The following is a 134,381-nucleotide window of genomic DNA, read 5'->3' on the forward strand; positions in this document are numbered from 1 at the left end:
AGGACTTTTAGTTTGAAAACCCCATCCATCTCCTGCCAACCCATGGCTTTTCATCCTGAAGACCCTTGTAGGGCCTCTTATTCTGAACTCACTTCCCTCCCTGATCACAGTACTCCAACGACCCCCTCATTATCTTAACAAGGGGCCACGACACTGTCATCCCCGCTTGCTGGACCCTTACCGTCCATGCCTGTTCCCTAGGGGAACCTTCGTATGACCCACTTGCATACCCGTGGTCACAGAACAGGCATTACCCATCCCTATGCAAATTACCTGCATTTTGACCCCTTAACATGTTGTTATATCCACCACAAGGGGCAGCAATTCAAAATCTTAGTTCTTGGGGCACCCCTGTCTTACATGCTTCACTGCTCTTACATACCCAATTCAAATGAAGGGTGATTATCAAGCTTCTGCAGAGCTAGATAACTACCGATTCATTCAAATCAGGTGTGTAGGAGGAGGGGAAACATGTAAATCATACAGAACAGGTGGTTTCTAAGGACCAGGGTAGATATTGGTCACTATTTCTCAAGGCCCCATTGTCCTAGATTTTTCCAACATACCTGATATAAATGAATTGGTTGTTATCTAGCTCCGCAGAAGCTAGTAAGGGCTGTTAATTAAAATCAGGTGTAGGTGGAGGGGAAACATTCAGAACAATCTAATGCCTAAGGTTGAAAATCACAGGTTTAGGTCATTGGAGCTCAACCCTGGTCCTCAGGATCCAGGATTAGGTTGTTTGGGGTGCCATAACTCAACATAAGTCATGGAAGAGAATTTCAAATCATGCCTAGCATCAGTGGCCGTGTGTCCTAGCTTAGGTCACTGAAATAATTTGCGCAACAGGCAAGGGGTCCACCTCAATAATCAATATACTTCATTAGAGCTACCTCAGTTGTGAATCTAACACTACCATGTGTAGCTAGCTACTGTGGTGAACCTGGCTTGTGTTGCAGTGGTTTACACAGTCTCGCTAAACAGATGTGTTGTGATGGGCTCAAATAAACACGCATTGCTATGTTTTACAACCGGAGGATTTATCGGGAGACTAGAAACCGTTTGGTCAGAATAAAAAATTAAAAACTATGCCTCTGACTGGTATTAAACCTTGATTACCAGCACAACATGCACAACATCTCAGCCAATTGAGCCATTCCCAGGCATGGAATACACAAAGTTCAATAACTGGATAATTAAAAAAAGCTGTTTCTCCAATGGCGAGCATTGTCAGATTTGGTCCAAGTTCAAACAGCTGTAATTCAGTCATATTTTGACATATCAAGGTGAAACTTTGCATGGTACTTCAGAGGCATGTCACCTTAAAGCTTATTAGGTTTGAACCATCCTTCAAAAATACATTTGATTTAGTGACACAAACATATTGAGGCAATGTGGACATTTACATAAATACACCCATTTCGGCCATTTTGTACTTGATTCAATTGCCTTAAGTAAAGTTTTTAAATACATCAATGATGCATATCTGTACCAAATTTCAAGTCAATTTCACCTTTGGTTCAAGAGAAGAGGAATTTTGAAGGTTTTCCCAAATTATCACAGTTAAGGAAAATCCATCATGGCGGACCTTATGGGTCCTTGAGGCTTTTTTGTTCCTCATGAAAGATGAGGCATGCACACCAAGTTTCAGAAGAATTGGAGCAATGGGGTGGAAATGCCATCACTTTGAAAATAGGACTTTTGGGCGTGGCCTGTGGCGCCCCCTATGGTCCGATATGGCCCATATTTGGTGTGGGGGTACCCACTTGGATGTAGTATCAATGTGCCAAATTAGAAAATGTATGACCAGGGACTTTTTGAGATATTGGGGCGCAAGGAGAAGAAAAATAATAAGAATAAGAATACCAACAATAACAATAGGTTCCCTCCTACCGGAGGAACCTAAATATAGCTGCAAGCAGCGATGCGGGTTCCTCCGCAAAATGGCAAAATATTATAAACATGTACACTGTATAAGATCGGGAGTTGGACAACAAGGGAGCAAAACTACTTCATGTTTGGCCAACAACAGGCTGAATGGGGATTTGAACTCATGAGCATAAGGTCACAAGTCAGTCTCTCTATCCTCTCTGCTACACACCAACTGTTGAGATTGTATGAAGTAAAAGGGCAGAGTATTACCTTTGGTCAGCTTTGGGACAAAGGTTAAGAAACGGTTGACATTTCAAGGTGAAATTGCATGAAATTGTGCATGGTATTTCAGAGTGATGTCATCCTGTTTAACTAAACAGATAATCAAAATTATGACAGGCCAAAAGATAATGGCTGGAATCCAACCAACTACCTTATATTTTATAGGTCACCATGCCAGCCCATTGAGCTATTCTCAGTGTTGAATATTGTCATATTCAGTTACTGTATAAAAAAGTAAGCTGTTTCTCCTGTGGTAAGCGTTGTTAGATTCAGCCTAAGTTGAAACTGCTTGTACATTTCCTATAAAAACGGACAACGGGATGACTGGTTGCTGCTGTAAAGAATAACTTTCTCATCGTTTTTTTAAACGGGTTGTTTGGAGTGCCATAACTTGTCATGGAAGGGAATTTTAAATCATGCCTAGCATTAGTGGGAATGTGTCCTGGCTTAGGTTACTGAAATGAATTTGTGCAACAGGCAAGGGATCCACCTGAACAATCAATTTACTTCATTAGAGTTATCTCTACCATGCGTAGACTACAAGTAGTTAGATACTGTGGTGAACCTGGCTTGTTTTGCAGTGGTTTACACAGTCTCGCTAAACAGATGATCAGAGTGTTGTGATGGGCTCAAATAAACACGCATTGCTATGTTTTTACAACCGGAGGATTGATCGGAAGACTAGAAACCGTTTTGTCAGAATAAAAAATTAAAAACTATGCCTCTGACTGGTTTTGAACCTACAACCCTTTGCTTAAAACACACTGCTTTTGCACTGCACCACAACATGGTATCTTGTACATTTGTATTTTTTGTAATATTTGTATTTTTGTATTTTTATATTGTAATTTACGGCAACTTATATTTATCCCACTTAGTACTGCTAGTTTATGTACCCTTAGTATAGTTAGTCCACATATTTAAATTTTAGGTATATGTTTATTGTATGCACCTTCCTGCCAAAGCAAATTCCTTGTCTGTGCAAACTTTCATGGCGAATAAATCCCTTTCTGATTCTGATTCTGATTTCTGATTCTTACCAGCACAACATCTCAGCCAATTGAGACATTCCCAGACAGGGATTACACAAAACTGGATAATAAAAAAAGCTGTTTCTCCAATGGCGAGCATTGTCAGATTTGGTCCAAGTTCAAACAGCTGTAATTCAGTCATATTTCAACATATCAAGGTGAAACTTTGCATGGGACTTCAGGGGCATGTCACCTTAAAGCCTATTAGGTTTGAACCATCCTTCAAAAATACATTTGATTTTGTGACACAAACATATTGAGGCAATGTGGACATTTACATAAATACACCCATTTCAGCCATTTTGTACTTTCAAATTCAATTGCCTTAAGTAACGTTTTTAAATACGTCAATGATAAATATCTGTACCACATTTCAAGTCAATTTCACCTTTGGTTCAAGAGAAGAGGAATTTTGAAGGTTTTCCCAAATTATCACAGTACAGGAAAATCCATCATGGCGGACCTTATGGGTCCTTGAGGCTTTTTTGTTCCTCATGAAAAATGAGGCATGCACACCAAGTTTCAGAAGAATTGGAGCAATGGGGTGGAAATGCCATCACTTTGAAAATCGTACTTTTGGGCGTGGCCTGTGGCGCCCCCTATGGTCCAATGTGGCCCATATTTGGTGTGGGGGTACCCACTTGGATGTAGTATCAATGTGCCAAATTAGAAAATTTATGACCAGGGACTTTTTGAGATATTGGGGCGCAAGGAGAAGAAAAATAATAATAATAAGAAGAAGAAGAATACCAACAATAGGTTCCCTCCTACCGGAGGAACCTAATAATAATAAGAATACCAACAATAACAATAGGTTCCCTCCTACCGGAGGAACCTAATAAGAATACCAACAATAACAATAGGTTCCCTCCTACTGGAGGAACCTAATTACCAGGCAGTATTGACCCTTCAGTTTTCTTATTGTTGAGCAAACACATGTAACAGCATCTAATAAGACAATACATCATCATTTGATATTCAACTCCTATTAGTCATGCCTAGAAATGACAATCTGTTTCTTTGTTCCCTTCTTTAGAAAATCAACTGTTAGTCTAATTTCTTTCACTTCAAAAAACCTTTTCTGTCTTTTAAAACAGTTAAGTTTAAGACCCATATTGTTTTAGATTCTCTATTTTACCAAATCACACCTCTTTTTATCAAAGATATGATAAAAGCAATTTTCATTATGCCAAACCAGAATCCGTATGCTTCTTAAATGAAATATAAACCAAATAATGTTCTTAATGTAGCTATTAACCAAACATTTTTCCCAACTATATTTTCTATAAAGGTCAGATAGGTAGAACTTTATACTCGTTTTGCTGCAGTTCAAAACGAGCCAATTAGCTCAAACCATAACCACAATTTATCAGACTTGATGAGTCTTCCCAAATTATTTCAGAACTGAATGTTATAATAACCCTCTTCATAATACAACATTATCACAGCCTAACTGTTTATCCCAAACAGTATGCCAGGCTCTGATAAAACTCTGAAATAAAACTTAAAACCAAATTATAATTAAACTCCAAATAAAAGTACATTTAGTTATTTTCTCTTTCTCATTTTTAACCAAATTACATCTAATACCTTTATCAAAACTCTTAAAAACCCTAGATTTTACTATTTTGACTTAAAATGTTATCCCATATACCTTCAAAGTATATTCATAGTTTCCTCTTCAAAACATCAGTGTTTAAACCAATCATCTCTTCACATCCACAAAACGTTCTTGTTTTATTTCATAACCTTCCATGATCCTCTCTAAACCAATCCTTTATGTAACTTTCCAATTGCTTCCTCATAATTTTTCACATACATTTCCTCAAACCATTCTTTGACCAACACAGCTGTTTAGCGTTTACCGTCTATTCACTTAATTTTGCTCTAGTATAACTCTTCCAATTGTATTCGAACCAATTTATAAACCAGGGGTATACCCTCTGGGATCACCTTTGTAAGATCTCAACGTAACTGGACTCTTTTAGCCCCCACCTTTCTCCAACTCTCCTCGGGATTTCTGTAACTTCTTGGTCAAAGAAAAAAGCACGAGATTGATAAAAGTGAGTGATCTCACAATTTGACAACTTGTTAGACTTTGCACTGAAGGCAATTATGGTCCTTGGAGGACACCTAGTGGATTTATTTATAAGGAACTGTTTAAAATACCATTCAACTCAACCCGATTCCACACAAATATTACTTTTTCAGGGACTGTGACCCTTTTGTACCGGAGAGGACAAAGGAAAGAAAAAATAAACACACACACAACAAATTCAGGGACTCTAACCCTTGGAGTGCTCCTTTTTTAAACACAAAACAAGTTCAGGGACTCTAACCCTTGGAGTGTATTTTAACCTCTCCTTTTTTAAACATAAAACACGTAGGCCTACAGGGACTCTCACCCTTTTTGAAGAGGACTCTAACCTCTCCTTGACAAGACAAAACACATATAGGGACTCTCACCCTTTTGAAGAGGACTCTAACCTCTCCTTGACAAGACAAAACACATATAGGGACTCTCACCCTTTTGAAGAGGACTCTAACCTCTCCTTGACAAGACAAAACACGTGTAGGGACTTCCACCCTTTTGGAGAGGACTCTAACCTCCCCTTGACAAAGACAAACGTGTAGGGACTTCCACCCTTTTGAAGAGGACTCTAACCTCCCCTTGACGAAGACAAAACACGTATAGGGAGTCACCCATTTGAAGAGGACTCTAACCTCTCCTTGACAAGACAAAACACGTGTAGGGACTTCCACCCTTTTGGAGAGGACTCTAACCTCCCCTTGACGAAGACAAAACTTAAAAACGGTTGATTTCCCACCACTGTTGGTTTGACTAGGTACGATGAAACATAGTAATCGTCTAAATTTGGTTCTCAGTTCCGAATAGCAGTACTTTGAATTAACAGGTGTCTGCTTACCTTTTTTTTAAATGTTGAGGCGCCTCTGACGATTACGTCTGCCTCCTCGTACCGGTGTATGGGTCTTTCTCCCGATCTGTCGGTCGGGCCGGAACCCTCTGGACTCCCTCTTTTCAGCGTCGGGGTCACCATTTGAAGGATTCATATATCTATGTGTCTATTCCAATATGTAATGATGGTATTCAATGACACAAATCTGTGTTCTAGAAAGAGTGGTCTGGAGTCGCAGAGGTCCGATAATATCAGCTTTAATGCAGCAGTTGGAAATCAACAAGTACAGAGCTCTGGAGTTGTCTAAGTTTCCCTACCCGCAACAGAGTTTGGGCTGGTTCACGAAGTCCAACTGGCTATCTGTCCCTCCCCAGCATATATTTATACAGTGCAATTGAAACACAAGTATCAAAAAAGGGTTGAGCTTGTTCTCTCGTGCATCAGGGAGTTGTTCTTGCCTACGCGTCCCACCTGCTCGGGTGCCGTCTCCACCCGGTTTCAAGGTTGTTTCGGAAAATGAAGAGATAGAGACACAAAGAACAGCCTGCTTCCCACACTCAGTGTGAGACCCAATGATTAAGCCTGGCCACACTTCTAAGTTAATAACTTTAATAAGCACAATGCATAACTTTAATAAGCACAATATATTCTTTAATAGCCGGATGTAAACTAAGTCTCTACAGACTGTAGCTTGATTTTCTACAGTAGCATGCTAGCTAACAAGCATTCACGATAGGTGAGACATTTTATTTTTAAGATGTTAAATACCCATGCCATTTGTCTCTAAGTGTTTCACATGATAATTGGTTTGTATAGTATACACAAGACCAACCAATCAGACCACATCTTGAATGGGGTGTGAGGGCCATCAAGTTGAGACCGTCCCGAAACTCCAGACTTTAGCATATGAGAGGTGGGGGCAGGTTTCCACCCAGCCTTACAATCCTCCCTCTTGGACACAAAAGCGCAGGCAAAAGCTGCAGTGTTCATCGTGTGATAACACTGCACCCATAGGAAAAGGGAACTTGATTGCAGACAGGTCAGCATTGAGATTCTAATGGTCATGGCTGTTTGCTCAGAGGATCACTTTTGGATCATGGCTATTGCTCAGAGGACCACTTTTGGATCATGGCTATTGCTCAGAGGATCACTTGGAAGAACCTTTGTATTGGCATGCAGACGTGCTCTTGCATATTCCTGCTACTTAAGTTCTTGTCCTGTTACAGCAGAACACAATTGTAGCACAGCACTTGGTTAACAATGAAAATTGTAAAGTTTGGAGTGGTCTGGAGTCTGAGAGTCGGAATGGATACAAATGGAAATTAGTGAGACAGTGTCCTAAAACTCAAATGGAAAAAATAGGTGAACAGTCCTCCCTTTTGATAGATGAGAGGTACACAAACATATCATCTAGCATAAATGAAAATGGAAATTAAAGCAAAACTGTGTTCTTGGGTCCAAAATAAACAAAACATAAATTACACAGCAATAATAAAATTAAATACAAGTTATACCAATCTACATTTACAGGTCAGGAACCATTGTGAGTTTAGCTAAACTCATTACATTTACAATACATTTACCACCAACTCTATAAAACACACAAAGGTACATACTGATCCACAATACCCAATACTCATCCACACAAACCAACATAGGAACTCATGGATGGACAAACCATATGCAGCTAAAGGAACTGGAGCAGCAACAAATGAACTGTCCCCAACGAATCTTTGAACTACAACAAAGACTAAACACAGGGGTAATACAGTAGGAATGAAGCAATATCACAATTTGGACCTGAATTAAGTAAATGTAAAAGATAGTTGGAATTGCATGTAATCACGTTAAAAAGTTTAAGGTTTGTTTGTCTTGATAAAGGCTCAGCTTATGCTGCATGAAAAATGGGGGAGGCCTACCCTTTCCCAGATCCCAACATTTGGACTCAGTGTGACCACTTCTTAGACAAGCACGACAAAATCTAACTTTGTTGTTAGCATAAAACAAGCGTGTGGGTGGAATAGGCATATTTCTACCAAAATCCCAACATCGCATTTCGGTGTGTCCTTGTCTTTTACAGAAGTTACACTGTATATGACCTTTTCATACTCCTGTTAAATTTGCCTGAAAACGCCTAAACAGCCTACCCAAAGTAAATTGAAAGCTGTTCTTGAACCATTTGGAGTACATGCATGTAAATTATCTCTTTTGAAAGCTGACACTGAAGTTATTTCCCCTGTCAGTCCTACTGGTGTTGAGTAATAGAAGCTTGAACACAAGGAAAGTGAAAGTTTCTATTTCTGCCTAGATTTTGTTTTGAAAACAGAGGCCTGAAGAGGCCTAGAGGTGGTAGGTATTAGCTGGAAGACTAAATTGGACCACAGGTTGAAGCCTTATCCAATTAAAATCAAGTCAAACATAATACCACAATATATTGATATTTGACACATGTTTTTATAAGAGTACATCCAGGCGTTTTCTAAAAGGGCCTTTTGGAGACTCCAAAATGACCCTTTGTAACCAAGGTCAAATACTTAGGATAAAAAGGTATTATTTTTCATAATTGTTATCTCTAATGAAAGGTGGTAATTAGAACTATCATGTATAATAGCTAAATCTCTAATTAGTATTACTGAAACACAAAAACTGAAGCATGAACACATTGGAGTGCTTTATCTGATTCCCAGGATTGGCGCACAAAGAACACTGATTCTGTCAACCATATTGCGCAATCGACTTTTATTTTGAAGGCTCCACAGACAGATACAAATGAGGTATTAGCATTTTCAGCTAGCTGTCAGCTACAAGCCTAACGAGCTAATTTCAGAGCCCGTAGAAGCCAGTTCGAGAAATTAGTTTAGAACGAGTGTGTGTGTGTGTGGGGGGGGGGGGGCTAGTTGGCTTTAGAGGGCTGTCAACGGGGCATGGAAGCTCCTATTGGGTTACACAAGGTGTCAATCAAAAGGGGAGGGTTCAACGGACATTTTGATGCCTTCATATCGTAAATACTCCGTTGCTAACCGGAGAAAAGAATACTTTAATGTGAACAAGTTGTTTCTTCTGTCGGCTAACTTGCATAATGAAACAAAGGATAATGGCTATTCATGAACGTAAAACATTGTATTCGGACGAATTACTTTACATGGTTAGATACTTTGAACCCTTGGGAATGTACGCAGATCAAGTTTTGATGTGTTCTTTGCATACCTGGACGACACGGAACCTTTGAGGGTAAGTAGAGACGTTTGGCTTTGTAAACAACACCAAAGTGGTGACTGGACAAAGACGTTGACTAAACTTGTTGTTGTGACTCGATTTTGAAATGGTTTACATATCTACAAGCACAAGAATCGTAGCTTTCCAATGATGTATAACATGTGTAGTATTCTAAAAAATATAATTATTAACATTTAGTGCGTAGTAACTGGGGGGGGGGGGGGAGGGGGCAGTGTTTCGGGCCCTCGGGCGGGCCTGGTCTAAAAATAGTATGATGAGTCAGTGAGTTCCATGGCCAAGTCACGTCCTTAACGTTTTGTAGAATAAGTTGCCATTCAAACAGTGCCGATGCTACAACATCCAAAGTTGCTGTGCAAAGCTTATTTATACCAATGGTTAGTTTGATTAACAAATCTTGCCCCTTTGTTGCTTTTAAAAACTCTAATGATGTGTTATATGGACGTGACGTTACGGACGCTACACAATGTTATTTTTCACAATACACTGTTCACAACACAATGTAAATGTTCTCAAATGAAAAGCTGACAATCGTGTTTTTCGGCATGTTATAACCCCTTTCGCCGACGTGTTTCAGTAAAACGGACATTCCAGTGATGATTATAGTCGCAATCATGGGTAAACCAAACATTATATAAACATATCATCAACGATCGACTTCTCGAGTGATACTGACATTTTGAGTAGCCTAATTATCTTGCCGTAACTGTCTTTGCTATAACCTCGATCCCCGCTCTATGTTTATAATATTTACTTCCTACTACAGAGGGGTAACTCGAAAGTGCGTGCGGGACTCGATTGGTTTAGGCATTTAAGGCGGAGCTCTCTAATTTGCTCGCGCTACCTGTCGATCAAGCTGAGGTAGAGTTGACAGCTTTGTCGAAGTTGTCTTAAAGCTGAACGCCAACTACGAAGACCAATGGTTAAAACGGTAAGATATTATTAAAAACAGCACACAATCTGAAAACCATTTGTTAAGTGGAATTGAATACTGTTATATTAATATGTAATATCAAGGACCCTGGTCGGACAGTAACAGCTAGCCTGAAATTAGCATCTGTGACAATTCTATTCCTTTCTCAGATAACCCATGGGTCAAGGCAATTTTATATTAGGCCCTACATGACATTATGAATTAAAGGCCTACTTTTAGAACTTCTAATTACCCTATGAATTATGGCTATTTAATAGGATTTTCCCTATGAATTATGGCTATTCAATAGGATTCATTTTAATATATTGTTGGAAAGCTAAGGTTCTATTGATGTAAATGATTTAAGTCTATTAGATTTCTCAAATGTTTTTGTTTTAAGTTACATTTTCATAATTTTAGATGCCGCTATCAAGTAAACAAAAATCAGCACGACACAGGGAGCGCATAAAAAATTATCCGACCGCAAGAGAAGCCTATCTTGCAAAAAGAAGAGAGGTATTGCACATTGATAAACTAAAATGCAAGTGTATAGGCTTATTTTTCAGTTGTTACTTTTATACAGTAGTCAGACCTTTCAGATTTTTTATGGGAACATGCCAACTTTTTTGTTCTTATGTTGTATAGTTATCAGAGTAAGAAGAGAGAGGGGAAAATTGTGAAACTCCCCATCAGCCAGCTGTCCAGAACAGAACAGGAAAAAGTGAGGCAACAGTGGAAGCAAGACCAGAGAAAGCACAGGGAAAGTAAAAGGGCTACGGAGGAAATCTTAAATTTCACACCTGAGTCAATGGTGACAACTCCCATAGAACATGAGGCAGAGCTTCAACCTCCCAACATATACAATATTGTCAGTGTAGATGTACAGCAACCCAGAGCAGCCTCAACACCAAAGAGAGTAGCAAGCAGTAACATGAAATGGCAAAGAGAGAAAGCAAAGTTACGTAGTAAAATGTACAAAATGAAAAGAGAAATGGAAGCTGGCAAATGGGAATCAGAAAAACTGCGAAAGCGCAAAGATGATTGAGGGAAAAAAAGTTGGAGAAGCATAAGGCAAAGTCTACCACTGAATGGAACAGATCTGCAAAGAAATTGGCCATCCAGAGAAAAGAGAGAGTTGTTGACTTCCTCTGTCGAGATGAGAACAGTCGCTTACTGCCAGGGAGAAAGGATACAGCCACAAAAAACAAAAACAAACAACAGAGGCGTGTCTTACTTAAACCCTTGACTGAACTCCATCTTCAGTATAATTCTGAAATGCAAAAGCCCCACAGGCTGTCTTACCGACAATATGTCCGATATTGTCCTTTCTTTGTAACACAGCCAAAAGTGTCAGACAGGAACACTTGTGCCTGCTTGCACCATGAGAATGTCAAACTCTTGAGTGAAAAACTGCAACAGAAAGGTCTTCTCAGTTGTTGTCCTCAATTGTGTGTAGTCCAGACAACAAGTCATGCATGTATCGAGGATGTGCAAAATGTTGCTACAATGAGGTTGAGGTTGAAGTTGCAACATCCCAAGGGAAGGAGACTGTGACATGGCATCAATGGATGAGAAAGCCTGTGACAGAGGGGCATAAGACCTACGTAAAGTTTGTAAAAGAAGCACAAAATGGAACATGTGCTGAACTGTTGAACCTTTTTAATCAGAAGCTCGACAGCCTTGCCAAACACCACTACAATTGGTTGCACCAAGCCAAAGAGTGCAGGACTTTGAAAGAAAGCCTGAGAGAAGATGAAATTGTCCTCCATGTGGATTTTTCAGAGAACTTCTCCTGCAAACGTCATAAGAGGTGCAATCTTTATTTTGGAGGGAGTCGGAAGCAGGCCACAGTCCACACGTGTGGCTTATACAGCAGCTGGCTCACGGTCCTATGCCACCATCTCTGCATCCCTTCGGCACGATGAGAGAGCTGTGTGGAACCAGTGCTAAGGGATTTGATGGAGTATTGCAATCTGTCTCCCACAACTTTACATGTGATGAGTGACGGTCCAGTCACTCAGTACCGTAATAAATATAATTTCTATTTGCTCAGCACCATCCCCTTCCTCTCAGGCTTTCAGCAAGTCACCTGGAACTTCTCTGAGAAGTCCCACGGAAAAGGCGCCCCCGATGGAGTTGGTGGGGCAGTTAAGCGCACTGCTGACTCTGCTGTCCAAAGGGGTGCAGATGTACAGACCCCAGAAGAATTGTACAGCATCCTAACAGAGAAAAAATCTGATGTCAAGTTCTTCTGGGTGAGTAAGGAGGACGTCGGAAGATTTGATGAAGCAGTTCCTGAGGTTGTGCCTCCTGTAAAGGGAATTTTGGCGATGCACCAGGTCATCTCCACTGAACCTGGGAAAATCATGCACAGGGAGATCTCATGCTTCTGCAGCAGGCCGCATATCTGCCATTGCCACAATACCACTATGGTCAACTTGCCAGTACCCAGGCCAGTGCCCAAGATGATGATCTGAATGGGAAGTTCATCCTTGTGAAGTATGAAGGTCAGCCGTTCGTGGGACAGGTTCTTCAGGTCATTGGTGATGAAATTGAGGTTAGCTGCATGCAGCAGTTGGGAGGAAAAAATAAGTTCACTTGGCTCCATCCGGTTGACATACTTTTTTACTACACAGCTGATGTGCTCAAAGTAATCTCTGAGCCAGAGCCTCTTAGTTCACGGCACACCCAGCTAACTCATGCAGACTGGGACTGCTTTTGTAAGCACACATAAAATGGGATATTAGCTCTCTACCAGTGTTTAACAAACAGTAAAAAAAATGTTTAGAAATGAGTAGTCAAACATGACTACATTGTTGTTAAATCACAATTGCAAAAAATAGTATGTAGTTATTACATAGTATTGCATTCCATTTGCCATGAATTTAATATTTAAAAAATCTAGGAATACTTTTTATGATGCTTATTTCAAATGAATGTTATGATTAAACTGAAGCTGATGTTTATTTTCCAGTGAATCAAACTAAAACATGAATTTGTTGTTCAATCCATCACAATGTATCAATTTAATCTATTGCATCTATTGCATAGTGATGTATCCTGTATTTGATCAATTTACTACTTTTACTTTAATAGAAACTGTTGACTTAAACACTTATTGTGTATTTGAAATAAAAATATATATTATTCAGCATATTTTCTGTCATTACTAATGTTGTCAGGTGGCACAACTGATGATACTCAGGTGGTGCGACCATGTAAAATATTAAATTCAACCAATTAATAATAGGTCAAAGTGAACAAATGGTTGATATATATGATGTGAATAGCTATTATACTGAATGCATTCATTTGTAGATTTGTAGAATAATTCTTTTGTCTTTAAATGTGAAAATCGGATGCTAAAGATACTAAATACAGGGCCACTAGAATGCAATAATCTTAAATTGTTATGAATACAAAACACCAACTCAAAATTATAATGTGTTAGGGACTATAGACATTCTAATGGATACTTGTGAAAATAATTCACTTAAAATAAATAGTTGGAAAATAAATATATATCAACAAATATTTGGTTGCGCCACCTGACATATTTTGGGTAGTGAAGTTAAAAATACAGGAAAAAAAGGAATTTAACCACTTTGAAATGTTATTTAAATAACAAAAGTTGCTTAAACACACTGCTCCAGATGTAAAAATATGCATGAAATCCATTTTGAAAACACTTTATAAAAATGCTTTTTTAGAAACCTTATTTGTCATTGACCCAGCCCCAACATTGCGAGCAGCCAAAACATGAAGCATACATTGTGAAAAACCAAATAAGTGCCAAAGCGAAGAACCATAAGAGCATGCAGTTAACCCTTGTGTTATCTTCGGGTCATTCTGACCCATCAGTCATTGTGACCCACCGTCGTATTGCGACAAATTTACCTCATACAAAAACAAAGTGAAGCATTTGGGCTGTCGGGCTGTCTCAGACCCCCCACATTGGAATGGTTAAAAGAAAATTATTTTATTTGTTTTTGTATTGGGTAAAATTGGGTAAACACAACGATGGTTCGTTATGAACCTTTGGGTCATGTGACCCGAAGGCAGCACGAGGGTTAAACAAGTCACAATTAAACAACATGAAACTCAAAAACTGCAAGAGTGTACTTGTAGAAAACAATCAACAGTAAAATATTTCACAGCGAGTACAATAATTTAAATCTGTTACAACTAACCAACAAGAGCAAAAAGTCTCTCAATGAGTCATTGTGATCCTGGAGGAAACTAACATCAGGTCCAGCCAAGCATTCCTAAGTGCCGTTGTACTCCCGGAACAAGTGCGTCTTGAGCCTTTTCTTAAAGGTGGGCAGACAGTCAGTGTCCCTGATGGAGGTGGGGATTTGATTCCGCCATTGGGGGGCCAGACAGGAGAAGAGCTTGTGTTGGGGCCGGGCGCTCTTGAGCGGTGGGACCACCAGACGGTTGTCAGATGAAGACCGTAGGTGGCGGGTGGGGGTGTAAGGCTGGAGGAGAGACTTGATGTAGTCAGGTGCAGATGAGAGAGAATGAGGTCAGAGATCTCTGCCTCGGACAGGGGAGAGAAAGAGTTTAGACATTTAGTAGGGTCAGTCATAGAGGGTGAGGGGATTCAAAGAAGGAGGAGAAGTCGTCTGCTGTCAGGGTGGAGGGGGTGGGTGGGGGAGGTGGGTTAAGAAGGATGGAGAAGGTAGAGAAAAGTTTGTGAGGGTTTGAGGCAGAGTTAATTTTGTTCAGGAAGTAGTGGGTTTTAGCATCAGTTATGCGGGCAGAAAAGGATTTAAGGAGGGAGTGATACTTACCAAGGTCCAGACCGTTTTTGGACTTGCGCCATCTCCTCAGCTGCCCGAAGGATGGACCGTTCTTCATGAACAACATCCGTGAGCCACGGGCAGGAGGGAGAAGATTGTGCAGGCCTGGTTGACAGGGGACAGAGTGTCCAGTAATGCAGTTAAAGTGGATAACAGGGTGTTGGTGTCAGTGGGGTGGGACATGAACTCGTTAATGGGAGGGAGGATGTTACAATGGAGGAGAAATGGGAGGGGGATAGGGAGCGGATGTTGCAGCGGAAAGTTACGAGGGGAGGGGAGGTAGGAGGAGTTGGAGGGAGAGAGACAGAGAATTGGATAAAGGAGTGTTCAGAGATGTGTAGTGGGGTTACAGAGGTTAAGTCAGATATACAGTTACGTGTCAGGATGAGGTCGAGGTGTTTTCCTGCCTGGTGGGTCGCCGGTGTGTTCAGCAGCGTCAGGTCGAAGGAAGTCAGAAGAGACTTGAAGTCGACGGCCTGCGTTCCTTCGAGGTGGATGTTGAAGTCCCAAAGGACTATCAGCGGTGTTCCATCATCCGGGAGGACGCTGAGGAGCATGTCCAGCTCCTCCACAAAGTCGACTAGCGGCCCTGGTGGGCGATAGAGGACAACTAAAAATGCTTTGATAGGATCAGTTAGCATCACATAATGGTGTTCAAATGATTTGGCAGTAACAGAGAGTGGGGTGGATGTGTATTTAATATGAGGGGAACGAAGCAAACCTATCCCACCACCTCGCCCGGTTGAGCGGGGTGAGTGAGAGAACGAGTGGTTGACGGAGAGAGCAGTTGGAGTTGCAGTGTTCTCTGGGCGGATCCATGTCTCTGTCAGCGCAAGGGCGTGCAGAGAAGCATTGGATGCAAACACCGGGATGAAGTCTGCCTTGTTCACGTTGAAAGAGAGAGGGCAGTTGGAGAAGATCTGGATAGGTGGCTAAGATTAGAAGTGGAACGTATATACTTTGTGACATATCTACGTCTACATCTGCGAGTGTTGTAATGAACGGGAATGCTGAAGAAACACATGCTAGCTATGAATATGTTCTAGGTAGAATAGAATACAAATAGGGTGATACTTATCAGAAGAGGTGATCCGCCTCTTCGGCCATCCTCAGTGGACTCCCGCAGGTAGACTTCTTAAGGACATAAGGAATAATAAGCATAAATAAAGCATTCCAGAAAGCTGCCGTGTCCAGGGGCCTGTACTACGAATCAAGATCAACACGCTCTGGATCACTTTCAGTTACCCGGCTACGCGAAGCGTAACAATCGCAATCACGATAAGTGGTATCACGACGGTGGTTATCAACTCTAACTCAACCCAGATCTTTCCAATCTAGAGACGTGCGCGTTCACATAAAGGGGCGGTGTTTGCACCGTATGTCCAATTGCAAACATGGACAAAACAAGAGCCGCACATTTCACGCAGGAGGAGCCGACAATAATCTTACAAACTTTGTCTACTCCTCCTGCGTGAAATATTGTAATACAAACATATCAGGAATACAGACATATAATACAGACAAAAATCAACAAAGTCGCTGCTGCCAAGCTGGCAGAAAATAGCAGATGCTGTAAATGCGTAAGCTACATGACTTATTGATATCTTGTGCCCCAGGCACAAGATGTGACCATAATTACACGTGTGCATTCCATAACGTTAAACGTTTGTTGCTGTATTATTTTAGTTGCAACCCTGGCAGTGGCAAACGATCGTGGGAGCAAATGAAAAATAAATATAAAACCATAATTCAAAACAGTAAGTAGCAGTAGGCAATACTTGCACATATTTTAAGGCCAACAAGTACAAAGCTGAATTGCCTGAGTCAGTCCCTTTTGTAGGATATTGGTATAACTACAAAGGGCCTATAGAACAATGAAATTGCTTGCAGCCAAATAAGGCAAAGAAAACTGGGGGGGCCCTCCTCCACAGGACTTCACTCCTGCTGAGGAGCTGGCCCTCTCCAGCTATCAGGGTCGCCCCATGATGGAAGGAGTGGAAGGGGGCATTTCTTCAGACCCTGGTGGCAGCAGCTCGGAAACCCAAGCATATGTATGTTTCAAGTAATCTATGTGACCATGTTCATTCAACAATTATTTATAAATATATGTAGGAGTGAAATGTATTACTGTTCTCTGCAGTGACAGGAAATACAGTGGTGTTGCTGCCACCACCCACTGTTCTCTCAAGTGGAGGTCCTAGATGATCAGGAAACAGTTTCTGCCTGCTCAGAGAGCATTTTGGGGGTACACTTTTGAGTTTTATTTACCACTTGCAACACAGATGGTGAGAGTGTGTGAACATGTGGCTGTGATTGAAGTGTCTGTAATGACTTGCTAGTGGTGGTGGTCTGAACATGAGACACGAGTCCTTACAGTGCTCATTTCAAATATGACTCAATTGATGAAATTGCTATGGCGTTAAACTCAGCAGGAAGAGGAACGTCTTCCTCCCCCTGAGCCTAGGGCCTCCACTTTAAGGCCAAGACAAAGACACAAATTATAAGCAATGAACCTTGAAACACAGTAGTCAAATGGACACCTTCAACTTTCTCCAAGTGTGCCTTGCAAAGGACAATGTTCTTTGTTTCAGGTTGGAGCAGACAATGTGAGGGCCCTGCATAAAAGAACCCTGGCAGGGGCGGATCTACCGGGGTGGCATGGGGTGGCAAATGCCACCCTAAAAATAGGCTTGCCACCCCAGTTGGCAGCTTTGAAAACAAAGAAAAGTTGTGGCTCATCGGACATTTGCGAGAGCGAATTTCTAATATCCAAATGCAATTAAATGCAGCACGAAAACGACTCCATCCACCCTCCCCACACCGCCACCGAAGTTGCTTTCATTTGAACACAAGGAAGGCGCAGACTGACCATAGAAGGCTTCAACTCAAGGAAGAAATCGTCGGCACGGACAGCAGACCACACCGGAGGAATGAGGTGTTAAGCAATTATCTATTAATGACTAAGAATAATTACAAAAGTGCAGGGCTATACGGAGTTGCAATGTTACTTTTCCTGTTGAATTGAGGTTAATAACATTAACTCGTGAATTCTTTGGGCAACAAAGCAACAACAAAGATGACTGTGGTAAAGTTAGTTTGAAGTTCGATATTCAACAGATATTCGGACGCCCAGTATTGTGTTATTTTAACCGGTGTTTAGCACTGCTACGACCGGCCGCTTAGCCAATGCTTTTGGCTGCCTAAACAACACGTACGTTTAGGGACCGTCAACAAATTACACATTTCAAAAGTCAATAGCTTTTCAACAACATGAACTAGGAGCGTCAAAATAATGTTAAACTGTTGAAGATGTATGCATTCATGCTGCAAAGCCTTTATTTTGTACATTTGTATCTCAGGTTGTTAAAAAATATTTTATTCAAAATAAATCTTCAAACTTCAATAGCTTTTTGGTCATGTGACCTATAATCCTCAAATTAATTTCAGTGTTCACTGACTATGCATACATATTGCACAGCCTTTAGTTTTTTCATTTTGATCTCACACACATTTGCCACGGGATGCCACCCCTCAATCTCCTGCCACTGTCTTGCCACCCCATGAATATTTTTCTAGATCCGCCCCTGAACCCTGGAGCTCGATATAGAGTATAAGAGGCTCGATATAGAGTAGAAGAGGCTCGATATAGAGTAGAAGAGGCTCGATATAGAGTATAAGAGGCTCGATATAGAGTATAAGAGGCTTGATATAGAGTATAAGAGGCTTTTAATAAAAAAAAAACAAGGCTGGCTTTTCTGTGTTCCTAGGGAAGGGAGAACACATAAGGATGTATTTGTTAAACTTTGTTCTACGTTTTGGTCTTTTTATACCTTTTAGTGGCTTTTTTTATTGTGCATTTTGAATCTTTTGTGGGGGGTTTCACAATTTCTTTCAATGTCCTATTTATTCTTTTTGAAAAATGCTATAAAAGTGAATGAAACATCCAAATTCAATGAAAGTAGTGAAATGATCATTTATTTAACTTGTGAATAGCATTGAATGGTACCATACACATTGTTCTTTTTGGTTTGAAATGTTGTGATGAAGAAACACACATTTCTGATATGGAAATGATTAGAAAAAGGCTCAAAGCAACCCAAGGACAACAGAATGGGTTAAGGGGAGACACCCCAGGGATAACATATGAACATGAAACCTCCCCAGTTGATAACTAATATTAGGTCAAATATTGTTTTCATTACTAGCTTCCTGTAAAATGTATGTTTAAATGAGCAAATGAGGTATTAAGTTGTAAAATATGATATAATTTGCATACATTTCCAGAACGGAAATCAGAACATTGCATGAAGACAGAATGAAAATCCTTGTTTCATTTTGTCAAGATATTAGAGTCCAAAGTTTTTACAAAGGGCACTTTGGATATCTCTTTTTCATCACTCCATTAATCAGAATATGGTGGCAACAGCCATTGAAGAAAATCCTTTGCAAATTGCGCGGCCTACCGGGTTCTTGCTCAGGTTCTCCGCATCACCCACACTATAAAAGTAAGTAGGGAAATAACGAAACGCTATATATAGCGGGACTGTGAGCGCACGGCTTCGATGTGTCGCATTGGCAACATACGGCTCAAGAGGCTGGCAAAGATACGTAATTCCCTCTGCTGAGAATCAATATCTTTCATAAAGATACTCATGAGGGAATGCGAAAGGGTTTTGTTGGTCTCTAAATGTTCTGGCTCTTCTGAGCGCACCTCTCACTATCCGCGCACCAAGCTCCACAGGATCTTCTATGAACGGTGACGGCATTATCCTCAATTATACCATGGTCTGGGTGAATACTCGATTCACATTGGCTGCAGGGGTGTCCATTATCGGGTGATAACGGAAACCTACTGCGTCATTGCAGCAAAACCGTCTTTTCACCGTTCTAAATTATTCCGCTGTCTACATAGTATATGAGCCTGTACAAAGTGTCTGAAATAAGTAACCATAACAACGGGGACGGAGTCAAAGCCTCCATTTACAATTTTGAAAGACTTTAACAAGCTAACTTGTATTTACAACAATGAGTGACTTGAATATTTATTTTAACCTATTTGAAAAATGTTACTTTTCTGAATGTAGTGTGTCAGTGTCACGTAACCACTCATCTCACATCCCATTCGCTATTCACCTCGCTAGTCAATCTAGTTATTGCAGACAGGCTGTCAGCCTACACATGGCCGATTATTTTCTTCTTAAAAATCTTGATTTTATTTGGGGACAATGACATGGCTCGATAGCTGGCTAGTCTTGTTGTTAAACATACTGTAAAATTATAATTACTGTTTGGAGAATATGTCTTTGATGCAGTCATCTCACATCCATTTTCGATTCAACTCGCTGCACAGGCTGCGGCCGTACTGTAGCCTAGTACTAGTATATGGCCGATACCTTGTTCGTGAAAATCTTGATATGGATTTTGGGACAGTGACATGGCTGGTTAGATAGCAAATCTTCTTGTCAAACATACTGTACAATTATATTTACTGTTTGTCAACCGTACACAATGTTATTGCCTTTTAATCTTGCTAGCAATAACGTTAGCTTTCGGGCTAATAGCTCATCCAAAGGAAAGCCGGTGTTGGTTCTATGAGTTGAGCGGACTAGAAATATCAGAGTTGGCTAACGTTAAAAAACGTTAGATTTTCTTTTGCAAAATGCATGAAAACATTAATTTGTTTGAAAACATTAATTTATGTTTGAAAACAAAATCGTTGGCAAGTGACCATGGTATAACCGCCTCCGGAAGCAGTGTCCGGAGGACGGTTCATGCCTCCGCATCGTACATTATCAGGTGATATTGGACACCTCGTCGGGCATTATCCCTTAATTATAATACGGGTGGATGAAATCAAGCATTCTGATTGGTTGAGAGGGAGTTCTGGGGTGTGCATTATTGAGCGATAAAGTACTGGGCGCCTTTTTACATTTACCTTAAAAGGTAAGCGTTCCATATTAGTGCGCACTCAAAAAGTAACTGAACACCTGTTTACAATTAAGCTGAGGAGCGTTCCATATTGGTGCGTTATCAAAATAACGTGACCGTTATTAGTTGTAATTTCAAGCTTGACAGTAATCACATCAACAACATGTTTCATGTTAACTTCGATCTTTTGGGGGGGATGACTTTTGATCAATGGTTAACCGAAGAGGATGATTCAAGTGGGCGTCTATGGAGGACCAAACCTGCCAAAATTAAAAATAAATGAATAAATAAATGTATCAATAAATGTACTTATACCTTAAAAATTGCCATTTATTTATTTATTTATTTACATGGCCATTTATTTCTGTATTTATTTATTTTTGCATTCATTTATTTATTTCCTCATTTATTTATTTATGTGCTCATTTATTTCTGTATTTCCTTGTCCTTAAGCTAATGAGGTAACCTGTCAATCAATGTATGTCACGGTGTCACCTTAACCCCATTGGTTGATCGGTATCAGAGTGCGAATATGGACTTTGCTATGGATTGCAACAGATAGCCAGAGATTTGAGAGTTTTGGCTAGCTAACCTTCCTGAAAAAGTGCTAGTCAATATGTTTAACTTTTAGCGTTGAGGCTCTGGATACCAATTTGTATCATTTAGCTGCATCCAGAGTCATAAAGAGAAAGAGTTGCGTCAATTGATTGCCTTCTATTATCACCGTTTTTTTTACGTTCATTTACATTTAGTCATTTAGCAGACGCTCTTATCCAGAGCGACTTACAGTAAGTACAGGGACATTCCCCCGAGGCAAGTAGGGTGAAGTGCCTTGCCCAAGGACACAACGTCAGTTGGCATGACCGGGAATCGAACTGGCAACCTTCGGATTACTAGCCCGATTCCTTCACCGCTCAGCCACCTGACTCCCGCCATCTAGTACATTTAACATTTTAGTATCTTAGTGCCGAGATTTTTGGATGCTAGCTAGAAATGTAGAAGCCAGAACGTAGCAAAAACAATGTGCTACGAAGTGAGTGATGACCTGTTTATGTAATGTTAAGTGTAGCTAGCTAATTTAGTGCACTATTTATATTTATTGAGAAACTAATGGTTACAAACATGTTTGTGTAAGAGGAAAGCTGTATTTAATTATTAGTCCATAACTGGTCGCTTTGCACCAATAATATGGGAGTTGGTACAGTAAGAAATTGGATGAGATTATACACAGTATCAAGGAACCATCAAAGAACAGAGTACAACATGGTTAATCTATTCATAAAGTGAATGTTTACTAAGCAAACTATGAGTTAGAGTCCATTGTAACATTCAGTCCATCATGTGATGATCATTACAGCTTACTGTCTGTTTATGTGGTGTGTGTGTGCGTATGTGTGTCTATGGCCCTTGCAGTCTGTCATTGCTACTGAGGTGGATGTGAGCTGAACAGAGGCCCAGTGACTTGGAGGTGGATGTCAGACCACTGGATGAAGGAGCGCTGGATGGGACAACACTGGATGAAGAATTCGTAGTACAGGCCCCAGATCACACCTTTGGTAGGTGTGAAGGAAGGAGGGGGGAGTTGAGAACCCAGCTTCCCCCAATCCACATCTGACCCCAGACGGGTCCTCTCTCGAACTGTATAAAGCCCTAAGATGACCATCAATCTTTGACTCCAGCGAAACCGACCATGGCATGAACGCCATCAGGATTGGCGTTCCAAAGGACGTCGCCAAGCTTCTCCTGAGATTCAACTTCATAGTGAACGCGTCACTATCTGGACGTTTCAACAGAAGAACCAAAACAATTTTCCAAACGTTATTTCACGTGGAAGACACCCGGGGCCTGTAGTACGAATCAAGATTTGCCGTTAGCGAGGTAACTTCAGGTTCAACCCAGGGTTTTCTGTACTACAACGGTGGATCACTTGTAGGTTGCCATGGTAACACATGCTGAACGGCTAACCTGGTCGGGAGCAGGTTAAGTTGGAGATCAGAGATCAACCGGTATAAAAGCCCCGCCCACTAACTCATTCTTGAGGATAATGCCGTCACCGTTCATAGAAGATCCTGTGGAGCTTGGTGCGCGGATAGTGAGAGGTGCGCTCAGAAGAGCCAGAACATTTAGAGACCGACAAAACCCTTTCGCATTCCCTCATGAATATCTTTATGAAAGATATAGATTCTCAGCAGAGAGAATTACGTATCTTTGCCAGTTTCTTGAGCCGTATGTTGCCAATGCGACACATTGAAGCCATGCGCTCACAGTCCCACAGACTATATATACCGTTTCGTTATTTCGCTACCTACTTTTATTGTGTGGGTGATGCGGAGAACCTGAGCAAGAACACGGTCTGCCGTGCAATTTGCAAATGATTTTCTTCAAAACTTTGGACTCTAATATGTTGACAAAATGAAACAAGGATTTTCATTCTGTCTTCATGCAATGTTCTGATTTCCGTTCTGGAAATGTATGCACATTATATCATATTTTACAACTTAATGCATCATTTGCTCATTTAAACATACATTTACAGGAAACTAGTAATGAAAACAATATTTGACCTAATATTAGTTATCAACTGGGGAGGTTTCATGTTCATATGTTATCCCTGTAAGAGCCAAATATTTGTATTGTAATGGTTATGGCTGTACACTGGGTGGCACTGTTTGGCTCAGCTATATGAGCCAGGGGGAGACAGGTAGAGCCAGGTGTTGACCCCGGAAGGGCAAATGGTTTTGACCGTTTCGGCGGAGTATTGTCTCGTGTATATGTCTTGTTTGCACCAGCCATCCTGCAATAAAAGGTATTATCTCCTTAGCCGGCCTTTGGACTTATTAAAGACGAGCACCAGGTAAACCAATAGCCGCCTAGCGCGTCGTACCAGAGCCTGGGGCAACACTACAACAGCGCAGCATTGGGCTGGCTGTCATACTGTCAAAACCTAGCCGATTGGACTATGCAGATGGCCTTGGAAGATGTGAAAATGTGTGACCTGTGAGTGAGCTGCTGTATGGAGCTGTGAAAGGGTTTGGAGCCAGGACGTGGGGCTATGCTAAGGATAGCCTACTGGAGCCTGAGCAACGCAGATCATCGCCTGGACAACGGAGAATCACTACAAAGGTGCCCAACTATCAAAGTACGTGTAGCGCTACACAAGGCCAGTTTGTGTGCACATATTAAATCCAATGCATTGGTAAATCAACGCGAGCCCTGGAATACATTGGAATTCTGCGCGTTCGCTTGTTGTGGCGTATCACGTGACTTTTTCACCTGGCAATGTCCTGCATTGAACGCTTATCTCGTTTGCACTGTTTCCAACCCTATTGTTTGTGCTTTCTTGGATTAACTTTATTGCGTTTAGACTAACTGAACCCTTGCTATGGATGTGCAGGTTTTGGAAATGGACAACAATATTGATATTGAACAGGGTGCTATTGGGGGGGAAATAAAAAAACGCACTGTTAAATTAACTGAAAAGGGTTTGGCTGAAAAGCTTGACCGTTTACAAAATACCAGAAAATCTAAATTAAACAAAGCTGGTAAAATTAGAGATGACATACAAGATTTGATATTTAATGGTGATAAAACAAAGATGTTAAATGCTCTGGATGAATTAAAAACTGTTTGTGATGATGCTAAATGTTTACATCAAACGTTGTTGGGTTTATTGCCAATTGAAGAGGGTGACAAACATGAAATATGGTTTAGGGCTAAAATGCTCTCAAATAATGAGTGTTTGTCTAATGTCAACAAGTGGCTCTCTCAAACTGAAACTGAACATGAAAATGAGGAGGTTAATCCATCAGACAGACAGTGTGTCAAATACAGGAAGCAATTACAGTCAAAGAAGCAGCAGGTCCAGTGTATCAGCGGCTAAGCTAAAGGTTGCAGCAGAAAAGGCTGCAGTTCTTGCTCGTGTCAAAATATTAAAGGAGAGACATGCAATTGAGGAAGAGGAAGCCAGGCTACGAAGAAGAAGAGAAATGTTGGACTTGGAGGCTGAACTGGCGGCATCTGAAGCAAAAATGGAAATCTATGATGCCAATGAAGAGTGACAGTCACAAGCACATTCAAATGCTAAGGAAACAGACATTAAAGGTGCAATTAATGGGATTAACATCTTAAAATCTGGTGCCCAAGAATTCATCCCTCATGACAAACAAACAAATCAAAGGGAAACTATCCAACGTACTGCAATAAATGGTAAATCGATGGACGTGAGACCAAAGGTACAAAGCATATCAATTCAAAAGCACCGCCAAGTGGAACTCAATCAAAACAGAGTGGAAATGAAAGTGCATTCTAAACAAAATGATAATCAAGCTCGGTCACTGAGCAGTTTACAGTGGCCTGGAGAACTTCTCAACGTCATGAGCAAGCAAACTGAAATCACAGCAGCTTTAATGAATCAGCAGCGATCAATGACACTCCCACCAAGAGACATTCCGATATTTGATGGTGATCCTCTGAACTACAGAACCTTTATGAAAGCATTTGAACAAGGTGTGGAACACAAAGCACCTGTAGACGACAGTTTGTACTATCTGGAGCAATTCTCTCAAGGACAACCCCGTGAACTGGAGCAGCTGCCAACTCATGCCCCCAGACGGTGGATATGTTGTGGCCAAGGCTCTATTGCAGGATCACTTTGGGAATCCATATAAAACTGCCACTGCATATATTAACAAAGCACTGTCATGGCAAACAATACGAACAGATGACACAAAGGCACTCCAGAGCTATGCCCTCTTTCTGCGCGGCTGTTGTAACATCATGGAGGAGCTGGTGTACGTGCAGGAGCTGGACATGCCGGTAAACATGAGGGCTATACTGGCCAAGTTACCGTACAAGTTGAGAGAGTGTTGGCGCAGCAGGGCGTATGACATTATGGAATCTACTGGATACAGAGCTGGATTCAATGACATGGTGGAGTTCATTGAGCGCCATGTAAAAATCCTCTCTGAACTCTCTTTTTTGGTGGTTTATATGAACATAGCACCAATACAACAAGCCAAGCTCCTAAGCCACAGCCTGGGAGCAGAATGAGGGGAAATGTGGTGGCAAGTACAGTGACCACCATGGATGCACAGGGCGAAGACAGAGAGCAGTTACGCTCAGACACAAAGCAGAACGAGAAAGAACACTGTGTTTGCTGCCCCATGGAACATTCACTGGAACATTGTAAGCAATTTAAAATGATAAGGTACTTCTGTTAAAAAAAGGGGAGTGTGTTTTGGTTGCCTGCAACAAGGCCACATCAGCCGTGACTGCGAAGCAAGGCTTACATGTGAAATCTGTAACCAAAATCATCCAACAGTGTTGCACATAAAGCGACAAACAAGTGCTATAGAACGTAAAATAGAAACTCCTGCACCAGTGCCAGTCTCTCACACCACATGTGGCCATACAGGGGCCGGCAAGGACCGAACAATGCTATCAGTTCTTCCTGTGCAAGTTAAGGCTGCTAAGGGCAACTGCGTAATCCAAACTTATGCATTCCTGGATCCAGAGAGTACAGGAACATTTTGCTCTGAACAGCTGATGCATCGCCTAAACCTCACTGGAAAACGTACACAAATCTTGCTGCGAACGATGGGTCAAAGAAAGAAGTTCTCTGCCTTTTCTCTATATGATCTAGAGGTTGCTGGTCTAGGGAGTTCACAGTTTTATCCACTCCCAGAAGTAATCACACAACAACAAATGCCCGTCACTACTGAGGACATGGCAAAGGCTGAAGATCTTATTAAGTGGCCATACGTCAAAGGTTCACATGCCATCCATATGTGCTGAGGTCGACTTGTTGATCGGTACCAATGCACCCAAGCTACTGGAACCATGGGAGGTCATCAACAGTCAAGGAAGTGGGCCATATGCGGTCAGAACTGTGCTCGGCTGGGTGGTAAATGGCCCACTGGATGGAAATGCAGGTCCAGAAGCTGTAAGTGTAACAGTGAACATAATTTCTGTCAACAAACTGGAAGAACTGCTCATGAACCAGTACAATCATGATTTCAGGGATAAACAAGCAGACAAGCAAGAAATGTCAAGAGAAGATCTAAAGTTCCTGAGCATTATGGACACGTCCACAAAGCTACAGGGTGGAAAGTATTGTTTGAACTTGCCTTTCAAAAATAAGAACATCTCCTTACCAAACAATCTTGCTGTGGCCAAACAGAGAATCCAAAGCTTGAAGAAAAGATTCATGCACAACCAACAGTTCCACCAAGAGTATGTAAAGTACATGAAAAACATTGTTTCTTGTAATTATGCAGAACGCGTGCCTGAAGATCAAGTGAACAAAATCAATGGAAGAGTGTGGTATATTCCCCATCATGGGGTGCATCATCCTAGGAAAGGGGCACTGCGCGTTGTCTTCGACTGCGGCGCCATGTTCAAAGGTGTGTCCCTGAACAATGAACTGTTACAGGGGCCAAATCTCACAAGTACGCTGCTGGGTGTCCTCATTAGGTTTCGACAACAGCCAATAGGCTTTATGGGTGACATCCAAGCTATGTTTCATCAAGTGCGCGTGCCAGAAGAGGATCGAGACGTCCTTCGCTTTCTCTGGTGGCCAGATGGCGACACAGCACAAGAGCCAGTGCCCTACAGAATGACAGTGCACTTAATCGGAGCAATCTCATCACCAAGTTGTGCTGCATATGCCTTGAAAAGAACAGCACAAGAAAATTAGTCGAAGTTCCCAGCCGTGGTCAGTGAAACTGTAAAGCAGAATTTTTATGTTGACGATTGTCTGAAGAGTTCAGCTTCTGAAACGGAAGCTATTCAGCTGATAAATGATCTCATCGGTCTGTGTGGAAAGGGAGGTTTTGTGTTGGAAAAATGGACAAGCAACAGTCGTGTTGTTCTGCAAGCCATCGCAAAGGAGCAGAGAGCCAAAGAGCTGAAGATTTTGGATTTGGATATTGACAAGCTTCCAGTGGAAAGGGCTCTTGGTCTCCAGTGGTGTGTGGAAACGGATGCTTTTAAGTTTAAAATGGAAGTAAAGCATCAGGCTGTGACCAGGCGTGGCATGCTGTCTGTGAACAGTTCTGTGTATGACCCGTTGGGATTCTTGGCGCCAGTGACATTACAGGCAAAAATGATGCAGCAAGAACTGTGTAAGCGAGGCTGTGGATGGGATGATGCCTTGCCACAGGACATCTGGCAGAGGTGGAAGAAGTGGTTGGAGGAGTTGGGGCTGCTGGCGGCATTTAGTGTGGATCGGTGTATCAAACCTGCTGACTTCGGAACAGTAAAACAAGCACAGTTACACCACTTTTCCGATGCTAGCAAAGAAGGCTATGGGACTGTTACATACATCCGCATGGTGAATCAAGAAGACCATATCCATGTAGCCTTTCTCCTTGGCAAGGCTAGAGTAACGCCTCTAAAGTCGGTGACCATTCCTCGACTCGAGCTATCTGCAGCCGTCCTTGCTGCCAAAATGGATGCTATGATTAAGGTAGAGATGTGTGTGCCTCTTCAGGAAACGGTGTTTTGGACTGACAGCACGTCCGTGTTGAAGTACGTGAACAATGAAGACCGACGATTTCACACATTCAAAAATCCAGCTTGTCGCGTATTATTCAGACTGGAGAAGGCTCAAGAGAGCAGTGGCTTGGTATCTGCAATTTAAGTTCTGGATGAAAGAGAAATATCAAAGAAAAAAGCTGTTGAACCCTTCGCTGAATAAACACCCTGTGGCATACAACACCAGAGGCCGTCAGAGTACCCCTGCTGACTCCAGAAAGGGTGGTTTGACATAGGACGACTTACGAAACGCAGAACTCTCCATCATTCAATATTGTCAGCAGCAGAGGTTTGCGGAGGAGGTTGAAGCCCTGATGGGAAACAACAGAATTTGCTGCCGGAGACCCATCCATGTGTTGGATCCTGTTCTGCAAGATGGACTACTGAGAGTGGGAGGCAGGCTGAATAAAGGTGCCATGCCAGAGGACGCTAAGCATCCCTTGATTCTCACAAAAGATCAGCACATATCCAGTCTGATTTTGAAGGACGCCCACGAAAGTCTTGGACATGCAGGCAGGACTCACACTCTGTCCTCTGTGAGAAGAAGAGTTTGGATTGTCAAGGGCAACTCTGCTGTAAGAAAGATCATTGGAGAATGCAGCATCTGCAGGCGCTACAATGCAAGACCTTTGGAGTAGAAAATGGCCGACTTACCCGCAGCTAGAGTTTTACCTGACAGTCCTCCATTTACCAACACTGGCATTGACTACTTTGGTCCAATTGAAGTCAAGCGAGGAAGATCCTGCTGTAAACGCTATGGAGTGATCTTCACCTGCATGGCAAGTCGAGCCATTCATCTGGAAGTAGCGCCTACTCTGGATACAGATGCTTGCATAAATGCATTGAGGCGGTTCATGAGCCGGAGAGGACAAGTTAAACATCTGTGGTCCGACAATGGAACAAACTTTGTTGGAGCGGAAAGGGAATTGGAAGAAGCCCTTGCTACGCTGGACCAGGAGGCAATAAAGGGACATTTGGTGCAGGCAGGAGTCGAGTGGACATTTAACCCACCTGCAGGCTCCCATTTTGGTGGTTTTTGGGAGAGGATGATCCGCCTGGTGCAAAGGATTCTCAATTCAGTGCTCCACCAACAAACTCTGGATGATGATGGGCTGACCACAGTGTTGAAGTGAAGCAGAAGCAATTTTAAATGATAGGCCTATTACTAAACTGTCAGAAGATCCACAAAATTTGGAACCCCTTACTCCCAACCACCTGCTGCTGCTGAGAGGCCATCATTTCCACCTGGAGTTTTCGATCCAGAGGATCAGTATGGGAGGAGGAGATGGAAGCAGGTGCAGTACCTTGCTGATCTCTTTTGGAAGAGATGGGTGCGAGAATATTTACTATTGCTTCAAGAAAGACAGAAATGGAACGACAAGAAGAAGAACCTGGCTGTGGAGATGTTGTGGCCATTATGGATCCATCTGCTCCACGGGGATCCTGGTCTCTTGGAAGAGTTTTGGAGGTGTTCCCAGGCAGTCATGGCCTGGTGAGATCAGTAAAACTAAAAACTAAATCCAACGTAATAGAGAGGCCAATTTCCAAGCTTTGTTTGCTACATGGGGTCTAACAGTACTGTGCTAAAGGTTTATTGTGTCTGCATATTTTGTCTCTTTTTTGTTGTTGTTTTGTAAACTGAGAATTGTCATTTACCATGCCAATTAGGGGCCGGTGTGTAAGAGCCAAATATTTTTATTGTAATGGTTATGGCTGTACACTGGGTGGCGCTGTTTGGCTCGGCTGTATGAGCCAGGGGGAGACAGGTAGAGCCAGGTGTTGACCCCGGAAGGGCAAATGGTTTTGACCGTTTCGGCGGAGTATTGTCTCGTGTATATGTCTTGTTTGCACCAGCCATCCTGGAATAAAAGGTATTATCTCCTTAGCCGGCCTTTGGACTTATTAAAGACGAGCACCAGGTAAACCAATAGCCGCCTAGCGCGTTGTACCAGAGCCTGGGGCAACACTACAACAGCGCAGCATTGGGCTGGCTGTCATAATCCCTATACACTGGGGTGTCTCCCCTTAACCCATTCTGTTGTCTTTGGGTTGCTTTGTGCCTTTTTCTAATCATTTCCATATCAGAAATGTGTGGTTCTTTCAACCAAAACATTTCAAACCAAAAAGAACAATGTGTATGGTACCATACAATGCTCTTCACAAGTTAAATAAATGATCATTTCACTACTTTCATTGAATTTGGATGTTTCATTCACTTTTATAGCATTTTTCAAAAAGAATAAATAGGACATTGAAAGAAATAAATGGTGAAAACCCCCACAAAAGAATCAAAATCCACAACAAAAAAGCCACAAAAAGGTATAAAAAGACCAAAACGTAGAACAAAGTTTAACAAATACATCCTTATGTGTTCTCCCTTCCCTAGGAACACAGAAAAGCCAGGCTTGTTTTTTTTAATTAAAAGCCTCTTATACTCTATATCGAGCTCCAGGGTTCTTTTATACAGGGCCCTCACATTGTCTGCTCCAACCTGAAACAAATAAAGAACGTTGTCCCTTTGCAAGGCACACTTGGAGAAAGTTGAAGGTGTCCATTTGACTACTGTGTTTCAAGGTTCATTGCTTATAATTTGTGTCTTTGTCTTGGACTTGAAGTAGAGGCCCTAGGCTCAGGGGGAGGAAGACGTTCCTCTTCCTGCTGAGTTTAACACCATAGCAATTTAATCAATTGAGTCATATTTGAAATGAGCACTGTAAGGACTTGTGTCTCATGTTCAGACCACCACCATTAGCAAGTCATTACAGACACTTCAATCACAGCCACACGTTCACACACTCTCGCCATCTGTGTTGCAAGTGGTAAATAAAACTCAAAAGTGTACCCCCAAAATGCTCTCTGAGCAGGCAGACACAGTTTCCTGATTATCTAGGACCTCCACTTGAGAAAGTACATGGCATATTTGATCAATATTCAGCAACCACATATGGCATACATACTGGTGTATGACTATTAGTTTCACTGTTACCTCTGTATGGCACAGTGGGACAACAATGGGTGGTGGCAGCAACACCACTGTATTTCCTGTCACTGCAGAGAACAGTAATACATTTCACTCCTACAATATTCATAAATAATTGTTGAATGAACATGGTCACATAGACCACATAGATAGTCACATACTTGAAACATACATATGCTTGGGTTTCCGAGCTGCTGCCACCAGGGTCTGAAGAAATGCCCCCTTCCACTCCTTCCATCATGGGGTGACCCTGATAGCTGGAGAGGGCCAGCTCCTCAGCAGGAGTGAAGTCCTGTGGAGGAGGGCCCCCCCAGTTTTCATGCCTGATTTTTCTTCCTGTTGGCTGCAAGCAATTTCATTGTTCTATAGGCCCTTTGTAGCTATACCAATATCCTACAAAAGGGACTGACTCAGGCAATTCAGCCTTGTACTTGTTAGCCTTAAAATATGTGCAAGTAGGTATTGCCTACTGCTACTTACCGTTTTGAATTATGGTGTTATATTTATTTTTTATTTGCTCCCACTATCGTTTGCCACTTCCAGGGTTGCAACTAAAATAATACAGCAAAAAAAGTTTATCGTTATGGAATGCACACGTGTAATTATGGTCACATCTTGTGCCTGGGGCACAAGATATCAATAAGTCATGTAGCTTACGCATTTACAGCGTCTGCTATTTTCTGCCAGCTTGGCAGCAGCGACTTTGTTGATTTTTGTCTGTATTATATGTCTGTATTCCTGATATGTTTGTATTACAATATTTCACGCAGGAGGAGTAGACAAAGTTTGGAAGATTATTGTCGGCTCCTCCTGCGTGAAATGTGCGGCTCTTGTTTTGTCCATGTTTGCGATTGGACATACGGTGCAAACACCGCCCCTTTATGTGAACGCGCACGTCTCTAGATTGGAAAGATCTGGGCCCCGTTCGTCGTAAGGGTTGAAGCTAAGTTAATCAGTTGTCCCTTTAGCCCGTTAACATTAGCGAGATGAGTGAGAACAGCAAATATCGGTTCGTCAACGGCTGATCCGCATCCAAATCATGTGGTTAATTTCAATCAGGCTAAACTTATCAGGGAAATTGCACGTGCACGTCCTACTTCAAAAGGCAGGAAAGGTCGATCACCAAAACCGTGATTTTCTAACGGTATGATGGCGGATAAGACGAAAGAGAGAGCGGTGATAGGCTATTCTCGCCATCCGAGCAAACTATTATAATGAGTCTCTATGAAGACAATAAGCATATTATCATGGCTAAGTCAAACACCGCCACCGCTGCCAAAGCAAGACAAGCAGCTTGGCCAAAAAATTGCAGATAAGCTAAATGCGAAAGTTTTGGGGAAATGTATAGGCTCATCTTAACCCTTGTGTTATCTTCGGGTCATTCTGACCCATCAGTCATTGTGACCCACCTTCGTATTGCGACAACTTTACCTCATACAAAAACAAAGTGAAGCATTTTCTTTTAACTGTCGGGCTGTCTCAGACCCCCCACATTGGAATGGTTAAAAGAAAATTATTTTTATTTGTTTTTGTATTGGGTAAAATTGGGTAAACACAACGATGGTTCGTTATGAACCTTTGGGTCATGTGACCCGAAGGCAGCACGAGGGTTAAGTGCCTCATTACCCCAATCAATCAGATCACATTTCTTTAAATGTGCCTGCTGGCAGTAGGCTTATTGGAAATTAATAATCGAATGAGATCTTGCTAGCGAAAATAATGATCTCAACTCTTTCAGAATAAGTAGGCTAGATAAAAACAAGGCCAAGAGTATCTAATTGATAAGAATTCATAGACACTTATGAGGATATATGTAGGCTACTGCGCTTATATCATGTACTATATATGTGTATGTAGGCCCATGTGTAAATCCCTCTTTGATTTCATTGACTGGGACATGGCCAGGGAATATGATGAATTGATTCATCAGCTGGTTAAGCGCCAAGTACACTTTTCTTACAGCAATGCATCTGTGGCTTTGCCAATGTTTTCTGCATTGCCTATACTGTATAAAAATGTAGCCTATACCTGACGCAAAAAACCTCAAGGCTATGCAGTCTGAAGAACAGTTAAAGTTTCAAGTAGGCGAGCTTTATTGTCAATTTCTTCACATGTCAAGACATAAAAAGGAATCTATATGACGTTTCCCACTCTCCCACAGTGAAACATAAAAAGCACAGGCACAACAGCTAAGACAAGACATTTCCTAAAACATAACGTTACATATTCACATACAGCAGCATAAGCTCATAATAACGCATAAAGCTTGCTGCGGCGTGTGATATTTGCAATGTACGGCCCGAGAAGGTCTTGCAAATAAATGAGTCCTTGTCGGCTGAATCGATATCGCTCAAACAAGAACTCAATCGTGTGAAATAAAGGGTCTGGGCACTCGCGAAGAACTCTATTGGTATGGAAAGCTAATCGAACTAAAATATGGCTCCTTGGTCAACTGGATCTCTCAAAAAGGGAGCTGCCATGTTATTTTCTGGGGGTGTGGCAAGCTTAGCCAGCTACACTTACATTAGCCTGCTCTGGAGCAGGTTAGTGCTAATTGATATGTTACTATGGTGATTTATCGAAAGTTGCTTCCACGAACCAAAAAGAGGGGCGTTTTTTATCTTAGCCTGAAAATTAACTCGCTAAACCGCTTAGCGAGCTACGACGAATACCCCCCTGGGTTGAGTTAGAGAGTTGATAACCGCCGTTGTGATACCACTTATCGTGATTGCGATTGTTACGCTTCGCGTAGCCGGGTAACTGAAAGTGATCCAGAGCATGTTGATCTTGATTCGTAGTACAGGCCCCAGGAATGCTGTTGTGCGGAGCAAAAACAACACGGCCAACATATCATTTGAAATGATTACGTTAGTTGTTTCCACTTCTGTTGTCGAAGCAAACAGGATCGACTTAGGTGGGTAACGTTAGCACTATAGCAAACAAACTATTGTTATTCAACTCAGCTTCAGTTAGCTCTAGCTATCTTGCAGAAAAATTTATCTGGACAAACATGCATCTTGAATTGTAGATTTACATGACAACACAGGTTATTTATTTGAATGAAACACAGTCAGGAACATGAAATAACGTTAGCCCCATTACCAGTAAACTAAATCATCACACATTCTACCAAAGCTAGATACAGGCAGGATACGTTAGCATTGCTAATAACTGTTAGCGACAACATCATACTACAGCAGTTGTGATGAACATAAGGTCGGACAGCACCTCTTTTCAGCAACAGCTTCATAGCAAATCATGCTATACATTGTCCCAGGTTTTCAAAACTGTCCTCGGTGAAATGTAGGTAAATGTATGTAGTTAGAGCAAATGTGTAATTGAGGGTCGAACTGCACAGGGATTTTGTCATAGACAAACATCACAGCCCGTCGAGTGTTTGGTTCTAAGACTCTGAAAAGTGTCAGCCTTCCCTGTACCGCCTGCAACACTGCATTTACCACTGTAGTCCATTTTCAACATGCTAGAAAAACCTTCTTCTTTGTAATTCTGTGGAAGTACACAGAACAGCGCGCAGCAAATTTTGGGGCGTGACAAAGGTACAGACCAGAGCCAAAATATTTTTAGCCTTTTCAAAACCTACCGTTTTTCAGCTATTTTTTTTAATTGTGAGATTTGCATATGAAAGAGGTGTCAATGGACTTTTGGGTTCACTGTATGTCCATTTTACCCACTGAACTGTCGTTATTCAAGTGTGACAAGGTAAATTTGGTTCTGCAATCAATGACCCCTTTAACAGTTTATGTTAGCTTTTGTATATGGAAGTATGTTGCCAGTGTGGTGATGCTATTTATGTTTTATTTTTTGTCAGGTATTGACTACCTGAGTAAAAGTTGTTAAAATCAAATAGCTTTTTTCTTTAATTTGCGGTCAAATTTACTGATTTGTAAAATCTGTAAATCAACTCTTGAAATGCACCTGCTAGTCAACAGAAAGTTTGTTGAATGCATGGTACTTGTCTGTTGACACTGTGTTGAACGTCAACTGATACATTGTTGACATGATACTGAGTAGCTGCTTATAGTGTGCCAACAGATGCACTATCAAAATGCAACACACAATCTACAGACAGTTAGTTGAATATTGGTTTATGACCTGTTGAAAACAAGCTTTAAAAAGCCAGCAGACACATTCAGTCAAATCTGTAGATCAACACTTGAAATGCACCTGAAAGTCTACTGACAGTTAGTTGAATGCACAACTACATATCTGTTGAAACAGTTTTGTTGAATGTCAACAGATACATTGTTGACATGCTACTGAGTAGTTGCTGATAATCTACAGTGTGTCAACAGACGGACCATCAAAATAAACTGTTACCTATTTTTTTGTTTTGGAAACTCTTCAACTTTACACTGAGTTTATTGTCTCAAACAGTTCTAAAATCATGATTTGACCCGATGGTATTGGTAAACGAAGACTATCACTCCCGTATTCGATACTGAGCCATCTGCTTTGCAGGACGGCAATAATTACGCTCATCCACAAGGACCCCTATTGAAACCCCATTGTTTGCTATGGTACGTCAGTACAGCTCTGTTAAATACCATTTACGCGCTTTTTGTCAAGGCGTTTTTGAGGCAGACGCTTTTCAAAATTATTGTTAGGCTATGGGTTTTGATTTTGGTGTGACACTCCAAGATTTTCCCTTGTAAGCATCTGGCCACTATGACAAATGTCTGGGGGCGCGACTGATCCCTAGTAATACCTACTTTCACTTTTACTTCGACGTTTGGTTGACCAACTTTCGTTTCTGACACCCCTGCTGTGAATTGGCTGTATTCTAGGCAAACAAAATATAATTAATTCTTTGGTAAATTGCTACAGCATCTTCACTTCAGAACGGTAGGACAACTCACCTTGTCTTCAATAGTTCATGTGAACGATATAGGTACTGTATTGTGTTGTGACCTAAATTTATCAAATCAAAATATGCCGAAATAGTTAGGTAGAATTACGTCACTATATAGTCTACGCTCTTTATAATAATGTATTTGAATCATAGCAGACGGTTTTATTTAAAGCGAGGCCTATAGAACATTTGAAGCTGCAACCTTTGTCAAGTTTTCAAACTATTGAGCTATCCGATTCGTAGGCCTACATTCCGTACATTCATTTTCCTATTATGCAACGGCCATTTAAAACAAAGTATTGCCAGAGCCAGTCTACGGAGAGCCTGTCCACTCCCTATTAAAGTGGTTATTTTTTGGGGGTATTTCACAGTGTTCCTTAAGGCAGGGCTCCAGACTAACGTTTTTACTAGGAGCACAGTAGCCCCTGACTGAAAATTTTAGGAGCGCAAGCAGAACATTTAGGGGCACATCTTAAATCGACCTGCAATGCAATTATTAATGTAAAGAGAGGGTACAAATTTGGGTTAAATTGTGGGGTGTACTTACGGTGGTTGCAGATGGGTCCGTTTTTTTACCAGACATCCCAAGTATCCGGGAAGTTCCAGGAGTCTCCTGCATTTCAATAGCGGCTCCCTGACGCCCGCAAATGCAATACAACCTCCCGGAAATCGGGGATTTTGTATTTAGAGCGAGCGAGGGACTGTCCGGATCGGTAAATAAATAAATAAATATGGCTATGAAATAAACCCTGAAATAAAAAAAATTGGCAATAAAGATATAAATATAGCATCATATAATTATATAGCTGAATCAATTTACCTACAACAATAAATAATTACATTTATTTATTTCAAAATGACGTTTTTGAAAAAACAAAATGCATTTATTTCATGGGACTTTTATTTCGTAATGCCACATTTATTTATTTTTTGAGACTTTTACTTCCTAACGCCGCCACATATTAGAGGGGCGTGGTTATCTTCAGACCAACGCAGCTGCACAAGATTGAAGACAGATAGGGACACCTAGATTTGGTAGATCAGTGGTTCCCAAACTTTGTACTGTCCCCTTCAGACATTCAATTTCCATCTACGTACCCCCCCAGTTTTGTTTCTCATGTTTGTAACCCCCGCCCCCCCTCCCCCCACGCATATATACAGCCTATAAGACTTGAAACTGTGAAACTGTCAGGGATTTCAGGACTCGGATGGAAGTTTGGATCAAACAGAGTTTTATTAGCAATACAACAAGGAGGTTGAACTAACTCACTCAGTTAGTTAACATTGTTTAACACCTCACCAGGGAGGCGTCCAGGAGGCATCCTTATCAGATGCCCGAGCCACCTCAACTGGCCCCTCTCGACACGGAGGAGCGGTTCTACTCTGAGCCCCTCCCGGATGACCGAGCTTCTCACCCTGTCTCTAAGGGAGAGCCCGGACACCCTGCGGAGAAAACTCATTTCGGCCGCTTGTATTCGCGATCTCGTTCTTTCGGTCACTACCCACAGTTTGTGACCATAGGTGAGGGTAGGAACGTAGATCGACTGCTAAATAGAGAGCTTCGCCTTTCGACTCAGCTCCTTCTTCACCACGACGGACCGATGCAGAGCCCGCATCACTGCGGACGCTGCACCGATCCGCCTGTCGATCTCACGCTCCATTCTTCCCTCACTCGTGAACAAGACCCCGAGATACTTGAACTCCTCCACTTGGGTCAAGATCTCCTCCCCGACCCGGAGATTGCACTCCACCCTTTTCCGGTCGATAACCATGGACTCAGATTTGGAGGTGCTGATTCCCATCCCAGCCGCTTCGCATTCAGTTGCGAACCTCTCCAGTGAGAGCTGAAGGTCACGGCCCGATGAAGCCATCAGGACCACATCCGCAAAAAGCAGCGACCCGATCCTGAGGTCACCAAACCGGACCCCCTCAACGCCCTGGCTGCGCCTAGAAATTCTGTCCATATAAGTTATGAACAGAATCGGTGACAAAGGGCAGCCCTGGCTGAGTCCAACCCTCACCGGGTATAGGTTCGACTTACTGCCGGCAATGCGGACCAAACTCTGGCACCGGTCGTACAGGGACCGGACAGCCCCGATCAGGGAATCCGGTACCCCGTACTCCCGGAGCACCCCCCACATGAGCCCCCAAGGGACACAGTCAAACGCCTTTTCCAAATCCACAAAACATGTGTAGACTGGTTGGGCGAACTCCCATGCACCCTCCAGGACTCTGCCGAGGATGTAGAGCTGGTACACAGTTCCTCGGCCAGGACGAAAACCACATTGCTCCTCCTGAATCCGAGGTTCGACAATCCGACGGACCCTCCTCTCCAGAACCCCTGAATAGACTTTCCCAGGGAGGCTGAGGAGTGTGATCCCCCTAAAGTTGGAGCACACCCTCCGGTCCCCCTTTTTAAAGAGGCCAGAGGCACTGTCCCCGATGTCCACGCGATGTTGCAGAGTCGTGTCAACCAAGACAGCCCTACAACATCCAGAGCCTTAAGGAACTCCGGGCGGACCTCATCCACCCCAGGGGCCCTGCCACCGCGGAGCTTTTCAACCACCTCGGCGACCTCAGCCCCAGAGATAGAAGGGCCCCTCCCAATGTCCCCATACTCTGCCTCCACGTCGGAAAGCGTGTTGGTGGGATTAAGGAGGTCTTCAAAGTATTCCTTCCACCGGTCCAAGACGTCCCCCATCGAGGTCAGCAGCGCACCATCCCCACCATATACAGCGTTCACAGTGCACTGCTTCCCCCTCCTGAGTCGCCGGATGGTGGTCCAGAACCTTTTCAAAGCCGTTCGGAAGTCATTCTCCATGGCCTCGCCGAACTCCTCCCACGCCCGGGTTTTTGCCTCCGCGACCACCAAAGCCACATTTCGCTTGGCCTGCCGGTACACATCAGCTGCCTCTGGAGTCCTACCAGCCAATAAAGTCCGATAGGCCTTCTTCTTCAGCTTGACGGCTTCCCTCACCTCCGGCGTCCACCACCGGGTCCAAGGGTTACCGCCGCGACATGCACCGACCACTTTGCGTCCGCAGCTCCGGTCAGCCGCATCAACAATGGAGGCCCGGAACATGGCCCATTTGGACTCAATGTCCCCGGCCCCGCCCCCCCCCCCCCCCCCCCCCCCCCCCCCAAGACATGATCAAAGCTCTCCCGGAGGTGGGAGTTGAAGCTCCTTCTGACAGGGGATTCTGACAGCCGTTCCCAGCAGACCCTCAAATTACGTTTGGGCCTGCCAGGCCTGATCGGCGTCTTCTCCCACCATTCCCACCCCAGCTCGACGCCTCTCACCGAGGGCAACTCCAGAGTGGAAGAAAGTCCAGCCCCTCTCAAGGAGACTGGTTCCGGAGCCGATGCTGTGCGTTGAGGCGAGGCCGACTATATCTAGCCGGAACTTCTCTACCTCGCGCACCAGCTCTGGCTTCTTTCCCGCCAGCGAGGTGACGTTCCACGTCCCTAGAGCTAGCTTCTGCAGCCGAGGATCGGACCGCCAAGGCCCCCGCCTTCGGCCGCCGCCCGTCTCACACTGCACCTGACCCCCATGACCCCTCCTGCGGATGGTGAGCCCACTGGAAGGGGGTCCCACGTTGTCTCTTCGGGCTGTGCCCGGCCCGGCATGGGAAAAGGCCCGGCCACCAGGCGCTCGCCATCGAGCCCTGGCTCCGGGGGGGCCCCGGTGACCCGCTTCCGGGCAGGGGCAACTGAGAACCATTGTTTGTTTTCTTCATGGTAGGTTTTTGAAAGGTGAAAATTGTGGTCCATAAATACAATTTTAAGCTCATCTTTCAATTCAAAGAAACATATCAATACTTTGCCCCTTGACAACCAGCGCACGTCCATGTGCAGTAAGAGCGTTGTATGGTCGCTGCCCATTTCACTGCATAATGCAGTAAATATGCGAGAGTTCAGGGGCCTGGCTTTAACAAAGTTCACAATTTTTACTGTAGTGTCCAAAACGTCCTTTAAGCTGACAGGCATTCCCTTGGCAGCAAGAGCCTCTCGGTGGATGCTGCAGTGTACCCAAGTGGCGTCGGGGGCAACTGCTTGCAGGCGCGTTTCCACTCAACTATGTCTCCCCGTCATGGCCTTTGCGCCATCTGTACAGATGCCAACACATTTTGACCAAATAAGTCCATTTGATCTTACATTTATGCATTTAGCAGACGCTTTTATCCAAAGCGACTTCCAAGAGAGAGCTTTACAAAAGAGCATAGGTCACTGATCATATCAACGAGATGGCCCCAAACATTGCGAGCAGCCAAAACATGAAGCATACATTGTGGAAAACCAAATAAGTGCCAAAGGGAAGAACCATAAGAGCATGCAGTTAAACAAGTTACAATTAAACAACATGAAACTCCCCACAAGAGTGCAAGAGTGTACCTGTAGAAAAAACAATCAACAGTAAAATATTTCACAGCGAGTACAAGAATTTGAAACCATTACAACTAACCAACAAGAGCAACAAGTCTCTCAATACGAGTCATTGTGATCTTGGAGGAAACTAACATCAGGTCCAGCCAAGCATTCCTAAGTGCCGTTGTACTCCCGGAACAAGTGCGTCTTGAGCCTTTTCTTAAAGGTGGGCAGACAGTCAGTGTCCCTGATGGAGGTGGGGATTTGATTCCACCATTGGGGGGCCAGACAGGAGAAGAGCTTGTGTTGGGGCCTACACCGGTCATTAGCAAGTGAAATTCTGACGAGGGAGCTAACCGTCACTAACGTACCTGTAGCTATTTTTCGCAGTGTAATTATTTTGCTGAATATGGGTATACATGAGTATTTTTGGCAATGCGACTTGGCTATTCAGACTCTTTAAAATGTAATGTCTATTTATAGCTCAGTGAGATTTTTTTTTTTACTTTGAAAGCGCAAATCAAATGTTCTCCCCGCGTACCCCCTGAACCACTCCGCGTACCCCTACGCGTACCCCAGTTTGGGAACCGATGTGGTAGATGATGGAAGACATGTTAGAGATCGCATGCTGGCCTAATAGATCAAATTGATCAGCATGGCTTGTCAGGATATATTATTTTGGCACACATTAAAGATTTTGTAGAGGTACTTGGGCTGATAAGTGCTCTACAGAACATAGATATTGAAGTCTTAAATAGTTTGAGACTTATCGAGCACTGTTCGTTGTAGCAGAGCCAATAGACAAACCACGTACCATCACACCTTTCCCCTACCCCCGACAAGGAGAAAGGGGATTTTCCCCCTTGTCCTTATCTCCAGAGCAGGAGCTTCAAAGCTTCTGGCCCAGCATGGCTTCAGAAGGTAGACCAAAATGGCCTTACAGTATGGAGACAAAGGATTTTAAGGAAGAACTAACTTTTCTGGATTTACAAACATATTCTCAAGGACTACATGGCTCATGGACACTATTACAATGACAGTAGTTGATGTGTTATAATGTATGCTTTCCCTTTAATGCTGTGTTGATATAATTTGATGTTTTAATATAACTTCCTTTCCTGTTATGATAAATCATAAATCTTGATATCAAAATGATTTTTATCTACAAACTCAACCATTTATTAATGTTGTATTGTTATATTTTGAAGTATAAGCAATACATGGACATTTGAAATAGCTGAACTCTGAAAAGTTATCAACCACTTCACACCAGTACGTCAATCTCAGGATGGACGCCCGGTGGGAGTAACTGACCAATCAAAGAGTTCACCTCCAAAAGGATACCCCCCTTTCGCAAGGATTATAAAACCTCGACGCACAAGCAAACCTTGCTTTTTCGCAAGGATTCACCGGAAGTGTTAGCGACACATCTGACCTATCCTTCTCAATCAGCAACTCACTGGACCACTAGGAACTTGAATGAAACAAGTTCAAGGAAGTTCAACTCAACTCTCTCAACTAACCTATAACTTCTCTGGTATTTGTTCATTATAACTAGAGAGGATACAATTTCTGGGGAAATTGTAGGGTGTGCTTGCTTGCGTCGGTTGCACAGGGGTCTGTATATTTTATATAAAAATGCATCGGGCCTACTTATTATTTATAAAGATTACATAGATTTAAAAGCATCTTTTTTTTGCTGCTCATTTACAACTCAAAATACGAGTGAAGTGTAGAATGAAATATGTCTTCTCATTTCCCCTGCAAGAGGCAGCTGACAGGCTGAATCAAAACGAATACATTTGGCAGACCGGTGTACAAATGGACCTAATCTCTATGACTTAAACGTCCTTTTAAGTTGTCCCTTCTCGTGATATTTTCAGGCATTTAGCCTACTCATATTGCATTCATTCATTAATAAAGAACCCCCTTTGAAGATTATTCTACGACTTTACCGGCAGAAGATAGAATCGCGATTCAAACAGTACCATCTGCTAACTGAAAATATGCCCCCAAAAACGTAAATAAGCTTGACATTTATTTAGTGGAAAATCGCTCATTCATAAAAAGCTCACTGGTAGCGATCATTGTCAGTAACAACGCAAAATGCGATATAGCCCTGTGTGGAGAAGCTGCCCCGGTAAATTATACTACTACAGTACAGTACTAGACTACTGCTGTGTTCGTCTTGGTAGCGATTGCGTTGGTTGAATTCGATGTAACGTTCCGTTGTACGGTTTAGGCTGAAATTAATAATTTTCATCAACAGATTGACAAAGTTTAGGCTGTGGCAATGAAGTTCAGGTTAGTAGTCAGATTGTTTCAACTATTGAAAGACTTTTGAGTAACGGGAGTGCTGAACATGTTCTGTCGCCGTTTGACTTAAACAGCTGAGGAGTTTTTGTTAGCTACTCACACTAGTGTCTCGGGTAGGCTACAGCGTTGCAGTGAGCTACACTGGTTTGAAACCACAGGTAATGGTAATTTCACCAACAAATCGTTTACTAATGTCAGAATAAATCCTACAACGAAAATGTATATGTGAGGAATGTTTATTTTAACGATTGAAAACAGATACATCATAGACCACTGTAGTATGTGTTGCCCGGGCAACACAGGCTAATGTCATGATGCTAATATTTCAGTGAAATAGTAGACTACTGTTTCCGAAAGTAGATGTACTTCCTTAATAATATCAGCTTATATTGTACATTACACATCACAATTGTGTGTCATATCACAAAGTAAAATGAGTAAATAGTTATCACCCTGGCCTCTTTGCTTGTGGCGTTTCTGCAGCTGCCTTGCAGTAAAGCTATAGTTAGCCTAGCTATCCCCCAAGTTAACAGATGCGAAACGAATGTTCTGCCAAAGGTAGTCACGCGTGTTTTCGTGACGTTAGTGACGTTAGTGACGTTAGTGACGTTAGTAACGTCAGTGACTGTGGCTAGCAAATTAGCCACCGTTAGCTTCACTTTTCGCCACAAAAACTTAACTTAAGCCCAAACCATGCAACGGAACGTAAATTCCAATAGAAGCAACTCAATCGCTACCAAGACGAAACTTTTGACACCTGTCTATGTAGGCCAAATATTGACTGAGTTTTAGGGGGGCAAAAAGAATAAAAATAATAATAATAATATATGTGAGAGAACAAAGGTTGTGCCCTTGCCGAAGGCAAAGCACACCCAATTACATTTCCTTAAATAAATCATTGTTTATAATACTCGCGTTATCCCTCACGTTATCTGATCTGCTCTACTTTCATAGAATTCACTACTTAAGATTAGACTGATTATTACGAAGTCTATTAATCAATAAGGTTTCCTCTGTCCCTTTAACAAATAAGAGGTGGTGCCCCTAAGAACTACATACTTATTATAAATTAAGTATTGCTAATCTTAAACGAGCAAACCCCGCTACATCGTGTGCAAGGTGTACAGGTAGTGGGGGGTGATTAGTGCCAGGTAATGTTAGCTAACACAGCTAGCAACTGTACACAATACTCAAACCGAGATATTATAATTTATGTAATTCTTCAATATTAAATCAAACCACTACCACTAGACTCGTTTTAATGACCAGTCAGTGACAAAACAGGTTTGGCTGTTCAGGTCTGTGCCAATACAGCACAACACTAGCTAGCTGAAATGGCCACACTGATGTTGTCCTTTTATTATTTTTCTAGCCGGCTAGCCAGCCACTTAGCCTACAGTTGTCGACTTGAGACCGGTGATAGCCAACATACCACCTAGGAAGACGTAGTGGTGGCAATGATTGTTAGCTTTGCAGACGAGTTACACGTCACATGAGCTAAAGCAATAGGCGCGTTCGACATGGACTGCGGCTGCATGAAACGACCTGCAAGAGTAGCCACTTGCAGTCGGGGAGGAGTTCTTTATTTATAATTAAACTTAGTCTTTCCGTTAGTGAAGAGGCCGACTAAAACCCTTTCTTCAACACATTTAAAATTCAATTAAACTGTTTGGTCCGGATTTGAGCATTGGCGAAACTGAAGGTGTCAGAATAATTACAAAACACGCATCAAAGTTGTCGTGTGTGAGTCTGGCCAATCATGAAATAACTGTGTCGTCATTAAAACCTGTGCAGTTGCTCTTGAGAAAATGCGCTCGGCTATACAGCCGGCATTTCTTGAATCGATCTCACGGTACTTTGATGGCTACGTCACAGTGACCTAGCCTCGGTGCTGTCTCAAGTCGGACAAAAAGTCGAACCAGAATTCTGAAGTCAGCCGCCTGCAGCCGGCTGCGACGCTGCATGAAGTCAGTCCATGTTGAACGCACCTATAGTTTACAAAGGTAACTTCAGCGCTACGTCGCAGCTATCAAAGACCAAGTCCACACCCGTAAGCTACTAGGTCACCGCCATCACTCCCATTGGGAACCAGTGATAAAAAGGCAGAGACGACACAGACATTGTGGGCAAAGCTTGTCTGCATTGTAGCCTATGCTTTTCGGCAGTGCGATGGCACTTGTCACCCCCCATACAGGTAGCTCTACAGCTACCCCCTTAGCACAGGTGCTGGACAACCCAGTGTTATCGCCCTGGTTTCCAGACTACCTAGTTTCCGTAAGCATGCGAGCTGTGCGTTCACCTAACAGCAGCAGCTGCCGTTGGCCTCTATCACCAGATTAGTCACAAATTCACACAACATATTGGCGAATTTCAAGTCGCATCTCATATTTGCTGTAGGCTAAGAAAATAACAGTTGCAAGTTGGCATGACGTGGGATTTGATCGCACTAGAGCAAAAATACATGATTGTTGGTCCGTTGCTATACAATGCGAGCTATGGATGAAAGAAGCTTTTAGTCACGAATTTATTGGCATTTAGGCAACATTTTGTATGGCCTGGGTTCATCGAAAACAACTGGTTATCGTTAGCCTGGGTGCCAGCCGAACTTATTACTTAGACTTACTTAGACTTGTTGGGTCTGGGGTCGCTCGGTTGTGGAAAAACTAGGCACGATACCACAGCCCCTTATGAAACTACATATTACAAATTACTTAAATCGTCACTGTGAACCCAGACAATAGGTTCCGATCAAAATACGCTAAACCCTAAAGGAAGATTCTTGTTGTGGCTTTCTACCCTTGCCGTCTTGCACACAAACATGGTGCTCGATAAGTCTCAAACCATTTAAGACTTTGTGGTCTATGTTCTGTAAAGCACGTATCCGCCCAACCTCTACAAAATCTAATCTCTCCAAAATAATATATCCTAACAAGCCATGCTGATCAATTTGATCTATAAGGGCCAGCATGCGATCACTGACACAACTAATGTCTTCCATCATCTATTGAATCTAGGTGTCCCTATCTGCCTTCGATCTTGTGCAGCTGCATTGGTCTGAAGATAACCACGCCCCTCTCGTTTGCATGTGAGGCTGGAAATAAATATGGCACAGAAATAAATGTGGTGCTCGGAAATATGTGGCGTTAGGAAATAAAAGTCCCATGAAATAAATAAATGTTGTTTTTTCAAAAACGTCCTTTTGAAATATTTTTATTTATTTATTTATTGATGTAGGTAAATGGATTCAGCTATACTCACTATGATGATATATTTATTGCCATATTTTTTATTTCAGGGTTTATTTCATAGCCATATTTATTTATGTATGTATCTATTTATTTACCGATGTATTTATTTATTTAACTCGGCGTTCCATAGCTAACAACACTAGTGCTAAATAAGTATTTAGCTGCTCAGCTCCATGACGCCGGGTAAGAAGAGCATGTGAGACTCACTCAAAAGAACGCAGGGAACCCACTTGTCTAGCAGATTAAGACATGTTCGTAGGAACCTAGCGAAAAATTGCCTAAACTTTCCAAGACTTTAAGCTAGGTTTATGGGTACCTAGCGAAACGTAGCCTCAACTTTCCTAAACTTTTAGCTACGGTACTAATGCTGAGGGCTCGCTGATATCGCTGTCTTACTAGAATGTTGTATCTATGCGTTGTTGCTAACGTGTGCTGACGTTGTGCACACACAAAAAAATCAAAATGTGTAGGTCACACACGCGCAAGTACTTAATACTTACTAATGCTCGCACTGTCTCAAAAACTGGTCGCAAAATGCGACCATTTGGTCGCAGTCTGTAGCCCTGCCTTAAGGTCTCTGAATAGGATATGTAACATTGGTTGGGCTGAAAATGGCCCGGGTGCTGTTCTATGCGCCCATATGCACCCTATCAAATAGCCCTGTGAAAAAACAAGGTTTTCTCCTTTTATGGTAAGCTCATGAATATAGGCCTATAGATGAGCTGCGCGCTGACGCAACACGGCCAACAGCACTCACTGACACATCGAAGGTGGAGACTTGAAATAAAAACTTACAAATAAATCTATTGTGTCTACACAACACTGTTTTCAACAGGTTGACTAGATATCATTTTAAATGATAATGTTAGTTGTTTCCACTTCTGTTGTTGAAGCAAACGGGATCGACTTAGGTGGGTAACGTTACAGCAGCAACCAAACTATCGTGATTCCACTCAGCTTCAGTTAGCTATCTTGCTAGCTCTAACTCAGGGATTCCCAAAGTGTGGTGCTGCCTGTAGGATGTGCGCGAGAGGAAAAATGTAATGGTTGTCTAATAGTGTAATAATACTAATTAATTAATATAATATTAATATATAATTAATATGGCAACGACAGTACGAGCATTCTGATTGGCTAATGGGTAGTCATGCCTATTATTGACTTCCTCACCGGTCTGATACAGATTTGTATTGCCCTCTGAAGTGACATATTCAAAATGAGCGATATCGAGGAGTCAGCTGAGTTTTACTATCCAGATGATAATGAAGACATCAACAGCGACAAAGAAATTGTTAACTTTCTAAAAGAGCAGAAAAGTGTGAACACGAGAGAAACGACGAGCGCTAGGCAGATTGCTTGGTTTGGTTGCTCAGATTTCAGATTGGTTGCTAGGCAACACCTGAAACACACTGTGAGAAGACTTGAGAGCTGAACAAAACAACATGTTTTCTATTAACAATTACCATTTATTTTCATTTACAAAATGAAAGGAGCGAAAAATGCTATATAATAAACAACTTACTAACCTCGACCGTTCGGCCATGACGGAAAATATTGTAACGATCACGACTATGGTCGTATGAACAAATCAAGGTGACTTGGATGTCCACAGTTACACTTGTTTATTTACCCAACTGGGCTGTTGTTCTGGCCACAGCCCACGCTGCTAAATCATCATGCTAGCAACGCTAGTATGTTACCTCCCTCACCCTTTCCAACACCAGGCAGGGTCCCACCCAGGCACTGTCCAGCTTCAGGCATCGCCCCTTCTTGTGCATGGGATTGTGAAACCACACGCACTCACCCGCCCCAAAGTGCCTTCCCTTAGCGTGTGAGTCATAGTGGTACTTTTGACGCACCCCTGCACTCTCTAGTTGCTCTCTAGCAAAGTTGTGCGCCACTTCCAACCTGTTCTGCAAGCGACGAGCGTAATTCGGGCCAGACACAATCACGTCCTCGTTATCCGGGGGATGGCCAAACGTCAGTTCGGCTGGAATGCGCAACTCCCGACCTAACATTAGTAGCGCTGGGGAGCAAGAGGTCTGGTCTTGAACTGCCGACCTACACACCACGAGAATGAACGGCAAGTGATTGTCCCAGTCTCTCTGGTGTTTTGAGGTCACAATAGCCAGCTGCTGCCCTAGTGTCTTGTTAAACCTCTCAACCAATCCGTCACTTTGAGGCCGCAGCGGGGTAGTCCGCGTTTTTTCTACACCTAATCGTTTACACAGCTCCGCGAACGTCCGGGACTCGAAGTTCCTACCCTGGTCGCTGTGAATCGACTGTGGTGCCCCAAATCGACTGATTATCCCCCACACCAATGCATCCTGTCTCTGCCTTCTGATCAGGAAGGGCATAAGCCTCCGGCCATTTGGTGAAGTAGTCCATAGCAGTTAGAATCCATCTGTTACCACTGTCTTTGACTGGAAACGGCCCCACTGTGTCTACCCCCAGTCTGTCCATGGGCTCCCCTACTGGGAACTGTTGTAGGAGAGCGTGTGACTGGCCCGGCGGTCCTTTCTTAGCTGCACACTGATCGCACTGCCTCCAAAAGTCCTCCAGGTCTCTCCTGTGCCTGGCCCAGTAAAAGCCCTGACACACACGTTTTAACGTCTTGGAAACCCCAAAATGTCCCGCGCCTACTCCCCCATGTAGCTGCTGCAACACCCTTCTCCTGCAGTTGTTTAGGCACCACTACCTGCCATGTGATTTGCCCCGAAGCTGCCCCTCTGGAGAACTCCCTCTGCAACTCTAAGAACTGCAAATTTAGCCCACAGCCCTTTTGTGATAGGGGATAGAGGAGTTACTTCCCCCCATGGGGGTCGCCTCTTCTCCTCCACCCACTGCAGAACGGGACGCAGCTCTGTGTCCTCCTCCTGGCTACGTCTCCACTCCCCGGTGCCCACAGTCACTAGTGCCCTGTACTCTGTCAACCCCAGCTGACTCACCGTGGCAGTAACCCCCTCCTCCCTGCACAGCTCCCTTTCCCGCTCCACCCGTTTGTCACAGTAACCACAGCCGTCCTCTGCACAAGGCCGTCGGGACAGAGCATCTGCATTGCTGTGGCGGAGACCTGCTCTGTGCTCCACCTTGAAGACGTACGGCTGCAGCTCCTCCAGCCAGCGGGCGATCTAACCCTCTGGCTCCTTGAAGGAGAGAAGCCACTGCAGGGCATGTAGTGGAGCCTACATGGAGAACATTGACCATGTTGAGCCAGCACAGGACCCAAGCCCTCATTGCTTGCATCAGTGTCCAGAATGAATGGGCGTTTCGGGTCCGGGGCGGCCAGGACAGGGGCCTCCGCCAGGGCGTGTTTGAGAGCTTCAAATGTACGCTGGTGTCCCTCAGTCCACTGGAAAGGCGTGTCCCTTTTGAGGAGGTGATTTAAAGGAGCTGCTATCCCAGCAAACCCCTTCACAAACCTACGATAGTAGGATGCCAGCCCCAGGAAGCTCTTAACTTCTTTTTTCTCTTTTGGGACTAGCCACCCCCTCACAGCCTCCACTTTGTCTGGCACCGTGCCGATGCCCTCACCCCCCAACAGATAACCCAGGAAGACCACCTCCCTCTGCATGAAATGGCATTTTTCAGGGTGTAACCTTAGCCCCGCCCCCGCAATCCTCTCTAACACCCGCCTAAGTGCCACCAGGGCCCCCTCGAACGATGTTCCGTGCACCAAGATGTTGTCGAGGTACACGACACACTCGTGTCCAGGGACATCGGCCAACACTCTGTCCATCAGCCTCTCAAAGGTGGCAGGACCATTACAAAGGCTGAAGCAAAGCACCTTGAACTGCCAATGCCCTTTGTCTGTGGAGAAGGCTGTCTTTTCCCGTGCCCCTGGTGAGAGGGGTACCTGCCAGTAGCCACTGCGCAGGTTGAGGGAGGAAAACCCTCAATCCTTGGTAGGGGGTAAGAGTCTTTTGTGGTAACAGCATTTAGGCCCCTCTAGTCAACACAGAACCTGAGTTTACCCCCTTTCTTAGGCACCATTACAACTGGTGCAGACCAAGGGCTATCTGATGGTTCAATGACATCAGCCCGCAACATGTCCACAATAGCCATATCCGCTGCTTCTCTCCAGGCCAGGGGAATACGACGGGGCCAAATTTTAATAGGGCGGGCGTCCCCAGTGTCTATCTCGTGCTGAGCTAGGTGTGTCTGACCTACCTCATCTTCCACCCAAGCAAAGCTGTGTCTAAATTCCAACAGCAGCTCCTTTAACTGTGTTGTCCCTCATCCAGGCCCTGGCGGGGTTTTTTGCCACACAGCCTCGACGGCATCGATTGTCTCCTCCCCTCCTTCGCTGGGCAGAGGGGGTGGGAGGACCAGGGTGTTTACAGCCACTGGGCTAGCCGTGCCTCTGCTATCATGGGGAGTGAATGGTGTTGCTGCTGGAGACAGCTGCTGGGATGGCACAATGACCAAGGGGGCGGCTGGGACGACTGTTCTAGTTTCCCCTACCTTGGCTGAAGATGGAGGGGCAGTCCTGCCCCCCGCAAGGCCCCCCAAAGGTGCCATCCCCACTGTGTGGCCCCCCGACAGCTTCAAGGTGCCTAAGCTAAATCCAACTGGGCCCCACATTTTTTCTAAAAGTTCATTCCCAGTATACACGGGTCCTGCACCGCTGCCACCCACACTGGACACCCCACAGTTTTTCCTCCCACAGTCACAGACAGCTGACACTTTCCCAACATGGGGGCTAACTCACCCGTGACAGTTCGCAGCTGGATGGGAGTTTGCTCCACACGTACCCAAGCTGGAAGTATGTCTGGTCTCACTAGGGTCACTTTAGAGCAGTGGTTCCCAACCTTGGGACCCCTAGGACCCCAACCATGCCTAGGGGTCGCATGGAATTGAAATGAGGTTGCCAATTATTTTGTTGTTGAATTGTATCAATAACAATTATAATATTAATTATTATTAAAACACCACACGCACGCTTTAAACAAACGAAACGCATCTAACATCTTCCACTTTCCCTCATAAAAATTGAGGACTTGACTAAACTCAGCATACGTTGATTAACGTGATCACATGTGACGAGGCTAACATATTTCGAGCGCAAAGTTTGAATGGAAATCAGAACGGCGTAAAACAAAAAAGAAAATGGAAATATTTCTTCACCGACCTGTGTTTTCAACGGCCCCTTCAACTACAAATAAGAAACAGACATGTAAAAGACAAAGAAAATATGATGACACCTTCCTTCAGTATGGATTTACTAGCATAACAGAAAACAACGAGGAGAAGCCTAAATGTCTGTTGTGTGGTAACGTCTTGTCGACAGAGAGCATGAAACCCAACAAGCTCAAAAGACATTTTGAGACAACACATAAAGAATATGTGGGAAAACCTATATCTTTCTTTGAAAAGAAACATGCTGAACTGAATAAGCAGCAAGTCTATTTCAAAAAGGCAATGACTGTCAATGAGCGAGCCTTAAAAGCATCTTTTGAGGTGAGCTATCTTGTTGCAAAGGCTATGAAGCCGCATACCATTGTAGAAACTTTAGTTTTGCCAGCAGCTATGGAAATGGTAAAAACGATGTGTGGGGAGGGAGAAGCACAAAAACTGAAGGCAATACCAATGTCTGATAATACAATAAAAAGGAGAATCGATGCGATCGCTAACGATCAAGAGAGCACGGCACGCTAACGGAACGGTTGCGAAATTCCCCCGCCTATGCTCTACAAGGGGTTCCCCCGCCTATGCAAAGGGAGTTGAGCTGACATTTTGTTGTTGCCTGGGGCCCTGCTCAATGACGAGTGAAGCAGCCAAACTGCCCAACTCGTCCATCCACTCTGGCTTGGCCATCCCCGGTGCCCAGACTGCTGCAGCATTCACCTCTGGTTGGCCGGCCACACCCTCTCTCCCTCACCCCAGATCAGCTCCCTCTTCCTGGCTATCTCCACTGCAGCCTGCAGAGTCTGTGGTTCCGCCATCTGAACGTGCTTGTACAGTTCGGTGGGGAAGAGCGCCCTGACAAAACTGTCCCGTGCTAGCTCATCCTGCACCCGACATGGCATAGTTGCATACGTCCGCCGGGTCAGGCTCAGAATACAGCTCGCTAACGCCTTCACCGATTCCCCCGGGAGTCTCTTTTTGTTACTCAGTTCAATCCGCAACATGTTAGCTCGCGCGTCGTCACCGAAACGGCTCTCCAACGCCACAAGCGCCCCAAAGTCACCTCTCTCTCTAGGGGCTAGTGTCCGATGCCTCCTCTGTCAGGCTTAGAGCAAGCTGTAGTGATTTAGTCTCATCCGACCACCTTCCAGCTCTAGCCAACAGCTCAAATTGAGTGAGAAAAGCCTCCCATTTGCCTTGTCCATTAAACTTTGGTGGCTTAACCGCTACTGTGGCTAACGGGACTAGGGCGCCGCCATCTTTGTTTACATGGCTAGGCCCAGCTGCGACCGCCCCCGCTGACGTCAAAGCCTCCGTCAGCTCGACATCCGGCCTGGACGTGTGGCGCGAAGGGAACCCCACCAGTTCTGCCATCTTGCTGACCGACAATTTTACCTTCACCAACTGGCCCTTCAGGGCCCTGTTAGTGTAAGGGTTGAAGCTAAGTTAATCAATTGTCCCTTTAGCCTGTTAACATTAGCGAGATCAGTGAGAACAGCAAATATCGGTTCGTCAACGGCTGATCCGCATCCAAATCATGTGGTTAATCAGGCTAAACTTATCAGGGAAATTGCACGTGCACGTCCTACTTCAAAAGGCAGGAAAGGTCGATCACCAAAACCGTGATTTTCTAACGGTATGATGGCGGAAAAGACGAAAGAGAGAGCGGTGATGGGCTATTTTCGCCATCCGAGCAAACTATTATAATGAGTCTCTACGAAGATAATAAGCATATTATCATGGCTAAGTCAAACACCGCCAGCGCTGCCAAAGCAAGACAAGCAGCTTGGCCAAAAAATTGCCGATAAGCTAAATGCGAAAGTTTGGGGGAAATGTATAGGCTCATCTTAAGTGCCTCATTACCCCAATCAATCAGATCACATTTCTTAAAATGTGCCTGCTGGCAGTAGGCTTAATGGAAATTAATAATCGAATGAGATCTTGCTAGCGAAAATAATGATCTCAACTCTTTCAGAATAAGTAGGCTAGATAAAAACAAGGCCAAGAGTATCTAATTGATACGAATTCATAGACACTTATGACGATATATGTAGGCTACTGCGCTTATATCATGTACTATATGTGTGTATGTAGGCCTATGTGTAAATCCCTCTTTGATTTCATTGACTGGGACATGGCCAGGGAATATCATGAATTGATTCATAAGCTGGTTAAGCGCCAAGTACACTTTTCTTACAGCAACGCATCTGCGGCTTTGCCAATGTTTTCTGCATCGCCTATACTGTATAAAAATGTAGCCTATACCTGACACAAAAAACCTCAAGGCTATGCAGAGTCTGAAGCACAGTTAAAGTTTCAAGTAGGCTAGCTTTATTGTCAATTTCTTCACGTCAAGACATAAAAAGGAATCGATATGATGTTTCCCACTCTCCCACAGTGAAACATATAAAAAGCACTGGCACAACATCTAAGACAAGACATTTCCTAAAACATTACATATTCACAACGTTACATATTCACATACAGCAGCATAAGCTCATAATAAAGCATAAAGCTTGCTGCGGCGTGTGATATTTGCAATGTACGGCCCGAGAAGGTCTTGCAAATAAATGAGTTCTTGTCGGCTGAATCGATATCGCTCAAACAAGAACTCATCCATGTGAAATAAAGGATCTTGGTGATCGCGAAGAACTCTATTGGTATGGAAAGCTAATCGAACTAGAATATATCTCCTTGGTCAACTGGGTCTCTCAAAAAGGGAGCTGCCAATTATTTTCCGGGGGTGTGGCAAGCTTATCCAGCTACACTTACGTTAGCCTGCTCTGGAGCAGGTTAGTGCTAATTGATATGTTACTATGGTGATTTATCGAAAGTTGCTTTGTCGTGGAAGTTTTTGAGAGAATCAATCGTTTAAGCTGAAGTCGGGTGAAGTACAGAGTTAATGTTTATTTGACGTAGATTTGAACATAATAACGTTATCAACATAACATCATCGACACACAAACATAAGACAATAACACAAAGACAATTCCATACAGCTTCATCTAGCATTCTAGAATGGAACCGGGAGAATCCAGCCCACCAGCACTACCCAGCTGATGGCCCTGAACCCCCCAGAACCTTCTTCAACAGACCATTTTATAGATACGACAGTTCTCAAAAGTCATTGGTCCATCCTACAGACATGCAGCTATACCAAATCTCTTCTGTCATTGGTTAAAACCTTAGAACAATACAGTTGAATCCACATTGTCTTCAGACCAACTGTCTCTTCCCCCCAGGTGACAAGAACTCTCTCAGGTCACCCAGACTTCCCGTCTCTTAGACCTCACGTCTCCTAGGTAGGTGTCAGGTAGGTGTTAGCCTGAAAATTAGCTCGCTAAACCGCTTAGCGAGCTACGACGAATACCCCCCTGAACTCTGAATGCATGAAAACAATAACTATAACACAGGGTCGTTACAATATCAAACTTCGGCTTTGGCGTAGGCTACGTTAAAGCCTCAGTCTGACATTTCCCGGCATGACCTCACTCTCGGTTAGTAAGTAGTTAATATAATTTTAACAAATTGAAGTTGGATTTTTCACAAAACTAAAACATGAATTTGTTCGGTTTGTGTTTACACTGCAACATTTAACAACGGACTAAATCTTGTAAACAAACTCCACGCGCTAGCAAACTGTTGTCTCATTGGTTCAATTTTAATGCAGCTATAAATAGGCTGTTGCTTTTTTTTTAAGGTGTGGGGGAGTGGGGGTACGTGAACCCGGTCGGGATGTAGAAGGGGGTGCGTGGCCTAAAAAGTTTGGGAACAGCTGCTCTAACTAATAAAAAATAACCTGACAAATATCTGGACAAATATGCATCGTGAATTGTAGATTTTCATGACAACACAGGTTATTTATTCGAATGAAACACAGTCAGGAACATGAAGTAACGTTAGCCCCATTGCCAATAAAGTAAATCATCACACATTCTACCTATGATAGATACAGTACAGGATACGTTAGCATTGCTCATAACTGTTAGCGACAAAATCTTACTGCAGCTTGCGTTTGTGATGAACATAAGGTCGGAACAACACCTCTTTTCAGCAACAGCTTCATAGCAAATCCTGCTTTACATAGTCCCAAGTTTTCAAAACTGTCCACGGTGAAATGGTTGGAGCAAGTGTGTAATTGAGGGTCGAACTGCACAGGGATCTTCACATAGACAAACATCACAGCCCATCGAGTGTTTGGTTCCTTGGGAAGACTCTGAAAGTGTCAGCATTCCCTGTACAGCCTGGAACACTGCATTTACGACCGTAGTCCATTTTCAATATCCTTGAAAAACGCAGCTAATTTTGGGGTGTGACAAAGGTACAGACCAGAGCCAAAAAAGGTGAATATAATATAATAATGTCTTTTTTTGAAACCTACCGTTTTACAGTTAAATTTTTTAATTTTGAGATTTGCATAGGAAAAAGGTGTCAATGGACTTTGAGGTTCACTGTATGTCCATTTTACCCACTGAACTGTCGTTATTCAACTGTGACAAGGTAAATTCAGTTCTGCAGTCAATGACTCTTTTAAGTAGCCTGGCCTCTCGTACATTTCATTTGTATAGAGAGTCTGGGCTCGCTCCATTGACAAGCGTAAACTTCCTTGAAGGCGAGTCTCTGTTGAAGTTTAAAACTATTGGATCTGCCCAGAGCCACTCTGGATCTGCCATAACCAATCGCTAGCGTTCGCCTTAGCCAACTCCTTCACCACTAACGGAGCTAGCTGGAAAATCAAACAAACCCCGTGGGGATCAAAGATTGTTCTTGTTCCAGTTTTAACTTCTGGATATTCGGCAGCGTTGCCAAAACGGACCGAATGGCTTCACTCGCATCTTTCTCCCCCGCCATTACGGAACTACAACTCAAACTAGCGCACAACATCAACGTCATTGTTCTCAGCCACTCCTTCTGTTCGCTGATTGGACCGGTAAAAAGTTTACCGGAGACATCTGAAGTGGATTTTGAGGGATATAGCTCCATAGACCTCCATTCATTCTGCACTCGCCCGTTAGTGCCCTCATATGGAACTAGAGTGGAACTGCAACTAGTTCAGAAGCCGTAAGTTTCCCGAGAGTGGCAGTTCTCCCCATATTAGACATTCTCTGGTATTGCTCACTTTGTCATACTTTTACGTCTGTTGTCTCGTGTGACATCAAATCGGGATTTCTGGTTTCCATCCATTCAATGGATTCGATGAATTGGAACACAGGGCTGGGACAGGGAAGTTTAAACAGTCCCCCCCCCCCCCCCCAGTCTTCTATAAATAAAGATTTTCTATTTGATAATATACATCTATTGTTCCATATTGTCATATTATGTGGGCTAAAATGGTGCTTGCTTGCTTGTTTCCAGTATAGACGGACCTGTTGGTGGAAAGTCTAAAGTTTCAAAGGCAGTTTAGAAATTAGAAAAAAGTCACATGTAATACCCCCAAAGGAATTTTATACAAAAATTATGATTAATGTTTTACGTTTAGCAACCATTTGAATTTTAGCACTCTATTAATGTCAAAATCAATTGTGTTCAGTCCACCATCTTCATAATCTTTTAGAATGTCACCTTACTAATGAAATTTGTTTTTCCAAATAAAATCAAAATGAATCTTATGAAAAGAAAAATATTGACATTGCCAGCGAATAGCTTGGGTAAATAACTCTTGAGGCTCTCCACTTTAGAAAGTATAATTCTTCCAAATATTGTAGTCTCTTTGGAGCCTGTTATTAAAGATGCTGTAAAGAAGAACTGAAACTTAGTTTTCAGTTCATCACACCACAGAATAATTTGTTGTTAATCACCGCTCCAAATTCCAATGGAAAAAACACAGACAAGTATGTTAAATTAGGCTTTGAAATCGTGAGAAAATCAGCAGTCTTCTCTGCTTGATACTGGGGGGGTGTGTCACCTGAAGGAGCTGAAGCTCCGCCCCCTCGAATGTATTGAATTTAGCAACAACAGCAACAACTAGCTAAATCAATTGCAGATATTAGAACAGACCTACCTGCAGTCTCTGAGTGTTTTATGTGTTAATTACTTTGTCTTTGCATCGTACCAGCTGAGTAACAGAATGCAGGTTATATAAACCGTCTGTGATCTGACATAGATAGGTGGCTGTGACGTAGATAGGTTGGGTTTTGCCCCGCCTATACAAACCTGAGATGAAAACGGGTGAGAAACGGTCTTACTCCATATTTCAGTGCAACAAAGTTTTTGCGCTTTGCACATGCTTTCAGCAACTCATTTCACATGTATATAATGTACTGAGAAGCAAATCATGGAATTGCTTGGACCACTGGTTACTACCACTGGGGCACTGTGTAACCATTTTGTGTTTTCGGAGCCAAATAAATTATTAAACAATCAGACAAATCATGTTTGATGATAAATGGCTGCCTCATACCTACAATTGAATCACAGCAGTGCTGATATTCAGCAATATCTCAGTCCATCTTGTGGTATTGCTTAATTTAGCTGACAATGGAAATTCAATACAATACAATTGTCTTTTGTTTTTATTGTGATAAAATATGAAATCTTACATCTACCCATCCCTACTGCTAAGTGCTGCTTCGCTGCTCTTGGGCCAAGAAAATATAAAATTCAGATTAGTTGTTGTTCAGTTTGTCAAATATCTCAAAAGTCTTATCTTTTTCAATGTCTGATATCAAAATTGACCATCAACCCCTGTCTCTCAGTCTCCTACCTGCAGGATTCCATATTCCATTCCAAACGTTTCTGTGTTTCATCATGAGTGCAGTCACCTCCAGACTATCCGAGGACCAGGAAAAGCAGCTGTTGTCTCTGTTTGGCCAGGCCAGGCTCTGTCTGCTCTACAAAGCCAGTGTCCATGACTACACTGCTGTTGACTTCCACGCTCGTTGTGATCGCCAGGGACCCACCGTAACTGTGGCCTACAACCAATCTGGGTTCATTTTTGGGGCATATGTCTCCAAGGATTATACTAAAACTACCCAAGACATCAACGATGATAAAGCCTTTCTCTTCAGCATCCACAATGACAGAGAGAAGCCAGTGAGGGTGTCAAGCACCAACGGCCTGTATGGTTTTACCAACGGAGACACCGGTCCTAATTATGGTGCCTTGGTGTTCCTGCATGATAATGTAGCTAAAGCCCAATCTCAACCAGGAACTCAATACAACTTTGATCCTGCACTGATGCATGGGAATGACCTCGAGCTGGCAGAGTTTGAGGTATACAGAGTAGAAGGTAAGAGACTCTTGTATGGATAAGAAATGGGCCAGTAAAAAGAAAAACTGAACAAAAATGTATCTCTGTTTCCGTAAAGAATCTATGCCTTTGTTCTTTTTTCTTTGATAGACTGTGGAGGCTTCCTGGACAAACCTTGGAGAGAAATACCCTGGAACAGTGAGGGGTATGTGTGATGTACACTCCCACAAAATGTCCTATGCGAAGGGAATACTATCAATTTTTATTACTATTACAGTATTGAAACTACTGTTACCCCTTTAGTACTATTGATACTACTGGCGGTACCTTTGCTTCAGTTTAACAACCTGTGATGAAGTACTCCTTAATTCTGTACCATTCTGTTCATGGTTCTGTGATTATATTGCTGAGCAGGTTTACTGTTACAACCACATCTTACTGGCAGCATGTCCCACATTGTGTACTCCACCCTGCTCTCATCCTGTTTTGTTTGTTTACCTTTTAGCTCTGTATCTAACCTTCCATCTATCCATCCATCCATCTATCACTGATTTGACAGGAAATGTAAGGAGCTAAAGGAGTATGTGCAGAGTTCCAGACCTCTCATCAACTCTGTGGAGAAGGCCAAGATTCTGCTGGTGGGGCAGGTCGGATCTGGCAAGTCCAGCTTCTTCAACTCCATCAACTCCGTCTTCAGAGGAAATGTGACTGGGCAAGCAATCACTGGCATTGCAGGCACCAGTCTGTCTACCCAGGTACTTGATGTGTATTTGTGTATGTTGTTTGGTTTATTTCTCCAAAATACTAACTTTCAAACACAGCATGGTATAGTATTAGATTACCTTAATGTGGAGCATGTTACTGAACTATGCTCTAGTATTACTGTTGTGTAACTACTGTAGTTACTGTTGTCTGTAGTTCCGTACATACAACATCAAGGCTGGCAGAGGGGGAAAGCCTCTCCCTGTGGTGTTGTGTGACAGCATGGGATTGGAGGAGGGGCTGAATGCTGGCCTGGATGTGGATGACATCCCCACCATTCTGAAGGGCAATGTCCCGGACAGGTACCAGGTGAGTGGAATGGTCAAGTGGCCAAACTCGTTATATAAGGTGCTGGTGTCTAAGATAACTGTTAGCAAACATTATCAATATAATGTACACCTTGTTTTGTTCCTACCTGCGTTTTTCTCCTACCTCCTCTTCACTTCATTTCTCTGCCTTTTTATATTTTTCTCTTTTTTCTTATTTCTAACTAGTTATGGTTAATGGCTGATGTCCTGGCTCTTTGTGTCTTCCTCAGTTCAACCCCATGGTCCCTCTGCAGTCAGACAACTCTGCATTCTATAAGTCCCCGGGACTGAAGGACCGGATCCACTGCGTGGTTTACGTAATGGACGCCTGCAAAGTGAAACTGCTCTCCCCCAAGTTGTTGGAGAAATTAACTGCAATCCGCAAGAAAGTTAATCATATTGGTAAGAACATGTTCACTTCTTCTATTGGTCAGTTATGTGAGCTAAACAGGCCGCTACTAAGGTTTCTCATCTCTGGGGTCATCGCTGGATGTTTATTGAACCCATATCCACTTTCTTGAGAATATTCAAACACTCATCTGCCTTTTCCTATTCCTATATATGGTGGCAGTGGTGGAGGAGTAGGGTCTCCTATGCCTCGTCTGTGTGTGTTTTCCCTTAAGTAAACATCAGTTGTGTTTTGCAGGTGTGCCACAGCTGGTGCTCCTAACCAAGGTGGATGAGGCTTGCCCCTTGGTGAACAATGACCTGACCAAAGTCTATTACAGCCATTACATAAGAAAAATTGTGAGTTCTGACATAGATGGTAAACAATCACAAATGTCCATTGGGTACTGTGCCATTTATAGATTCAAATATAACAAGTGTGTGTGTCTTCAGATGTCTGAGGTCAGTGTATGTCTGGGTGTGCCCGAAGGCTCTGTTCTCCCAGTGAAGAACTACAGTCGGGAAGTGGATCTGGACCTGAACATGGACATCCTGCTGCTGAGTGCTCTGGTCCACATGATGCGCTTCACAGACAACTACTTTGATGATGTGTCTGAGGAGGGTCTGGAGAAAGGGGACTAGGAAGCCATGTAGCCATAATAACCAGTCAACCATGTTGAGACTGTAGCCAACAGCACATTGATCAATGTACTTGCACACAAATATTTTAGTTTGTAATGGGAAAACAACCATATCATTCTGCTGATCTCTGTCTGTCTGTTTCATTGCCTTTGTTTACATAATGCTCTTTGGTGGAGTGTTTGAATAAACTAATATTCATGTTTAAAAATAATACTCATTTTGCATGTCATCATCTGAAATATGTAATGTTAAATTACATTTTATGTTTTTGTCCACACAAGACATTTCCCAATCTAAAATATGCTCACAAACATTACTGCTAATTTCTAAACAATTAATGAGAGACCCTGTGATGAACTTGTTTTATTTCTTATTTTAACCTTTAATCACTCCGACAGTGTAACAGTACATACTTGAAGACAATGCAGACATCAACTTACGCGTGAATAGTTGTTTTCCTGTATTCCTCCTAAAAGTGCTCTCTCAGTTCTAAGGTTAGACTTTCCCCAGTGCTCTCACAATGTCTCTCCTCATGAATATCATGAATGAAACAAACATATGTGTTACATGCACGGCACATGAGATTAAAGTTCACTTCGCTACGAAAAGGCTCACTCCATTTTCTAGGATCACTGATGTACTATATTGAATTATTTATGACTTCTGAATGCCTCAAACACCAACCTGAACCTTCACAACAGATGAGTATGAACTGACCAGGGCCCGTCATTGTTTCGGTCATGTAAAGCATTGTGGGAAGCAACAGAGTTGTGTAGGACAGACATGACTACCAACAATAGGCATCAGGAATTACTTGAGCGATATTCATAACATCCCACCTTGCTACTCTCCTTTGTGTGCATAAATAGGCTACATTTAAGCACATCTACAATCAAGTGCAAAAAAAAAGAAAAGCTATTGATTGATTATTATTCAACATTCAGACTAGGAGTGATCTTCCAAAAAGAACCAATAACAAATGTTTGACAGTAATTGATCTGTAATGTTACATGATTGGGTCTCAGGAATAAAGGTATAAGAAGTCCATTAGCATAGCATTTGATACACTTGCATTATAACCTACTGTCTCTGATGGGTTGGACTTTCATCATCCATTTTCAACTAATATTTCAAGAACTTTGGACTTTGGACTGTTCTGTAAGTTGAATACAAAGTACAAAAAAAACAATGTATTATAACATATTTTTTGTTTTTGTGTTTTGATTTTGAAACACTTCCGATTATATGTTTTTTTATAATCAAATTCTGTCTATAACATATATAGTGTAGATACCTGTAGATAGTTACTTCATTTCGACTACTGTTTTGGCTTTTAGTCATGGCCTCCCCTTTTCTAGTGTTGTTCCCCATTTGGCCCCTGAGACTCCCGAGTCATGCAATAATACAACTCTCTAAACCTATTTACTGAACCTCCTTCATATTCTGTTTTTTCGCAAACCCTGTAGAGAGCAGTGGATGGAGGTGAACACACAGCCCTGTGTGTGAAAGATCTGGCCAGAAGTATCTGTACCAATCCCTCCCCGTCTCTACCAACCTGCCCCACTCTGCCACCCCACCACCTTGCACTCTCCCTCAAAACTCAATCTTGCAGGCAGGAAAGGTCTCATCCTGCATGGCCACAGTGCTGTTGGAGCCCAGCACAATAACAGCAAGCTCCCTCTGTCTGTGCAGAGTCTGCTGGTACCACTCCTGCATTGCCCCCGACTCAAAGGTAGGAATCAAGGTGACCTGCAGGGGAGAGAGAGTGGAGAGAGGAGAACAAGATGACAAGTGAGGAGAGACAGAAATGGTAGATGGGCAGAGGTGAGGAGACGAGATCAGAATGACACATGGTAACTGTCTTATTGTCTGGCTGTGTGTGTGTGTCTAACCTCTACAGAGTCTGGCCAGGAGGCCTTGGCATCCAACAAAGCGTCCAGAGTAGGCCTCATAAGCCCCTCCCCCTCTGGATTGTCCCCACTGATGATGTAACATGAAGAGCGAACACGCTTGAAGAACTCCACGTCAACAGTTGAAGAGGCAGGGCCAGAGGGAAGGTAAGCAAGGTCCACATACACGTTGACCACACCCTCAGAACCAGCCTTAGACCCTATCAAAGAACAAAAGAAAACCAAAAAGTGTTGTTTCAACAACGTACAGTTTGTGATCCATGACACAGAAGTTCTTGGAATTGTTGTCAAGTTTTTATTAATTATTTAATTAAAATGGTGCGGTATTCCTTAAAACATTTATCAGGCTCCCCGCATCATATATATTGCTAAGTTATTACTATAGTTATTCGGATAGTTATGACATCAAAACAGCAGCAGTGCAACTATGATCTGCAACAACTCCAACCTGGTTTGCCAGGCGCTATCTTGAGACTCTTGACCCCCTTAATGGCTCCAGCTTGGAATCCAGGTCTGGTTTTGGCGGTCAGACCTCCGCCCACCCCAGGCTTCTGGGGGGCCTCCGACACCTGTCAGAGAAAACAATTTAAACTAACAACAGGCTGGTCACAAGGAAAAAGCTGGACAATATGTCTCCATTCGCTCAAATAAAACATGCGTAACGGGGACTTCAATTCCTATTATGCTGCAACTGAAACAACTGTCTAAGAATGACATTTGAATAATGTGTATCTTTACAATGAGTTATTTGTATTTCTTATACAATTAAATTGACTCAAACTCACTATGGAGAGCTTCTTCCCTCGCATTGCACCACTCTTCACAACCTTCCCATGAACCACAGTGTCAGGAAGGGGTACTGGCATGCAGGATCCAGGCTGGGGGGGCAAAGGGGGGATGTCCTTAAGGGGCACAGGGGAAGGATCTGGAGAGAGAGGGTGATGGAAAGAGTTGGATGGGTCACTACACGACTCATCATCTGAATCCAGAACTCCATCTGCTGTGGTAGAGGGACAATCCTCGGTGCCCAGGGGGGCATTAGCTTCGCTAGCAGACTTGTCCCTGTTGTTGTTGCTGTGGCTACGAGGCACAGATACTTCCTGGGAGCGATTGCCTGCATCTGACGGCTGGGGCTGCTGGGAAGAGTCTGGCGGTTTGAAATGTTTGAACTCGCAGGGTGAGACAAGGCACAAGTCCACGTCATGAGCTGGAGAGTCGAAATGGAGGGTGTTGGGACCTGAGGGACGCCCCATCTCAGAGCCCGGTCCCAGAGGTCTATGAGACTTCTTCAGTGGTAGAGACATCCCCACTCTGAAGTCTGCCTCTACAAAATGGCTGCCATTAGATTGTGTCTGTGAGTTACTGTCCTCCCCCTCTATCTGGCTCACAGTGGTAGGACCATGCTCAAAGGACATGGACAAGGACTCATCCACTTCAGTGGACTGAGGGGAACTGACCTCGGCTGGCAAGGAGTGTGTGGTGGTGGTGGTGATGGTGGTGGCGGTTACAGAGGGAGAGACATCGAGCCCTTCTTTCAGCGAACCCAGAGACAGGAAACTCAGATGTTTCTCTCTGGAATTTGCCGTGGTTTTGGAGTCAGATGCGGGCTGCCCCTCATCCTGCCTGAAGGACTCTGGGGTGGAGGACTTTGCTACCAGACTGCCATTCTCATTGTCCCTACAGCCCCACACATCATCTGGTGACAGACAGTAAGGCGTATGGCCTGCACTGTTGGGTCGTGACTCCGGAGAGGCCAGCTCCACGGTCTCCTCATCAGGATCGGGGCCTGGTAGGCACTGGTCTTCAGGGGTGAGCCGGGGGGGGGGGCTCTCCTGCAGGCCCCCTTCCAGGAGGGTGTACTCTGTAGGGGTCAGATCCTGGATGATGCTGCAGTCACCTTTGGGTGGCTTGGTCAGAGCAGCTGGAAACCCCACAACTTTGGCTGGAGGCTTCTCTGGTTGATCACGGTTTTCAACCCGATCCCCTTCATCCTCTTCTCCCATCTGACGATCTCCATTCGTCTGTCCACCTACTGCACTCACCTCTTCTTTTGTCACACTGCTGTCTGTCTCTTTACCTAAACCTTCATTAATTAACTCTCCGCTTTTCTTCTCTCCTTTATCGAACCCCTTCTTCTTCTCCACCTCTTCTTCCTCTGCTTCTTTTCTGATTCTGAGGGAATCAGCTGTCATGTCTTCAGGAGTGGACATCTTGGAGATTGAATCTCCCTCAATCTCTAGGTTCTGGTCGACCTTCAGGCACTTCCATGGTTGGGTACTTTCTGTCTTAGAGATGGTATTCGACACGTTTGCTTTAGTTTGCTTTAATGAGCCCCCTTGAGTCTTCTTGGTGTCTAAATTAGAATCTGTCTTGATCTCTTTTGATGGTTTAATTGTAATTTTTCCTGTCTTCAGATCATTCTTCATCATTTCTTTTTTTGGCTTGCTTTTAACATCATTCTTTGGTTTTGAAAAGACAACCTCCTTTTTCAGAAGCTCTTTTCTCTTAGGTCCATTCTCCTCTTTCTTCACAACTTTCTCTTCCTTTTTCACATCTCTCCCTCCCACTTTCTTGACACTCTTTTCTGAAAGGCTTGCTTTCTGCTTCACACTTCCTTCTCTTCCTCTGACTTTATCAACATCTTTCTTGAACTCTTCTTTACCCCCATTTCCATTAGTCACTTTATTCTTCTCTTTTATTGTCCCATCCTTCTTGCCTTCCTCTCGATTCCCCCTGTCTTTCCCAGTACCACTGCCAGGCTTCACTGGAACCTCTTTCTCCACAGACCTCCCACTGTCCTGGCTCTCTGTTTGCCTGGCCTCCCTCGCCTCCATCTCCCCCCATCCCTCCAGCTCTCCAGTGGTCATGGTGGGTTTCTGGAGGAAGGCCAGGCCCCTCAGCTTCTCTAGTCCATCTAGGAGCTTTGACTGTGGGGTGACTCCAGGGAACAACACTCTGACAACCTTCTCCTGGGGACAGGATGGGTGCCATACCAGCAGGGCACACACAGATGCCAGAGTCGTGACAGGATGGGTCAGAGGTGCCGAGGAGGACGTGGTGGAGGATGTGGTAGAGGTGGGCATGTCGGGCCGGTTCTGCAGCAGTGTTTGATACTCCTGACTCTGTTTGGCTGGGTTGAGGACGTACAACTCTAGCCGGCCCACCCCCATCTTCTGAAAGAGGGTGAGGGGCTCAATAGAAGCTGCTTGTGGACGGAACAGAGGCTGTGGTGTGATGTCTAACTTCTTGAGCAGCTGCAAAGTTAGGGCCGCCTGGTCTTTGCTACTCAGAACACCATCTACACCTAGGAACAAGATGAGGAACTATTCAAGACCAAAATAAAGGAAGTGTGTATTTAAGTTGTTAAATTTACTAAAAATTCTGAGGTTTGAAAACAAGACAGAGTGTTTTGTATTGTTGATTTGCAGTCGGCTCACCTGGCTGTAGTTCTGTCGGAAGGCTGCTGGGGGCGTTGAAGAACACCACTCCAATTTCTGGAGAGATCAGCCTCTTGGCCAAGTCACCTATAAAAAACAGACGGAAGAGAAAAGGTAATAGAAAAAGAGTAAAAATGTGAAAGGTTAGAGAGACTGTAATCATCATTCCCATCACAGACCAGTGCCGATGATGCCTGTACATGTGATGCAGCTGGTGATTAAGATGTTGGTTACTGCTGTTGACTGCTATGTTAACTTTGTTTGATAAGCCAATTGATAGCCAAAGCTGAATAACCTTGTTATTCACTCAATTTTATTTGAGTGATTTATTTGTCATTCAGACAACGTTTATTTGGGTATTATCCGAGTTGAATGGTGATGACGATTCAATACTGTAGCTTAATAGAGCTCAATGAATACATTGATAATGACTTACTCTCAGCCTGCTAGCTACCAAGTTATAGCAGTCAAGTGCCTTATCATCATCTGCTAGCCACTAACCGCTACGGGTGGGAATCTTTTGGTACATCACAATTCGATTCGATTCTTGGGGTCACGATTCGATTAAAAATCGATTCACGATTTTTCCAAGATGAAAAAAACTAAATATATATATATAGAGATTTTTGTAAGTTGTGAATCGATGTGAATCACTAGAAGACTGAATCTGCTCAACGTCCCAACTCTTCATTTACTGTCAGTTAAAACTTTAAGAAGGGTAGTTAGCTTCGGAAATCATGCAAGTTGGTCTAACTTAAAAAATAGCCTACATAAAACGGCCGTTTGTAATCCCTCAGGGACCCCTTAACAGGCCGTGGCCTGCCTTCTCTATTAAAAAGTTGCACATTTTATATTATTTCAGATATTTTTGGCGCTTCCGAAAAGCTTTACCAGCTTCAATGCAAGTCCTTGGGTCCAGAGCCATACACCTGTACAACAATTTCAACTTCATAAAACGCCCTGTTTGCAAGATAATCGAGCCACAGACACGCACAGAGACAGACACAGATTCCTGGAATTATAGTATGATTAATGTCACCTTTGACATCTGAACCCATCTCCAACTCAGCCAGCTTCCTCTCGAGGAGGGCGTTGATCCCGGGGAGGTTCTCGGTCCCAATGTGAGTCAGCAAAACCGCATCGACTCGGTCCAAGTGTCGGACCAGCTTCCAGAAACAAGCCTGAGGGTCGGACCCTCCATCCACTAGAATGGTGAATCCGTTAACAGCAAAAAAAGCGCAGTCACCTCGACCGGCGGGGAACACATAGCAGCAGGGACGAGAGAGCTTGAGGAAGCCCACAGTACTGGGGGGTTGGAGGCAGTCAAAGGGGGACGGGGGGGACAGGGTACCGGTGAGCAGGGAGGTAAACTCCCCTAGAGCCTCCATGGTGGGAAGCCCTACTGGAGGGTTGATGTGGAGAGACATGGGCCCCTGGAAGGGTTGGCTCTCCAAGAGGGCTTTTTTCCACTGGCCAATGTTAGGACAGCTCAGAGTTAGGACAGCTTTGGAGGTGGAGAGTGATGAAAAAGTGGAGCTGGCTGTATCTATAAACTGAGGGAATGGGAAAACAATTATTTGACCTGTAATGGAAACAGTATTCTTGAAACGCTTGTGAGGTTTGGGACCATTTGTTTTTTTGTGAGTCTCACCTGTTCTGTGAGAATGTGTGTAAGGTGGTGTGGGGAGAACAGTCCGCTGTGTATCAGCAAGTCTCCAGTATCCTCCCAGCTCTGTCCAGCAAGGACTAGCAGTTTATGCCCAGACTGACTCTCCAGGAGCCCACACACCTGTCAAGGGAGATCCTCTCACTGTAAACAACTGTCAAACTATAATAGATGTAGGTTGTATGAAGGAGACAGCTTAGGCCCTGACCTCAGAGTAGAGGATCTCTTGGGATGGGCTAATCAGCACCTGAGTGTCCAACACTCCTGAGCTATACCGCAGGCACTTCTTCCCTGAGGATGGGGAAAGAGGGAGGTGAGAGAAATGCAAAAACAAGCATTTTCAGGGGTTGGTGAACATTTTGACATTATACCAGTGTAGAGAAGAGAGTGTCATGAATATTCTTCTACGTCTTCAATCAATATCAAAATGTAAAAAACAGCACTGGAACTCAGCAAAGTTTGACGCAAATTGTTTATTGGAATTCAGAGTGACAGAGATTCCAACAAACGTCAGAAAGATCCCGGGGATCAGACTGAAGTTTTCTCCGGACATTTCACTTTTATAGTCTTCTCCCCATTGTATGGTAATATGGTACAATACTTGTTGGTTACATATACATTATGCATTCCTACCCAGTGGGTCCCTTGTCTTAAGAGGATTCAAATGTCAGGTACTTTCCTTCATAGACAATTCTCCCAATTTAGGCCCACTCTGACCTTGAATAGCCAGCTGCACTAGGCTCCTGGGCGAAAGGCCACAAATATGTCTCATAAGTTATAGCTGGGCTTCCTGGTTCTTTATGGAAGCGCACACACATATTTTTCTCCCCCACTCAGCCCCTAATTATCCAGATCTTAGGTTAACCCTTGTGTTCTCTTCGGGTCATTCTAACCCATCAGTCATTGTGACCCACCGTCGTATTGCGTCAACTTTACCGCATACGAAAACAAAGTGAAGCATTTTCTTTTAACCGTTGGGCTGTCTCAGACCCCCCACATTGCAAAGGTTAAAAGAAAATTATTTTTATTTGTTTTTGTATTGGGTAAAATTGGGTAAACACAACGATGGTTCGTTATGAACCTTTGGGTCATGTGACCCGAAGGCAGCACGAGGGTTAAAGCGACCAATCATAAGAGGGTCAGTGCGTCCATAGGTACATTTCTGCCCTCAAACTGTCAAAAATAATTAATGACCCAAAGGTTCATAACGAACCATCGTTGTGTTTACCCAATTTTACCCAAAGAATACCCAAGGTAGTCCAGCAAGTAAGTCCTTGTTTGATGATGCCTAAAGCAATGGAAATCAAATCCTCGTAGAGGGTTTAGTCTAAACTACGGTTTAGACTAAACCGTAGTGAGTGGTTTGTGTAGTCTACACTGAAGTAAAGTATCCACTTAAAATATTGGCAAAATATTAAAGAAAACCCTGCCCACCTCATAACTTGCAATCTTTTGCATAGTACGCTTGCCTTATTGAGTTTGTCATAGAAAGCAATGCGCTTTATACGACTATTACATTTTCACGAACCACTCATCAGAGCAATACACAGTATTTCAACTTCAAACTGTGTCGCGTGAGATCAGTTGTTCAAGCGCTTAGTGGAGCTAAGCTTAACGCTGTGTAGCCTATAATGCAGCTCAACGCTATGTAGTATTTAGCCTTTGGCTAAATCTGGTACAATGCATAAAATTTAAACATTTTACATGATTAACATGTAAACAAATTACATGGTCCCTTTTCAAATAAAAAAATCATAATAACAACTAGAAAAGGTACATTTCCTGAAGAAAATGTGTGTGTTTGCTGAAAGCAGTTGAAACTATTTTATTTACATAGCTTGAATAGTGATGAAGGTTTACTAAGGTTTAGAGCTGCAACTAACGATTATTTTAATAATCGATTAATCTGTCGACTCTTTTTTCGATTAATCGATGAATCAGATTTTTTTTTATTTTATCAAAAAAGCATTAATTTCCAACCATGTATTCAAAAACAGAACTGACAGTGCAAATTCACAGTGCAAAACATCTTCAGAATGTGCACAAACAGGCACACAATTTTGAAAAAGTTATTAATATTAGCATGGATTTAATGCTATTTTCCAAGATGACCAATTTATGTGAGTTTTGTTTAAACCTTTATTGAAAATTGAAAGGTTGTGGAAGTAGGCCAGACTTTATTAGAATAATCTGGTGTATATTTAAGATTTTTTGACACAATTTTGAAAAAAGTTAAGATTTGTGAGGATTAAGCTATTTTCAAAGATTAGTGATTTTCTATCATTTTATTTGAAACTTCATTGAAAAAGTAAAGGCTGTGGAAGTATACCAGACATTGTTTAGATACTTTGGTGTATGTTTGAGGTTTTATATTCCAAAAAATATTATAAAAGTCTACATTTAAAAAAAATAGTATGGGTTGTTTTCACCCGGTCCCTAATGCGATGCTGCAAAGTAGCGTATTCCGAATGTGAGACGAATGTCGAATATGAAACTAACTTCACCTCGGTCTATTAACACACTGTTTCGATGTATTTAGTGTGAAATGCTCCCACACCTTGGATGACTTGGGTCGTACTGATTTCTCTGCCTCCGCCATGTGTTTCAGAACAACGTTACTCAACAACGTCTCTCCGATGGCCTTTCCTCTACCTCCGCTCCGCGCTCAACTAAACTTGTTTTTATACTCAAACAAATCTCTGCGACATATTGAGTGGCGTAATAATCGCGCGACACAACAAATCGATAATGAAATTCGCTGCCAACGCTTTTAATAATCGATTTTATCGATTCGTTGTTGCAGCCCTAATAAGGTTTTTAAAAGAGGTATGTGCAGTCAACCGTGTGAGAGTATGTTGTGGAAGTATGTAGGTGAGAAAGTGTTGAAAGTATTTATTGACATCACAAGAGAAAAATATTGCTTTATGCATTGCGATATTTTCTTACTGTTGAAAAAGGAGAAAAAAGTATCTTATTTACTTTAATACATTTTAAAGCCCAAAAGTATTAAAGATTGAAAGATTGAGAAACAGAAAAAAGTTTGAACATTGGAACTGTGTTTCTAGCTCACTAGTTGAAATGAGCAAATATAGTGATGCAAAGAGTATATTGCATAACAGTTATCAATGTCATAGCAGACAAATGTATGTCAGCAATAATGTTGGAAAGGTGTTTAAACAGTGTGAAAGTATGAAGGTGAAACGTTAAAGGAGCGTTAAACCATAGCGTTGTCCAATCAGATTGGTTCCTTGTTTCTTGTAACGTAGCAACCATTGGTCATTGTTAATATTTCTAGGTTTCACAGTTTCAAGATAGAGGAGAGGAGAAACTAATCATGTGTCGCTGCACACCCAGTCCTGTTCAGAACAAAGTTACGTCATGTGACGAGACTGAATTGAAAGATTACATTAAGTGGGTCGTTGACTGTTTTTTTTTGGTATTTCACACTGTTCCTTAAGGTCTTCGAATAGGGTATGTAACATTGGTTGGGCTGAAAATGGCCCGGGTGCTGAAAAAAACAAGAGGTTTTCTCCTTTTATGGTATTCTCATGAATATATAGATGAGCTGCACGCTGATTGGTTGGTTTACAACGAGTGAAGCTGCGGCGCAAAGACGCAACACGGCCAACAGCACTCACTGAAACATCGAAGGTGGAGACTTGAAGGATAAAAACGTACAAATAAATCAAGACGAACATTTTGACACCGACGTTGTCTATGTAGTGCAAATATTATAAAAAGTTTTTTTAGGGGTGGGAAAATAATAAATAACTAGAGAGGGTACAATTTCTGGGGAAATTGTAGGGTGTGCTTGCTTGCAGATGGGTCCATTTATTAACTGCTATTTTTACAACTGATATTTCTGTATATCTTATATAAAAATGCCTACTTATTATTTATGAAGATCGCATAGATTTAAAAGAATAGCCTACATTTGTTGCTGCTCATGTACAATTGAAAATACAAAAAATGAAGTGTAGCATGTCCCTGTACTTACTGTAAGTCGCTCTGGATACGGGCGTCTGCTAAAATGACTAAATGTACTGTAAATGTAGAATGAACTTAACCTATAAAACGTCACCTTAAGTTTTTCCCTTCCACAGTAGTGATATTTTCAAGCATTTAGCCCACTCATATTGTATTCATTCATTAAGAACCACCTTTGAAACAAGCTTTTCTAAGCAACAACGTTCTCACCGGCAGTATTATTAGCTAGATGGAATCGCGATTGAAACAGTACCATCTGCTAACTGAAAATATGCCCCCAAAAAACGTAAATAAGCTTGACATCTATTTAGGCGGAAATGGCTAATTCAAAAGAAGTTTGCTGGAAGGGATCATTGTCAGTAACAATGCCAAATAGAACCATTTGATCTTACTTAGACTACAGCCCTGCACGGTGGAGAAGCTGACCTAGCTGCTGTTGCTAGCCAAACTTAAGGGGATTGTTTGACTGCGCCGGAAATGAACATCAAGTTTAGGCTGTGGCATTGAAGACAGCGACGCACCACACAAGCTTGAGTTTAAATACATTATTTAATGTGACATTACTTACTGTACATACAAGTCTTGATTTGCTTAAATGTAACCTACATGTGCTGCTAGTACACCACGGCACGATACTCGCTGTGTAACAGCACATCCATGCACGTTGTATCCATGCGTCGTTGCTAACGTGTGCTGACGTTATGACGTAGGCTAGCACTGAGTACCCTTTGTTGACAAAAGGCACTTTTTGCCACAAAAACATAATTTCAACTTAAACCATGCAACGGAATGTAAATAAAAATACAAGCAACTCAATCGCTAGCAAGACAAAACTTTTGACATCAACTTTGTCTATGTAGTCCAAATATTGACAGATCCTTAGGGCTGGGAAAATAAATAATAATAATAATAAATATAGCTGCAAGCAGCAATGACAGATTCCTCCTAACATTGCGAACCATTGAAAAATTTATTTTCTTCACAAATTGTCACAGTATAGAAAAATCCATGCTGTAGACTTACCAATGGGATACCAAATCTGAAATGCAATACCATCAAGATCCACAAGGGCTTTTATTTCAAGCCAAGGAGTGAAGGGAGGGGGCTTGGTGAGCCTACCCATTCCAGAAAGCCTTGTATCTTTGTGTATCAGGGCGTGGCCTGTAGCGCCTCCTATGGGTAATGGTGGGTCATTTGTGGTGTGGTAGTTACTCATGGCCTATACTATCAATGTTTCAGAATTTTGAGAACTTTTTCTAAAATGCATTACCATCAAGATCCATAAGGGCCTTCACTTCAAGCCAAGGAATGAGTGGGGGCTTGGTCAGCCCACAATTGCTTGAAATGTTGTGTATGCGTCTCGCCAAGCTTGCGCGTGTGTCAAGGGAAAGTGTGTGAGAATGTGGAGGAGCAGAGGGACATTACATTGGAAATTTCCTTAGCATTAGCCAAGCATGCATGTTTCAAATATTCACCAAAAATCTACTTTTCATCTCACAGTCAACTTTTTCTCATATTTGTGTACTAAACATTCTCAAGAGTCTTCATATGAACTTGTGATTGAATCAGAGTATCAGTTTTTGACTGGCGGATGTGTAAAGCATTATTTTAGCGATACATTTTATTAGCTTTATATCAATCATTTTTGGAGATATGAAGTTGCCTTTGCACATGGTAACATGTTGTAGTGTCTTCCACCGATATACCAAGTTTAGTGTTGATATCTCAAAGATTTGACGAGATTTAACCCAAATTCCTGTTTGGTTGCTTTGTTGCCAATTTTGATTGGCTGTACCGGACAAAGGTTTTGAAAATGCAATATAAAAGTAATACCTGAGTGAGGGTTGCTCTGACGATTATGTGTGCCAATTCTGGGGAAGATTGGAAAAAAATTGTAGGAGGAGTAGGCTTTCAAAGGTTTTTGATAAAACCGCACATGGCGGAAAATCTAAAATGGCAGTGTGTTGAACTTGTCTTGATCCAGGGAATCCAATGGTGCCTCATTTTTGAACATCAGTCATATGGTTCAAAAGTTGCATGTGTAAACACAAGTCCAACTTTGACCCATTGGTGGCGCTAGAGTGGTCTAATGCGAGACATGGAACTTGGTGTGAATAAAGAAGGGACTGTCCTTAATTAGTGTGCCAAATTTCACAAAAAGTTACCGTACGGTTCTAGGGGCTGCCATTGACTCCCATAGTACTAGAATAATAATAAAACCTACAATAACAATAGGTTTCCTCCTCACGGAGGAATCCTAATAATAATATATATGTGAGAGAACAATGGTTGTGCTCGCCGAAGGCGTGAGCACACCCAATTATAAAGAATAAATATATATGAGAGAGAACAATGGTTGTGCTCGCCGAAGGCTTGAGCACACCCAATAATGCATGGTGCAGGTTTGCCGATGTTGTTGTTGTACCTGGTGTGTTTTGTATACTTTTAAATTCAATCTCATCACATTAAGTGAGTTTGTTCTGTGCTACTGCTACAACTAGCTCGCTAGCCCAGCCGACACGCGACTGGTTGAGTGACCGGTGGCGTAACATGTACTGTAATTTTTCACTTCACGAAAAAGAGTCAGAACCATTATATGGTATATAAAGTCATGCTACATAGCCAGCGTATCGGATTTATTGCATTGTTATATATTCTATATCGATATTGTGAGACTACATTGCACCTAGTGGCGTTCGCGTCAGGTGTTGGGCCGAAATTTCACTCCCCTCCAGAATTCCGCGCGCACTGCCTTCCTAGGTTATTGCTATGTGTAGATTGTAAGCCTAGGTTCCCTCGTCTTAGGCTTTGAGGAAACTGTCAGTAGGCTATTTTATTCATGTTTCATTAAAATATAAGTGATGTTGCACTGCACTTAAGAGGATTGGCGGAACCAGACTTTTATATTTGGGGTGGCCAGAGGTACTTCAGGGGGTCCACAGACCAAAACTGAAAATGTGTGTGTAACCTTAGCCTGGCATCTAAGCAGTGTAAATTATTCATATGATTGCTGATGAGAAATAGAAATTCAAATTCACTTAAGCCTGAGTTCTTCAGTGTGGCTGAGTATGGTCCACTAGTGTTACTTTAATCAAATTCTACATTTACTATGCAGTGGCGTTTTTATATGTAAAAAATTGGTGGGGCAAGAACCATTTCAAAATATAGGATACATACCAGTAAAGCTACAAAACTCCCTCTTGCTACTGATGTGTTTATTTAACACATCAACAAACAGCATGGCTCCACAAAACACTTTTAACAACAGAGCGGCTTGCTTCTACCAGGTGTTGTAGTACACAAACTGGAGAGAGAGAGACCTTCTTGTGTAATTGCTCTCCTTCTCTATCACACACACATGTAAAATTACCACTGTCATATATACAAACCTAAATTAGAAATGCAACCAAGCTCAGAACCAATGTGCCTACAGAGCCATACGCGAACAGCAATGTGCTCAACACCACTTAAGGCCACAATGAAGCAGAAAGACAACTTTTTAGGGATACAGATCCATTATATGACAACAACCTTAATAGATAAGTATGGACACACTGACACTTGTCATTATCTATATCGATTGATCCAGCTCAGAAATATGACCAATGCACGGACCAGCACCACAAAGGAAGGATGATAAAACATGCTTTCACTCACCAAGGCTGAGAGCTCACTTGAAGAGAAAGGTGCCTTCTTTTGTATGCTAACCGTTAGCCACTTTTTTTCAAAAACCACTCCACGTTAAACCTGCGGTTACTTTTACCAGCAGTTTGAGCGATGACAATATTGTGGCTAATGGGCACCACCAAGTCGCTTTACTTCAACTTTCTCCTCCAAATTAAGGGTTTAGAGGGTATATATAAGGGTATATAACATTTACATTTAGTCATTTAGCAGACGCTCTTATCCAGAGCGACTTACAGTAAGTACAGGGACATTCCCCCGAGGCAAGTAGGGTGAAGTGCCTTGCCTAAGGACACAACGTCAGTTGGCTTGACCGGGAATCGAACTGGCAACCTTCGGATTACTAGCCCGATTCCCTCACCGCTCAGCCACCTGACACCCCATATAACCGCTGCGTTTGTGAAGCTAACAAGCTAGCTAAGACAATCTACCCTCCTCGCTCTTCTTGCCGACTAATGTTGGCGCTAGACAGACAGCCAATCAGGTCTGAAATACAAAATGACGCTGTGGTGGGGGCTACCGGTTGCCTGCCCCACTTGGCATCAAATTTGTGTGATCCACATTACATTACATTACATTCTGAGCATGCGTATTAATACTTTCCCACGTCCAATGTACATTGCATTGTGAGAGAGGGGCTAGCCACACCAGAGCCCAACCTTCACGATTAGCCTATGGCCGACTACTGCGAACTCGAATCGGCAGAACGCAGTCTGAAGCAGCAAGCCAGGGACCAATGAACATGAAATAAAATAATGGGTGGGGCAGGTGGGGCACTGCCCCACCCATTAATGACCAGTCGCCACTGTTACTATGAATATACTGTGTCTCTACATCTGAATTGCAACTCATTTCTTTCTGACACACGCTGTACTGTACTCACAAACTGGAGAGACTTTGGTCACTCTGTTTTCAGGAATATATAATCTGGGTCTAACTAGTTTAGAAGTTAGATCCTTTGATGAATCTTTTACATTAAAACATAACTATTAGTGTATAGCTTACTCCTCATACAAAAAATGCCACAGCCATCAAAAAAAGAACACTCGATTAGACGATTGTTCCTTTCAGGTCATTACAATAGATTTCAAATGGCTAAATGATACTGTTGTTGTTTAAAAAAAGTGTGCTATATAAATGAAAATGAAAAAAACTAAATTGATTCAACAACACCACAGTACGACAACTGCGCTGTTAGCTACTAAGGTAGTGCTAAGTGCCAAACAAAAACAGAGACATGAATTTGTTATGGAATCAAATTGCCAATATGCATATTTTTCTATAGCTCTGCAGCCCAGCAACTCAACTTTCATAACACTTTGTTCAGGAACTCAACCCCAATGCTAAACCTTAAAACGATAACTGTAATATGATGCTCTTGTCTTCCGCTGGCGCTGTATCAGATGCTGGCGTAGTGATTTATGACTGACTGGTAAACTTTGGAAATATCCTCGATTGAAAAAATGCGCTGCCAGATGTCAAAAGAAACGCTTTTTTTAACAAGATAAATTAAATGTCAATCAGCCTCCAATTGCCAGGGATAGCGAATTACATTTTGGGGTGGAACCTGGGGTGGCCAGTCAGATATCAAGGGGGTCCAGTGCCACCCCGGCCACCCCTCTGGCTCTACGACTGCTTGAGAGCCTATACGATTTGTATGTCGTGTTACATGTAAAATCTGAATGATTGTCTCACGAAAATAGACGTAATGTTGAGCTGCACTTGAGAAACGATGTTGATGTTTTGCTACACTGTCCTATTATCCGAATGAGGGTAATATGTGAATTATGTTGTAGTTGCGACTGCTGTTATGTCATTGTCTGCTTAAAAGCGAGCATCCTTCTTTGTATTCATTGCTATTATAGGATACTTACTAAATGCACTATATGCATTGTAATAGAATCGTCTGTTAAATGAGTATAGCTACATTATTTTACACATTTATATAAAAAGGCCCCTGTTCACAGCCAGAGGTCCCTCCTACCAGAATTCAACTTCTATTTCCCTCTCAGTAAACTACTTGCCACACAACAGTTTTGTGTTTACAATCATATCCATTTTATAGATCCTGCTTCTCACAGCCTTGTTAGTATCTTCTCACTTGCAATGTACAGTGCTTGGTTCTAGTACCTGATAAGCCGAGACTGGACTTTCCCTTTGTGAATGGCTAGTGAAAAACATCTAATATATGATGACTTTTGATTGGTTCCATCAAATTTATTTTAAACAAAAAACTATAATAATATATTTAAGGTAGAAAAAAAAGAAAGAAATAGAGTGATAATTTAAATAAGAGTTTTAACAAGTTTGAGGCTTGATCATGAAAACAGGTCAGGGCCGTTTACGGCAGGCAGCACAGACATATTCCTCTGTCAGTTGGATTTGAGCACAACACTGATGGAACCATCTGAGGCAGCTGTCGCAGCCAACCTGAGATTTTGGATAAACATTAAGATGAATTTGTGGAATGATAATGAATGACGAAACATTAGGAATGGCAAAAACTGGCACTACTCCCTACAAAATCTACTCCCCTTCTAACTTTTACATTAATGCAACTAAACTCCTCAAAAAAAGTTCGGAAACGTTATTTCGGTCGATTATTCCTCCCCTTCAATAATACCAATTGGTATTACATTTTATATTGTTGGAAAGCCTGATTAGTCACCTTTACAAAGAGGTACAACTTGTAAGGATCATGCATTCATGGAATGAGAAACACAGCTAACCGTGTGGGTAGCAGCCCAAAAGAATGTGCCAAAATCCCCTGCAATATTTTCCTGTTGGTATTCACTCTCGTTTTGAGTTGCTTGGTGGATTGGATGACTGCACTCTCCCACAGTAATACAGTTGTAAAGGTGACTAATCAGGCTTTCCAACGATATAAAATACAATACCAATTGGTATTATTAAAGGGTAGGAATAATCGACCGAAATAACGTTTCCAACTTTTATTGAGGAGTTTAGTATCAAAAGCTTTTTATGGCTAACTTTACAAGGCATGAGGAGCCACCAATTTAATTTAGGGGTGTGTCAGATCTTATAGTCCCAAGATATGAGGGGGGGGGGGGGATGTTTTCGGCAAACGAGCCGAACTACTAGAAAGTGCATTTCCTGCTGAAAATGCGATGAAAAATATAAATATAATATAATAAAAAATACAGAAATGAGAAAATACCCGTAAGCTGAAAGCTGAAATGAATTTCAGAAATGTGTGAGTCACACAAAAGAGGGAGTGTGGAAGCTGAACTGCATCATCTAAAAAAGCTAAGAGCTGAAATAGGCTACAATGCGGGAGAAGCTTAAAGCAGAACTGTTAAACTGTAAAAGTATTAGAAGAAGTAGTCATAACAAGAATATTAGTTTTAGTAGCTGAAATTATAGTTGGGATAGTAATAGCAGTAGCAGATACAGTAGTATCAGTGGTGTAGTAAAATAAAACAGTTCCATTAGCAATAGTAGTAAAAGAGATATTAGCAGCATCTGCAGAATTAGTAGTTGTAGTAGTGGCATAAGATATAGCAGCAGGTGCAGTTATAGTAGCAGCACTTGTAGTATCAGTAGTGGTTGTAGTTGTGTAGTGGTGCTCTTAGTCTTTTAATGAGACCAGTTGACTGAATAGCGAGTTGACTGAGTGGTGCGTGTCTGTGTGGTTGCCACGGTGATGGCGCAGCTGTGATCGTTAATGAGCTGATCAAAGGGCAGAGAGAATAACAGACATTTACCTAGAATCCACACCTCAAGCAAGTTAACTGCATGATGTTATTCGTGAAGAACGGTCCACCCTTCGGGCAGCTGAGAGGAGATGGCGCAAGTCCAAAGGCGGTCTGGACCTTGATAAGTATCACTCCCTCCTCAAATCCTTCTCTTCTCACATAACTGGTGCTAAAACCCTCTACTTCATGAACAAAATTAACTCTGCTTCAAACCCCCACAAACTTTTCTCTACCTTCTCCACCCTTCTTAACCCACCTCCCCCACCCCCTCCCTCCACCCTGACAGCAGACGACTTCTCCTCCTTCTTTGAGAAAAAAGTCGCCGACATTAGCAGTCGGTTCCCTAAACCCACCTTTCCTACCCTCTCACCCTCCATGACTGACCCAACTAAATGTCGAAACTCTTTTTCTCCCCTGTCTGAGGCAGAGATCTCTGACCTCATTCTCTCTCATCGCCCCACCTCCTGTCCCCTTGATCCTATACCATCCCCTCTCTTTCAAACCATCTCCCCCTCCATCATAACTTTTCTTCTCCATGTCCTAAACTCCTCTCTCACCTCTGGCACCTTCCCCTCTGCCTTCAAACAGGCTAGAGTTACCCCTCTACTCAAAAAACCCTCCCTTAACCCTGCCGTTCTCCAGAACTACAGACCGGTATCACTGTTACCCTTCCTTTCAAAAACAATTGAACGTGCTGTATCTAACCAACTGTCTAACTTTCTCTCTCAGAACAACCTGCTTGACCCCAACCAATCGGGCTTCAAGACTGGCCACTCCACAGAGACTGCCCTCCTTTCAGTCACCACTGCCCTCCAGTCTGCCAGAGCGGCTTCCAGGTCATCCGTTATCATTCTGCTGGACCTTTCTGCAGCGTTTGATACGGTTAACCACCAGATCCTGCTCGCCAGACTTTCTGAGATGGGCATCACTGGCACTGCACTCCAGTGGATCTCATCCTACCTGTCGGGAAGATCCTACCAGGTTTCCTGGGGAGGCAAACTGTCAGGCCCTCGCCAGCTCTCCACTGGTGTCCCACAGGGCTCCGTCCTTGGACCCCTCCTCTTCTCTCTGTACACCACCTCACTTGGACCAATCATCACCTCCCATGGCTTCTCCTACCACTGCTACGCTGACGACACGCAGCTGTACCTGTCGTTCCCCCCGACCGATCCAGGGATCTCAGCTAGGATTGAGGCCTGCCTCACAGACATCTCCGCCTGGATGACCGAGCACCACCTCCAGCTGAACCTCGCCAAAACAGAACTTCTCATCATCCCGGCTAAACCCTCCATCTCCCACGATCTCTCAATCACCCTGGGATCTGCGACGGTGACCCCTTCATCCTCTGCCAGGAACCTTGGGGTTACCATGGACGACGAGCTCTCCCTCACGGCCCACATTGCTGCGGTCTCCCGGTCGTGTAGATTCACCCTCTACAACATCCGGAAGATCAGGAGATACCTGTCTGAGCACTCCACCCAGCTGCTAGTCCAAGCACTCGTCCTCTCCAAGTTGGACTATTGCAACTCGCTGCTCGCTTGTCTCCCAGCATGTGCAACCCGCCCCTTTCAGAGGATTCAGAACGCGGCGGCCCGCCTGGTCTACAATTTACCCAGACGCTCCCATGTTACCCCGCTCCTCATCTCTCTCCACTGGCTACCTATCATGGCCCGTATCAGATTCAAGACCCTGGTATTGACCTTCCGAGCAGTGAACAGGACTGCACCCGTCTACATCAAGTCTCTCCTGCAGCCTTACACCCCCACCCATCACCTACGGTCTTCTTCAGACAACCGCCTGGTGGTCCCACCGCTCAAGACCGCCCGGTCCCAACACAAGCTCTTCTCCTGTCTGGCCCCCCAGTGGTGGAATCAACTCCCCACCTCCATCAGAGACACTGACTGTCTCTCCACCTTCAAGAAAAGGCTCAAGACGCACTTGTTCCGGGAGTACAACGGTCCTTAGGAACGGTTCGCTTGACCCGATGTTAGTTTCCTCAAGGATCACAATGACTCTTGCTTAGAGACTTGTTGCTCTTGTGGTTAGTGGTAACTGACTGAAATTTTTGTACTCGCTGTGATATATTGTTTTTATTATTGTTGCTTGCTTTTTTCCACAGGTACACTTGCACTTATAGCGGTTCATGTTGTTTAATTGTAACTTGTTTAACTACATGCTCTTATGGTTCTTCCCTTTGGCACTTATTTTGGTTGGTCACAATGTGTGCTTCATGTTTTGGCTACTCGCAATGTTTTGTGGCTATCTTGTTGTTATGATCAGTGACCTATGCACTTTGTAAAGCTCTCTCTTGGAAGTCGCTTTGGATAAAAGCGTCTGCTAAATGAATAAATGTAAATGTAACCTAGACACAAAACTATACGTCCAATCCAATATCCTAAAATATTTTCAGAGACCCAAGATTCTTCCAAAACCAAAGATATCTTTTATATGTCTGTGCGGTCAGAAATACGACTCTACCGGCAGTTTCAAAAACTTGTACCTTCTGCTTTCTCTGAGAAATGTGTCACCCGATTTGCATTGGTCTCTATGGGGCGAGAGTTGGACTTTGGTCTCGCTCTCTTGCGGCTCTGAACAAATGTGTAAGTCTGTTGGATTCCACAGACAACTGTCTATGACCAGCACAAAGTGTCCTATCTTTTGAACCAAAAATGAAGCATGAAGAGTGAAAATTGTAACCAATTTAACCAGATTCCAAAGCTCCTCTCCACTGTAGCGTTTCAGTCAGCACTCTAGGCTCTCACATACACACCCATGTACATTTAAATTTTGTCATTTAGCAGACGCTCTTATCCAGAGCGACTTACAGTAAGTACAGGGACATTCTCCCCGAGGCAAGTAGGGTGAAGTGCCTTGCCTCAGATGGGTTTTTTTGCGCACGCCCGGGAATCGAACTGGCAACCTTCTGATTACTAGCCCGCTTCCCTAACCGCTCAGCCACCTGACTCTGTTGTAAATCTCAGAAATGGTCTAAAACACTCATGAAACATAATCAGTGAAATTGAAAAAAGTTGAATAGATATCAAAAAGCTGATTTTTCCTTTAATAGTTTAGGGTTTGGTCAACATTTTTAGTTTAAATGGTGGCTGTAGCTGAAAGATTGAGGAAGAAGAAGGATTTGAAAGTTGAAGAAGTATTTGAAAGTTTAAGAAGTTTAAGAGGATTTGGAAAAAAACTCAATTGGAAAACCATGTAAAAATATATGAAAATTGATTTATATTAATTCAAGCATAAGAGGCAGAAAGTTGAAAAGTCACAGCAGTCATAGCCTGAAACTGCAGATTTTTTTTAAAAGCTGAACGGTTTTAATAGCTGAAGATTTGAAGGAGCTGAAAGGTGCCACGGAAGAAATAGAATAATAATATTAAAAAGTTGAATAAAGATTCGAAGCAGCATTCCAACAATAAGTATGCAGAATCACAGTAGTGTCTTTGCTTTCAGCAAACACTAATAATAATAATAATAATAATAATAATAGTGTCAGCTTAACATGGCTGAAAGGGATCAATTGCCAAATAGCATCAAACGCAGCACCACGCATCTTCGGGTTCTGAAACTGACACCTACAACTTCAAACACTGCCATCGTTAAAACAATCGCTGCCCTGAAATCCCACTATGAAACATGCACAGACAGACAAACATGATTATAATGTAGACAGAGAAACCAACATCAACCGACATGTCACCATCATCTTACTCCCCGACTGCATCACAGCACTGTTTCCTATCTATAATTCTCGGAATCTCTGTGTGTGTGTGTGTGTCACCGACTGCATCACAGGCCTTTGCTCAATAAACTGAAATACAAAAAGGTAAATTTTTATACCACTATTTACTTTTTCTTTGCTAAGGGGGAGCCCGTCATTTTGGAGCCCTCTGTACATACTTAGGAAAAGTTAATATGGCCATTAACAGTCGGCCACTTCGCACACACACAAAAACTCTCAATTTAAATTTTTTCTTCCTCTGAGGAACCTAGATAAGCCGACATAGCAGGTTACTATAGCACCTGGTATTTCAAAAATAAATATGGTTTATGGCTTGTAACAGACAAACACACCTGCACATTTACCATTACACACGCCCACACACACACCTGCTATACAACTAACATGCACAACACTGTGAGCTCACCTGTACCCTTGTGTATCTGATGGGTGTGGTGAGAGAGGAAGTCTCTGAGGTGCCGATTCAAGTTGCAGGAGGTCAGGTCCACATCCCATGAACGTACACCTGGACAGACGCATGACACAGTCAAGAACACACACACACAGTCATGAGACAGAAAGAGACAGAGACTGAATTGTACACAGGCCTGCACCCACAGAAGCAGGCCATTCGTCTAAGAGCTCCTACAATAGACAGTCCACAGAACACACTCCCCTAGGCACATGAAGACCTCACAACGCATGTATTACAGGCAATGTCTCCAGGAGCAGGATATATCACTGGACAAAGGCCACTGTGAAAAATCTGACCAAAGGCCAGCACAAAAATTGAGATATAGGGTAGGGATATTGTATAGCTGTTTGTTATGCATCATATCGGCTTAAACGGAAACGACGAGAAGAAAGAGGAAACAATCTGCACACGACGAAACACTGCCTCTTGACGCAGCATTGTAACTTGCAAATTGTAGGCTATGCAGTTGTACCGCCACGGGCACTGATTTCAAATCAATTGATTTTTTATCCAGGGTAACGTCGGCTGTGAATTCAGGAACAGCGGTATCTGAAAAAAAAGTCTCTGCACCCAAATAATGCCGCCCCTCGTCAGTTGCCATACCTCTTTCGATCTCCTGGGCGATGTGTTCCGCCTGGTTTGCGTGCTTGATCTGTCCGATGATGATGAGGACGGAGTATTTATGATCGGAGAAGTCGGGGTTTCTCGCCGCAGCAAGTCTAGGCTCCTCCTGTACTCTCCCTTTCACTACCCAACTGGACGCCATATTGGACAGTAATTCAGGGATATGATGTCATTGGTAAACCTTTCAGCGCTAGGAGCGCTAGTCTCTCTCCTCGTCCATGTGCAAGAGGCGGGCCATTGTCCCAGACATTCCAGTGGAATGCAATGAAACTCGCTGAAGAATTGAGAGCATTTGATCAATCTGGTCACTTATATTTTGATGCACGTCCCTTAATGTTAATTATTGCATGTTATCATATTATTAAGCACAGACGCTGCAGTGCATCAGGTTCGTTCTCTTTTCTTTTTTCTAACAGTTTGTACGCTTATCTCTTCCTTTGCACAAATTCAACATATTGAATAAAAATAGGTATAAGCTATCGCAGTTTTTATAAAGTCATACTTTATTAATCCCATTGAATTTGTTTTGGTCAATTCTGTCAAAAATGAAAATATAGCAGAGTATAAGGGAACACAATATTAATACAATAATTTCCACCATAAACTGTTTACTCAATTTGTGTGAAGGCTAGTTACATTTCTGTTATTCAATCTTTCACAAACACTTGAGGACGTAGAAGTTGCAAGACGTTCCTCGAGGACAGCCGCAGAGCGTTCCAACTCTTGCGCCTTTGCGCACGGCGCACTGTTCGCCCGCGTCACACTGAAAACAAACAACAAAGCATGCCTATCAGTAATTGTAGGCCTACAGCTCTGACAATGACTTAGAAAAAATAATAGACAATACAAACTTTGTTGATTTTTCACTATACATTTTCAAAGTTATTGTGGTACAGAATGATTAGGCACATATTTGTTCTTTTGGCCTATAGGCTAAATTAGTCTCTTACCGAAGGAAGCCATCCTAGTTTTTTCTCCGATGATGGCATTTGTTTGTTTTTCAGTTTTTCCAGGACTTCTTGCAAAGCTTCAATCTACAAGGGAACCATTCAAAGCATGCGTTTACCGATGTTTGTTTGCTATCCATCAATGTGGATTGAGTTCTATTCAGCCGCTATTGGGGCCCTTCGGTTAGGAATCATTCTAAACACACACAGTAAGACAAAGACCCATTTGAACTGTTCCTACCAGATCCTTTTCTTCTTGAGTCTTTGGCGGGAACTCCAAAGAACGGGTCTCAAACGATTCCTCCCCGTATGCAAGGCATAAATAGACACAACAGGTGGCGGCGAGAAAAAACGTGCTGACGCTGGCCATGGTGCTGAAGACGGCCTGAACAAGTCTGCGGAGGACTGTGGGTTTCGACGGGGGCTCAACAAGGTCTGTATGGGTTTGGTGGGCTCAGTGGATCAGAGAGTAAACGGGGCCCACACTTTATAGCTGTTTTTGACATCAGCCATCTACTACAATATTGATGACAAATTCCACATGATGTCAGGACTGACACAAGGTTGACCTACAATTTCCTGGGAAGGTCGTGAGTCTTGATAATGTAATGTAACACCCGAATCTCATTTAACGGTCAAGTGATGGCTGTACAGCATAAGAAACATACATTTATATGAATTGGGGGGAGGGGGGACGGTTCTTCCACCCCAATAACCTAAGATCACATCTGACCTTCACATCAATCTGTAATCAAGATCCAATTTCCTGCTGTGTGCATAACCTCTCTGGACCACACTGTGTGTGCATATGTGTGGTGTCTCGCACAGAACCTCAATTTGGCCTTGGGGAATGTCTTGTACACAATGAATAAGGCCACACAATGTCTCAACAGACAAATGGATCTACAAGGCTCCATCCGATTTATCTTTTTCTATTCCACAGAATCAGAATCAGAATTCGGTTTATTCGCCATGTATGTTATACAAACACGGAATTTACTGTGGCAGGGAGGTGCAAAACACTAAACATATACAGATCTTAAATTAAGTAAAAGTACAAAAGTTTAACTATTTCTAAGAACTAAAACAATCTAAGAATACAACAATTTAAATATAAAATAAAATATGTATAAAAATAAGAACTAGAGAGGGTACAATTTCTGGGGAAATTGTAGGGTGTGCTTGCTTGCGTCGGTTGCACAGGGGTCCGTTTTTGAATGACATTTTTACAACTGATATTTCTGTATATTTTATATAAAAATGAATACTTATTATTTATAAAGATTACATAGATTTAAAAGCATTTTTTTTGCTGCTCATTTACAACTGAAAATACGAGTGAAGTGTAGAATGAAATAGATGTCTTCTCATTTCCCCTGCAAGAGGCAGCCTCATCGTTGAATCAAAACGAATACATTTGGCAGACCGGTGTAAAAATGGACCTAATCTCTATGACTTAAACGTCATCTTAAGTTTTTCCCTTCTCATGATATTTTCAGGCATTTAGCCTACTCATTGCATTCATTCATTAATAAAGAACCCCCTTTGAAGATTATTCTACGACGTTACCCGGTAGTAGAAGATGGAATCGCGATTAAAACTGTACCATCTGCTAACTGAAAATATGCCCCCCAAAACGTAAATAAGCTTGACATTTATTTAGTGGAAAATCACTCATTCATAAAAAGCTCACTGGTAGCGATCATTGTCAGTAACAACGCAAAATGCGATATAGCCCTGTGTGGAGAAGCTGCCCCGGTAAATTGTACTACTACGGTACAGTACTAGACTACTGCTGTGTTTGTCTTGGTAGCGATTGCGTTGGTTGAATTGGATTTAACGTTCCGTTGTACGGTTTAAACTGAAATTAATTATTTTCATGAACAGATTGACAACGTTTAGGCTGTGGCAATGAAGTTCAGGTTAGTAGTTAGATAGACTTTTGATTTAAGTAAGGGGAGTGCCGAACATGTTCTGTCTCCGTTTGACTTCCTAAACAGCTGTGTAGTGTAGATGTTTTTGTAGTGTGTCTCGCGTAAGCTACAGCGTTGCAGTGAGCTACACTGGTTTGAAACCACAGGTAATGGTAATTTCACCAACAAATCGTTTTCTAATGTCAGAATAAATCCTACAACGAAAATTTATATGTGAGGAATATTTATTTTAATGATTAAAAACTGATAACGCTACATCATAGACCACTGTAGTATGTGTTGCCTGGGCAACACAGGCTAATGTCATGATGCTAATATTTCAGTGAAATAGTAGACTACTGTTTCCGAAAGTAGATGTACTTCCTTAATGATATCAGCTTATATTGTACATTACACATCACAATTGTGTGTCATATCACAAAGTAAAATGAGTAAATATTTATCACCCTGGCCTCTTTGCTTGTGGCGTTTCTGCAGCTGCCTTGCAGTAAAGCTATAGTTAGCCTAGCTATCCCCCAAGTTAACAGATGCGAAACGAATGTTCTGCCAAAGGTAGTCACGCGTGTTTTCGTGACGTTAGTGACGTAGTGACGTTAGTAACGTCAGTGACTGTGGCTAGCAAATTAGCCACCGTTAGCTTCACTTTTCGCCACAAAAACTTAACTTAAGCCCAAACCATGCAACGGAACGTAAATTCCAATAGAAGCAACTCAATCGCTACCAAGATGAAACGTTTGACACCTACGTTGTCTATGTAGACCAAATATTGACTGAGTTTTAGGGGGGCAAAAAGAATAATAATAATATATATGTGAGAGAACAAAGGTTGTGCCCTTGCCGAAGGCAAAGCACACCCAATAATGCAATCAACATAGTGCAATCGGATACTGAGATAAAGTGGCTTATGCATACTGAAATTGCCATTAGATGGACTTATAATAGTTAAATAAGTGAATGAATGTCAATGGGAGTCCTTGGCCTTGTTGAAGAGGCCAGTAGCAGATGGAAAGAAACTGTTCTTATGGCGTGAGGTTTTGGTCCTGATGGACCGCAGCCTTCTGCCAGAGGGGAGTAGCTGGAACAGGGAGTGACCAGGGTGGGAGGGGTCGGCCACAATCTTCCTTGCATGCCTCAGGGTCCTCGAGGTGTGCAGGTCCTCGAGGGTAGGCAGATTGCAGCCGATCACCTTCTCAGCAGTGCGGATGATACGCTGCAGTCTGCTCTTGTCCTTGGCAGTGGCAGCAGCGTACCAGACGGTGATGGAAGAGGTGAGGATGGACTCAATGATGGCTGTGTAGAAGTGCACCATCATTGTCTTTGGCAGGTTGAATTTCTTCAGCTGCCGTATGAAGTACATCCTCTGTTGTGCTTTTTTGGTGAGGGAGCTAATGTTCCCAGGGCCTCAGTTCCCACTTGAGGCCCTGGGAGAGGATGGTGCCCAGGAAGCGGAAGGACTCCACAGTGTTGACTGGGGAGTCGCACAGGGTGATGGGGGTGAGTGGGGCTGTATTCTTCCTGAAGTCCACAACCATCTCCACTGTCTTAAGAGCATTGAGCTCCAAGTTGTTCTGGCTACACCAGGTCACCAGGTTCTCAGCTTCCCACCAGACTCAGACTCATCCCCGTCAGAGATGAGCCCAATGAGGGTTGTGTCGTCCGCAAACTTCAGAAGTTTGACAGACGGATGACTGGAGGTGCAGCTGTTGGTGTACAGGGAGAAGAGCAGAGGGGAAACGACGCAGCCCTGAGGAGATCCGGTGCTAATGGACCGGGAGTCAGAGACTTGTGTTCCCAGCTTAACGCACTGCTTCCTGTCAGACAGGAAGTCTGTGATCCACCTGCAGGTGGGGTCGGGCACGTTCAGCTGGGAGAGCTTGTCCTGAAGCAGGGCAGGGATGATGGTGTTGAAGGCAGAGCTGAAGTCCACAAACAGGATCCTGGCATAGGATGCTGGGGAGTCCAGGTGCTGTAGGGTGAAGTGGAGGGCCATGTTAACGGCGTCATCCACAGATCTTTTGGCTCTGTAGGCAAACTGCAGTGGGTCCAGGAAAGGGTCTGTGATGGCTTTGAGGTGTGCCAGCACAAGGCGCTCAAAAGACTTCATTACCACAGAGGTCAGGGCGACGGGTCTGTAGTCATTGAGTCCTGTTGGCCTTGGCTTTTTGGGCACAGGGATGATGGTGGAGGACTTGAGACAGGCTGGCACATGGCATGAAACATATTAATCAAATAGGCTAGATCTAGGGGAACATCTCAAATTCAGAATCAGTCAGTGGGCTCATTTCTATGGACCTAGAAAACTGACAAAAGTATCTGAATTTGAAAATGAAAGATCTGCAATATTTGTGTGTCGAATTTCATAAAACTGAATTATTTTGATCCAGAAATATACATTTCTGGAATTCAGATTGTTGAAATTCTGATTGCTGAAATTCTGACTGCAGAAATTCAGATTTTGTATGAACTAGGCCAAAGGTGAAACAGCTTGCTTTCACAGGGAAAAGTAGATGATTTCAGATTGACTGAACTTTACCTCTTTACAAAAACTAAGAGTTTCTCTTTGGATAGAGTTGGAGGATGGAGCCCAATGAGGTAAGTGCTTTTGAAATGTGTAAAACCTGTGTCTTCTCCTCTGCCAAATTCAAAGACTTAAATTACAAAATGTAGCTTCCTTTTCAATGTTTATGTTCAATGTTTATGGCTTTATAAAGTATAACATATAGTATTTTCCCTTGCCTAGTAGGCTATGAGAACATGTCAAAGTAAGGGGGTATGTGTTTTTCTTTCCAGAATCTGACATTACTGTTCAATTTTGTGAAGGAGAGGCTTCACTCACGTATGGAACATGCCCTTATCAGGGTGCCTTTAGATTTAGATTATTTGTCTGTTCCCAAGAGCTAGTTTTCCTCAGTGCTATATCTCCTCAGATGCCTGTGCCTCGTGATATAGCAGATTCTTTAAGACAGCTGCATAATTCCATTGATGTGGCTAAACATGACAACAGGCACACGGTAGTTGCACAGCTGGAACAAGGAGGGATTGGGCAAACTAAAGTGGCCTAACATAGGTCGTGAGTATCTGACTAGTTTGCTCGAGATGAATTTTCCTGTGTCGTGCATCGCTGGCCTGTTAGGAGTTTCTTACGAACAGACTTTGCATAGGCATATGGCAGAATATGACTTGTCAGTGAAGTCACTAAACAGTAGACTTTCAGATGAAGAGTTGGACACACTTGTCAGTGGGATAAAATCCAGAATGCCACATTGTGGGTATAGGATGGTGAAGGGCGTTTTGAGGGCTGATGGGAACAAAGTACGATCGCGTTAGAGCTTCGCTTCATCGAGTGGATACATTGGGAGTCCTGTCCAGAATGACTGCATTGGGTTGAGTTGTTCGAAGAACATACTCAGTTTCAGGCCCTAAATCTCTGATGCATGTTGACACCAACCATAAACTAATCAGGTACTCTTCATTGTGTGTTTTGTCTGAATGTCCAATATCTACACGATTCGATGCATTATCAGCAGGTTAGGTGTAGGTGTACTTTTCCACAGAATAAAACACAGTGCATCAGCTTTGGTGTCACATCGGCGCATCTCATTGGTTGTCATATGACAGCACATAGCCTAACTAGTATTAGTTTCTCAACAGTAGTACCTGTAATATCAGGATTTAAAGTTTATTTCAGCAAATATTACAAAAAGTGCATCTCAACAACATTACCGACCCGCCTTTAATGTCACTATTATACATATATATAATTGTACACCGGGCCACATCCGGCCCGGTGTACAATTATATCCGGCCCGCGACGATATGAAGCACCAATAACACACAAACTACAAATCCCATAATGCCGCGCAACAGCTGCCTTACGCCTGGGACACTGCCTGCGATCGGCTGCGATCTGCTGCGACGCGCCTGGAAGCGCCTCCTTTTTTCTTTCGGCGCCCATGTTATCAAATGGGACCGACCACACTGGCTGCGAAGCGCCGCGATTGCCTGCGATCTGCACCGATCGTTTCGGCAGCTGGTCGAATTTTTTCGCGAGACGCTTGCGAAATCGGCAGCAGTGTGATGAAATACACCATATTAGTTGATATATTTGAATAAAAAAACATGTTATTAAGATTTTAGTCCAGTAATTGTAGACTACGGTGAATATTTGTAAAGTAGACTTTATAATTACACAATGTTGGTAACGAACGTCCTTTACATGTGGTTACCCTGATGAAAACAAATGAAAATAAATGGATTGATCCGTTGAGCTAGCATGCCCGTAGTTGTTTTGTTTGTTTGAGTGAAACGAGTTGTCACGCGTTGCACACAACACACACGCGTGCAGACATAGCCTACCGAGAGAGAACCCCCAAGTCGATTTCTAAAATCAGCATCAAATGAATTCTCGAAGTTGAAAAGCACAGGGAGTTGTTGTATGACCCCCAGCAACAATTTTACAAGGACAACGTAGATAAGGATCAATGCTGGGATATAGCCAATGCTATGTTTATGTACCATGTCAGCATAAAGGAAAGCTCAGAGTAGCTGAAAGGCGCATCTGCGCATCTGGTGTGAACAGTTTTTGATCAGTCGTAGCCAATCGTAGCCGATCTTGGCGCTGCGCGGCGCGTCCAGGCGCTTCGCAGCCAGTGTGTCCTAGGCGTTATGCCTATTTGCCTGGCATTAACTGTGGAAGTCACTAGGTGTGTTAGACTTCATGCAGCGCCGCAACCGGCTGCAGCCGGCTGACTTGAAACAGTGAATTCTGGTTAGACTTTTTGTCCGACTTCAGACGGCGCTGAGGCTCGGTCACTGTGATGTATCCATCAAAGTACCGTGAGATTGATTCGAGAACTTCCGGGCTGTGTAGCCGGAGAATTTTCTCAAGAGCAACTGCAAGGATGCTAATGACGACACAGCTATTTCATGATTGGCAAGACTGGTATTGGTATTTATTCTGACACCTTCAGTTTCGCCAATGTTCAAATCTGGACAAACAGTAGGCTACAATTGAATTAAATATTTGCCTTTATTGACAGACTGCGATAGCCTACTATTGTTGAAGGGTTTTCGTCCGCCTCTTCACTAACAGAAGTGTAACTGAGTTCTGGTTGTATTATCAATCTGCAGATTGGAGAAAGAGTTCAACAGCCCAATACATAAAATGACAAATTTCAGTGCACTGGTTTGTGCAAGTTCTAATGCGAAAACAATTAAATTCGCGATCATGCAGTTCTTCAACAATAAAGTAAGCAAACAGCGCTTTTTTGTAATATTTGTATTTTTGTATTTTTATATTGTAATTTACGGCAACTTATATGTTATTTGATTGTATATTTAATTCTATTCTAATCCCACTTAGTACTGCTAGTTCATGTACCCTTAGTATAGATAGTCCACATATTTAGATTTTAGGTCCCTATATGTTTATTGTATGCACCTTCCTGCCAAAGCAAATTCCTTGTCTGTGCAAACTTTAATGGCGAATAATTCCATTCTGATTCTGATTGATCGGCCATGACTGATGTCAACGTAGCAAACCACGAGAAGCTGGAATGTCCGACTTTACGGAGCTGTTTTGAACTCCTCCCCGACTGCAAGCGGAAACTCGCCGGTCGTTTCATGCAGCTACAGTTGATGTCGAACACACCTAATGTCTAATAAGGGGAGAACTGCCACTCGGGAAACTTACAGCTTCTGAACTGGTTGCAGTTCCACTCAATGAATGGAGAATGAATGGAGGTCTATGGAACTATCAGATTCAAGACTCTGGTACTGACCTTCCGAGCGGTGAACGGGACTGCATCCGACTACATCAAGTCTCTCCTCCAGCCTTCCACCTCCCCACCCCCCGCCACCTACGGTCTTCTTCTGACAACCATATGGTGGTCCCACCGCTCAAGAGCGCCCAGTCCCAACACAAGCTCTTCTCCTGTCTGGCCCCCCAATCGTGGAATCAACTCCCCACCTCCATCAGGGACACTGACTGTCTCCCCACCTTCAAGAAAAGGCTCAAGACGAACTTGTTCCGGGAGTACAACGGCACTTAGGAATGCTTGGCTGGACCTGATGTTAGTTTCCTCCAGGATCACAATGACTCATTGAGAGACTTGTTGCTCTTGTTGGTTAGTTGTAACGGTTTCAAATTCTTGTACTCGCTGTGAAATATTTTACTGTTGATTGTTTTTTCTACAGGTACACTCCCCACTCTTGTGGGGAGTTTCATGTTGCTCAATTGTAAATTGTTTAACTGCATGCTCTTATGGTTCTTACCTTTGGCACTTGTTTGGTTTTCCACAATGTGCTTCATGTTTGGCTGCTCGCAATGTTTGGGGCTATCTCGTTGTTATGATCAGTGACCTATGCTCTTTTGTAAAGCTCTCTCTTGGAAGTCGCTTTGGATAAAAGCGTCTGCTAAATGCTTAAATGTAAATGTAAACTATACCCCTCAAAATCCACTTTTCTCAGGATATATTTTTTTATCTAGTAATTTGAACGTTGCATTCGAAAGGGGAGGCAAAGAAAATACACACTGCTGGGTGTTAGATTTTTTGTCCTTTTTTTGTTCTAAAAAGTACAGTGGCCGACATGTGCAAACGCGCTGCAAATTAAAGATACTGTAAAGTGGAATAGAAAACGAGTTTTTACATTACATTTACATTTAGTCATTTAGCAGACGCTCTTATCCAGAGCAACTTACAGTAAGTACTGGGACATTCCCTCCAAGGCAAGTAGGGTGAAGTGCCTTGCCCAAGGACACAACGTCATTTGTCTCAGCCGGGAATCGAACCGGCAACCTTCTGATTAATAGCCCGATTCCCTAACCGCTCAGCCATCTGACTCCCGTTTTAAGTTCACCAAACCACAGAATAATGTGTTATTACCCATACTACTACCCATCCAAATTCGAATGAAAAAAAAAACACTGACAAGTATGTTAAATTAGGCTTTGAAATCGTGAGAAAATCAGCAGTCTTCTCTGCTTGAGACTGGGGGGGTGTGTCACCTGAAGGAGCTGAAGCTCTGCCCCTCGCTGCCTACCTACGACCCAGATAATGGACGCTACGTCAAGCCGAACGAAACCGTATAGAATTAGAATTTATTTGTTCAATGAGTGAAACATACAGATGCATATAAATGAAATGTTCCCCAGAGCTGTAACAGTAAAAATTGACACCAGAGACAGCAGACAGTGAGCTCTCCAACTAGGCTACTTCTAGCACATTAGCTACCATTTCACCAAAATACCATCATTATACACCGAGTAGCCTAATATCAAGATAGCGGTTTGCACTAACTCATAGCCGAGATACCTCTGGAAAAGTTATCTACTATAATTATAACAAGCACACAGAACTGAGTGATGAACTGCTGGCGGTGGTGGATGGTCCAGTTGTGACCGGAGGAGGAACGGCCGGGAGGGCGATGCTCGGTACGGATCCGCGCTGCAAGAGAAGCCGTTTGTCCACGAACCCCGTCTGTCTCTGGTCCATGTTAAAACTATCCGCCGTGAAATGGCACTGCAGAGGCGGCTGTTGGAGTTTATCCGAAGCTTTCCATCAGCGTGGCTCTTCACAAAATCAATCCATCTATTTTTCCTTTCCTCATCAATAGGGAAATTAAATAGCGTTGCAGCGCAGCTGAAGTTTTTGCATTCAGGGAAGATGCAGTTGCGGGTGGAGGGAGACATCCTGAAGCTGGCTAGCTAGCTGATGTAGGCTACAATAAAAGTACAGCAGGAGGAGCCATTCAGTGATCTGACGTAGATGGGTCGAAATGACGTAGATGGGTAACTTTTTGGCCCCACCCATTAAAACCTCATCTGAAAACGGAAGAGAAACTGTTCTACGGTCTAACTCCACATTTCAGTGCGACACAGTTTTAGCGCTTTGCACATGCTTTCAGGATCTCATTTCACACTTATATAATGTACTGAGAAGCAAATCATGGAATTTACTTTACAGGACCTTTAAAAAAACACATGCAAATAGACAAGCAAATTAAGAAAACATCTTCATTAATTTGACAACACATGCGCAGCACTCATCAAACGCGCAAATACACACAACATAACCAAGTACATAAACGCGCTGCAAATACATAAACGCGTTGCAAAAATGAAAGCACGCAAACCAAAAACGCTGCATCCAGTTTTCACAACAGAAGTTCTCCAGGCCTCTAGGCGGAGCGCTAAGTGGAACAGCTTGATTTTCGGCCCCACGGAGCGAGAGAGAGAGAGCATATGAGAAGTTTGGACCAACATCGAAGTAAAGAGGCGACATAAAAAGGTTAGTAGGCCTATTCAGTTTTACATGTGGCCCTCCTCTTTTACAGTTTTTCAAAAGAGCAACTTCGATTTTGCCGGCGATCACCCCCAGTGGAACACCGGTGAAACTGCAGCCAAATTCGGTAAAATGGGTAAAATGGGGCTTAATAGGGAATGGACCAGACCCCCACCCCTCGGCTTGAGGCAACGGTATGGCGTGAAATTAGTGCCTGGAGAGCAAGCTCCGTAAAAATGATTTGTGTACTTGCAAAAAAGATTTGTTTACTTGCAAAAAAGATTTGTGTACCTGCAAAAACGATTTGTGTCTCTGTAGAAAAAGATCCCAAAACCATCTAAGCCAATCAAATATAGCAATGTATGTGTCCAGTGTCATTGGACATTTTCGTCTGTCTATCACACAAAGAACATCAGCAAATAAGAAGAAAACTACAATGCTGAGGATTTCAATCGCAAGTCATTTGGTAAGTAGTTATTTTATCTTTTATGCAACATTTAAACATTATTCGGTTAATACACTCTTAATAGTATAAATGAATGGATAAGAATCGTAGTACAATTGAGCACAATATGAACACCACCTTATCCCTTTATCCATGAGAATCAACTAATTTACACAATTTGACAACACTCATATGGAATGCCGTGTTAGTGAAAATTAAATAAATAAATAGATAGGTAAATAAATACATAAATAAATATGGCTATGAAATAAATCCTGAAATTAAAAAAAGATGGCAATAAATTAGTGCTGTCAGTTTAACGCGTTATTAACGGCGTTAACGCAAAACCATTTTAACGGTGTCAATTTTTTAATCGCGCGATTAGCGTTCTTTTTGGCCTAGCAAACGTTGTCATTTTTTTCACATGCTGTTGCAACAACTACTGACATTAGAAAAACTACAACACCACACCGGATCTAGCTAGACCGGAAACAAAACAACAGACACGCCGCACACACTTGTTTGGGCTTGCGAGCCGGCTAAAGATTACTAGGCGAACGTTACGTTTTGAGTGGATGGCGAGCGCGAGACAGCGAAATGGATGGACCGCTTGATGGCCAAGCACACAGCTGATGCAAATTCTCCGCCCCCTCGTCAAAGCCAGGCTATTGCAATGTTGTTTTCAATTGAAAAAAAACATTTGCACCAAGCAATCTGATCCACTTTTCCATGTTGATAAGAGTATTAAAATGAGAAAAAATTATTGGACAAAAATAAATCAAGGGACATTTAGAATAGATAAAAATGTGTGATTAATTGCGATTAATCGCGAGTTAACTATGCCATTAATGCGATTAATCGCGATTAAATATTTTAATCGTTTGATAGCACTACAATAAATATATAAATATAGCATCATATAATTATATAGCCGAATCCATATACCTACATCAATAAATAAATAAATTTACTTATTTCATGGGACTTTTATTTCCTAATGCCACATTTATTTATTTTTTGAGACTTTTATTTCCTAACGCCACATATATTTCCGAACACCACATTCAGGTGATGGGCCGAGCCCACGTATCTGCTTTAGTTTTTTAAATGACCTGTCCCCGTCGATGGAGGAGCTGGATTTTTGATATTATCAACGTCGTTTTTTCCTTAACCCTTGTGTTATCTTCGGGTCATTCTGACCCATCAGTCATTGTGACCCACCGTCGTATTGCGACAAATTTACCTCATACAAAAACAAAGTGAAGCATTTTCTTTTAACTGTCGGGCTGTCTCAGACCCCCCACATTGGAATGGTTAAAAGAAAATAATTTTTATTTGTTTTTGTATTGGGTAAAATTGGGTAAACACAACGATGGTTCGTTATGAACCTTTGGGTCATGTGACCCGAAGGCAGCACGAGGGTTAAAACATTTTCGTTTGTTGGCACATCCAATTCTTGCACATTTTGTCCGTAGCTTAGTTCAAAGTTAACAAATTTATCAGGCAATCGTCTCAACTACCTAAACTCTCCAACCAACCAGAACTCTTGTATCATCTTGTTAGCTAATCGAATGGTTCGTAACAGGATCAGCTAATAGTAAAAACAACCTAAGCGCGTCAAGTAGCTATCCTAATAAGCCTACAAGTCTCGGCACCACAATGGTAGCTCAGTTGAGCTAAAAAAAACGTGCTTTCTGTGTCACTGTCTGTTTTCAATTTACCTTATTTTCTTCATTTTTAAAATCAGTGGCGGTGATTAAAACTGTTGGGTACTCACTGACACTGGAGATTTAGCTGGCTGTGCTCAGGATAGCCAAACAACACAAAGAAACATGAGAACATTATTGAGACGTTTTTATACAACGAATACCATAATATGTATGTTGAAAGTGTTTATGTAGTCTTGGCTCTTCCTCTTGTTGTGTTTAGTGAAAACTTAAAATCGACACTGGCTGACACTGAATGGGGTAGCCCTTGCAAGCGATCCCCAAAAACCCTGTAAAAAGTAATACACAACATCCGAGTTGGACTGTTTTTAAACATCTGATGCTATAATGTGTTCCAGGTAGAGGGTGTAAGCTGTCTTGTGTCTACCTCTTGTTGAGTGTACTGTAGACTGAGAGACATCCCAGGTCTCCCGGGAGGTCCGGGAGTCTCCCGCATTTCAATAGCGGCTCCCTGACGCCCGCAAATGCTGTACAATCTGAGCTGGCTGGTGAAGGGACCCTGAGCTGACTGGATATAGTAGACTGAGCTGGCTGGTGATGGGACCCTGTGCTGACTGGAGATAGTAGACTGAGCTGGCTGGTGATGGGACCCTGAGCTGACTGGAGATAGTAGACTGAGCTGGCTGAAGATGGGAGACTGAGCTGTGTCAACATAATCAAATGAGCGATAGGTCTCGGTCTGCTCTAAAAGTTATTTCCCGACCTTTAACCTTCGTCATTGTCTTTCTTGCTCTGTCCTTAAACATATAGGGCCAGTTTCCCCAGACATGGATTAAGCCTAGTCCTAAAGTAAGAGAAAAATTAAATGAAGATCTCCATTTAAAACGTTTTTAGTCTAGGACTAGGCTTAATCCATTTCTGGGAAACTGGGCCCGAAATATGTTTTTTAATCTCTTCGCTCTATAGCCTTTATTGTACAAACTCTACAAAGGCATTGTCTCCTCTCTCTTCAGCCTCAAAAATATCACTGACAACAGCATCTGAAGCTAGTTTTCATGATGTTATGTGACTTTCTCCCTCCAATGTCTGGTCAAATGGGTTGATCATACATTTGATTGTTGACATGTTTTGAATATCCTTTTTATTGTACCTGTAGGTACATACAAAATGTGTGTCCTCCAGACTGTTCATCTCCAGCCAGTAAGAAGAAAGGCATCTTGCATAGTTTACCTTATCGAATGAAAAAAAAAACATACGAGCAGACACTCCGACGTCTAGAGGGGTATGGTATTTCCACATCAGATTATAGGTTTTCTTTGTCCTGCCCATCCTCTCCTATGCCCTGCCCGTCCTGTCTGTGCTTTTAATAAGCATGCTATGTACTGTATGTCAACTAATTTATAAATAAAATGTGGTGCACTTAGATTGTAACAGCAAAATTGATTTTGCAGTAGGTTATTTATATACACTGACCCCACTGTACATCTTGCCATACAAAATACAGAATTTCATACACACCTTCTGTTTGGGAAACCTTCTCCAGACCTGAATTTTCACTCCTCTTACGTGCTTTAGCTATATTTGTTGTGTTGGTGAAGTTATTGTAACACCCTTATGAAATCCAGCATTACCTAGCATATGGTTCTGAGGTGCTGAATTTAAGTTGAATCTTTCCACTGCTTTTTCTGCAAGAATGCTTTCCTTGCTGTCAAAATGTTGCAATTGCAATGGACTCTGAACAAACTTGGACCAACTAGCTTCAGTAAATGGGTAGATTAAATATTTTGGTTTGCTACCTACATGCATACAGCATGATTGCAACTACTTGTGGCCTTGAATACACTGCTAGCAATACAATTAATTGTGCACATGCGTGTATTATGCTAATGAGGTTCGTTGTGCAGAGATGTCAATATGTATTGATAAGTGTTACCGATGTGGTATACCTACTCTTGGCTAATTATAATCACATATGTCATTGATTCATGTCATTATTATATGTTTAGGCGACACACACTTAAATCAATACTGTATATTTATTTGAACAATGTTCTGCACATTTCATTATCACTTAACTGTTAACTTGCTCTGATGACTAATAGCAGCGCAATAATATAACAAATATGCTCGATTAAGTGGATAGTTGCAAAGATTCTTTAGAGAATACCTACATTTTTCCCATACATTTGAAGCCCAGTCACCCACTGACAATATACCGGGGGCCTGTACTACGAATCAAGATCAACATGCTCTGGATCACTTTCAGTTACCCGGCTACGCGAAGCGTAACAATCGCAATCACGATAAGTGGTATCACGACGGCGGTTATCAACTCTCTAACTCAACCCAGATCTTTCCAATCTAGAGACGTGCGCGTTCACATAAAGGGGCGGTGTTTGCACCGTATGTCCAATCGCAAACATGGACAAAACAAGAGCCGCACATTTCACCCAGGAGGAGCCGACAATAATCTTCCAAACTTTGTCTACTCCTCCTGCGTGAAATATTGTAATACAAACATATAATACAGACAAAAATCAACAAAGTCGCTGCTGCCAAGCTGGCAGAAAATAGCAGACGCTGTAAATGCGTAAGCAACATGACTTATTGATATCTTGTGCCCCAGGCACAAGATGTGACCATAATTACACGTGTGCATTCCATAACGTTAAACTTTTGTTGCTGTATTATTTTAGTTGCAACCCTGGCAGTGGCAAACGATCGTGGGAGCAAATAAAAAAGAAATATAAAACCATAATTCAAAACGGTAAGTAGCAGTAGGCAATACCTACTTGCACGTATTTTAAGGCTAACAAGTACAAGGCTGAATTGCCTGAGTCAGTCCCTTTTGTAGGATATTGGTATAGCTACAAAGGGCCTATAGAACAATGAAAATGCTTGCAGCCAACAGGAAGAAAAATAAGGCATGAAAACTGGGGGGGCCCTCCTCCACAGGACTTCACTCCTGCTGAGGAGCTGGCCCTCTCCAGCTATCAGGGTCGCCCCATGATGGAAGGAGTGGAAGGGGGCATTTCTTCAGACCCTGGTGGCAGCAGCTCGGAATCCCAAGCATATGTATGTTTCAAGTATGTGACTATCTATGTGGTCTATGTGACCATGTTCATTCAACAATTATTTATTATGAATATTGTAGGAGTGAAATGTATTACTGTTCTCTGCAGTGACAGGAAATACAGTGGTGTTGCTGCCACCACCCATTGTTGTCCCACTGTGCCATACAGAGGTAACAGTGAAACTAATAGTCATACGCCAGTATGTATGCCATATGTGGTTGCTGAATATTGATCAAATATGCCATTTACTTTCTCAAGTGGAGGTCCTAGATGATCAGGAAACTGTGTCTGCCTGCTCAGAGAGCATTTTGGGGGTACACTTTTGAGTTTTATTTACCACTTGCAACACAGATGGTGAGAGTGTGTGAACGTGTGGCTGTGATTGAAGTGTCTGTAATGACTTGCTAATGGTGGTGGTCTGAACATGAGACACAAGTCCTTACAGTGCTCATTTCAAATATAACTCAATTGATTAAATTGCGGTGTTAAAGGAACGTCTTCCTCCCCCTGAGCCTATAGGCCTCCACTTCAAGGCCAAGACAAAGACACAAATTATAAGCAATGAACCTTGAAACACAGTAGTCAAATGGACACCGTCAACTTTCTCCAATTGTGCCTTGCAAAGGGACAATGTTCTTTGTTTCAGGTTGGAGCAGACAATGTGAGGGCCCTGTATAAAAGAACCCTGGAGCTCGATATAGAGTATAAGAGGCTTTTAATTAAAAAAAACAAGGCTGGCGTTTCTGTGTTCCTAGGGAAGGGAGAACACATAAGGATGTATTTGTTCAACTTTGTTCTACGTTTTGGTCTATTTATACCTTTTTGTGGCTTTTTTAGTTGTGCATTTTGAGTCTTTTGTGGGGGTTTTCACCATTTCTTTCTTTCAATGTCCTATTTATTCTTTTTGAAAAATGCTATAAAAGTGAATGAAACATCCAAATTCAATGAAAGTAGTGAAATTATTGTTTATTTAACTTGTGAAGAGCATTGTATGGTACCATACACATTGTTCTTTTTGGTTTGAAATGTTTAGGTTGAAAGAAACACACATTTCTGATATGGAAATGATTAGAAAAAGGCTCAAAGCAACCCAAGGACAACAGAATGGGTTAAGGGGAGACACCCCAGGGATAACATATGAACATGAAACCTCCCCAGTTGATAACTAATATTAGGTCAAATATTGTTTTCATTACTAGTTTCCTGTAAATGTATGTTTAAATGAGCAAATGATGCATTAAGTTGTAAAATATATAATTTGCATACATTTCCAGAACGGAAATCAGAACATTGCATGAAGACAGAATGAAAATCCTTGTTTCATTTTGTCAATTTATTAGAGTCCAAAGTTTTTACAAAGGGCACTTTGGATATCTCTTTTTCATCACTCCATTAATCAGAATATGGTGGCAACAGCCATTGAAGAAAATCCTTTGCAAATTGTGCGGCAGACCGTGTTCTTTCTCAGGCTCTCCGCATCACCCACACTATAAAAGTAGGTAGCGAAATAACGAAACACTATAGCTATATAGTGGGACTGTGAGCGCACGGCGTCGATGTGTCGCATTGGCAACATACGGCTCAAGAAGCTGGCAAAGATACGCAATTCCCTCTGCTGAGAATCTATATCTTTCATGAGGGAATGCGAAAGGGTTTTGTCGGTCTCTAAATGTTCTTGCTCTTCAATTGGTGGATTGGTGGATTTTAAGAAGGTGTCATGTATATGAGCTCTTATTGGATGTGGACCATAGTTGTTCGAAAAATATGCCTGTGTCGATAAATAAACAAAATGTTCCTTGAAAAATGTGCAAGAACTGGACATGCCAACACATTTGTTAACGGTTGTAGAAAAGTTTTTAAGCGATACAGAAAAATCCAGCTCCTCCATCGCCAGGGATCGTTCAAATGCACGATTTTGAGCTTCGACCCACCAACTAATTTATTTCTGTGCTGTATTTATTTCCAATCCAACATACAAACGAGAGGGGCGTGGTTATCTTCAGACCAAAGAAGCTGCACTAGATCGAAGGCAGATAGGGACGCCTAGATTGGAGAGATGATGGAAGACATAAGTAGTGTTAGAGATGGCATGCTGTCCTTAGTAGATCAAATTGATCAGCATGGCTTGTCAGGGGATATCATTTTGGCTCACATTGAATATTTGGGGGGGTGCTCGTGATAAATCTTGCCTAGGGCGCCAAACGTGCTGGGACCGGTACTGGCCTAGAGACAACGCCAAATACGTGATTAGCCTACATTTGTGTATTGTCCAGTTAGCTGGATTTGATTGTTGACGATTTGTCATTATCTTGGATTGTTCGGTTCTTCGAAGCTCATCCTGGACTTGCTGTCATAGCAACAGGTCCGTAAGCTTAAACCTGCTCGGGAGCAGGTTTATTTTATGTAAACACGAATAGATTGAGGCTTTACAAGCAGAGGTGATACAGGAAGTCTGTCACAGACATGTCTTGTCCGTTTTTACTACAGGAACCTGTTGCAGAAGGTGCAAGAATAATTAGCAGAATTTAACATGAAACCGAATTAATTGCTCATTGCGTGATAGATAGGCTCCTTAAGCACAGCTATATGCTAGCCTATACTTTTTGAGAGGACAGCCTATCGTTTTTTTGTGAGGGTGTCATTTACATAATAGATTTGTTGAAACCACATCATATGACATTAAAGATGATAAATGAAAATATGAAAGTATAAAAATAAAAAAAACATAGGCCTACCTTACTGTAATAAGCGATAAAACGCGTCACTCCTCTACATTTAATTTGGTCTGCTACTTTTTGCCAGCCCTCTTTCTTGGATTTTGCAGACTTTGAGGTGTTCCCTGGCGTTCTGATAAAATCTTCAAATTCGGAGTAACCTTCGAGCAAGCTGTTGCTCTGTTGGCTCTGTTGCGGAAAAAACAGGGCGCTCATTTTGGCCACGGTGAGCAGCCATAGACTTATGTGAGCAGCCAATAGCAGCGTTGCTGATCAAGGTTTCTACTATCGATACATACCCCCTTTTAGACCAACGTATAACTCAATCCAGCTATACTAATCATGAACAACAAGTGTGTTCGAAGAACCGAATTAGCCAGATCATGATAAGCAAGATGATGTCATCTTGGATGTGTCATTTGATCTCGGATGTAATAAGCGACGTACGGAGAACGGGCCCCTGGTCACTTCCTTTTTTCTCTCGAGGCATCGAAAACACAGCTGACAGGTTAGGCTCTCCCTGTCAATACACATGCTAGAAAAAGTTTTGGCTTGCTAATGTTGTTGCCAATGTTGCTAATGCTTTGACATTCTGATTCCGCTTTGGATGCCATGAAGCGGGATCTCTGGTCGTAGTCAGTCCTTCAGTAACCAATCAGCGTTCATTAGCAGAATGCTAGCGTGTTATGGGCAACAACGACTCACCCTGTAAGTAATCGAAAGGACATAAGTACTCGTTCATTCAACTTTCGACCTATAATCCATGTTGAACATGCAAAAACTACAATCAAATCTGAGATTTCTCCACAACAATCAGGCGAAAGAGACAAATTTAGCCGTTTAGCTCCATAGACTCCCATTCATTTTGCACTCGCTCGCGATCACCCCCAGTGGAACTCTGGTGGAACTGCAACCAAATTCGGTACAATGGGGCTTAATATGGAGTGGCCAGGCTCTCCTTAAACAGGCTCTGGTATAGGTGCATCACCGCCACCAACTGGACTGGGGTGTGATACAGGATAAACCGCACAAGTGGCTCTCCCCCACACAAATGGACTGTCCCAAAGACTAAATGATATCTACGTAAGAGCCCACATGATCACAGCAGGACTACGTACAGCCTAGCGCAGACACTACGTCAAAATGGGGGTGGCTATGTTGACGCCAACCAATAGCATGGAAGCATAGATGGTCCAAACGTGTACAGACTTGAAAAACGGACGTGTACAGACGTCAAAACTTGTACAGACGTTAAAAACGAACGTGTACACGAACACAAACGTTGACTAGGGTGACCAGATGTGAGTTTATGAAAAAGAGGACACTTCGTCGCGTCGTCGTTGATGACGGGGGGGGGGGGGGAGGGGGGTGCTGCTGGTCGTGTATTGCATGGCGCACTATCTGATCAAAATGACAGTTCTCTCTACAGTCAGAGCTCGCGCAAGAAGGTGGAACGTAAGGGAGATACCCTTTCCAAAACTTGTAAGGGCGTAATAGTGTGAAAGACCCAAATATCCGACGAGGCAAAATCCCGGACAATTTTGGAATCCCTGTCGGACGCATTTTTTAGGTCTCGAAAAGAGGATGTCCGGGTAAAAGAGGACGACTGGTCACGACTGGTCACCCTACGTTAACTTTTTGGCACAGTTGGCATTCGATAAACTACTGCCACCGGGCCCTACGTTGCTACGCTTGCAAAGCAGACAATCACTACCACCGCTACGCCTTTCATTAGATTGGGTGGTATGTTAGCTATAACCGGTCTCAAGTCGGCAACTGTAGGCTAAGTGGCTGGCTAGCTATCAATGGGAAAAATAATAAAGGGACATCATCAGTTTGGCTATTTCAGCTAGCTAGTGTTGGGCTGTATTGGCAGAGACCTGAGCAGCCAAACCAGTTTTGTCACTGACTGGTCATTAAAACGAGTCGAGTGGTAGTGGTTTGATTTAATATTGAAGAATTACATAAATTATAATATCTGGGTTTGAATATTGTGTACCACGTTGAATGGGTTTTGGTCTGGACACGTCTTGGGTAATTGCAACCTTTCATTGCAAATATTGACAACGCGTTAAGAAACTTGACTTTAATCGAAAGATCGCCTCACTTTTCAATTTGAAACAATAAATCCAAATGTATGGGTAATGTATTGAATGGTCTGGCTTTACTTCAGGTCTCACTAAACGGTACGACACCGGCATGGCATAATGGTGAGTCTAGATACCGTATTTCTTCGAATAAACGCTGCAGCGTTTATTACACAATGATAATTTTGGTGCAGCGTTTATTTGAGGGCGGCGTTTATTCGAGGGCGGCGTTTAATTAGTAAGAGAGATTTTGAGAATTGCAGCTGCAGTGCGGCCATAGACAAACAAAGAATAGACAAGGAGGTCAAACACAAAGCCTAGTATAAAATTGAAGCCACGCGTGTGTCTACATTGTGTCAAAATCTGAAGCAGCATGCCGAAACGTTCTTACACTTCCAGTTTTCGTCCGTGCGCCCAGCTGGTGCACTCCCAGCTGGGCGTGATCGATTTCCAAGCTGATTGTTTCTGTTTGTTTGTGTTGATATTATTACATTTCCCCATGAGCACGCTTCTATTCTGAGTAAACAACTCTAGATGTTTTCTAATTTCTCTGTCAGTAAAATGTATTTTCCTTTTCTTTCTTTTTTAAATCCATGGCTTGTTTTGAAGGGAGATAGGCTAGCTAAGTGCGCTTTGGATAGGCTCTTAAATGTGTTGCTTGGCAACGATCAACGCTTTCGCATTTTCACAAGGACGCGCATCTTAAAACCAGGCGTAGCTACGACCGTGCCCAGGAAGGGCACTACCCTGTAGGTTGCACCCTACAGTTCAATCCCATTAATTTTCAGTGTCTCCGAAACAAGTTAGCCGGTAAATTGATGAAAATCCTGCATTTTTTCACATTTCTACCACCACATATCATATATATAGTAGTATTTTCTATTTAGATAAACTTTATTGTAAGATTATAGCTTGTTAGATTCTAAATGCAGTTAGAGCTAGACTGTTGGTCTAGTATCTAACGTAAGCAACACTTTTACTGAAGCTAGCTAGAGAGCATGTGTATCATAACCAGAAGTCAGTTGGTTTATAGTCTGTCATATTATTTCTAGTTATTGGTGTTCGTTGGCATACAAAGCTAGTCTTCTCTTATTAGCCTAGTTAGTACATCTGATTCGAGCTAGCAACAATGAATTGCAGATTAAGGGGTCCCCTATCGTCCAGCTAGCTCTCAACGCTCGGCAGGAATTGCAGATGCACTCACTAAAAACAAACTTGACCCTCTCACTGGACATATTGTATAATATAATGTTTTATTGAATGCAATTGGTTGCCTTCTGTTCTATTTACCAAAAGCCTTGTCTTAAATTGACAAGCAAGATTGCTATCTAGATTACATTCAACTTGCATCAAGTACTACAAATATAAATGTTGTTAACGTAGTCAATTGTAAGTGGGCTGATGAATAAAAAAACTTGTTTAACAAGTACCATTTCAGGGCTCAACATTCAGTCTTAGGGCAAGTGGAAGAGAAATGTACTTGCCCCAATGGACAAGTTAAACCTCAAACAAAATAAAATGGCATGTTATGTGCCACTCATGTCTATTTAACCCATTTTAAAGTAGCTAGCTAGCTTTTTTCCTCTGTGTTTCGGTGAAGTTGATAATTTCATCTCGGTGAATTCTGCATCAAAAAAGGTCGAGGACAGCCTTTAAGAGAGAAAGCGATTCTCCATTGGTCTGTCGCATCCGAATTTTGATTTCACGAAAGTCTTGAAATTTGAGTGAGAATACGTCGCCCGCACAGTCTTAGGCGGCAGCCATGTCTTGGTCCCCCGTTAGTTACACTGTTTTGACGTTAGCCTCAGTCAGACTCAGGTCACTCACAATGTTGTATTTTACTCCATTCTACACCAAAAATGTCAGGCAGGATTGCTTTTTGTAGATACGAGCCTGCTGAAAATAGCCAGAATCTCGGATTTCTTTAACCCTTGTGTTATCTTCGGGTCATTCTGACCCATCAGTCATTCTGACCCACCGTCGTATTGCGACAAATTTACCGCATACAAAAACAAAGTGAAGCATTTTCTTTTAACCGTTGGGCTCTCTCAGACCCCCCACATTGTAAAGGTTAAAAGAAAAATAATTTAATTTGTTTTTGTATTGGGTAAAATTGGGTAAACACAACGATGGTTCGTTATGAACCTTTGGGTCATGTGACCCGAAGGCAGCACAAGGGTTAACCGAGATTTTAAACAGGTTGACAGCAGTGGGTTTTTTGGAACTACAGCGAGCTACTTGAACCACGTGATCACGTGTCGGCGAGACCAAAGCGTATCGCAAATTTCGTTTTATATGGCTCTGGTAGCGACGTAGCGGTGGCAGTGATTGTCTTCTTTTGGCGTAGCGACGGTTGCTAGTTTTGTTAGCTAACATTACCTGGCACTAATCGCCCCCATACTACCTGTAGCTACATCTTGCACACGAACACGGTGCTCGATCAGTCTTAAACTATTTAAGATGTCGTGATCAATGTCTATGTTTTGTAGAGCACTTATCTGCCCAAGATCCTCTACAAAATCTTCAATGTGTGCCAAGATGATATCCCCTGACAAGCCATGCTGATTAATTCTATCTACTAAGGCCAGCATGCGATCTCTGACACGACTACAGGGTTTTTCCTGGGTCAAAATGGGTCTTCGGTGCTCAAAAAAAAAAAAGGGTATATATATATTCATTTTTTCTTCTTCTTTCTAATCAATGTATTTATTCCCAGGTATTTTCGTCCTATTTCCCCTGAAGCAATAAAGTTTGGCTACTTAAAGACACCTTACACTCATGAAGTATGTTCTAAATGGCATAAATGCTGCCAATTAATAATTGACGTAACAACTTATTGTAAATGGTCAGTAGCCTAGCCTATCGATTAAGGTAGGCCACTCTGAAGCATGTACACTGCCTGCTTCATTTGATCTTGATAGGTTAAGTATTCTGTAGCAAATAATAACAATAAACCCACTTTTTATGCATTAAAACTACTTCAGCATAATAATGCACCTAAAATATAAACCTGAGCAAGGGCAGCAATCGCTATCGAATCAACAGACAATTTAGCTAGCAGGGGAAGAATACAAACAACGAAAATCACCAGTTAACTTGATTTACATTTGCAAGAACTATAGACTTATACAATAACAGGCTTAAATGAACTGACAACATAAGTTATACGACTTACAGTTCTCAAGGACGCACACACGCAATCTCAACTGCGGTGTGAAGCGCGTGTCCGTGCAATTCTCTGACATGCACTCTAACAATCACTGCTGATAGACGGCCTAAAATTTTGTACAGCCTGATTTCTGATACCGTGGCGGCAGAAATGTAGCCATAGAGGAAACACTGCACTATATATTATCATTCCAGGTTAAGAATACCAATGGAGGCTGCGTTGGAAATCATAAATCAAACTTTTGTCAGCATTTTGAGTGGAAATTTCATTTGCATTTGTACAGGTGTATTCGTGCACGTCGGGCTGGCCCTCGCAGCGGAACGACAGTTTACTGGCCGCTCTGTCCATTCGCGTACCTCACAGTTGCGTATTGATTAGACAAGAAGACACGCTTATCAACTCAATTACTATTTATCAAAACAGAACAAGGGTTCGGCTGTAGCCTACTTGAAACATACTATTGAGAACATATTCGCTGACATGCATTGCACGCGTGATGAACACAGCTTTGTTTTTTGTTTTTCATTGGCCTTTTTTTGGCCTTTGGCGCTCAGGATTTGTCATTGGCGCTCGGGAAAACGGCTTTGGCGCGCGCCAACATTTTCTCTATGCAGGAAAAACCCTGGACTAATGTCTTCCATCATCTCTCCAATCTAGGTGTCCCTATCTGCCTTCGATCTTGTGCAGCTGCTTTGGTCTGAAGATTCTAACAAAAGGTTTCTTAGTGGTTTACAGTAGTATCAGATGTACTTAAAAACATCCTAAAAGTTTACCAAAGTTTGACTCCAAGAAAGGCCCCATTTTCAAAATGGCGGCCGTCAGGTCTTTAAAATGACCATTACTCCTTTGTATTCCTACTGGTGCCTGATACATGTTTTGGCCATGTAATATTCTAATTAGCTAATTTGCATGATAGATAAGTGATTACAAGTACAATGATATATTAAAGCAATTGGTTACAAGCATATTTATGCGAAACTAAGTACAATTTACCTTAAGTAATTGCATATTTCTCCTTCTAAATTCATTAGAACTGTGTGGTACTGTAAAATGTGTCAAAACAGGGCTGACACCTTTCCAATCCACACCATGATCTAGAAATAAACTCTTTGGCAGTGGTATTTGGTTGAGGACCCAGTTGGAGGCAGACGTTCTGGGGTAACAAATGATTTGGTGGTAACGATTTTCTTGCTAAAAAGGTTGTAGCGCCAAGAGGAAAGTGAATTGGTACTCTTTCCGCCAAACAACACTGCCATTGCCTTGGTCCCATGGTCCTCTATGACATTCCTTGCTTGATGTGTGAGCAGAAACACATTTGCACTCACAGGAATGGATGGTTGATTCACCATTCACAAGTTTCTGGAATGCTGTCTGTTTGCCAACACAAAACATTTGTGAAGTTGTATCACATCCATTGAAGGCGTGAATAAACAGCAGCTGGGAACACAAGTGTCACAACCCAGGACTTGTGTCATCTCACAGATGTTGTACACTTAAGTAGCTTTGTAGAGGTAGTAGAGGAGAGGAATCCCTTACGAAAAATAAGTATACTTCAAGTTTAATTTGTAAGTATATTTAAGTATAAAAAGTATACTATTATCATGGTACTTAAAGTATACTAGCAGTGTACTTATTGGGTGTGCTTTGCCTTCAGCAAGGGCACAACCTTTGTTCTCTCACATATATATTATTGGGTGTGCTTTGCCTTCGGCAAGGGCACAACCTTTGTTCTCTCACATATATATTTATTAGTGTGTTTGCTGCAAGCAAAAACACTATTGTTATTCTGCATACTTATTAGTGTGTTTGCTGCAAGCAAAAACACTATTGTTATTCTGCATACTTATTATTATTATTAATTTTTTTCCTCCCACTTTTTTCCGTCGCCTACTCCTTTCACACCGTTTTTAAAGTTTTTAAGGTATTAAAGTTTAAAGTGCTAAAAAACAAAAGAATGGGTTTCAATGGTTCAGAATGTTCAAGTCAAATTCAATTGTGACGTCATGCACTGACAGAACTGTTTCTCACCGCGTAAATTTTTGACACTGTTTAACACTTTTCTGCCTGAATATGCATAGTTTTTCAAATAATAGACCTGAACTGTTTATACCATTTTGAAGACAAGAAATAGGGCTTTCTAATTATATAAATATTTGTATGATTATGTTAGGCAAATCATCCTTTATCAAGACGATTTCATGGAGCCATTCTGACAAAAATCTTCTCCGTCTGCATTACTTTTTTAGAAAACCTCATTTTTAACCACTTTCAATATAAGATAGAGGATAACTTATGAAATGTGCGTACCTTTATCGTGAATTCAGAACAGCAGACAGATTTAAGATAGACTATTTTGTTTAAAAGTTATGACCACTGAAGTGATGAGTGCGATAACGCTATTCTAATCTAGCGCGATGGCTCTCCATAACTAAAAACGGTTCAACTTTTTTCCACAATCGACCAAATTGGCCAAACAAGGTATGTACATTGAATTTAAAGTGTACATAATCTAGCTAGATTATTTTTCTTTAAGAAAGTTTCACAGAAATCTGCAAAAATCGAGGCTCAACACTGTCATAGCCAACTGTCACAAACAGCCAAACCGGGGTCACGAAAGGTTTACTGCAGCTGGCATTACTACGAACAAAAGCTTCGTAACTGAAAGGTTTTTACTTTTAGTTGACGATATTGAACACAGACGTTAAGAAACTTGTCTTTACTCTAAATATATTCTCCGTTTTCAATTTGAAGCAGTAAATCTAACACATTAGGAATTCTCCCACGACATCCGCTCGCTCTGCTTTGACAAATATGTTTTCTCAGTCCACCATACATTAGACGAGCTAATTTTCGAGCACATTCAATACAAGATACAGGCCATGTTAGAGTTGATATATATACATAATTGTGTGGGCAATGTAGAACAGAGGACAGATTTGAAATATGATCTTTTGTTTTAAAGTTCTGGCCATTCTAGTGACGAGTGCTTACAACTCTAGCTACGACTGTCATCATACAGTACTGTACTGTAGACTCACGGTGTTCCGTACAAACTCGGACGTATAGCGACTTCAAATGAGGCTGCAACGGTCAAAAATAAGGCTACAGCTAATCTGATAGCATCGTAGTTGCCGGAAAACGCTTGGCAACTTTCTGAGCTATGATTGACATGATGTTGAACCAATAATACACGTTAAAATATAAAAAAACTGCGACATCCGGCGTTGTTCGGAACATCATGAGTAGCTCACGGTGTTCCGTTTTCCGATATTATTTAACTCATGGTGTAATGTTTGCTTCTTTCCACCAGGGGTCCAACAGATGGAAACATGTTTAACTGACAACCACAACGATAAAACATTTAAAGACACTTGTTAGACACATATAAGAAACTAAAAAGTGTTTATACTCATAATATAATATACATAATATGCACATGTATAATATGGATACTATTATATGGATGATAATAATATGTATAATAACCTAATATACATTATTAGTATATACTATCCATATAAATTACCCTAAGTATGTATATTACGGACTATTCTAATTGCCCATTATTTTAATAACCAAATAAGTCACTTATATTTGCTTTTGCTTGTGAAAGGCAACACATTACACTTTCTTTCATCGCAAGAAAGTTGGAATAGGAGCTTGTATTTGTGTGGTTGTAGGCAGTTATTCGCTAGCACACAGGGTTTCAGGGATACTTTATGGGAACACAGTGGAAGCTCCTGTGATTCTAGAGGTTACCCCTTACCTTGAATATGCGTGTCAAAATGAAAGCTGGTGGAAAGTTGGCGTCCGTCACAGGGTTCTCACAGGGACAGGTTATTCCTTAGGCTAGGCTACTTCTCAGCGTTAGAAATACAGGGTGTTGTGAAATGGACAAATTGTATATGGACAAAGCCAACTTCAATCCATAATTGCATTCACTCTTTATTTCCATAGCTATTGTGGTCTCAAACTAGCATAACTACATATTCTACACATACATATAGAATTGTAAATCAATTGGAGCCCTGCCTTCAACAGAGAACTGTGAGATGTTGTGTTTAGAAATATATTAGGATCATTAGCTTCCCTGCATAAGAACAGGTACTGACAGGAGGCGCGACGAGAACGCTGATCCATAACCCTAACCCCCAAAAAAACTATTAACATTAAAGTTGATTTTCAAAGATTAAACTGATTAAAGATTAAACTGTTGAAATGCAGAACATATTTAACAAAAACATTAAACAGAACTGGGTAAAATAGCCAAAGATAGCAAACATATATACAAAGTGCTAGATCTCACTGAGGAAGCACTTGGGGCAGTACCAGTCCCCTGCTGGCACACTTACAATCCCCAAACAAGTGAGGTGGAACCAGAGCTCACAAAGTTCGCACTGAACCCACTCGTAGATGGCATCCTCCTCACCTGCCTCCTCACCTGAGGGAGGGGATAGGCTACGGCAGACAGCGCAGTGTCCGCCAAGCTCCTCCACTACTGCCATCTGCCTCTCCTTCTCTGCCCTCTTCCTCTCCTTTTCCTCCCTCTTCCTCTGGGCCTCCTCCCTCTTCCTCTGCGCCTCCTCCTTCTTCCTCTGCGCCATCTCCCTTTTCCTCAGCACTTCTGCCTGTCTCCCAAGCCGAGCTTCCTCCTTCTCCTTCTCCTCTTCCTCCTGTCGGACCAGCAGCTCATTGTACTCGTCACTGGTGACGACCCGAGCACCAAGTGGTGGCCTCCTCCTCACCACTGGTAGCCGCTGGTCTTGACGGTTGGCCATCACTGGGGGCATTAAAATGTCTCCCCACTTGGCTGAGACCAGACCTGCTCGCACCAAAGGATTGGATTGGGCAGGTCCATGGCAGGTGCAGGTTCGGCAGCAAGGGGTTGCTGCAGGGGGGGCAAGGCCGTTGGAGGGGGCTGGGCCGGGGGCTGGGCCGGTGGTGGTCGCCGTGGAGGGGGCTGGGCCGGTGGTGGTCGCTGTGGTGGGGGCTGGGCCAGGGGCTGGGCCGGTGGTGGTCGCCGTGGACGGGGCTGGGCCGGAGGTGGTCGCCGTGGAGGGGGCTGGGCCGGTGGTGGTCGCCGTGGAAGGGGCTGGGCCGGGGGCTGGGCCGGTGGTGGTCGCCGTGGAGGGGGCTGGGCCGGGGGCTGGGACGGTGGTGGGGGCTGGGCCAGGGGCTGGGCCGGTGGTGGTCGCCGTGGACGGGGCTGGGCCGGTGGTGGTCGCCGTGGAGGGGGCTGGGCCGGTGGTGGTTGCCGTGGAGGGGGCTGGGCCGGTGGTGGTCGCCGTGGAGGGGGCTGGGCCGGTGGTGGTCGCCGTGGAGGGGGCTGGGCCGGTGGTGGTCGCCGTGGAGGGGGCTGGGCCGGTGGTGGTCGCCGTGGAGGGTGCAGGTCTGACTTTGGTCAGCTGCGTCTTGTCATACCCTCCCCTGTTGCAAGGGAAGAGGCCTGTCCTCCTGAAGGCTGCTCGGATGTTCTCAGGCTTGGCAGCCTTAGGCCAAGCTTCCTTAAGGAGGGGGGAAAAGTTTTTTTTCCCCAAAAAAACATCCCCCCTCACCAAGCCAAGACGGGCAGCATCCCGGTCAAAAATCCTCTTCAGAGGACCAAACACCCCCACATCCAGTGGCTGCATCACGTGGGTGGTGTGCGCAGGGAGGCACACAACAACCACCATGTTCTCCCTGCAGAACCGGATGGCTTCCCTGTTCTTATGTGGCTCCGCCTGGTCGACCACAAGGAGCAGAGGCCTCTCTGGGGGGGCATGTTTGATAAAGTGGCCTAACCACTTCAGCCACAGGCCACTGTCCATATACCCCTTCTCTGACCTGCCATAGATGGCACCAGGGGGGCCTTCCAGGGCATATGGAGCACTCGGGAGGCAGCCAGTGAAGATGACGAAGGGGGGGATGTCTGCCCCTGCAGCACTGATGCAGCTGTGCACAGTGATGTGCTCCCGGGTGGTCACCTGCTGCCGGTAAATGTGCCTCTTGCCCTTAGGCGCCAGCACCCGCTCCCTGGACTTGGGTTTGTCCCCAAACCCCGTCTCATCGGCATTAAAAACCAAGTGCGGTTTCATATGGAAGCCGTGTTGGTGGAAGATTGGCTCGTAGATATCAAAAAAGCCATCGATGGCTTCTTCCGTGGCCGCAAATACCCTGGCCCTGTCGATGTGGCTGGGGATCCTGGTAGACAGCTCCGGGTGGCGAGCCCGGAACCGTGACCACCAGTTGTCACTCAGGCCCCGCTCCAGATTGACCAGAGATGCCCTCCCTGAGGCTTTCACCATCTCCAGCGCATACACCTTTATGGTGGCCCGGCTCAATGGCCACCCATGGTCTGCCATCCACAGGGAGTATCTGATGAGCTCCTCTTCCTCATCCGGAGTGATGGCCAGGTTGGTGTGGGGCCCATGGGTGTACTTACCAGTCACCCAATCCTGGAGGGTTGTGGCAGGCATGCCACTTTCCTTGGCCACTTCCCTCACACTCCTCCCCCCCCTCACCTCTGCCACCCTTACCTCCATCTCCTGAGGGGTGTAGGTCCTCCTCCTCTTGGACTCTTTTGATGTCATAGCTGTAGAAATAGACAAAGAAAACGACAATCCTTTATTCAGGCCTATAACACATTGTGAACACACGTGTGGATGGTGGTGGAGAACACCAGGGGACCAGACCTAGTGCTTCACATGTCCTGACAAGGGACACAGACAGGAGAGCAATCTGAGAATGATAACTAAGCGTTATCGTTTGTGGCATAATAGATGAAGCTCGAGTTCTTCTAGATATTGTTTTTGCTGGTGCGCCACAGTTAGGCTACAATACAGTATATTGATGATCATATATATTGATCATGCTAAGTCTACTAATAAAGGCAAAAGACACCACAGGGATTTGAACCCCGTCCTGACAAAGCAGGAGTGCCACCACTGGAGTCAAAAGGAGCGCCACACAGTATTAGACCCTACTGTACCTGTTTTCTATTTCATAATATATTAAATAAGGTTGACTACAGCATCAGTAATAACTGTTCAGTAATTGTATTTTAAGTAAGAGAAATATCACGTCCTAACAGTAGTGTTCAGTCTAATGATTTTAAATATAAATGTATTATTATGTATTGAATTACGTCAAACTGATCTTATTTTATTTAATGCCAATGTATTCCTTTACAATCATTATCAAAACTACCCAATAAGACCATTTTTTTTTTTATTATTACCTCAGGAAACCTTAACTGTCATGTTGCGTCTTGTGCAGCCGCAACCTAAAATCATTAGACTGAACACTACTGTTAGGACGTGATATTTCTCTTACTTAAAATACAATTACTGAACAGTTATTACTGATGCTGTAGTCAACCTTATTTAATATATTATGAAATAGAAAACAGGTACAGTAGGGTCTAATACTGTGTGGCGCTCCTTTTGACTCCAGTGGTGGCACTCCTGCTTTGTCAGGACGGGGTTCAAATCCCTGTGGTGTCTTTTGCCTTTATTAGTAGACTTAGCATGATCAATATATATGATCATCAATATACTGTATTGTAGCCTAACTGTGGCGCACCAGCAAAAACAATATCTAGAAGAACTCGAGCTTCATCTATTATGCCACAAACGATAACGCTTAGTTATCATTCTCAGATTGCTCTCCTGTCTGTGTCCCTTGTCAGGACATGTGAAGCACTAGGTCTGGTCCCCTGGTGTTCTCCACCACCATCCACACGTGTGTTCACAATGTGTTATAGGCCTGAATAAAGGATTGTCGTTTTCTTTGTCTATTTCTACAGCTATGACATCAAAAGAGTCCAAGAGGAGGAGGACCTACACCCCTCAGGAGATGGAGGTAAGGGTGGCAGAGGTGAGGGGGGGGAGGAGTGTGAGGGAAGTGGCCAAGGAAAGTGGCATGCCTGCCACAACCCTCCAGGATTGGGTGACTGGTAAGTACACCCATGGGCCCCACACCAACCTGGCCATCACTCCGGATGAGGAAGAGGAGCTCATCAGATACTCCCTGTGGATGGCAGACCATGGGTGGCCATTGAGCCGGGCCACCATAAAGGTGTATGCGCTGGAGATGGTGAAAGCCTCAGGGAGGGCATCTCTGGTCAATCTGGAGCGGGGCCTGAGTGACAACTGGTGGTCACGGTTCCGGGCTCGCCACCCGGAGCTGTCTACCAGGATCCCCAGCCACATCGACAGGGCCAGGGTATTTGCGGCCACGGAAGAAGCCATCGATGGCTTTTTTGATATCTACGAGCCAATCTTCCACCAACACGGCTTCCATATGAAACCGCACTTGGTTTTTAATGCCGATGAGACGGGGTTTGGGGACAAACCCAAGTCCAGGGAGCGGGTGCTGGCGCCTAAGGGCAAGAGGCACATTTACCGGCAGCAGGTGACCACCCGGGAGCACATCACTGTGCACAGCTGCATCAGTGCTGCAGGGGCAGACATCCCCCCCTTCGTCATCTTCACTGGCTGCCTCCCGAGTGCTCCATATGCCCTGGAAGGCCCCCCTGGTGCCATCTATGGCAGGTCAGAGAAGGGGTATATGGACAGTGGCCTGTGGCTGAAGTGGTTAGGCCACTTTATCAAACATGCCCCCCCAGAGAGGCCTCTGCTCCTTGTGGTCGACCAGGCGGAGCCACATAAGAACAGGGAAGCCATCCGGTTCTGCAGGGAGAACATGGTGGTTGTTGTGTGCCTCCCTGCGCACACCACCCACGTGATGCAGCCACTGGATGTGGGGGTGTTTGGTCCTCTGAAGAGGATTTTTGACCGGGATGCTGCCCGTCTTGGCCTGGTGAGGGGGGATGTTTTTTTGGGGAAAAAAAACTTTTCCCCCCTCCTTAAGGAAGCTTGGCCTAAGGCTGCCAAGCCTGAGAACATCCGAGCAGCCTTCAGGAGGACAGGCCTCTTCCCTTGCAACAGGGGAGGGTATGACAAGACGCAGCTGACCAAAGTCAGACCTGCACCCTCCACGGCGACCACCACCGGCCCAGCCCCCTCCACGGCGACCACCACCGGCCCAGCCCCCTCCACGGCGACCACCACCGGCCCAGCCCCCTCCACGGCGACCACCACCGGCCCAGCCCCCTCCACGGCAACCACCACCGGCCCAGCCCCCTCCACGGCAACCACCACCGGCCCAGCCCCGTCCACGGCGACCACCACCGGCCCAGCCCCTGGCCCAGCCCCCACCACCGGCCCAGCCCCCGGCCCAGCCCCCTCCACGGCGACCACCACCGGCCCAGCCCCCGGCCCAGCCCCTTCCACGGCGACCACCACCGGCCCAGCCCCCTCCACGGCGACCACCTCCGGCCCAGCCCCGTCCACGGCGACCACCACCGGCCCAGCCCCTGGCCCAGCCCCCACCACAGCGACCACCACCGGCCCAGCCCCCTCCACGGCGACCACCACCGGCCCAGCCCCCGGCCCAGCCCCCTCCAACGGCCTTGCCCCCCCTGCAGCAACCCCTTGCTGCCGAACCTGCACCTGCCATGGACCTGCCCAATCCAATCCTTTGGTGCGAGCAGGTCTGGTCTCAGCCAAGTGGGGAGACATTTTAATGCCCCCAGTGATGGCCAACCGTCAAGACCAGCGGCTACCAGTGGTGAGGAGGAGGCCACCACTTGGTGCTCGGGTCGTCACCAGTGACGAGTACAATGAGCTGCTGGTCCGACAGGAGGAAGAGGAGAAGGAGAAGGAGGAAGCTCGGCTTGGGAGACAGGCAGAAGTGCTGAGGAAAAGGGAGATGGCGCAGAGGAAGAAGGAGGAGGCGCAGAGGAAGAGGGAGGAGGCCCAGAGGAAGAGGGAGGAAAAGGAGAGGAAGAGGGCAGAGAAGGAGAGGCAGATGGCAGTAGTGGAGGAGCTTGGCGGACACTGCGCTGTCTGCCGTAGCCTATCCCCTCCCTCAGGTGAGGAGGCAGGTGAGGAGGATGCCATCTACGAGTGGGTTCAGTGCGAACTTTGTGAGCTCTGGTTCCACCTCACTTGTTTGGGGATTGTAAGTGTGCCAGCAGGGGACTGGTACTGCCCCAAGTGCTTCCTCAGTGAGATCTAGCACTTTGTATATATGTTTGCTATCTTTGGCTATTTTACCCAGTTCTGTTTAATGTTTTTGTTAAATATGTTCTGCATTTCAACAGTTTAATCTTTAATCAGTTTAATCTTTGAAAATCAACTTTAATGTTAATAGTTTTTTTGGGGGGCATATGGATCAGCGTTCTCGTCGCGCCTCCTGTCAGTACCTGTTCTTATGCAGGGAAGCTAATGATCCTAATATATTTCTAAACACAACATCTCACAGTTCTCTGTTGAAGGCAGGGCTCCAATTGATTTACAATTCTATATGTATGTGTAGAATATGTAGTTATGCTAGTTTGAGACCACAATAGCTATGGAAATAAAGAGTGAATGCAATTATGGATTGAAGTTGGCTTTGTCCATATACAATTTGTCCATTTCACAACACCCTGTATTTCTAACGCTGAGAAGTAGCCTAGCCTAAGGAATAACCTGTCCCTGTGAGAACCCTGTGACGGACGCCAACTTTCCACCAGCTTTCATTTTGACACGCATATTCAAGGTAAGGGGTAACCTCTAGAATCACAGGAGCTTCCACTGTGTTCCCATAAAGTATCCCTGAAACCCTGTGTGCTAGCGAATAACTGCCTACAACCACACAAATACAAGCTCCTATTCCAACTTTCTTGCGATGAAAGAAAGTGTAATGTGTTGCCTTTCACAAGCAAAAGCAAATATAAGTGACTTATTTGGTTATTAAAATAATGGGCAATTAGAATAGTCCGTAATATACATACTTAGGGTAATTTATATGGATAGTATATACTAATAATGTATATTAGGTTATTATACATATTATTATCATCCATATAATAGTATCCATATTATACATGTGCATATTATGTATATTATATTATGAGTATAAACACTTTTTAGTTTCTTATATGTGTCTAACAAGTGTCTTTAAATGTTTTATCGTTGTGGTTGTCAGTTAAACATGTTTCCATCTGTTGGACCCCTGGTGGAAAGAAGCAAACATTACACCATGAGTTAAATAATATCGGAAAACGGAACACCGTGAGCTACTCATGATGTTCCGAACAACGCCGGATGTCGCAGTTTTTTTATATTTTAACGTGTATTATTGGTTCAACATCATGTCAATCATAGCTCAGAAAGTTGCCAAGCGTTTTCCGGCAACTACGATGCTATCAGATTAGCTGTAGCCTTATTTTTGACCGTTGCAGCCTCATTTGAAGTCGCTATACGTCCGAGTTTGTACGGAACACCGTGAGTCTACAGTAGTTCTGCTTTTTTTGCAGCAGCATTCTGAGTTAGAGTAGCTAGCTTTTCCAGTTGCACAACAAAGTCACATAATGTGACGAGATTGAATTTAAAAAACTCACCAGGGACAACGACAACATCGGCAACCCTGCACTATGGATTATTATTTTGATGTCATCTTTAAATTAAGTGTCTGATGAAGGATTCTAAATCTATGTGTCTATTCCAATAAGTAATGATGGTATTCTATGACACAAATCTGTGTTCTAGAAAGAGTGGTCTGGAGTCGCAGAGGTCCGATAGTATCAGCTTTAATGCAGCAGTTGGAAATCAACAAGTACAGAGCTCTGGGGCTGTCTACGTTTCCCTACCCGCAACAGAGTTTGGGCTGGTTCACGAAGTCCAACTGGCTATCTTTCCCTGCCCCAGCATATAATATACAGTGCAATTAAAACAGAAAGATGAAAAGAGGGTTGAGCTTGTTCTCTCGTGCATCAGGGAGTTGTTCTTGCCTCCACGTCCCACCTGCTCGGGTGCCATCTCCACCCAGATTCAAGGTTGTTTCTGAAAATGAAAAGATAGAGACACAAAGAACAGCCTGCTTCCCACACTCAGTGTGAGACCCAATGTTTAAGCCTGAGCACACTTCTAAGTTTCATAACTTTAATAAGCACAATGCATAACTTTAATAAGCACAATACATAACTTTAAGACATGCCTCCTTCATAAATCCTGTTGTTATATTCACTCGTGCACAGTGCCCGTGATGCATTCAGTGATTAAAATGCCACACATATTAATAACTGGGATCATAGTTAGTGCCGTGCCTGATATGCAGCTGGTGATTACAGTTCTAGAATATGTGTTGTAATGTATTATACATTCTTTAATCCCTCTTTTGATCTCTGAAAACACCAGAGATCAATCAACATAGCCCGGACCAACCACCGCCTCCTCGTCCTGGTCAGCCAGCCCCAGCAACGGCATTTGGAACCCCTTCGTCGGGTTATCCTCAGCCGAGACAATGATCCTGTTACACAGGGACCTGATACATGGGATACAGCAACAGTCATGTTGATATTGATATAGCACACTCTTAAGTAAAATAGCGGAAACCTTCTTAGTCCAGTACAATTCTAGTGTGGTCAAGCAGTATCACTCTTGGCCTTGTCGTAACCCTCTTTTCCGGACTCTCACATTCGTAGCAATAGCAAAAGGTTCACTGGCCCTTCTCCACCAACTCCTGCAACGTACAACTGGATTCTGGAGCAGCACAACACATGCTCCAGTGGTACCACGTACTTCCTTTCCCCAGCACCCTTAGGGCGTGCAAGGTTCTCTCGATGACCTTGAATGGTCCTGTCCATAAATGTACAACAGGCTTTCCCGAACATCTGATGATGTATTGGGGCAGGTGGGACAGGGTCTTCAAGGGTAAGGGGTAGATCATCCAGTGAGAAAGGGGGGGGGGGACAGGGTCTCCAGGGGAATGGGGCCTTAGAACAGGGGTTAGGTAGTCAGACCCGCCGGTCTGACTCGTCCTGAAGCAGAAAAGAGTTACAGTCCCAGCATCACCTTATCTCCCATGATCCATGATCAAGCAGTAACTGAGTCAAATGAGATGCGAACAGTCGAACACCAATGATTAAACACAGATATTGAAATCAAGAACCCATTTAAGGATTTAAAGTGGATATTTTTAAAGTTCAAATAAATCCCTCCTTTCACACCCTTTTAGGGTGTGACAACAAACACAAATAAAAAAATATCCCATTACTGATTACACAATGTTGGCATACAAATCAACAATAATGATGAGACTATGCAGCGTTATGGCCAAGTGGTGAGGACACACTGGACACAGTGGGAAAACCCTAATGATTTTATAGGGGAAAACCCACCGTCACTCCACAGAGTGGACATTCGACATCCATGTATCCACGGCAGACCTGGACATGCTCACAGGCCCCCTTCACCACATACATACAACTTCAGCCAAGCTTTTAGAATTGTAATAAAATAAAATAAATTCGAAACAAATAGAAAAACCAGAAATTAGACAGGATATTTTAAAGATTTCATAAGATCCCTCCTTTCATTGATAACTTTAATCAATACCCAATCTCCTCGTTTGACTCCTCCACTCTTTGGTTTACTGCTTCACCTGGAACAGAATTTAGCAGAAGAATTTTTTATAAAATTGGTTAACCATTTGATTCGCCTCTTCATCATGCTATGTGAAAGGTTTAAGTTGTGGTATTACATATGATCTCCAATAAATCAATTCAAATGGTGTTATGCATCTGGTATAGGACTGGGAAAGACTTCAATTCACATAGTAAACATACTGTATCTATAATTACCAGGCAGTATTGACCCTTCAGTTTTCTTATTGTTGAGCAAACACATGTAACAGCATCTAATAAGACCATACATCATCATTTGATATTCAACTCCTATTATTCATGCCTAGAAATTACAATCTGTTTCTTTGTTCCCTTCTTTAGAAAATCAACTGTTAGTCTAATTTCTTTCACTTCAAAAAACCTTTTCTGTCTTTTAAAACAGCTAAGTTTAAGACCAATATTGTTTTAGATTCTCTGTTTTACCAAATCACAGCTCTTTTTATCAAAGATATGATCAAAGCAATTTTCATTATGCCAAACCAGAATCCGTATGCTTCTTAAATGAAATATAAACCAAATCATGTTCTTAATGTAGCTATTAACCAAACAACTATATTTTCTATAAAGGTCAGATAGGTAGAACTTCATAACTCGTTTTGCTGCAGTTCAAAACGAGCCAATTAGCTCAAACCATCATAACCACAATTTATCAGACTTGATGAGTTTTCCCAAATTATTTCAGAACTGAATGTTATAATAACCCTCTTCATAATACAACATTATCACAGCCTAACTGTTTATCCCAAACAGTATGCCAGGCTCCGATAAAACTCTCAAATAAAACTTAAAACCAAATTACAATTAAACTCCAAATAAAAGTACATTTAGTTATTTTCTCTTTCTCATTTTTAACCAAATTATATCTAATACCTTTATCAAAACTCTTAAAAACCCTAGATTTTACTATTTTGACTTAAAATGTTATCCATATACCTTTCCAATTGCTTCCTCATAATTTTTCACATACATTTCCTCAAACCATTCTTTGACCAACACAGCTGGTTTGCTCTAGTATAACTCTTCCAATTGTATTAGGACCAATTTATAAACCAGGGGTTCAATTTCTGCATTTTTACTGAATACCATCACACATCACAGATTTTCCGCCCATAAATCCAAGTTCTGGTCGGAAAGGCTTCAAAAAACCTCCCTGTTTGGCTAGGAATTATAACAAATGTTTATCACGCATTTGTTAACCACCAAACTTGGGATTCATCTAAACGAACACATCTATCAGCATTAATACTCACATAATTATGCAGAACCATACCCTCTGGGATCACCTTTGTAAGATCTAAAGTGACAGGGCTCTTTTAGCCCCCACCTTTCTCCAACTCTCCTCTGGATTTCTGTAACTTCTTGGTCAAAGAAAAAAAGCACGAGATTGATAAAAGTGAGTGATCTCACAATTTGACAACTTGTTAGATTTTGCACTGAAGGCAATTATGGTCCTTGGAGGACACCTAGTGGATCTTTTTATTTATTTTTTATTATTTTTTTTAAAGAACGACAGATCTGTTTAAAATACCGTTCAACTCAACCCGACTCCACACAAATATTACTTTTTCACATCAATTCAATTCTGTAACCCTCTTGTACCGGAGAGGACAAAAAAAAAGACACACCACACTCCTCTCTATTTTTATTACACTCAATCTGACTCCACACAAATAGACAGTATTCAGAGATTCTAACCCTTGGAGAGGACTCTAACCTCCCTCTGGACAAAGACAACGAATTTAGGGACTCTAACCCCTGGAGAGGACTCCAACCTCCCCTTGGACAAGACAACGAGTTTAGGGACTCTAACCCCTGGAGAGGACTCTAACCTCCCCTTGGACAAGACAACGAATTTAGGGACTCTAACCCCTGGAGAGGACTCTAACCTCCCCTTGGACAAGACAACGAATTTAGGGACTCTAACCCCTGGAGAGGACTCTAACCTCCCCTTGGACAAGACAACGAATTTAGGGACTCTAACCCCTGGAGAGGACTCTAACCTCCCCTTGGACAAGACAACGAGTTTAGGGACTCTAACCCCTGGAGAGGACTCTAACCTCCCCTTGGACAAGACAACGAGTTTAGGGACTCTAACCCCTGGAGAGGACTCTAACCTCCCCTTGGACAAGACAACGAGTTTAGGGACTCTAACCCCTGGAGAGGACTCTAACCTCCCCTTGGACAAGGACAACGAATTTAGGGACTCTAACCCCTGGAGAGGACTCTAACCTCCCCTTGGACAAGACAACAAGTTTAGGGACTCTAACCCCTGGAGAGGACTCTAACCTCCCCTTGGACAAGGACAACGAGTTTAGGGACTCTAACCCCTGGAGAGGACTCTAACCTCCCCTTGGACAAGGACAACGAGTTTAGGGACTCTAACCCCTGGAGAGGACTCTAACCTCCCCTTGGACAAGACAACGAGTTTAGGGACTCTAACCCCTGGAGAGGACTCTAACCTCCCCTTGGACAAGACAACGAGTTTAGGGACTCTAACCCCTGGAGAGGACTCGAACCTCCCCTTGGACAAGGACAACGAGTTTAGGGACTCTAACCCCTGGAGAGGACTCTAACCTCCCCTTGGACAAGACAACGAGTTTAGGGACTCTAACCCCTGGAGAGGACTCTAACCTCCCCTTGGACAAGACAACGAGTTTAGGGACTCTAACCCCTGGAGAGGACTCTAACCTCCCCTTGGACAAGACAAAACACAAAAACGGTTGATTTCCCACCACTGTTGGTTTGACTAGGTACGATGAAACATAGTAATCGTCTAAATTTGGTTCTCAGTTCCGAATAGCAGTACTTTGAATTAACAGGTGTCTGCTTACCTTTTTTTTTTTATGTTGAGGCGCCTCTGACGATTACGTCTGCCTCCTCGTACCGGTGTATGGATCTTTCTCCCGATCTGTCGGTCGGGCCGGAACCCTCTGGACTCCCTCTTTTCAGCGTCGGGGTCACCAGTTGAAGGATTCTAAATCTATGTGTCTATTCCAATAAGTAATGATGGTATTCTATGACACAAATCTGTGTTCTAGAAAGAGTGGTCTGGAGTCGCAGAGGTCCGATAGTATCAGCTTTAATGCAGCAGTTGGAAATCAACAAGTACAGAGCTCTGGGGCTGTCTACGTTTCCCTACCCGCAACAGAGTTTGGGCTGGTTCACGAAGTCCAACTGGCTATCTTTCCCTGCCCCAGCATATAATATACAGTGCAATTAAAACAGAAAGATGAAAAGAGGGTTGAGCTTGTTCTCTCGTGCATCAGGGAGTTGTTCTTGCCTCCACGTCCCACCTGCTCGGGTGCCATCTCCACCCAGATTCAAGGTTGTTTCTGAAAATGAAAAGATAGAGACACAAAGAACAGCCTGCTTCCCACACTCAGTGTGAGACCCAATGTTTAAGCCTGAGCACACTTCTAAGTTTCATAACTTTAATAAGCACAATGCATAACTTTAATAAGCACAATACATAACTTTAAGACATGCCTCCTTCATAAATCCTGTTGTTATATTCACTCGTGCACAGTGCCCGTGATGCATTCAGTGATTAAAATGCCACACATATTAATAACTGGGATCATAGTTAGTGCCGTGCCTGATATGCAGCTGGTGATTACAGTTCTAGAATATGTGTTGTAATGTATTATACATTCTTTACTGAACAGGACTGGTTGTGCAGGCACACATGATTAGTTTCTCCATCTTGAACCTAAAACCTAAATTCTAGGTTAGAAATGTTGACAATGACCAACAGTTGCTACGTTACAAGATACAAGGAACCAATCCGATTGGCCAACGCTCTTCACTGTTCAAACTTTTTTCTGTTTCTACATCTTTCAATTATTAATACTTTTCAGAATGGGTTTTATTTGCCAAGAAACATCACACAGACAAGGAATTGACTGTGGCAGGAAGGTGCACACATTAAACATATAAGAATCTTAAATAAGAAGTGTACAAGTCTAACTAATACTAAGGGTTTAAAAATGTAAAAGGTTTAGAATGCAATAAAATGGCTCTAACATAACGCTTTAACATTTATGAAATTAAATAAGATACCCTTTTCATCACTCTTTTTTCTCCTTTTTCAACCGTGAGAAAATATTGCAATGCATAACAATGACAGATATACTTTTAACACTGTCTCACCATTTTGGTTTCAAAGCAACACTTTTTTTCACCTTCATACTGCTGACATACTTTTGTCTGCTATGATATTGATAACTGTTTTGCAATATACTCTTCATCACTATATATGCTCATTTTTCTAACTTCAAACTTGTTTCTGTTTCTCAATCTTTCATTCTTTAATACTTTTAACACTTAAAAATGTATGAAAGTCAGTGAGATACTCTTTTCATCACTGTTTTTTCTCCATTTTCAACAGTAAGAAAATATTGCAATGCATAACAATGACAGATATACTTTTAACACTTTTTCTCACCATTTTTTTTTAAAGCACATACCTCTTTTACCTTTTTTGTAAAACCTTCTTCACTATTCAAGCCATCAAAACAATCGTTTCAACTGCTTTCAGTAAACACACACATTTTCTTCAGGAAATGTACCTTTCTAGTTGGGTGTGCTTTGCCTTCGGCAAGGGCTCAACCTTTGTTCTCTCACATATATATTATTATTATTTTTGTTTATTTTTTTTGCCCCCCTAAAACTCAGTCAATATTTGGCCTACATAGACAACGTAGGTGTCGAAAGTTTCGTCTTGGTAGCGATTGAGATGCTTCTATTGGAATTTACGTTCCGTTGCATGGTTTAGGCTTAAGTTAAGTTTTTGTGGCGAAAAGTGAAGCTAACGGTGGCTAATTTGCTAGCCACAGTCACTGACGTTACTAACGTCACTGCGTCACTAACGTCACGAAAACACGCGTGACTACCTTTGGCAGAACATTCGTTTCGGATCTGTTAATTAACTTGGGGGATAGCTAGGCTAACTATAGCTTTACTGCAAGGCAGCTGCAGAAACGCCACAAGAAAAGAGGCCAGGGTGATAACTATTTACTCATTTTACTTTGTGATATGACACACAATTGTGATGTGTAATGTACAATATAAGATGATATTATTAAGGAAGTACATCTACTTTCAGAAACAGTAGTAGTCTACTATTTCACTGAAGTATTAGCATCATGACATTAGCCTGTGTTGCCCGGGCAACACATACTACAGTGGTCTATAATGTAGCGTTATCTGTTTTCAATCGTTAAAATAAACATTCCTCACATATACATTTTCGTTGTAGGATTTATTCTGACATTAGTAAACGATTTGTTGGTGAAATTACCATTACCTGTGGTTTCAAACCAGTGTAGCTCACTGCAACGCTGTAGCCGACGCGAGACACTACAAAAACATCTACAGTACAGCTGTAGGAAGTCAAACGGCGACAGAACATGTTCGCCACTCCCCTTACTTAAATCTAAAATCTATCTAACTACTAACCTTAACTTCATTGCCACAGCCTAAACTTTGTCAATCTGTTCATGACAATAATTAATTTCAGCCTAAACCGTACAACGGAACGTTAAATCCAATTCAACCAACGCAATCGCTACCAAGACGAACACAGCAGTAGTCTAGTACTGTACCGTAGTACAATTTACCGGGGCAGCTTCTCCACACAGGGCTATATCGCACTTGGCGTTGTTACTGACAATGATCGCTGCCAGTGAGCTTTTTATGAAAGCGATTTTCCACTAAATAAATGTCAAGCTTATTTACGTTTTGGGGGGCATATTTTCAGTTAGCAGATGGTACAGTTTGAATCGCGATTCCATCTTCTACTGCCGGTGACGTCGTAGAATAATCTTCAAAGGGGGTTCTTTTTTCATGAATGAATGCAATATGAGTAGGCTAAATTCCTTAAAATATCACGAGAAGGGAAAAACTTAAAAGGACGTTTAATTCATAGAGATTAGGTAAATTTTTACACCGGTCTGCCAAATGTATTAGTTTTGAATCAACGATGAGGCTGCCTCTTGCAGGTGAAATAAGACATCTATTTCATTCTACACTTCACTCGTATTTTCAGTTGTAAATGAGCAGCAAAAAAAAAATGCTTTTAAATCTATATAATCTTTATAAATAATAAGTATGCATTTTTATATAAAGTATACAGAAATATCAGTTGTAAAAATGTCATTCAAAAACGGACCTCTGTGCAACCGACGCAAACAAGCACACCCTACAATTTCCCCAGAAATTGTACCCTCTCTAGTTTCACGTAGTTATTTCGTTCTTCAGTCAGTTTGACAATATAACCTTCAAATGCATAATGCAACCCTTCTGTCTGCTTCATTCTTAAGTAGCTTTTTTGTTTTTTCCATTAATACTCCAATTGATAATTATTAGTAAAAGAGTATAGGGCTTCAAAATGTTTTGGCAGTAATTAAGGTTACAGCTTGAGTACCAAAAAAAGATTCAATGTGCAATGCATAATAGATTTTCCTAGACATGAATAATTAGAATAAGATGGATCAATTTTTTTTAACCTGTAATGTACTTTAAAAGTATTTTGACAGTTTTTGCTGTATAATAATAGAAAACGTACATCCTACTCCTGAAGAAATGTATACCATTTTCTGTTTCTAAGCATATTTACATTTAGCAGACGCTCTTATCCAGAGCGACTTACAGTAAGTACAGGGACATTCCCCGAAGCAAGTAGGGTGAAGGGCCTTGCCCAAGGACACAACGTCATTGGGCACGGCCGGGAATCAAACTGGCAAACTTCAGATTACTAGCCCGATTCCCTAACCGCTCAGCCACCTGACTCCTTCTTTGATATACTTCTTAAAAGTATGTCAAAAGTGAACTATTTTCAAAGTATACTTAAAAGTATATCCAAAGTGAACTATTTTCAAAGTATACTTAAAAGTATATCCAAAGTGAACTATTTTCTAAGCATACTTCTTAAAAGTATATCAAAAGTGAACTATTTTCTAAGCATACTTCTTAAAAGTTTATCAAAAGTGTACTATCCATATTTTAGTATACTTTAATATACTTATTTTTTGAAAGTGATAAGTCTGTGTCCTCTCCTATCAAGGTTGTGGGTTGATGTTCTGAGGCCTTGACTGCAGCTTTGACAATGTCCACGTCAGTGTACAGCCCTTCTTCTCCAGCTCCTCAGTCTTCCTGAGTTTGTTGCAAGATCTGGAAAGGAAATCATCCTTTCTTCCCACAAACTCAGTCTCTGCATTAAAGTTAATGATGGGGTGTTTTCACTACATCTCTGATGCGTATTGTCTTTGATGAAAGGACCTTCTCTATAACTTCAAAAACAACTGTTTCTTTACCATAATGGCATATGGTAAAGTTTGCATATGACTGTGCAATGGCACCGTAACTGTCACCTTTTTTCCATGCCAAGTGCTGAACCAGGGAGCCACCGTCAAGGAAATAATGCTCAGTTGGTGGGATGGAATCCAGGACAGTTTGGTTAGATTTCTTGCTTTAGAACTCAGTGACTTCCTGCGCTTGTTGGGGCTTGTTGGCTTTACGGAAGATTTCCTTAACTTCGAACAGGGCTGCAGGAAATGAGCTCATAGTCTGTTACGTTTTCGACATAATCAGGAACCGTTGGAACAGCAAAGCAGGATCAGTGGTTTGGTCTTGGGCAACTTTTTCGTATCCGTGAACACATTTACAGGCAACTTTTCTTGACATAAGCAAATAAATGGGGTGCTAGTTTACCCATTTCGGATTGGTTTCGAACTTAGCAAAAATCAGGAAAAATTTAACAGCTAGTAGTATGAGCCAGGTCAAGAATCAAACAAAAACGATTGGGGGAGATAGTTTTAGATATGTTGACTGGAGTTAATAGAATAAAAACGCCCGGATGAGTCAGGTAGCAAATCGGAAATGCAATACCACCTACATCCACCTTGTTGCCTCAAGTCGAGGGGGGTCTGGAATGGAGGTCTATGGAGCTATACCTCTCAAAATCCACTTTTCTCAGGATAGAATTTTTTGTCTAGTAATTTGAATGTTGAATTCGAAAGGGGAGGATTTTGAGGGGTATAGCTAGTGTTTGCCTTAGCCAACTCCTTCACGACTAACGGAGCTAGCTGGAAAATCAAACGAACCCCGTGGGGATCAAAGATTGTTCTTGCTACGGCTTTAACTTCTGGATATTCGGCAGCGTTGCCACAATGGACTGAATGGCTTCGCTCGCATCTTTCTCCGTCGCCATTACAGAACTACAACACAAACTAGCGCACAACATCAACGTCATCGTTCTCAGCCACTCTGTTCGCTGATTGGACAGGTAGATAATTAACCGGACACATCTGACTTACATACCTCAAGCCCAGACCTAGTACAGAAGCAAAATCAAAATTGAGTGGAAGTAAGTGGAGGGCAGAGCCATACTAAGTTCTCCCCATATTAGACATTCTCTGGTGATAGACAGACGAAAATGTCTGGACACAGAAATTGCTATATTTGATTGGCTTAGATGTTTTTGTGAGCGGTATTCCCGCTTCCTTCTACAGTCACAAATCGTTTTTGCAAGTACACAAATCTTTTTTGCAACTACACACATCTTTTTTGCAAGTAGGCCTACACAAATCTTTTTTAAAGAGCTTCCTCTTCTGGCCCTAATATCAGCTCCCTGAAATGAGTCTCTGCAGGTTGAGATGTCTGCAGTCAACATTTCCAAAACTATCTCCCCCAATCATTTTTATTAGATTCTCGAACCTGGCTCATACTACTAGCTTTTTCATAGAATAATTTTTCTACCAGCCCCCCTTTATTTGCTTACGTCAAGAAAAGTTGCCTGGAAATATGCTCGCAGATACGAACAGGGCACAAGCACAAAAGGGAACGATAGCAAATCACTGATTTACCTGAGCCAAATGAGCACAAGGAGAAAGGGCTTGATAATCTACAGTTTGCCTGCCTTACTGTAGCCAGTTTTACAAATGGTTGAACACATACATGACGGTTGTTTATAGAGTTTATTTCCGTTATTTTAAAGCATATATAACAATGTTGTAATGAACGTTATTATGTTCATGGCATGACAAATTTAATTTTAGCCCCAAACAAATTTGTGATATCGTGGCATGTTAAAGCAACATTATAGATTCCCTTACAAAAAAGAAGTATACTTCAAGTTTAATTTTAAGTATAAAAAGTATACTATTATCATGGTACCTAAGGTATACTAGCAGTGTACTTATTTATATACTATTTTTGTACTAAGTAAACTGAATTGGCCCACTTTTTAGGTCATTTAGTACACTTTATAGTACACTTGAACTATTTGAAGTTTACTTTTGTAAAGTAAACTGTAAAGTAGCCTGTGTAGTGCTCTTTTAGTTCTTGCCAGGCCATCTTTGTAAATAAGAATTTGTTCTTAAATGATTCTGCTTGGTTAAATAAAGGTTAAATAAAAAAATAAAAAAAGTATACTTCCTAAAGTACTTCAAAGTATACTTTTGAATATTCTAAAGTAACCTGTGTAGTGCACTTTCAGTTCATGAAGTATACTTCCTAAAGTATACTTCTTATAAGTATATCAAAAGTGAACTATTTTCAAAGCATACTTAAAAGTATATCAAAAGTGAATTATTTTCTAAGTATACTTCTTAAAAGTATATCAAAAGTGGACTTGTTTCTAGGCATACTTATTTAAAGTATATCAAAAGTGAACTAAAAGTGTACTGTACTATCCATTTTTTAGTACACTTATAGTATACTTTAATATACTTTTTTTGTAAGGGTTGTTGACATGTTCTTCTGGAGCAAAGACGAAGATAAATAAATCATGTCTGATAACCACAATATTGTTATGGTTATGCAACATTATGTCAGTTAACAACACAAGGCATTAACAATAACAGTAAGCTAGCAATAGTTAAGCAACACTCATCATCATCATCATCATAATATGCCTATTTAACTTAACTTTCTTTGCCGAGCTAGAACAACGAAGGAGCCAGATATTCAAGTTTACAGTTTCTTTAATCCGACACAATACTTAAGCAGTCATACTATATAGGGAGTCAGGTGGCTGAGCTGTTAGGGCATCGGGCGTCTGCTAAATAACTAAATGTAAATACTAAAAACATGAAGCAAAAAGAACAACGTATATGTGGTGAGTCTGAGTCGTATGTGGAACATATGTTCCATCTAGAATAGGCTTATATTGCTAAAAAACAAGTGAATGGAATATTATAGTACACAGTGATAGCATTGATTTTGATTGAGATCGCATCATGTATCTGATTCTTAATCAGACTTTTACCCCATTCTACAAGTTTTCTGACTACTGCAATGCCTTAGCTCACATGCTCGCGACCAGATGTAGTAAAGTATGACGTATACGGCTAGTTGCAAGCGTGCACAAGTTTCGGAGCTAGGAACAAGGCGAGCCACTGTTCTGCGCAAGATCGGACGAGTCGGTCTGGAAAGATAGCGCGGTCCATTTCGTGCTCTCGCTTGCCTCACTGCGCCACATTTATTATTATTTTTTTACTTTTATTTACTAATGTTTAATGTCTTCCATCATCTCTCCAATCTAGGTGTCCCTATCTGCCTTTGATCATGTGCAGCTGCGTTGGTCTGAAGATAACCACGCCCCTCTCCTTTGCATGTTGGATGGAAATAGATACAGCACAGATAACTAGAGAGGATACAATTTCTGGGGAAATTGTAGGGTGTGCTTGCTTGCGTCGGTTGCACAGGGGTCTGTATATTTTATATAAAAATGCATCGGGCCTACTTATTATTTATAAAGATTACATAGATTTAAAAGCATCTTTTTTTTGCTGCTCATTTACAACTCAAAATACGAGTGAAGTGTAGAATGAAATATGATGTCTTCTCATTTCCCCTGCAAGAGGCAGCTGACAGGCTGAATCAAAACGAATACATTTGGCAGACCGGTGTTAAAATGGACCTAATCTCTATGACTTAAACGTCCTTTTAAATTGTCCCTTCTCGTGATATTTTCAGGCATTTAGCCTACTCATATTCCATTCATTCATTAATAAAGAACCCCCTTTGAAGATTATTCTACGACTTTACCGGCAGAAGATAGAATCGCGATTCAAACAGTACCATCTGCTAACTGAAAATATGCCCCCAAAAACGTAAATAAGCTTGACATTTATTTAGTGGAAAATCGCTCATTCATAAAAAGCTCACTGGTAGCGATCATTGTCAGTAACAACGCAAAATGCGATATAGCCCTGTGTGGAGAAGCTGCCCCGGTAAATTGTACTACTACAGTACAGTACTAGACTACTGCTGTGTTCGTCTTGGTAGCGATTGCGTTGGTTGAATTCGATTTAACGTTCCGTTGTACGGTTTAGGCTGAAATTAATTATTTTCATGAACAAATTGACAACGTTTAGGCTGTGGCAATGAAGTTCAGGTTAGTAGTTAGATAGACTTTTGATTTAAGTAAGGGGAGTGCCGAACATTTTCTGTCGCCGTTTGACTTCCTAAACAGCTGTGTACTGTAGCTAGATGTTTTTGTAGTGTGTCTCGCGTAAGCTACAGCGTTGCAGTGAGCTACACTGGTTTGAAACCACAGGTAATGGTAATTTCACCAACAAATCGTTTTCTAATGTCAGAATAAATCCTACAACGAAAATGTATATGTGAGGAATGTTTATTTTAACGATTGAAAACAGATAACGCTACATCATAGACCACTGTAGTATGTGTTGCCCGGGAAACACAGGCTAATGTCATGATGCTAATACTTCAGTGAAATAGTAGACTACTGTTTCCGAAAGTAGATGTACTTCCTTAATAATATCAGCTTATATTGTACATTACACATCACAATTGTGTGTCATATCACAAAGTAAAATGAGTAAATAGTTATCACCCTGGCCTCTTTTCTTGTGGCGTTTCTGCAGCTGCCTTGCAGTAAAGCTATAGTTAGCCTAGCTATCCCCCAAGTTAACAGATGCTAAACGAATGTTCTGGCAAAGGTAGTCACGCGTGTTTTCGTGACGTTAGTGACGCAGTGACGTTAGTAACGTCAGTGACTGTGGCTAGCAAATTAGCCACCGTTAGCTTCACTTTTCGCCACAAAAACTTAATTTAAGCTTAAACCATGCAACGGAACGTAAATTCCAATAGAAGCAACTCAATCGCTACCAAGACGAAACTTTTGACACCTACGTTGTCTATGTAGGCCAAATATTGACTGAGTTTTAGGGGGGCAAAAAGAATAATAAAAATAATAATAATATATATGTGAGAGAACAAAGGTTGTGCTCTCGCCGAAGGCTTGAGCACACCCAATAAATATGGGCCCCGTTCGTTGTAAGGGTTGAAGCTAAGTTAATCAATTGTCCCTTTAGCCTGTTAACATTAGCGAGATGAGTGAGAACAGCAAATATCGGTTCGTCAACGGCTGATCTGCATCCAAATCATGTGGTTAATTTCAATCAGGCTAAACTTATCAGGGAAATTGCACGTGCACGTCCTACTTCAAAAGGCAGGAAAGGTCGATCACCAAAACCGTGATTTTCTAACGGTATGATGGCGGAAAAGACGAAAGAGAGAGCGGTGATAGGCTATTCTCGCCATCCGAGCAAACTATTATAATGAGTCTCTAGACAATAAGCATATTATCATGGCTTAAGTCAAGACATAA

The 134,381-nt window shown here is 42.7% G+C and overlaps 3 protein-coding genes across 6 annotated transcripts; 1 reads left to right on the forward strand and 2 right to left on the reverse strand.

Annotated features, from left to right (window-relative positions):
* The first annotated feature begins 23,692 nt into the window (after positions 1–23,692).
* LOC136949622 (interferon-induced protein 44-like) lies at positions 23,693–61,320 on the forward strand. 4 transcript variants are annotated; one of them, XM_067244001.1, is made up of 8 exons: positions 23,693–24,103; positions 58,115–58,647; positions 58,759–58,813; positions 59,168–59,363; positions 59,527–59,679; positions 59,909–60,080; positions 60,325–60,425; positions 60,519–61,320. In XM_067244001.1, the coding sequence occupies exons 1-8, from the start codon at positions 24,033–24,035 to the stop codon at positions 60,705–60,707; spliced, it is 1,470 nt and encodes a 489-aa protein (XP_067100102.1). In that variant the 5' UTR covers positions 23,693–24,032; the 3' UTR covers positions 60,708–61,320. The 4 variants fall into 4 exon arrangements, with proteins under 4 accessions (XP_067100102.1, XP_067100105.1, XP_067100104.1 ...); XM_067244004.1 differs by having other exon boundaries at positions 60,556–60,712; XM_067244003.1 differs by having other exon boundaries at positions 24,075–24,119.
* Positions 61,321–61,324: 4 nt separating this feature from the next.
* On the reverse strand, positions 61,325–84,075 carry map1sb (microtubule-associated protein 1Sb). The gene is made up of 10 exons (XM_067242527.1): positions 83,913–84,075; positions 83,262–83,360; positions 67,929–68,011; positions 67,706–67,843; positions 67,094–67,607; positions 66,055–66,141; positions 63,403–65,921; positions 63,066–63,186; positions 62,600–62,817; positions 61,325–62,456 (listed from the first exon to the last, which is right to left on the reverse strand). The coding sequence occupies exons 1-10, from the start codon at positions 84,073–84,075 to the stop codon at positions 62,301–62,303; spliced, it is 4,098 nt and encodes a 1,365-aa protein (XP_067098628.1). The 3' UTR covers positions 61,325–62,300.
* A 513-nt stretch (positions 84,076–84,588) lies between these two features.
* Positions 84,589–85,250, reverse strand: LOC136949449 (cocaine- and amphetamine-regulated transcript protein-like). Its single transcript, XM_067243742.1, has 3 exons — positions 85,122–85,250; positions 84,884–84,967; positions 84,589–84,696 (listed from the first exon to the last, which is right to left on the reverse strand). Exons 1-3 carry the CDS (start codon positions 85,248–85,250, stop codon positions 84,589–84,591), a joined length of 321 nt encoding a protein of 106 aa, XP_067099843.1.
* Between the last annotated feature and the right edge of the window lie 49,131 nt (positions 85,251–134,381).

The sequence above is a fragment of the Osmerus mordax genome, chromosome 9 (genome assembly GCF_038355195.1).
Source record: "Osmerus mordax isolate fOsmMor3 chromosome 9, fOsmMor3.pri, whole genome shotgun sequence".
NCBI classification, from domain to species: Eukaryota; Metazoa; Chordata; class Actinopteri; order Osmeriformes; family Osmeridae; genus Osmerus; species Osmerus mordax.

Bases quoted from the DNA above. Each gene is read 5' to 3' on its own strand.
- LOC136949622 (XM_067244001.1), top strand. From the start codon at position 24,033: ATGCTAAGGATAGCCTACTGGAGCCTGAGCAACGCAGATCATCGCCTG. The intron at 58,648-58,758 runs GTAAGAGACTCT...TTTCTTTGATAG, and splicing joins TGAGGTATACAGAGTAGAAG to ACTGTGGAGGCTTCCTGGAC. The intron at 60,081-60,324 runs GTAAGAACATGT...TGTGTTTTGCAG, and splicing joins CAAGAAAGTTAATCATATTG to GTGTGCCACAGCTGGTGCTC.
- map1sb (XM_067242527.1), bottom strand. From the start codon at position 84,075: ATGGCGTCCAGTTGGGTAGTGAAAGGGAGAGTACAGGAGGAGCCTAGA. The intron at 67,844-67,928 runs GTCAGGGCCTAA...CTCCCTTGACAG, and splicing joins AAGAGATCCTCTACTCTGAG to GTGTGTGGGCTCCTGGAGAG. The intron at 62,457-62,599 runs GTTAGACACACA...TCTCCCCTGCAG, and splicing joins CCTGGCCAGACTCTGTAGAG to GTCACCTTGATTCCTACCTT.
- LOC136949449 (XM_067243742.1), bottom strand. From the start codon at position 85,250: ATGGCCAGCGTCAGCACGTTTTTTCTCGCCGCCACCTGTTGTGTCTAT. The intron at 84,968-85,121 runs GTAGGAACAGTT...GTTCCCTTGTAG, and splicing joins CTCAAGAAGAAAAGGATCTG to ATTGAAGCTTTGCAAGAAGT. The intron at 84,697-84,883 runs GTAAGAGACTAA...GTTTGTTTTCAG, and splicing joins AACTAGGATGGCTTCCTTCG to TGTGACGCGGGCGAACAGTG.